The sequence below is a fragment of the Lagenorhynchus albirostris genome, chromosome X, assembly GCF_949774975.1.
Source record: "Lagenorhynchus albirostris chromosome X, mLagAlb1.1, whole genome shotgun sequence".
Lineage (NCBI taxonomy): Eukaryota > Metazoa > Chordata > Mammalia > Artiodactyla > Delphinidae > Lagenorhynchus > Lagenorhynchus albirostris.
The window spans coordinates 4,230,000-4,357,562 of record NC_083116.1 but is presented as its reverse complement, the minus strand read 5'-3'; the positions used below and the strand labels follow the sequence as shown (position 1 = coordinate 4,357,562).

The 127,563-nt window shown below is 50.3% G+C and overlaps 1 protein-coding gene across 10 annotated transcripts; it reads left to right on the top strand.

Moving 5' to 3' along the window:
- The first annotated feature begins 8,207 nt into the window (after positions 1-8,207).
- On the top strand, positions 8,208-125,275 carry MAMLD1 (mastermind like domain containing 1). Of its 10 annotated transcripts, none has more exons than XM_060138092.1 (7): positions 8,208-8,271; positions 65,524-65,682; positions 84,758-86,467; positions 88,546-88,668; positions 115,212-115,455; positions 122,010-122,094; positions 123,087-123,225. In XM_060138092.1, the coding sequence occupies exons 2-6, from the start codon at positions 65,587-65,589 to the stop codon at positions 122,048-122,050; spliced, it is 2,214 nt and encodes a 737-aa protein (XP_059994075.1). In that variant the 5' UTR covers positions 8,208-8,271; positions 65,524-65,586; the 3' UTR covers positions 122,051-122,094; positions 123,087-123,225. The 10 variants fall into 10 exon arrangements, with proteins under 10 accessions (XP_059994075.1, XP_059994074.1, XP_059994078.1 ...); XM_060138091.1 differs by having other exon boundaries at positions 84,752-86,467; XM_060138086.1 differs by lacking the exon at positions 115,212-115,455 and adding an exon at positions 112,964-113,086 and having other exon boundaries at positions 8,215-8,271; positions 123,087-125,275.
- The last annotated feature ends 2,288 nt before the right edge of the window (positions 125,276-127,563 follow it).

Below are 127,563 nucleotides of genomic sequence, written 5' to 3'. Positions count from 1 at the left end.
TGCAAGCAACTACGTTCCTTAGATTTAGTTAGTATTGCCTCTCCCACGTTTATAACTTTGGATGCTCCAACTGGAAGTCAGTATGTCAAATGTAGATAGAAGTGACCACCTTTGAACTCCTCCAAAGGAATACGTGAGGGGAAATATGAAATATTCTGAGCTAACGGAGAAACATACATATAATGCCAAGTGGAATTCCAGTTTCAAATGTTTATAAAATAAGTACCATTACCCACTGGAGCATTTATGTAGTATTTGTGACTCACAGCATGAAGTAGTCTAAATAAAATTTTTCATATTTGTGTGTGATTGAAGATTTTAATTCAAAGATACATCCTGTTCGTAATGGCCAAAGGTTGAAAACAACTTGAACACTTATTAGTATATGTTAAGTTAAATAAATGGTAAGACACATGAAATGCAATACTATGAAGACATTAAAAATGTTAACATGGATCTTTACCTATTAATTTGAAAAAATATCTCCAATATATTTCTAAGAAAAAAAAGCTGGATTCAAAGGAAAAACAAAATAACCTTTACACCCATCTTGGAAGCAGATAACTTGTTGCTTGGTTTCACAAGTGAAGAGGAATTTTGGCCCAGGATGAATGATACCCTGAGTCTCACCTATACCTGATTTAGATGACACGTGGATGAGATTTCGGACTGAGAGTTGATGCTGAATTGGGTTAAGACTTTTGCGGGTGTTGGGATGGGATGTTGGATGTATTTTTCATGTGAGAAAGACACAAACTTTGTGGGGGGCCAGAGGGCAGACTGTGATGGGTTGAATTGTGTCCCATAAAAATTCATATGTTGGAGTTCTAACTGCCAGTACTTCAGAATGTGACTTTATTTGGAACTAGGATCACTGCAGATGTAATTAATTAAGTTAACGCGAGGTGATACTGCTGTAGGGTGGGGACCTAATCCGATACTGCCCGTGTCCTTATAAAAATGGGGAAATTTAGACACAGGGTGTGCAGTGAAAGAAGAAAATGTAGAGACACAGGGAGATGATAGCCATCTACAAGCCAAGGAGAGAAGCCTGGAACAAAGCCTTCCCTCACAACCTTCAGAAAGAACCAAGCCTGCCCACACCTTGATCTCAGACATCTGGCCTCCAGAACTGGTAGCTAATGCATTTCTGTTGCTTAAGCCCCCAGACCGTGGTACTTTGTTATGGCAGCCCGAGCAGACTACGAGATTTTGGTATTTGGGGGCAGCGACTTTTCCCTGAGGGTAATAGGGAGCCATAGAAATATTTGGAGCAAAAGGGGGGAATGAGGTAAAGTGTGTGTTCTAGAAATTTACCCTAGCTACTGTGAGGAGGATGCACTGGAGTGTGCGAGACCAGAGGCAGGGAGAACATTTACGACATGTTGCTGGACTCTAGACGAAAGTGGTTGGCTGCCTAATATAATAGTAATAATTAGTAGTTGCGGTACACTTATTTTTACAACTAACACTAGCCCATCACTTCTGTTGCGCCAGGTGCTTTCACATGGATTATTATGTTTAACTCTTGCAACAAGCCGATGAGACAGGCGCTGTGGTATCTCCACGTTGCAGACTAGGAAACTTGCCCCAGGCCGCACGGTAAGCAGTGGGCCCAGGATATGAACCGGGCGGTCTGGCTCTGATGCCCGCATGCAATGGAATGTTGGTAAGTGTCCCTGATTTGCGGCATTTGCCCATTTCTGTGGTGTAGCTACTCCCACCACGGCCAATTTCAAGCTACCAAGAGTCATCAACAAGTTCATAAAATCGCTAAAGATGTAGCAGTCCTTTCTCACGAGCTGGCGCAAGCCAGCCAACTAGCAAAGCGCCAAAGCGCCGGGCTCAGAGCTGGTAACATGCGAAGAAGTGTGTGTTCCTTCCCAATCCCCTGGTGAGCTTTGTCTTAATGGGATTTTGTGGAGGCTGCTGGGTCCCAGGCCACCTAGGACATTCGGATCTCGGTTTCACCGGTGAGTAGCTGTGTGATCTCAGACAAGTTGCTGAACGTCTCTGAGCCTCAGTTTGCTCAACTCTGAAATTAGTTCTTATGAGGCTTCATTGAGCCCACGATGTGAAGCACAGGGACTGGTGTACCCAGAGTTTGGGCTGCTTTTATTGTTAAGATGATCGTGTTTCCAAACGTAGAACAGCAGGAACACGTTGTCCGTTTTTTGTCCCCCACCCCCACCCCACCCCCGCTGACGTCTGCCTGGATAGCATGCCTGCTCGATGCTGGGCTCCGGCTGGTTCCCTGGTGTTACGTCATATTAACCTTCTGAAAGGTTGTAGTGATGGTGCAGCAGTAGCCTAGCTGGTTGCTAGGACAGCCACAGGCCTGGGTTTTGTTGTGTGTGTGTGTTTTTTCCCTAATCACAAAATTGCAAATGGTCTGAAGGGTCCTAGAATAGTGGATGGGGCCTCTTGCCATGTGGGGCCCGAGTCGTGCCTGTGCTATTGGAAAAAAATGTCATTGCATAAAGAGTAATAATTAGCAAGCCATCTGCATACTTTTTTCTATATAAAAGCTCTGACAATGTCTTTCAGTTGTGTGTATGGTGCAAGAGGAAAACTGGCAGCCATCTGGATTTACGTTAATTCCCTAAATTATTTCTCCATCTCTGTTTCAACAACCATTTCCCGTCCTTATCTATGCTTTGATGATATTACCTGTGGCATTCTGGAAGTGGCATTTATGGTAAGCAAGGAGCTGCAGGGGAAAAATTGACTTGTAGCCACGGCTTTCTGGTTTCATGGTGAAATCAATGCAAGCCATTCTACAGCCCTTTAATTAACTGCTCGCTTGCTAATGAGGGCTTTTTTCTTAAAGGTTCCTATTTTTTAAACAGTGAAGTCACCAGGAAATTACAATCAATATTTTAACAATTTCCCATTTGTTTCCATTGTGAGTCTTAAAAATTCCTACCGCCACCATCGTCCCTGAGAAAATTAAAATTGTTTCAGAACACGGTGAAGAGAAATAATTCAACTCGAAATAATACTTCAGCTCAAAATGATTTCCCAGTGGCTCTCGTCCACCCCCCCAGGGCAAAATGCCACGTGTGCTCCGCAAGTGCCCCAATCTGGCTCCTCACCTGGCACAGAATCACCCTTGGCCAGACATATCAAAACACTCACCGTTTGCCCAGTGTCATACAGGGTTCCGACCCATGTGCAGGCCTGGGCTTTCATCCTAACACGTTTCACCTGAAAGTCAACATCTTTCATTCAATACCTGCCTCCTGTCTTTGGGGGTGTTTGGGGTACATAACAGTAGCCTCTTCTCTGAGGACAAACATGCTATGGGCCAGGCGCCCTGCCAAGGGTGGTCCCGTACAGAGAGGGTTGCAACTCTGACTGCACCCCAGTAAGGCAGGTCCCACTATGACCCCATTTGACAAAGCAGACTCCCAAGGCTCAGAAGCTTATACAGCTGGGAGATAGCAGATCCTTACAGCACAGCCTCCCAGGTCAAGTTGTACGTCCTCCGCGTGGGCCAGTCACCACCCTGGGACTCCCCACGGGCATTTGTCTGTCCAGGTGCCTGTTGCTTGTGGCCTCCAGTCTGCTGGGGTCAGAAAACACTGGTCATCAGGCTTAGGACTCTATGCAGCGGAGGAGTTAAGAAGCCCTGAGCGGATGCTCCAGGAGCCTAGGGCTCAGAGCCTGGGCTGTGGGGTGTGGCCTCTGCATGGTGGGAAGGGGGGGCGCATAGCTGCAGGGGGCCAGGAGCCAGGGGAGAGGCCGGAGGAGCAGGTGGAGGGGTGACCTCCAGGTGGGCACAGCCAACAGCCTCTGCACGTGCGCAGCAGCTGGGAGACGGGTGGGAAACGTCAGGTGTTGTGGCGAGCCCTGCAACGTGCATCACCCCACTTCTTCCCTCTGGGTCCAGATTCCGTCATTTGGAGGGCACCCTGAACCCCCCTTTGCCCCAGCCATGGGTCAGCAGTGAGTTCTTCAGGGAAGCTTTGGGGGAACCCCAAACGTCTCTGGTAAAATGGTGAAACGGGAAGAGCTTAGGGCAAAGGCCTGCAGAGTCAGAGAGGTACAGACAGGCTCGTGGCTGGCGGAGCGAGGGAGGGCACCAGCCCTGAAAGTCAGGCGGGATTTTGACAGGACAGCTGGCATTCTAGGCGTGGGAAATACATAAGCAAAGGCAGAGAGGCCAGAAGAACCAGAGTTGTTCGATGTCCAATCGACAGTCCAGCCGGGCAGGAGGCCCAGAAGCACGTGTGGAAACACCAGGAGATGAATCTGGACACGGAGGCTGGGGCCACCGTGGAACACCAGGCTGAGGAGTTGGGATTTAGAGCCGTGGGCAGTAGGGAGCCACAGGAGGCTTTGGAACAAGGGTGTAACGATCAACGGTGCAACTGGATGTGTGTTTCTTACTGGCACTCAGCGTGCCTGTTCTCCATGGGCCCCTACCTGTGCCGCACACAGAATTCCAGAAGCTGCCCAGTTAGGGTCCCAACATCGGTCACATAAACTTGGGAAAACTTCGTGTATGTTCACAGGACTATGCCCATGAATGACAGGTGGCTGCTGACTGTTTTCATATCTCTTGAGCTCCAGGTTTGGGTCAGACCAAAGGCAGGGCCCACACTGGCCTTGGCATGGTGCTCCTGGACCCCCATAGCCCAAGCCCAAGCCTTTGATTGGCAGCTGGGCACCAAAAGGGCCAGGAGATTCCCCCAGGAGAAGGGCAGCCCCTGGAGAACCTGTGGGATTCCTTTCCTTGCCTGGAGCCGCTGTGGAAGCAGCCCAAGCTTTGAGGCCCAGTTGCTTACTGCTCGGCCACTCTCCAGCTGCTTGACCCAGGACATGCCCCTTAGCCTCTCCAAGCCTCCCATTTCCTCATCGAGAACTCGGAGATGACAATGGCTAACACCACAATGGGTACATGGACTCATGCGGGTAAAGTACATGGTACACCTTGATCCATGGAGGGAGCTGTTAGCGCCAGACCCGGTCCACATTTGGAGTGACAAAAGGGTCTCACAGCCAGTCTACTCACTGAGAACAAAGCCCTCACCCTCACTGTCTCTGGCCTCCTCTCCCACTTCTCCATCAAACTTGGAATACCCAAGGTGACAACTAGAAGGGAACCTCTGTTTCCAACAGTAACTGAAAGAATCCCAACGCATCTGGGCCACAGTGCCCCTTGGTGACATGACCTGAGACTGGTTTCATCACGTGAATGCAAAGCTCTTTGCCTGACCTCCATCCTTCTTAAGGACACCACGAACCTCCTGAAAATATAATGACAGCTATGGGCCCCTTCCCCAGCGTATGTGTACAATCCTGTGGCCCCCAGAGTTTCCTGAAAACTTCCAGGAAAATAGAATTCTACTAACATTCAGTGAGCAGATATTCCCTGCCAGGTACCGTGCCAGGAGCTAGGAATACAGCAGTGAGCAAAACAGACACTGATCGAGGCCCTCTTGGGATCTAACCTATAGAGGAGGTCAGCTAGCATTAAGTACTAAAGAGAAAACAAAGCAGGGAAGGGGAGAGGAAGCGCCAGAGATGGGTGTGGGGCTTTGAATTGTTACATAGGTTGGCCAGGTGACGGTTGTGTCAAGATGAAAGGAAATGAGGGAGCTGGCCCAGTGGATATCTGGGAAAGTGCATTCCAACAGAGGGAACAGCCAGTGCAAAGGCCCTAAGGAGGGATGTGCCTGGTGTGTTGAGGAAGAGTCAGGAGGCCTGGAGCAGGGTGAGAGCGAGGGCAAGAAGGATGATGATGTCATCCAGGTGTGGGGATGGGGGCATGTCTGCTAGGCCACCAGAAGCACTTTAGTTTACAGAGGAGCTGCTGCAGGTGCTCAGAGAACAGAGACCTTACTGGGTGGGGAGGGAGGATGAGGGAGGTAGGAAATGGCAACCTGTTAGGTGGCTACTGGAATAATCCAGGTAGGAGATGCTGATGGCTGAGCCCAGAGGGTAGCAGTGGACGTGTGTGGGGGGGGGCGGGGGAGAAGGCTGGGAGTGTGGATGCATCTTGAGGATGGAGACAACAGAACTGTCTGCTTCTCTGGATGTGGGGTGTGAGCAAAAGAGAAAAAAAAATGAGAGAATTCAGCCTGGGCAATTTGCAGGACGGAGCGTCATGGACTCGGGTGGCAGGCCATGGGAGAAGCCGGTTTCAGAAATGTTCAGGAGCTCAGCTCAGGCTGCGTGCGGCTCAAGATGTCCGGCAGCCATCCAGGTGGTGGTGCGAAACGGGCCATCCTCTGGCACAGGTGCGGCTGTGATCTCACAGGCTCCCAGGACCCACGGGGGGAGTGGGCATCACCCGCTCCGCTGGGGAAGCAGACGGGAAGGGACATGAGGGTGGAGTGAAGGTTTCTGGGAACAGATCCCCATTTTCCACCGCACTTTGAGGCGGGCGGGAATCAAATTTTAAAAGCACTGGGCCATGCTCGGTAATAGACACAGTTATTCCTGGTTCCGTTTTGTTTAATCCGATTCTCTTCAAGACATGAACTCGCCCTCGGCCCGCGGGAAGCCGGCCGACACGAACCCGCTCTAGGATGACCACCCCCCTCCCCGCAGTAGCCCAACAGGCCGGGGACGGGGACTCCATCGCGGCCTTGTCGGGAGTGAAGGTGAGGGCTGCGATCAGAGCAATACCCTCTCCTGGCCGCTGGCCTTCTCCAGGGCAGCCCCGGCTGGGCCCGGCCAAGGTGGATTCCTACCCAGCAGCCCCGCTGAGCCGCGGACCCCCGCCGCGCCCGCTGGGCCGCGCTCGCCCCGCTACCGGGGCCGCGGAGCAGGAGTCCGACACCTGTGCCCCACGGTGGGGCCCGGACGCCGCTCCTCAGTCAGGAAACTTGGGCAAACGCTCAGAGGCAAGCGCCCGGCTCCGTCGCGCCTACGCAGCCCACGAAAGGACTTCGCTCGGTTCTGGGAGGGGGCCCCGCGCTTCCCGCGGGCCGAGGGCGTGGGCGTGGAGGGAAGGAGGGGCCGCGTGGGCGGTTGGCCCACCCCTTTATTCCCGGCCCGCAGCTCGGCCGAGTGTGACCAGATGTGCTGGTGACAGGTCGCTCCTCAGAGGTGCAGGCGGGAGCCCAGAGCCCGCTCTGGGGCTGCTGCGCTCGGTGCTGCTGCTGTCGGACCGGACGCGGCGTCCGCGAACTGAGCTCGCTCCCTGCCGCCGCCCGGGAAGTGCAGGTTAGGAAACGTAGCCCGGTTGGGGACCCCGGAGGAGGGGCGCGAGCCAGCCCCCGGGGAGACGGGGAGAGGAGCCACCGGCCTCCGCGCCCGGGCAGAGGGAGGACGGCGCGCTCCGGCTCGCCGCCGGGCAGCTCACGAGGAACCCGTGTTCCTGCAGAAGCCGCAGGTGTCTGCCCCGGGATAACCCCGCGCTGCGAGAGGCCAGGCCGGCCCAGCTCCCGCGGGGGCTCCGCCGGCCCGAGGCCAGAGAGGCGGGAGACTGGCTGGCGCGCCCGGGCTCCTCGGCGGGCGGCACAGACAGGGTCCGCACCTGGGCGGGGGCGGGGGGCGGAGGAATGCAAGGAGGAGGAGGGGGCGGGGGCCCGCCGGGCGGAGGGGGGCCGCTAGGCCAGGAGCGGGGCGGGTGCAGTTCGGCAGTCGCCACCTGAGAGCCCTGGTCCCCACTGCCGTCACAGCGGGTCGCCTTGGCCGTCTGGGCGGGAGCCAGCGGGCAGACGCGGCGGCCGTGAGACCGGCGCTCCTCTGCCCGCAGCCGTCCGCGGAAGGTGAGCACCCTTCCGGGGCGAGGGGGAGGAGGCCGGGCCGCTGCTCGAGGTCGGTCTCTGCCGAGGACGGGAAAAGGGGGAGGGGGGGATGGAACTGGCTACTTGACGCTGACACCCCGGTCCGGATGACGATCGGGGGTCCTTCGGGGAGCTGCCATCTCTCTCATTCTCTTTCTCTCGCCAGGGCCTCTCGGGGATTCGGTCTCTCCCTGTCTCTCGTCTCCCTCGGTCTCGGTCCGTCTGGAGCGCTCTCCGGCCCTGTCGCCGGTGAGTGCTGGCTCTCCCGCTCTCCCTGCTCGTTCCGCGTCCGTCAGGGGCGCGCGCCGCTCACCAGCTCGCTCGGCCCAGAAGCGGGAAGTCTACCTGCCGTGAGCCGGCTTCCCGAGCGCGCGGGGCTCCGCCTGCCGCCCTCGGGCGAGCTCCATCCGCTCGTGCCCGGGGGCGCACGGCCACCCCGCTGTCGCCTCTCGCCAGCAGCGCACCGTCTAGGCGGGCCACCTGCCACGTAAGGCACCGACCGCCTCCCGCTGCGTGCGGAGCCACCGAGGTGAGTGTGCGCGTGCCCCTTCCTTCCCTCCCGCTGCTGCCCGGCTGCCCTGGCTCGAGTTGAGTGGAGAAACGAGGCAACCGCGGCGAAGCCAGCCTGCGGCCGCTTTCCCTTCCAAAGAGTGGCCGGAGGGCCCGGTAGGCCCCTCGGGCGGCCGCCGCGCTTCTGCTAACCCCGGCCCCCTCCGGGCCTGGAAACTCGGCGTTTCGGGGCTCGGGGCCGGCGGGGTCGCGGGCGGGGCGGCGTGGCTTCCCCTTTAAGGCCAGAGCCGCTCGTCGCCGCGAGTGTGAGGGTGTGTGAGTGTGCGGCGTGCGTGTCTCCTCCTCCCCGAGTGACACAGCAGTGAGAAATGCCTATCAGTAACTTAAACCCCCGAAACTCCACCTTCCGGGCGCGCGGCGCGGAGCCGGGCGGTGGGAATGGAGCGAGCAGATTGAGGCCGCCGCTGCAGCGCCGCCGGCATGAACTTGGCTGCGAGCTGAAGCGGCCGGAGGCGGGCGGGCGCGGGGGCACCGGCCGCTAGCCAGAGGTGATCTGCAATCGGGCCGGGCCGCTCGGCGGGCGCCGGAGGCCAGACTGCCCGCGCCGGTGGCCGCCCGCCCCTCGGGCACTGCCCCCGCCGCCGCCGCCGCCGCGGGAGCTCCGCAGCACGGTAAGGCTGAGGGCGGGCGCGGGAGGTCCGACTGCTTTGGGGGCGCCGGGCTGCACTTGTGGCCCGCACTTGTGGTCCCCGTCGCGGAGAAGCGGGGGCCCGGGGATACTGAGAGCCGGGGGACCCCGAAGTTTGCTCCGAGCACACGGCCCACCTGGCGCTGCGCGTGGTCGCCCCCTTCTCGGACTGGCTGGGCCGAGCTCAGCGCAGCTCGCATCGCCCGGGACTGTGGCCTGTGCCTGCACCCCGGCGCCCGCCGGGCGTCTGGAATCGGGTAGGGGCAGTCGAGTACCGAGAAGGGAAGGCAGAGGGGCGCGGGCCACGAGGGCTCCCCCGGCCGCGCCGGGCTACCGGGAGGCTCCCGCTCCGACCCGGCGCACCCCGGGCCGCTCGCAGCCCGGATGCCACCGGCGACGCTGCCTTCGCATACCGGCTCCCAGAGCTCGGGCCAGTCGGCAGTGGGCGCTGGGCGCAGGATTTCCCCCAACCCCACCCGTACCCAGTTTGCCGCCACCGAGCGGGAGTGTGGAGTGTGCGCGCGCCGAGCCCGCCGCCTTTCGCTCCCTCCCCTGCCAAATTCTCTGGAGAGCAGCCCTGAGCAGAGCTGGCGGCTCGAGGCAGCCCCGACTGGGCTCCTGCCCGGAGCTCCCAGCGCCCCCGCGCCCCGAGCTCCCAGGCCTCGGAGCGGCAGCACAGCCCGGCGCCCGGCGCCAGCGAGGGCGGGCGGGAAGCCCCCCGGAGCGCCGCCAAATACTTTTCACGGCCAGTTGGCTCGGCCAGGCTCCGTCCCGATGCAGCGTGTCCGAAGCCGCTTGGAAAGCTGGCCATACGGTCTGATTTTGATCCGTGATTAAATTCGGACTGAGCAGACACTAATAGGATTAGCTTGCAGAAAACTGCCCTGAAGTCGTCGGAACCTGAGCAAACAGACGCACTTCGGGCCGGGGGCTTCGCCCCGCCGCGCTTCTGCAGCTGGGTGCGGCCGAGCGGGACACCCCGAGTGTGGGTGGGAGTGTGTGCGCGGGCGGGAGCACAGGATGGCTGAGGGAGGTGGAGAGAAGCGACTCCACTTGCTGGGGTGGCTTGTCGTTTTTTGGCAGCAGGAGGAATTCTCCCCCCCCCCGGCCCCAGGGCGCCGTCCCCACGGCGAACGTGCCCTTTGCGGGTAGCCAACCAAGGCCAGCTCCGGGACATTGTGAGGGCGAGCGAGCTGGGCGTACGAGAGGCGGCCGCGCTGGAACAAAGACGCAAAGTCTCCCCGAGCCTGAGCAATTTCGAAAGAGTTGGTTGGGAAGAGGGCCCGAGTCTCCCGGGGGAGACCCCCGCGGGGATCGCGCCGCCCCCGCCGGCCCGGGCCCCGCGGCCGGGCGATCCCGTTCCCAGGCTGCGGCAAGCCGGAGGGCAGCATCGCAGCGGGGCAGCCCAGCCCTCCGCAGGCGTGGGCCGCCTCCCGGGTGCCCACGGGCCGGGTGGTGTCGGCCTCGCTCCCGCTGGGGCTTCCCGGCCGCCGCCGCCGCCGCTCGGGGCTCCCGGAGGCCGCGCAGCTTCTTCCCCCACTCCACCTCTTCTTGTCTTTATAGATTCCCCCCTCCCTCCCACCCCCGCCGCCGTTGCTGCCGCCGACAATCCGCTTTATAAAAAGCCCCTTTGTTTCCCTGGAGGCTGGAGAGAGGGAAGGGAAAAGGGACGCAGAGGCAGGGGGCGGGGGCGAGCCGCCCGGGACAGGAGGGCAAGTGTAGGCGGTGGGGAGGAGGCTGGGTCTCGAATCCCCTCCGCAGGAACCCCAGAAGGCGTGGGGAGCCCCCGGCTCCTGGCGCCTGCAGCGGGCCCGGCAGCCGGGCGGTGGACACCCGGGGCCCCCGCGGCCCGGACGGCTGGGCTGGCGGCTCGGCTAGCGGGCGGGCGCGGAGGCCAGAGGCGGCGCACGCTCGGCGGGTTGGGCAGACGCCGCTCGCCGCTGCGCTCGCCGGGCGCGGGCATAGGGGGCGCTCTTTCCTCGGTTTCGCTTTGCAGCCCGCGCCCCTCGCCGCCTAGACTCAGGGCGGCTGTCGCACCTGCCGGTGGCCAAGACGACGGCTGAGACGACGGCGGCGACTCTGAGGCTAACGCCACCCCGCGGCTGCGCTCCTCCCTCCTCCCGCGCCCTCCTGCCACCCCCAGCCCCCTACACAGGGGCTCAAACGCTCCGCGGGGCCTCTTTGTTTGCACGGAGGGAGGGCGTTGGAACTGCCACCTCCGAGGTTCGTGTAGCTCGGGCAGGCGGTAGGGACGAGGATGCACCTCCGGAACGTGCGTCAGCCTACCGCCTCTGACGGAGCCAAGGCCCTGCACTTGGGGGTGTCCGGGACCCACGGGTTCCCGGCACTAGCTGGAGTGAGGATTCAGCCGGCCCCTATCCCTTACACCTGCCCTGCCCCCCAAACTTGCGGGAACTCGGACTTGCGCGGAGGAATGTTAAACATAATGTTTGGAGTAACCTTTAGCCAGCCTGTCGGCCTGGCCGGCCCCGCCCCCGACCCCCGGACCGGTCCGCCTCTCTACTTGTAAAGTTTGTTCGGAAGGGGAATACTGACAATAAGAAAAATTGACAAATAAGGAGAAGTGGGCGGGGCCCAAACTCGACTGGTAGGTCTCCTGAGCGAAGTCAAATTCCTCCCGGTCTCTCGCCAGCTCCACCCCCTCTTCCCATTTAATCTCCCGGCGACACAGTGTGTGTGCCTTTTCACATATCTTTCCCCTGCTCCGCTCTCCTCCGATCTCTGGAGGGTATTCGTAAGTGCTGGTCGAACATTTGTTCTCTGGTCTTTGGAACAGAAGGAAGCGTTAACTCCCCCCCACCCTCGAAACACACACATCCCAACTGCATCTAAAACCACAAGAAAGTACTCAAAGGGTAAACTGTGGGCTCTACCTTCTCCTCCCCCTTTGTGCTTCCCTTCTGGAACACGATCATTGGAAAATAAAGCTGCTGATGTGCGAGATGGAACATATGGTTCCTCCATAAGAGAGAAGCTGAAATGGCCTTGAACCTGCCGGACAGACCAGCTGTTTGCTGCCAGCCAGAGCAGCTAATCAGCTTCTTCCCCTTAAAGTAACAGCCCTCTTTGCTCTTGATGACCAGTTTGCATATTAAATAGGATATTCTCCAGAGGAGAAACGTGATGGGCTCCTATATTGCTTTGTGCTTTGGTAGTTCTGCAAAGCTGGTCCCCTGCCCTGAGGGCTGCCTTGGCCTCACCCCACTCGTGCCTCCAGCATTTGAGTGTGTTTCCTTCCACACTGATGTACTAACGTTGCCCAAAGTGGAACCTGGGAAGGAGGCGGGAAAGGGGAAAGAGAGCCAGGCTGAGAGATTCTCAGATGCCCAGGAGGAAGTCTCTGTTTTGTTGGTACTGGCTTTAGAAAAACTAGCAGTTCTCTCCCCACCCCTTAAAAATATCACAAAGAGCTGCAGCTCTTCCTTATAAGATCTGCTTAAAAATCATCCTCTTCCGGCTGTGACCATTTTCAGTTTTCCTTCAGTACAGTGTGTTTGAGAAGGGGGGGGAAACAGTTTGGCATTGGAAGAAGAAAGGCTTGAGGAGATATGAGGAAATTCCATGTTAGGAAATCATTAGCAAAGGGTGACTTCGTCTGTTTTCCTGCCACTGACGCTGACAGTGACACAGATGTGTGGGTTGAAACAGGAACGTCATTGAATTTTTAAACTCAACCAGAAAATAGCCTGTTGCTTGGGTGGGAGCGGGGCCATACATTCACTGCATCTTAAGGTAGGAGATTTACTGTTGTTGATTCTTTTCACTAAGGAAAGGGATTTTGTCAAGCTTAGCCAGCACATTTAATATCATTTTTTCCCTTTTAAGTGGATCACCCAAAGGCTTAAAATGCACCTGTTAATAGATCAGCCCTAGGAAATCAACTGCTGTCTGTTTAGGCTTCTGAAATGGGCAGAAACTGACCTTAGGCAAGTGGTCCTTCTGACGGTAGAACCACTCTCCTCCTTTAAGGGGGCTTCCTATCTGCAGTAAACTTTTTTACGATTCTGATTTTTTCTTTCTGCAGCGCTGCATCGGAGAGATAATTAGCCTAGGAGCTGGGAAACTTGTGTTCTAGAACAGTCTCCCAACTAATTAGCACAGTGGTCTTGGGCAAGTCAGTCCTCCCTCCTTGTCCCTCTACCACCACGACCTCGGAGTCCGAGTCCCTTCCAGCTCTGACATACTGTGATTTGTGAATGAAATAGTCATTTTCTGGGAAACTGAAATGCTGTCAGGGATAGCAGCTAGATAGATAAAGAAATGGGACTGAGATTTTGAGGGGCAGCGAGAAGAGGGAGGAGGAAAAAAGGACAGAAGGTCAATCCAAACAACATGGAAGTCGAAATTGTTCCCTCTCTGTATCTTTCACCCATGTGAACATCTAACCCAGAAGCCTGGATGGTGGAGGCTGGGAAGCGACCCTGAGGGCTTCCTGTCCGGTACCCTTAATCCGGTGGTCTCAGGACCTACTGACGGCAGGCCTTCTCATCATTGGGTTGGTTTCCAGATAACGAGATCCAAACTCTCTGAAATTAGACTGGCATGTTTCCAAAGGACTCATCTAATATAGAACAGATTTGCTGCTTTGCAGTTATTCAGCAAAGGTTTCAAGGACAAAAAGGCCTTCCCTCTCCACACATGTGCCCCACTGGAGTATATGGGCTCTGAACTCACTGCTGAACCTTTTCTTCCTAGACCACCTGGGTATTTTTTAAAAATCACATTACCAACCTGGAGGACGCAGCAGCCATGCAAGGATCTGCCACTGTCCTGCTTCATGTTAATATTGATTTTTTTTTTAACGGATGGGGGGGGTAGACATTATGAAGGAGGACCTTTTATCCTCTGAGCTCTTTAGCAATTATCTTGCTGCCATAAATGTTGATACACATATAATGGATGTAACTAAAAAATCTCCTTATCCAAGCAGAAGAGGCTGAGTGTTTGTTGGAGCAGATAGAATGCTGAGAGTGTGAATAGACCGACCCAGATGTGCTGGGGAGGGAGATAAACGATGGGGGAACAGGAGTCAGTTACTATGGATCAGCACAATAAACCAATTCCCATCATACACCTCTCACAACGCCAGCCACCGACGTAACCTAGGCAGCAGCAGTCAACTGTACAGCAGGAAAGGAGCGTCACGAAGCTCAGTTGGAACAATCTGATTTTTCAGACATTGAGTCCTGAAACATCTTCCAGACTTTGAGAGAGAAACTTCATAAATCTGTGTGAACCTGACGGGGTTTTATGGCAGTGTTTATTACTTGTTTCTGTCATCACTGTGTCATCATCTCATCTGCAAATGTAGCAAAGGAGGAACAGCGGGGAGCCCTCGGGCAGCGAGTCAGGGGCGGGTCACTGGGGATGAGGGGCGTGGCTTGTGTTAACACTGTTTACCTGGGAGGAGTTCGATGCACAGTCCCAGTGGGGTCCTGCTCACAAATGACCAGCCTGGGCGACTGAAGCCCCAGGAGCATTTTCTGCAGGGGGAGAGGATGGAAGCAAAAAGAGTTGGGTTCCCTCCCTCCCCCACCCCATTGCTTGCTTTCTTCTCCCCATTCACAGAACCTCTCCAGTTTCCTTAGGGCCTCAAGTCCCCCCACCTAAAATCTGACCTCTTCATGATTTCCAAAGCAATCAGATTTGTCACAGCCCAGAAAGCTCCCCCGGAGTGAGGCATAGCTAGGGACTTTGCTGACTGTGGGCTCTGCAGAGTGAAGGCTTCCAGAGACAGGGCTTAAGTCCCGCCCCGGCTGCCCTCTGACCCTGGCGCACACAGTGCCCCTTTACATACAGCCCAGTCCCAGCCTCGAAGTGGGGTCCCAGCCACTTCCCCTCCCGGTGTGCCCTGCTGCTGGCTCTGCCCAGTAAATAACCATCAAGCGCGGTTTGGGAAATGCCACTTTCTTAAGGCTGAGGGTTGTTCCATGAGGCCCAGAGGAGGATGGGGCCGATCGTGGGATTTCATCACGTGCTTCCCCCTTTCCTCCACCTGTGGAAATACCTGGACTCGAGGCCACAGGGACACAGTTCTGCTGATTCTAGAAGAAGCCACTGGACGCCGCGGGGCCTGAGATAGTGAATGGCATCTGCGTCAGAAGGGCCTGGTGGCCCCGGCTGGTGCCTCCCCTCTTTGGAGGGCAAGTGTGGGCCTTTGGGAACTGGAGACAGGACAAAAACCAAGTCAGGTCACCCTGAATGATTGGGACAATCTCAGGTCCTCTGTCCAGTTGTCCCGAGTCCCCCTCCCCCATCCTTAACAGTGCTTTTCTGTTTTGCCCAGCGTTTGAACCTGAAACCCCCATGTGACATGGAGGGCGAGGGGAGAGGATCCAGCTTTGACTTCCTTTTCGCGGGCCCAGTAGCCAGCTGACCCGAGTTCCTGCACAGAGTGGGCATAGACGAACCAAGGCACTACATACTCAGATGCTGAAAGAATTTTCAAGCTGCAGGAGTAAAGCCCTGTGACTTTACAAGAGAAAAAGTAGGGCCCAGAGAGGGGACCCGACTTTCCTGAGGAGACACAGTGAGGGGAGCCCTAAGGAGATAGAACTCCGGTCTCCTGCTCTCAGTCAAGTACTTGGGTCCGGAATGCCCACTTGGCGCCCATGCTGTGGGCACGCGGGCTTCCCTTTTTGAGGAAGAGCAGGTATGACAGGAGATGCAGCGCGAGGAGAAGGACCAGGTTTAATTGTGGGGTAATGGGATTTGCCCTGGATCAGTGTGTGCCTTGCTTAGCATCGTTAGGATGGCGGAGGGGCATGCTGGCATCAGAAGCCAACGCTTAGAACCAGTTGAAATCGGAGGTTGTAAATGAAGGATCAGACTGGGGCCCAGGCTTTGGTGCCTCCGAAAGGCGTGTGTCACGTCTTGTTTTCAAGTTGCTGACAGAGAGCTGGGCCGCCAGCCCCTTGGAGGGCTCGGCTGGGTGGGCTTTGTTGGCAGTGGCGACGGTTGTTTGGGCTTTTCTCTTAATGAGATCTCAGTGTCAAGATCTGTCTCTGGAAGTTGCAGCGCCGACCTCGGAATTTTAAGTGGGAGAGTAGTTTTGGTGCAGTTGCCGGCGTCACACGCTTTGCGTGTCTAATTCTCAAAGACTGGCGTGTGTTATGCTGGGTTTGGGGCGGAGGGAGTTCCTAAGCCGCTTGTCTGTCAAGGATTAATTTAACCTCTAATTACTACATTTTCTTCGCAGTTTGCTGCACAAACATGTTGTAACAAAAGCTCAAAGAAGTATGCCATTTCCTTTCGCCGCCGCTCTCCAATTCGTCTGGGGGGGATACGGAGTCAAATCGGACACACTTGGTGTTAAAATAATGGTGCTGACATTCGAATGAAAGTGAACGATCTGGTTGTTTCTAGTGACCCCCCAGCGATGGGGTACAGAGTATTATGGTTATATGCTATGATTGTATATTATTATCGTGGTCCTCGCAGCCCTCAAAACGAGCCCTGAAAATATGGGAGAGTGTCGCCACATCAATCCCACTGGGGCAGCCAGTACTCCCGACACATGGCCCGTGTGTTGCCTTTGGAGCGTGACTAATGCCCTGCACTGGAGGCCAGCCTGGAAGCGCTTCCTGCCCGCTAATAGGGCAAGGTGGCGAGGTCTGGACCCTCAGTAGAGGAGAGGCCATTATCAAATTGGAGCCTCCCGAGGGCCTGCTCCCTAGGCAGAACCCGTTCAGAGCGCAGCGACAGTGAAATTGCAAGATTAAGCTACAGGGATTCTCCAAGCAGGCTGTTCTCCCTCCTCCTCCCTGTGCCCCACCCCCGCCAGAGCAGCAGCCTTCCCCAAACAGCGGCAGCGACTGTGGCAGTCAGAGGCCCGTTTCCCACCCCGGGGTGGCTGGAAAGTCTGGCTTCTCAGAGCCGGGGCAGGAGGCCTTCGCGGCATCCTTTGCTTTCTCTTTCCAAGTGCACGGAAATAGACTTGTGGGATGAGAGTGCCGAGCTGGTGAGCCAGTTGTGGGGCTTTGCCTCCCGGCCCGGCAGTCGTGGAGAGCCAGACTCGTACACTCTCGCACACGCACCCCTATCTCAGGAGCCCAGAGGCATGATTGCTCTTCGTTTCCTCCCACAAAGGAGAGGCACTTTGCCTTTTCGAGCACGTTTTGTCCCAGGAGTCGAGAACAAGATGCTGACATTGTTTCTCTTAGTGTCCTCAGCCCATCCTTTCTGCAAGGCGGGACCCAGATAGAAAGGGCTAGGTCTGCAGCCCTTGTTCCCCCCATGGCTGAGGACAGGCTGCCTGGCCTTTTCAGTCATGCCTTGGGGTTGGCCCTCTGCAAAATTCTGAGCAAACTCGTTTGGGTTCAGTCCCGCCATTTTTCCCTTCCTGGGTCCTAGACCTGTCCCCTCGCCCTTAGCTGCAAAGGCACCATCCTCAGCCCTGTGTGTCTTAATGTGACTCCCTTACTTGGGAGAATCTGGAACCTCTGACTTGAATTATGGTAAGTAAGGGTTTGCCATGCCTTGGAGAGCATGTGCTCTTCAGTGCTCGGGTAGGAGGGGTTCAAGGGTTAGGGAGGGCCTCTGGGGACCCCCCTCCCCAAGTGGCATCATGCCCACGTAAAGCTGGTTCTGTCCATGAGATTGGAACACGGCCAGGCTCACCTGGCTGCCAAGCCTCTTCTGAGCTTGGTTTCAGGGAAGCCGACCTTAGCTGGTCTCCTGATTCCTGTCTCTCTGGAGCAGGGGCAGCTCTGTGCCTTTTGTGGGTCACGGACTTCTTTGCGAATTATATGCAAAGTTGTGTCTAATTGCAGGGGCTCATAGATCCTTCTAGAAGCCCATTCATGGTTCCCTCAGGGATCCTTCGAGACAGGTGCCTTGGGCTGTGCCAGATTGCGGGGTCGCCGCTGGTTACCACACGGGCAGAAACGCTGTGCTGTGGTGGGAAGAACAGTGCGCTTTGCCATTGGCGCCTGTTGACCAGCTGCGGGACTTTAATCAAGTCCGTGAAATATGAGAAGGCGGGCCCCGCCCAGTGCAATGGCATCGTGGGAGATTCCAACTAGACAGTGTTGGAGAGACCGTCTTGCAGACGGCAAGCTCGGCCACGCTCTTGGGTTGCTGACTTACCATTTGGCCTGTGAAATTAAACAAAAGAAAGGCAGGTCTCTTTTGAGGTGAACAGTCCTTTTGTCCCTTCTTTGACATTACGACCAGCCTTTGACCAACGGCTGAAGCCTGTGCGCCTGGAGCCCGTGCTCTGCGGCGGGAGAGGCCACGACAATGAGAAGCCCGTGCACTGCTCGCTGCAACTAGAGAAGGCCCGTGCACAGCAGCGAAGACCCAACGCAGCCAAAAATAAAAACAAATAAATAAATAAATTGAAAAAACATACCCAAGGTGAAAGAACTTATGCCAATTAATGATGTGTCATGGATACAAGAGTGAACAAAACAGAAAAAACCCTCGTGGATGATAGTCTAGTGGGGGAGACAAACAATAGGCAAGATTAATAAGTAAAAACTATAGTATGTTTGAGGCAATGTGTCTTGAAGCAAAATAAATCAGGGAAGGGAGTTGGGGGACGTCACGTAAGGGTGCACTTTTTTTTTTTCTCCTTAGGAGGTACTTTATTTTTTTTTCTATTAAAGTATAGTTGATTTACAATGTTGTGTTAGTTTCTGGTGTACAGCAACTATTCTTTTTCAGAGGCTTTTCCACTGTAGTTTATTACAAGATATTGAAGATAGTTATCTGTGCTATACAGTAGAAACTTGTTGCTTGTCTATTTTATATATGTTAGTTTATCTGCTAATCCCATACTCCTAACTTATCCTTCCCCCACCCTTTTCCCATTTGGTAACCATTAAGTTTGTTTTCTATGTCTGTGAGTCTGTTTCTGCTTTGCAAATAAGTTCATCTGTATCATTTTTCTAGATTCCACATATAAGTGATATCACACGATATTTGTCTTTCTGTCTGACTTATTTAGTATGATAAGCTCTAGGTCCACACATGTTGCTGCAAATGGCAATATTTCATTCTTTTCTTAACGGCTGAGTAATATTCCATTGTGTATATATACCACATCTTTATTTATTCATCTGTCAGTGGGCACTTAGGTTCTTTCCATGTCTTGGCTATTGTAAACAGTGCTGCTGTGAACATTGGGGTGCATGAATCTTTTCAAATTAGAGTTCTTGTCTTTTCTGGACATATTCCCAGGAGTGGGATTGCTGGGTCATATGGTAGTTCTATTTGTAGTTTTTTAAGGAACCTCCATACTGTTCTCCATAGTGGCTACACCAATTTACATTCCCACCAACAGTGTAGGAGGGTTCCCTTTTCTCCACACCTTCTCCAGCATTTATTATTTGTAGATTTTTTGATCATGGCCATTCTAGCCGGTGTGAGGTGATACCCCATTGTACTCTTGACTTGCATTTCTCCAGTAATTAGCAATAGTGAGCATGTTTTCATGTGCCTGTTTGCCATCTGTGTGTCTTCTTTGGAGAGATGTCTATTTAGGTCTTCTGTCCATTTTTTGATTGGGTTTTTTTTTTTTGATACTGAGCTGTATGAGCTGTTTGTATATTTTGGAGATTAATCCCTTGTTGGTCACATTGCTTGCAAATATTTTCTCCCATTCCAATTCATTTTGTTTGTAGTTTGCTGTGCAAAAACTTTTAGTTTAATTAGGTCCCATTTATTTATTTTTGCTTTTATTTCCATTACTCTAGGAGACAGATTCAAAAAAATATTGTTGCGATTTACGTCAGAGAGTGTTCTGCCTATGTTCTCTTCTGGGAGTTTTATGGTGTCATGTCTTATATTTAAGTTTTTAAGCTATTTTGAGAGTTTCTTTTTGTGTATGGTGTGAGGGTGTGTTCTAACTTCATTGATTTACATGCGGCTGTCCAGCTTTCCCAACACCTCTTGCTGAAGAGACTGTCTTTTCTCCATTGCATAGTCTTGCCTCCTTTGTCTAAAATTAATTGACCATAGGTGTGTGGGTTTATTTCTGGGCTCTGTTCTGTTCCATTGATCTATGTGTTTGTTTTTGTGCCAATACCACACTGTTTTGATTACTCTAGCTTTGTAGTATTGTCTGAAGTCTGGGAGGGTTATGCTTCCAGCTTTGTTCTTTTCCCTCATGATTGCTTTGTCAATTCTGGGTCTTTTGCAGTTCGTATAAATTTTAGGATTATGTGTTCCAGTTCTGTGAGAAATGTCATGGGTAATTTGATAGGGATGGCATTAAGTCTGTAAATTGCTTTGGGTAGTCTGGCCATTTTGACAGTGTTAATTCTTCTAATCCAGGAGCACAGGATATCTTTCAATTTCTTTGAATCATCTTCAATTTCATTTGTCAATGTTCTATAGTTCTCAGAGTATAAGTCTTTTACCTCAAGGGTACACTTTTAAATAGGATGGCCAGCAAGGACCTTGAAGCGAAGGTAAGATCTGAGCAAAAACTTGTAAAACCATTTATCAACTAGGCCAGTTCTGCCCACTAGAAATATAATGCAAGCCATAAGTACGAGCCACACATATACAATTTTAAATTTTCTAGTGGCCACATTAAAAAAGTAAAAAAGAAACATGAAATTAACTTGAACAATATGTTTTATTTAACCCAATCTATCTAAAATTATGATTTCAGCATGTAATCAGTCCAAAAAATGTTGAGATATTGTACACAGTTTTTGTTTTATGATGCTAAGTCCTCACATTCCAGTGTATGGTTTGCACTTACGGCACATCTCAGTTCAGACTAACCACATTGCAAGCGCTCAGTAGCCACATGTGGCCAGTGGCTACCATAGTGGAAAGCACACAACTAGACTATTCAAGTTAAACGTTCTCATTTTAGCAGGTCACTGATGAACTGTACTTTATAGAGTGCTTTCTTTGCTGAGTGGGCTGAAATTATTTAAAACAGATAATATTGCTAGTCATCATTAACTTACATAAGTTTTTTCACCATGGGTATTTAGTAGCCTTTTATATCTTAAGTCTCATATGTCTACTGTCCATCCATCCATCCACCCATCCACCCATCCATCCATCCATCCATCCATCCATTCTCCAAATTGGCTCTACTGGAAAGGAGCCCTCTGATTCTCAGTTTTTCTGCCTCGTGGTCTGGGTTCTGAATGCGGACCTAGAGGGAGTTCAGTGGACCAGCTGGTGTCCGCCACACTAAGCCGGGTTTGAGGGTCATTGGAGACAGGTCGTTTGTTGGGAAGAGGCTCCAGTTTTGACTTGAAATTTATCAAAACATCAGTTAGCATTCCCGGAATGCCTGTGTGTACCTGATACTCCTGTCCCGTTGCCTCTTGTAAACCCATGCATCAACTGTGAATATTTTCTAACGGTTGGCCCTCCGGCCTCTAGTCTACACTATCTCTCTGGTGGGTTAATTGATCACTTCTAAGCTTCTTAAATTTAAGTTTTAGCTTGACATAAATTCAGACTTCAAGAAAAGTTGGGACTTCCCTGGTGGCACAGTGGTTAAGAATCCACCTGCCAATGCAGGGGACACGGGTTGGAGCCCTGGTCTGGGAAGATCCCACATGCCGCAGAGCAACTAAGCCCCCACGCCACAACTACTGAAACCCACGTGCCACAACTACTGAAGCCCATGCACCTAGAGCCCGTGCTCCGCAACAAGAGAAGCCACCACAATGAGAAGCCCATGCACTGCAACGAAGAGTAGCCCCCGCTCACTGCAACTAGAGAAAGCCTGTGCGCAGCAGCGAAGACCCAGTGCAGCCAAAAATTAATTAATTAATTAATTTTAAAAAACAACAACGAAAAAGAAAAGCTGTAAGAATAATACAAATAATTTCTTTTTTCTTATTTTTTGAATTTTATTTTTTTATACAGCAGGTTCTTATTAGTTATCTACTTTATACATATTAGTGTATATATGTCAACCCCAATCTCCCAATTCATCCCACCACCACCACCCACACCCCTGCTTCCCCCACCTTGGTGTCCATAAATTTGTTCTCTACATCTGTGTCTCTATTTCTGCCTTGCATACCGGTTGATCTATACCATTTTTCTAGATGAGTTCAAATAATTTCTGAATATCTTTCTACTCAATTCCACAAATATTAACATTTTACCACATTTTCTCTGTTTATCTACTCCCCCCTACACACACACACACGTGCACGCGCGCACACACACACGCACACACACACACGCACATACATTTCTTTTTCTAAATTGTGTGATAATACATTGCAGACACAATGCACTTTTATCTCAAAACACTTGAATGTATATTTCCTAAGAATAAGACATTATCTTGCATAAGCACAGAACGTTGATCAAAATCAGGAAGCTAACATTGGTACCAGTCTAATCTAAAGACCTTCTTCGGATATTAGTGATTGTTCCAATAATGTCCTTTATCACAAAAGAAAATTCAGGATTATACGGTGCATTCGGTCATTATGTCTCTTACATCTCCTTTAAACTGGGACAGTTCTTCAGTTTATCTTTGTGTCATTGATATTTGTGAAGAGTACAGGCCAGTCATTTTGCGGAATGTCCCTTATTTGGGGTTTGTCTGATGTTTCCTCATGATTACATTCACGTTCTGCACTTGCTTAGTGCGGTCGTTGGCCATGTTTCTCCACAATCAAATTACTATTTTTTCCTTGGTAATTAATAAGGATCTTATGGGAATATATTTTGAAAATATGTCGATAAACTGTTACTCTGCAAAGTTTCACTCCCTAGCTTAACATCCATCAATGATCCTTGCCTGAGGCAAGTTTATCATTCTGGTTGCCAAATAATGAATTTCTAATTCCATTATCCCTTCTATATTTGGCTTTCTACTGGAAGAGAGTGTTCTTTCCGCCATCATTTATTTACTTCTGTCTTTATTTATATCAGGTGAACTCATGGATTATGATTTTTTATTCAGTGAGTTATAATCCTTGACTATTGTTATTTATTTTGATGTTCAAATTGCCCCAGGTTTGGCCAGGGGGAACCCCTTTATGTTGGCTCTTAGGTCTTTTTGACATGTCCCTAATCATTCTCTGAGCATGGCCTTAATTTCTGGCACAACAAGATGCTCCAGGCTCATCCGTACATTTTCTGCTCCAGCCCTAAAAATCAGCCATTTTTCCAAGGAGCCTTAGTTTCTTTTGGTGGAGAATAGTATTTAGAAATCAAAGTGTGGGAACTAAATGTGTGCTCACTTCTACAGGAGTGCTATTGCTAGTAGACCGTCTCAGTCCACAAAGCTAGGAAATTAAGTAATTAATTATCTCCATCAGTATTTCATTTTATTTTATTATTTTATTCATTTCTATTATTGTGGTAATCTATCACTTACCTACCTATCTATAAACCATGAGTTCACACTGTTACCTCAAAATTCCAGTCCAACACCAGAGTTTGTTCTGTCTTTCCCCTTTCCATATTTGTAAACCCTTCCATGACAGAAATCTCTCAGCTATTATCCCTAATAGATTTACTTACTTACTGAATTCTAGAATACACAGAAAGGAGTTTCAGAGTTGCTAATCCATAAGTCTATGGAAAGAAGCCTACTAACTAAACTGTGTTTAGCTTAAGGGTGTGGTGCCCGAAGACTGTTACCAAATCACCTGGGCTACTTCTTCATCCCCCGCCACTTGCCCCCACGTGCTCATTTGAATATGGTTCAGTTCACCTGTTTCTGTTTCGATTCCTCTGAGGATTTTTATTTCCCCATCTTTGTTCATTTTAATTATTTTAGCATGTGAAATAACATAATTCCAAAGGTTAAAACTGTGCCTTCCATTCGTGCCCTCTAAGTAACCAACCTGATTCTTTTTCCTGGGTTTCTTTTTGCACAAATGAGCAGGTATCTGTGTATTTTCCTCTACCCCTTTCATTCTTATATGAAGGTAGTAGTGTACTATAGATACTCTTTTGGGCTTTGCTTAAAGTGACAGTATGTCCTAGCAATCACTCTGTATCAATTCATAGAGATCTTCCTCATGCATTTATTACAGCTGCATAGTTTGGCATTGTGTTGATGGACTACAGCTAATTCGACCACCCTCCTATGTTTGAGCATGTATGTTGTTTCCAGTATTTAGCGATTATAAGCAATGCCGTAAGGCAACCGCATGCAGATGTATTTTTCATTTTGTTGGAGGTGCATCTTCAGGGTGGATTCCTAGAAGTGACATTTGTGTGTCAAAAAGTAAACACGTAGGTAGTTTTCTTAGGTATTGCCTAATTCCCCTTCTGAAAGGTTGTATCAATTTGTATTCCTACCAGCAATGCGTGAGAGTGCCTTTTCCCCTAAAGCTTCGCCAACAAAATGTTTGCTATACTTTTTAATTTTTTGTAAATCTGATAGGTGAGAAATGGTATCTCAGTAATTTTAATTAGCATTTTTCTAATTATGAGTGACTTGGAACATCTTTTTATTTTTTTTACATACTTGTCCATTGTCTGATATGTTATTTGAAAATATTTTCTTCCAGTCTGTAGCTTGTCCTTTCATTCTTTTAACAGGTTCTTTCGCAGGGAACTTGTTTTATGGACCATACTTTTGTTGTGGAGTCTAAGAATTCTTCGTAAAGCCCTACATCACCAAGATTTTCTATTTTTGAAAAAGTTTTATAGCCGTACATTTTACATTTAAGATTGTGATCTATTTCAAGTTAATTTTTGTATAAGGTGTGAGATTTCGATTGAGGTTCATTTTTTTTTTTGCCCTTGGATGGCCAGTTGCTCCAACACCATTTGTTGAAAAAACTGTGCCTCTATTGAATTACTTTTGCATCTTTGTCAAAAATTAATGGGGCACATCTGCGTGGGTCTATTTCTGCTCCATTAATCTATGTGCCTATTCTTCTGCCAATATCACACACTCTTGATTAATGTTTTTTATGTAATAAACATTGATATCAGGTACAGTGACTCCTATTTTATTCTTGTTTTTCAAAATTGTTTTATTCTGGGACCTGAACCCTTCCGTATAAGTTTTAGAATAAGCTTGTCTTGGCTACAAAAAAAAAAAAAATCTTGCTGAGATTTTTATGGGAATTGCATTAACATCGTAGATCAATTTGAGGGCAATTGAAATATTTACTATGTTGGGTCTTCTAATCAATAAACTCAGTGTGTCTCTTCATTATTTCGATCTTCATTTCTTTCATAAGCAGTTTGTAGTATTCTGGATACAGATTCTGTGCACATTTTCTTAGATTTACTTTGCATTTTCTTTGGAGCAATTGTAAATGGTATTGTGTTTTTTGAACACAGCTTTATTGATATAGTTCACATACCACAAAATTCATTTAAAGTGTTCAATTCAGTGCTTTGTAGTATATTCAGAGTTGTGCAACCATCACCACTACCTAATTTCAGAACATTTTAGTTACCCCCAAACGAAACCACATCCCATTAGCAGCCATTCCCCATTTCTCCTCACCCTCAGCCCTTAGCAACCAGTGATCTGTTTCAGGTGTCTATGGGTCTGACTTTTCTATACATTCCTATAAATGGAGCCATACAGCAGGCAGCCTTTTGTGGCTGATTTCTTTCCCTTTTACCATAATATTTTCAAGTTTCACCCATGTCTTAGCATGGATTACTACGTCATCCTTTTTCATTGCCAAATAATCCATTGTATCATTCGTCAGTTGATTGAAATGTGGATTGTTACCACTTTTTGACCATGATGAATAAAGGTGCTATGAACATCCGTGTACAATTTTTTGTGTAGGGATAGCTTTCATTTCTCTTGTGTAGATACCTAGGAGTGGAATTTCTGGATCATATGGCGGTACTATGTTTAACATTTTGAGGAACTGCCAGACTGTTTTGCAAAGTAGTTGTACCATTTTACAATCTCACCAACAATATATAAGGGTTTCAATTTTTCCACATCCTCACCAACACTTGTAATTTCCTGTCTTTTGCATTATAGCCACTGATGTCAGTCCACTGTTCATGTGTTTATTGACCATTTGTATACCTTCTTTGGAGAAATATTTGTTCAGATCCTTTGCTCATTTTAAAATTGGGGTGTTTGTCTTTCTATTGTTGATTTTTAAGTGTTCTTTATATATCCCGAATACTAGACCTATAACTATTATACGTTATACGAATTGCAAATCTTCTCTTCCACTCTCTGAGTCATTTTTCCACTTTCTTGATGGTTTTATTTGTAGCACAAAACTTTTAATTTTGATGTAGTCTAATTTATCTATTTTTTCTTTTATCACTTGTGCTTTTGATGCCAATATCCAAAAAAAAACCATTGCCTAATTCAAGATCACAAAGATTTACTCCTACGTTTCTTCTATGACTTTGATAGTTTTAGTTATTACATTTAGGTCTGTCTTCCATTTTGAGTTAATATTTGTGTAGAGTGAAAAAAGGGTCGAACATCATTCTTTTGCATGTGGATATCGAGTTGTCACAGCACCATTTATTGCAAAGACTATTATTTTGTCTCGGCACTCCTGTCAAAAATCAATTGAACATAAATGTAAGATTTATTTCTTGATGCTCATTTCTTTTATCTATTTTTTAAATTTAACTATAGTTGATTTACAATATTGTGTTATTTCAGGTTATAGGTTATTACAAGCTAATGAATATAGTTCCCTGTGCTATACAGTAAATCTATGTTGTCTATTTTATATATAGTGGTATGTGTCTGTTAATCCCATACTCCTAATTTATCCCCCCCCCTCCCCTTTCCCCTTTGGTAACCATAAGTTTGTTTTCTATGTTTGTGAGTTTGTTTCTGTTTTGTAAATAAGTTGATTTGTGTCATTCTTTTTTAGATTCTACATATAAATGGTATCACAGAATATTTGTCTTTCTCTGCCCGACTTAGTATGATAATCTCTAGGTCCGTCCATGTTGCTGCAAATGGCAATATTTCATTCTTTTTTATGGCTGAGTAATATTCCATTATATATATATATATATATATATATATATATATATATATATGAACACACACGCATACCACATCTATCCATCTGTAGGTGGACATTTAGGTTGCTTCCATGTCTTGGCTATTGTGAATAGTGCTGATGTGAACATTGAGTTGCATGTATCTTTTTGAACTAAGAGTTTTCTCTGAATACATGCCCACGAGTGGGATTGCTAGATCATATGGTAACTCTGTTTTTAGTTTTTCAAGGAACCTTCATTCTGTTCTCCACAGTGGCTGCACCAATTTACATTCCCACCAACAGTGTAGGAGGGTTCCCTTTTCTCCACACCCTCTCCAGCATTTGTTGTTTGTAGATTTTCTGATGGTGCCCATTCTGACTGATGTGAGGTGGTACCTCACTGTAGTTTTGATTTGCATTTCTCTAATAATTAGTGATGTTGAACATCTTTTCATGTGCCTATTGGCCATCTGTATGTCTTCTTTGGAGAAATGTCTATTAAGGTCTTCTGCCCATTGTTTGATTAGGTTGTTTTTTTGATACTGAGTTGTATGAGCTTTCTGTATATTTTGGAAATTAACCCCTTGTTGGTTGCATCATTTGCAAAATATTTTTTCCCAGTCTGTAGATCGTCTTTTCATTTTGTTCATGGTTTCCTTTGCTGTGCAAAAGCTTATACATTTGATTAGGTCTTGGCCCTCATTTCTTTGTCATTGATCTATATACATCTATCCTCATGCCAGTAGAGTATTGTGTTTTTAATTAAAAAATTTTTAATTTGGAATCAAACATTTCCAAATGTTTGTTGTTAGAATATAAAAATGTGATTGGTTTTTGTTTGTGGATCTTATATCCTGCAACCTTGCTGAGCTCGCGTATTAGTTCTAGGAGTTATTTTGTCAAGTCTTTGGAATCTTCCGTATGGGCAATCATGTCATCTGCAGATAGAGACAGATGTAGCTCCTCCTTTCTGATTTGTATGGCTTTTACTTCATTCTCGTAGCTTATTACACTAGCTAGAACTACAGGTACTTCGTTGAATAGCAGTGGTGAGAGCAGACATCCTTGCCTTGTTTCTGATCGTGGGGATAAAGCATCCGGTCTGTCTCCGTTAATTATAATGTTAGCTGTAGAGTTTGTAGATGCTTTACATCAAGTTGACGAAGGTTCTTCTTTATTTAGTCTACTTTTATGAGAGTTCTTTTTTTATTGTGACTGGGCGTTGAATTTGTCAAATACTTTTTCCGCATCGTTGATATAATCATGTGGTTTTTCTTTTTTAGCCTGTTGATATTGTGGATAACATGGATTAATTTTTTTCTTATTTCACTGTTTTTTTAAACTAAAGTATAGTTGATTTACAATATTGTGTTAGTTTCAGATGTATAGCAAAGTGATTTGGTGTATATTTATATATTCTTTTTTTCAGTTCTTTTCCATTATATGTTCTTATAAGATATTGAATATAGTTTCCTGTGCTATACAGTAAATCCTTGTTGTTTATCTAACTTATATATAGTAGTGTGTATCTGTTAATCTCATACTCCTAACTTATCCCTTCCCCTTTCCCTGTTGGTAACCATAAGTCTTTTCTATGTCTGTGAGTCTGTTTCTGTATTGTAAATAAGTTCATTTGTACTATTTTTTTAGATTCCACATACAAGTGATATCATATATTTGTCTTTCTTTGGATTAATTTTTTTAAAGTGAAACAGCCTTGGAATCCTGGGATAGACCTCACTTAGTCATTATGTATTATTCCTTTTATATATTCCTGGAATTGATTTGCTAATTTTTTTAATTCAAGTTTTTTAAATTGGCTTGTAATTTTCTTTTTCTGTGCTGTGGTTGACTGGTTTTGGTATCAGAGTCATAAAATGAAATGGGGAGTTCTCCTGCCTTTTCTATTTTCTGAAAGAGATTGTGTAAAAGCAGTACTGATTCTTCTTTAAACATCTGGTAAAATTCTCCCATGAAACCACCTAGGTTTGGAGATTTCCTTTCTGAGGATTTTTAAACTACAAATTAATCTCCTTAGTAGTTATAGGGTGACTTGGGTTCTATAATTCATATTGTGTGAGTTGTGGTAGTTTGCTAATAATTTCTTGAGGATTTTTGCATCTATGTTCATAACGGGCCTTGGCCTCTAGTTTTCTTTTTTTGTACTGTCTTTATCTGGTTTTTATATCAGGGTAATACTAACCTCATGAAATGAATTGGAAAGTCTTTCCTTTAGTTTCTGGAAGAGAATGTATAGAATTGGTATTAATTTATCTTTAATGTTTGGTAGAATTCTATAATGAAACCATCTGGATCTGGTGTCTTGGGGGAAAGTTTTTAAACTATGAATTCATTTTCCTTAAGAGTGATAGTGATAAGGCTATTCAAATAATCTATTTTGGTAGTTTGTGGTTTGCAAGGAATTGGTCCATTTCATCTAAGTTGTCAAATTTATGTGTATAGAGTTTTTCGTAATATTCCCTTATTATCCTTTTGATGTCTGCCAGTTCGTGTAAGTGTTATCCCCTTCATTTCTGATACTGGTCATTTTTCTCTTCTTTATTTTCAGTCTTGCCAGAGGTCAATTTTACTGATCTTTTCAAAGAACCGGCTTTTTTTACATGGACTTTTCTCTATTGTTTTTCTGTTTCCAGTTTTTTTTTTTATCCTATCTTTATTTCCTACCTTCTGCTGCTTTGGGTTTACTTTGCACTTCTTTTCCAAGGTTCTTGAGGTATAAGCTTAGATTATTGATTTAGGTTAGTTACTAAATTGAGACCATTCCTCTTTTCTAATATACGCATTTGGTGCTATACATTTCCCTCTTCACACTGCTTTAGCCGTGTCCCACATATTTTTATAAGTTGTGTTTTCATTTTCATTCAGTTCAATGCCATTTTTTATTTCCTTTGAGACGTCCTCTTTGACCCGTGGATTACTTAGAAGTGTGGTGTTTAATTTTCAAGTTTTTGGAGATTTTCCAGTTTTCTTTCTGTTGCTGATGTCTAGTACGATTCCATTGTGATTAAAGAACATACTCTGAAGAAAAAAAAAGAACATACTCTGTGTGATTTCCATTCTTTTACATTTGTTGAGGTGTGTTTTAGGGCCCAAGATATGGTCTATCTTGCCATATGTTCTGTGGGCTCTTGAAACAAGTGTGTAATCACCTGTTGTGGGTGGAGTGTTTTATAAATGAAATATTCTTGAGTTCATCTTTGTTGTTGCCAAGTAGTGATCGTATCTGTTGCGGAGTGTGGGGTGTTGGAGTCCCCAACTATAATGTGAATTTGTCTATGTGTCCTGTTAGCTCTCAGTTTTTGCTTCATGTGTTTTGAGACTCTTTTGTTTGGCACATCATGTCTTACTAGTGGATTGATTTTTTTATCATTATGTAATGTCTGTCTATTTCCAATAATTTGCTTTGCTCTGAAGTCTTTTTCTGATATTAATATAGCCACTACTGCTTTTTAAAACATTAATGTTTGCACGGTATATCTTTGTTTCCATCCTTTTACTTTCAACCTACCTGTGCTATTGTTGTATTTGGAGTATCTTCTAGATAGAATATAGTAAGGTTCTTTTTAAAAAAAATCTACTTTGCTACTGTCAGTCTTTTAATTGGTATATTTATACCACATAATTGTAAGGTGATTGTTGATATGCTCCAGCTTAAGTGTGCTATTTTATTATTTGTTTCCTGTTCGCTTCTTCTTGTTCTCTTTTCTTGCATTCCTGTGGGTTACTTAGACATATTTTAGGATTCCATCTTGATTTTTATTTACTGTTTTTGAGTATATCACATTGCATAGTTTTCTTAGTGGTTACTCTAATAACAGTGTGCATAAGTAATTTATCACAGTCCACAGTCTACATTTTATCACTTTAAGTATAGAAATATTAATTCCATCTAAATCCCTTTAACCTCCCCACTTTTAAAATAAAATTGTGTTAACCATTCTTTTGTATACATTGAGTATCAGATGAGATGGTGTTATAATTTTTGCTTCACCCATCAAATGTGATTTAAGAAACTCATGAGAATCGCTTATTATGCTTATCACTATTTTTACCTGTTCTGAATTTCTTCATTCCTTTATGAAGTTTGAGATCTTTTTCTGTTATCATTTCCTTTCTGCTTAGAGAACTTCCTTTAGCCATCCTTTAATAGTGGGATTATTAGCAACAACATCTCTTAGTTTTCCTTCATCTGAAAACGTCTTGATTTCCCTTTCATTCCTGAAGGACATTTTTGGCCAAATATATAATTTGGAGTGGACAGTTCTTTGATTTCAGCACTTGAAAAATGTTATGCTTCTTCCTTCTGCACCCCATGGTTCCTGAAAAGAAATTCCCTGTCATTTGACTTGATTGCTCTCTATACATAATGTGTCATTACTGGCTGGTCGTTCTCAAGATTTTTTCTTTGTCTTTTAGTTTTCAGAAGTTTCATTCTGAAGTGTCTTGGCATGGATTTCTTTGGAAATCCTGTTTGGGATTATCTTGGATTCTGGAGTCTGTGGGTTTATGGTTTTGCCAAATTTTGAAAATTTTCAGCCATTATTTCTTTGACTAATTTTTCAATCTTTCTCCTCTACTTCTGGGCCTCCAATGATGCAAATGTTTGAACTTCTGTCGCCCCATTTCCCTGAGGGCTACCTCCTCCTCCTTTTTTAGTTTATTTTCTCTCTGTCCTTCAGATTGGCCAAATTCTATTGCTATGTCCTCAAGTTCACCAGTTCTGTCTTCTCTCATCTCCACTCTACTCTAAGTCCATTCAGTGGGTTACTTTATTTTTTTATTTTATTTTTCAGTTCTATAATTTCCACTTGGTTGTTTTTTATAACTTTTATTTATTTGCTGAGATTTTCTATTTTGTTAATTTGACTCAAGACTATTTGTAATTTCTTGTTGAGCATTTTTATGATAATTGCTTTAAAGTTCTTGCTGAATAATTCCAAAATTTGAATAATGTTGGTGTTGGCATTTGTTGATCATCATTTGTCATTCACACTGTGATTTTTCTGGTTCTTGTTATGATGAGTGATGTTTTTTAAAAAAAAATCATATCCTAGACATTTTGCATACTATATATGAGACCTTGGATGGTATTCCATCTCACTTTTAGGCAGGCAGTCCCCCTGTTGAGGTGTAATGTGAAAGCTTACTGGGTATGTATGTTTAATTTCTTGCTGGGCCCCGCTAACACCACCCTGGCAAAAGTAGAGAGCTGAACTGACAAAGCTTTATTGCTGATGGCTAGAGTAGATATAGCTACCCCTGGGCTGTGCCGATACCTTCCTTGGCAAAGTGGGGCGTGGACTTGCCTCGCCTTGCCTCACCTAGCCTCTGAGTGGGGTGTAAGCTCAGCTCCCCACTAGGTCCTGCTGGGGAGGGGGGACGTGGAGGCCTGACCCACATTGTCATTTTGCTGCAAGGTGAGAGCAGAATCTCAGATCCCTGCTGGGTCCAGCTGACATCAGGCCAGGACGGGGGACAAGAGGGCAGTGTCAGCCTCTGCCTCACTCTGCTTCATTCAGTCTTGTTGCAGGTGAGGGTGTGGAGGTTCAGTTCCTCACTGGTCCTTTTTTTTTTTTTTTTTTTTGCGGTACGCGGGCCTCTCGCTGTTGTGGCCTCTCCCGTTGCGGAGCACAGGCTCCGGACGCGCAGGCTCAGCAGCCATGGCTCACGGGCCCAGCCGCTCCGCGGCATGTGGGATCTTCCCGGACCGGGGCACGAACCCGCATCCCCTGAATCGGCAGGCGGACTCTCAACCACTGCGCCACCAGGGAAGCCCTTCACTGGTCCTTTTTAACTCACACCAGTGGTCAGGTGGAAAGCGGAGTCCTGTCCAGCCCCGACTTGCAAGACCTTGTTCAGTTTCATCAGTGCTGGCTGGGGGTGGATGTTAAGCTTCCCATATGATCTCACTGATACCTGGGGAGGGGAGGACTTGGTCAAGTCTAGTGCTGATGAGCTGCAACTCACAACAGGTGGATGTGGGGGCTCAGCTCCCCTCAGGACCTTGGGGACACTACCCGGGTGAGGGATTGGGAACATGCTTAGACCCCTGACACCTCTGGGTGGAGGAATCAGAGTGGCACAACCTGCTTACGTGAGGGTGGGGCTGGGGTGTGGTGGAACCCACTTTGCCTGGCGGAAAACACAGGATGGGGATGGCTTTTCTGTTGGTGTTGGCTAGAGCAGGGTGAGTATGTTCAGGAAAGTTTTCTGTCATGTAGGCTACCTTCTTCACAGTCCTTTGATTGAGGGGAAGGGCTTTTACTAGAGAGAGAGAGAGAGAGAGTGAGTGTGTGTGTGTGTGCGTGTGTGCACGCGCGTGCGTGCACGTGTGCCTGTACCCGTTGGTGGTTCTGTGTTGGAGGCTTCTGCAGCAATTTGTCCAGGATGTGACAGTCAGCGAGGCAACCCAGGAAACTCCCTGCTGTCCTGTTCCTCAAGTCTCTAGGTCCTTCGACTGACTGACTTTTCTTTTTACCTCGTAGAATCTGCTTATGCTTGTTTGTTGTATTATGTCCAGGTTTTGCTTGTTTGTCTCTGCAATTTGCTTCTGAAAACATTTCTAATTGTGGTAAAATACACATAATGTGAAATTTATCATCTTAACCATTTGCAAGTGTACAGTTCAATATTATTAAGTATATTCATGTTGTTAGACAATGTGCAAGGTTTTTTTTTAATTACAGAGGGAGGACCTGGGAGGAACGGGGCTACTCCATCTTGGTCAGAACCAGAAGAGTCCTATAGTATGTTTCCCTGGCTATTCTTGTATGTTTGCTTTTTTCGTATGAAATTTAGTATCAACTTGTCTAGCCGCGTTAAGAAGCTTGTTGGTATTTTTATTGGGATTGCATTTGATATTTATAAACTAAGTAAGTGAGAACTGACATCTTTATGACGTTGAGTCACCCTATTCAAAAGCAAAAAGTGTCTTTCCGTTTGTTCAGGTCTCCTTTCAAGTCTTTCCGGAGTGTTTTAGCATTTCCTTCAGAGAGGTTTTGTACATGCTTGTTATGTTTCTTCCTAAGGGTGCCGCTTTCTTTGTTGTTTTTGTAAATGGAGTTTCCTTTCCTATCATGTGTGTCTCCTCCCTAAGGTTAGTTGGGTATAGGAAGTAAACCTGTAACTCTCACGTCTGGATCTTCAGCGTGTCGTGTGAGCTTAAGACCCAGATTTGTCACAGTCCGTCCCACCTGCTTACCTGGTAGCTCTGTTACACCCTCAGCTCCCTGAGTGCAACTTCTCTTCCTCCCTGCTCACCCTCACCCTCACTCCAGTAATAGTAAACACTCACCAGAAACTGGGGCGTTACTTCCAACTCGTCGTTTTACACCCCCTCACTAGCTAATTGGTCACGAAGTCCTGATTCTCTGGCATTTTAGAAGCTGTGATCATGTAATCTCCGAGTCAGACAGGATCATAAAGTTTTCTAGCCTAACCACACTTCTGATGCCTAAATTCTCTATTCAGTGTCTCCATTCAGTGGTCTCCTGGCGCACGCTTGAACATACATTTCCAGGGGCCGGAAAGTCATCCTTTATGTGGCAGTCCATTTTATTTCTGGCCGTGTCTGACTCCACATACATATATATTTCAAATTCATCACCTTCTTTCTAAAATCATTCCCCGTGTGCTTGGTTCTCCTACCAGATGGTTCTGGCCAGGGCTCTGCCAGGCTCCGGGACACGCAGACTGAAGGGTGAATTTCCTTGGCTAATGTCCAGACCACTTTCTGACCCCAGCCTTCCTCTCCCACATCATCTCCAACTACTCTGAGGTTGGGGGAAGGGAGAGGGAGAGGGAGAGAAGAAAGCGGAGAAGGAGGAAGGATCGAGAAAACATTAGCTTTCCAAAGGCCCTTATCGACAGTGGTTGCGAATATCCCTTCTTTCTTCCTCTATCCGTGGAGCTGAAGAGAACGGGCAGCACCGGCCTCTTTAGTACCAAGACAGTCAGTGATAGTTACACTGCGGCATTCATTTTATTGACGTATAGTTGATTTACAGTGTTGTGTTAATTTCTGCTGTACAGCAAAGCGATTCAGTTATACACATATATACATTCTTTCTCATATTCTTTTCCATTATGGTTTATCCCAGGATACTGAATAGAGTTCCCTGCTCTGTACAGTAGGACCTTGTTGTTTATCCATCCTATATATACTAGTTTGCATCTGCTCATCCCAAACTTCCACTCCATCCCTCCCCACCCCCCTCCCCCTTGGCGACCACAAGTCTGTTCTCTGTGTCTGTGAGTCTGTTTCTGCTTCATAGATAAGTTCATTTGTGTCATATTTTAGGTTCCACTTATAAGTGGCATCCTATGGTATTTGTCTTTCTCTGCCTGGCTTACTTCACTTCTTAGTATGACGATCTCTAGTTGCGTCCATGTTGCTGCAAATACACTGGGGCATTTTTGATGTGGACTCAATAATGGATGTTCAGCAGTCATTTCCTACTCCCTTGACACAGTTGGAGTGTGCGACACACATATGCTGCCATCAGGGAGCTTCCAGGCCAATAAATAAATGTATCAGTGGCCACAGTGCAAACCAAACAGAAGGCGGCCTCCTCTGTGGACCCCGATAGCGCATTCTTTCTTCGGAAGGCGTTGGTTATTTGCAGCCGTGCAGTGGAATTCTTTCTAGAAGGTTAGTTCCTTTAGGGCAGGGACTGTCTTGGTTCCACCTCTGGATCTTCCACTGTCTCTTTCCCCATCAGAATCCCATTCACTCGTTAGGGTCTCACTCATATGTCACTTCTTCTGGAAAGCTCTCTGTCATCTCCTTTGTCAGAATTCAGTCCACAGCATCTCCTGAGCATGTGCTCTGGACCAGGCAAAGCACTGAATATGAGATGCTGGGGAGGGATGCCTTCTGCCGTGCAGCAGCTCACCATCAGGCTGGGCTTTGTCACCCTCACGGCCTTCGATTTTGCTTTCCAGCACCATCTGATGTGTGTCTTAGGTCGACCTCTCCCACTGAGCCCAGTGCCCAGCCCAGAGTAAGCTCTCAGGGGGTCAGATGGATGGATGCTAGAAAGGTCCAAACCAGGTATTCACATTCAGGGAAAGGAGGGGGACGTACGGCTCAGAGGCCATGCGCAATGAGTAGCGGGTCATGCCGGGCAGAAGGCGTCCCCCAAGCAGGTTGGCCTTTGCTTAGGCTCTCAGGTGGCAAATTCGGGACCAGCAGGGGGTCCAGAGGCCCAAAGGCAGGCCAGGGAGGGGCCGTGCTTTGGAACTTTCCCCAGAGGGAGTGTGGAACCACCCAGATTTTTGAGCCAGGAAGGTGGTCAGATCAGTGTTTGGGAAAGATTGCTCTGACTGCAGCGTAGACGACAAAGCGGGAAGCAGAGACTGGAGGCAGGAGAGGTTCCCTGGGAGGAGTGTGGCAGGGTTTCAGGGGAAAGATGATGAGGCTAACCCAGGGCAGTGGAAGCAGACAGACCAGACAGACGCTCAAGGGGCACAATCAACAGATGACTACGCTCCAAAGACGGGTTCACGGATGTTTCACCCGTACAGAGATGTGGGCGAGAATCTGCGATAGAACTACCGTTGTCAACAACTCAGAGACTTGAATGGTGTCGTGGGTTGAATTGTGTTCCCCCCAAAAGATATGTTGTGAAGTCCTAACTTCCACAGCCTAAGCCTGGGAAATAAGGTCTTTGCAGATGTAACCAAGTCAAGGTAAGGTCATTAGAATGGGCCCTAAGCCCGTATGACTGGTGTCCTTCTAAGAAGAGGGAAAGTTGAACACAGACACGCAGAGAGAAGAAGGCCCCGTGAAGACGGAGACAGACATACAGTGATGTATCTAGAAGCCAAGGAACACCAAAGGCTGCTGGCAGCACCAGAAGCTGGAAGAGAGGCCTGGACCGGACTCTCCCTCATCGCCTCCAGCCTCCAACCCTGTTGACGCGCTCATTTCTGACCCCTGGCTTCCCAAACTGTGAAGGAATCAATTTCTGTTGTTTTCAAGCCACTGGTTTGTGGTGATTTTTTATGGCGGCCACAGAAAACTAATATGAATGGTACGAAAGAACAATTGAATGGGCTCTCAGGGACTCTTGAGGGGGTTTAGGAGGAGATATTCATGGTGTAGAAATCTGTCAGCGATTATACTGGTGGCTTGGGAAGAGATCGTCTTATATTTGTAACCCATTGCTCTCTAAAGAGATGCTCATTAGAACAAAAAAATACTGGGTGTTGCTCAGAACTTGTCACGTGCTATTGTCAGAGACACAAGATGGTAACCTAAGAGATCTACAAATTCCTTCTGCCCTGTGGCTTAAGTGGTAACCTCCTGGGCACAGACCGGAAGTTCCCTGAGAAGGTTAGTCACCACAGCCCATACACTGGGATAGACCTCAGAAAAGCAGTGACATACAGAGCCATGCGACGTGGATGGACCTCCACAACGTGGTGCCAAGGACCAGAAGCCAGGCACTGATGATCACATACTATATGACCCGTTATAGGAAATGTCCAGAAGAGCCACAAGGCAAACTAATGGTTGCCAGGGGTGAGGACTCGGGGGTGGGGAGCGACAGCTCACGGGTACGAGGTTTCCTTTTTGGCTCAGGAAGACATCGGGGGACCAGGTAGATGTGACGGCTGTGCAGCATTGTGAATGCCACTGAATTGTACACTTTAAAGTGGCTAACTTGACAGGGAGATCAGCTCTGTGCTTTGTGACCACCTAGAGGGGTGGGATAGGGAGGGTGGGAGGGAGACGCGAGAGGGAGGGGATATGGGGATATATGTATATGTATAGCTGATTCACTTCGTTATAAAGCAGAAACTGGACGTCCGTGGTGGCACAGTGGTTAAGAATCCGCCTGCCAATGCAGGGGACATGGGTTCTATCCCTGGTCTAGGAAGATCCCACATGCTGCAGAGCAACTAAGCCTGTGCACCACAACTTCTGAGCCTGCTCTCTAGAGCCGTGAGCCACAACTACTGAGCCCACAAGCCACAACTACTGAAGCCCACATGCCTAGAGCCCGTGCTCCGCAACAAGAGAAGCCACCACAGTGAGAAGCCCGTGCACTGCAACAAAGAGTAGCCCCCGCTCACTGCAAATAGACAAAGCCAACAAACACATGAAAGAATGCTCAACATCATCACTAATTAGAGAAATGCAAATCAAAACTACAATGAGATATCATCTCACAGCGGTCAGAATGGCCATCACCAAAAAATCTAGAAACAATAAATGCTGGAGAGGGTGTGGAGAAAAGGGAACACTCTTGCACTGCTGGTGGGAATGTGAATTGGTACAGCCACTGTGGAGAACAGTATGGAGGTTCCTTAAAAAACTACAAATAGAACTACCATACGACCCAGCAATCTCACTACTGGGCATATACCCTGAGAAAACCATAATTCAAAAAGAGTTATGTACCAAAATGTTCATTGCAGCTCTATTTACAATAGCCAGGACATGGAAGCAACCTAAGTGTCCATCGACAGATGAATGGATAAAGAAGATGTGGCACATATATACAATGGAATATTACTCAGCCATAAAAAGAAATGAAATTGAGCTATTTGAAATGAGGTGGATAGACCTAGAGTCTGTCATACAGAGTGAAGTAAGTCAGAAAGAGAAAGACAAATACCGTATGCTAACACATATATATGGAATTTAAGAAAAAAAATGTCATGAAGAACCTAGGGGTAAGACGGGAATAAAGACACAGACCTACTAGAGAATGGACTTGAGGATATGGGGAGGGGGAAGGGTGAGCTGTGACAAAGCGAGAGAGAGGCATGGACATATATACACTACCAAACGTAAAATAGATGGCTGGTGGGAAGCAGCCGCATGGCACAGGGAGATCAGTTCGGTGCTTTGTGACCACCTAGAGGGGTGAGATGGGGAGGGTGGGAGGGAGGGAGACGCAAGAGGGAGGGGATATGGGTATATATGTATACGTATAACTGATTCACTTTGTCATACAGCAGAAACTAACACACCATTGTAAAGCAACTATACTCCAATAAAGATGTTAAAAAATAAATAAAATAAAATGGCCAACTTGGTTATGTGATTTTTACCCCAATAAACAAAATTATTGCGGGCTTGAAACCAACCATATTTTATTATTTGGTTTCTGAAAATTTGGAGATCAGTAATCCTGTCTGTGGCCCTGAGGAGGGCCGGGCAGCCCAGAGGGCCCGAGTGAGCGGACACTGACTCTCATTTGGAATGAAGGGCAAGGTCACCAGACCCTCCTGGGCATCACTTCTGGGTGGATTGAGTGCCCCCTGTGGTGGACAGGGTGTAGAATGGCAGTGGAAAGAGGCCAGGCCCAATGCATTCGTGCGATCGCTTGCTGGGAGCCCTCCACAAAGTCCAAGTGAAATTATATGGGAGACTCACCCAGAAAGCTGGGAAAGTATAGACTGATCACAGTGCATTGACACATCCTGTGAAAGGCCGAACATTGCGCACACTCCCATGCTCTGAGGTTCTGGAAACTGAGCTGCTGGTGGGATGGTGTCAGCGCTTTGCTGAGGTGTAATTGACAGACAATTACTATACATGTTTGAAGCACCATTGGATTAGTTCTGTCACATGTATACATCACCACAGTCCATAATGAAGATACTCATCACCTCCCAGGGTTTCCTTATGCCCGTTGGTAATCCCGCCCTCTTGCGCCTCTCCACCACCTCCAGGCGACCAGTGATCTGTTTTCTGTCAATCCTGAGTAGCTTGCATTTTCTGGAGTTTTGTATAAATGCAATCAGAGAATAGGGATTCTTTTATTTATCCATTCACCTGTTGATGGGTATTTGGGTTTTATCCAGTTTGGGGCGACCATCAATACAGTGGCTGTCAACATAAACATACAAGTGTTTGCGTGGACATACTCTTTCGTTTCTCTTAGGTTAAATACCCAGCAGTAGGATGCTTGGGTCTTAAGGTGTATTTCTTAACTTTTGAGGACATTCCCAGGTTTTTCGAAGTAGTTGTACCATATCACATTCCATGCTGGTGTGATTTTTTAAATCCATGGCTTTCTATGGGGTTGGCAGAAGTCCGTGGCTTTTCACAGGTTCTGCATCAAATTAGACATTGGGCTTGATCCAGAAATAACCTTTGGTCTATATTATGAAACAAGATGGGAAGGAGGGGCAAATGGTGAAGGGAGAACCGAATGAGGGGGTCAGAGGTTTCGGGAAGGGAGGGGCCCGCGAAGTGCTCAGAGCCTGCTCTAGCTGCCTGCTGAAGAAACCGAAAGTTCCTGGAGAATGAGTGGACAGTTTTTCTGGGCGCCCACTTCTAGGCCCTGGAGCCCATCTGTGTGGCCATGTTATTGCCTGCTTTGGGGAACCCGTTGCAACGGGGCGGCATCCACTTGGCCTCTAACTTGGAATGAGTTTCTTAGAAAGAGAGGGCAGTTGTGCCGTTACCTGTTTTCCACCCTTGGAGCGTTGACTGTTTTGTAAACCCTTCTTCTTCCTGTTATCTCTTTAAAGGCTGACTGGAGAGAGGCAAGGTGGAGAGGGGGCTTGGATGACCCCATGCCTTCTAGAAGTCCCCTACCGGAGGGACAGAGACCTTTGTGCCCGGCATTGCTCTGTGGTCTCAGGGCTTGTGTTCGGTACTTGACTCCGAGAGTCCAGTTCCAGGGCCCCATCCTAGCCCTTGACTTGCAGAAAGGAGTGTGTTGCAGACATTTCATATCAAAGCTCTCATCTCTGCATCTCTGAAATTTACACGACCAGCACCTACGGGAGTCTTTCCCACCCTGGCGCAGTACCGTCTGGTAGGCCTGCCCTTTAGCCGAGCACGCGTGCTGGGTGCCTTTCCCAGCATGCTAAGAAGAGCAATGACAGCAGTTGATCCTCTGGAGCAGACCTGCTCCTAGGGTGGCTTTAAAAGAGCACCTGATGGGTAAATTCTATTATTATTGCCGTTTACAAAGGAGGGTGCTGGGCTTCCCTGGTGGCGCAGTGGTTGAGAGTCCGCCTGCCGATGCAGGGGACACGGGTTCGTGCCCCGGTCCGGGAAGATCCCACATGCCGCGGAGCGCCTGGGCCCGTGAGCCACGGCCGCTGAGCCTGCGCGTCCGGAGCCTGTGCTCCGCCACGGGAGAGGCCACAACAGTGAGAGGCCCGCGTACCGCAAAAAAACAAAACAAAACAAAGGAGGGCGCTGAGGCACGGAAAGGGTCAAGTCTTTGATCCCTGTCACATGGCCAGGGAGTGGCAGAGCTGTTCAGAAGAAAAAGAATTCGTGCAAGGACCTCCTTTTCCAGCAAGATGAAATCCAAACATGCAAGTCAGGAAGGAAAGGCACGCTGCCCTCGGACCTCCATCACCTCGCAGAGCCTGGGGAAAAATGAGCGAAAACAAGCGCCGCCCAAACTGAACTGCTCCAAAAATCCCAAACGGCAGCTTTGCTTCGTTAGTCTGTTAAAATACAGGTGCCCCGGGCTCCTCTGGGTGCCGATGGGGTCCCTTGATGCTCAGCCATTATTGCCTGGATGACCCACCCTGTTCATATTTTTCCACTAAAATAGGAACACACTCGTTCTAGAATTTCTCTGTGGCAGACATTGGCCAGGTTTGGGCCCCCACCAAGGGGATGCAGGCAGAGGAGCAGGGCTTGCCGGATAGCCTGCGAGAGCCGTCAGGGGGCTGCCTCAGCCTCTCCCTTGCCTCTCCCTCAGCGCCCTCTCCACTCCAGTTTCCATCTCAGAAAGCTGCTTCTCAGCTATTTCCCAGGAAGGACTGACTCATGATCCCGAGCTGTCTCACTCGGGAAGAATGTTGGAGTGCCCGTCGATGATCCCAGGCCATGGGCACAGCCTCTGTCCGAATGGGCCCAGCCATTCTAAATAAACAAGTAGGCCCGTTTCTGGAAACCAGACATGGAGCTCTCAGGAGAACCTCTAACTAGCCATCAAAAGGCTCATTATACCTGGGCATGGGGCACGGAGGGCTGTAGGTCATAGGATCCTTACAGCAATTGTGATGGGTGGTTTCTGAGCTCGCTGGGGCCAAGCTGGTTCTCAAACCTGGAAGGGAAGATGCTTAGTACTGGGTGCTGGTGAACTTCCTCTCAAAGGCTGGGATTCTTAACTCTTTTTGTGCTATGGTTGCCCTTGGCTTTCCGGTGCAACTTATGGACCTCCGTCAAAAAGAAAGAAATAAATGTTTTTAAATGCACGAAAGAAAACAATGCTATCGCAAAGGATAGCAGTCAGGTCAAAATAGTATCAAAATAGTTATTAACAAAACAAATTTGTGACATTTATAGACGTCTTTCTTAACACAGTAAATAAGATCTAGCAGTAGGTCTCATAATTACTGTAACTTCAGATTGTGATATTTGGAGATCCCTGCTACGACTGTAATGTGAAATAAAAATATCTGTGATTTCTCTTGGCGACACAGTCACAGGTTCTGTAAATATTACTGTGGTTTGTTGCCAACATTCATAATTGAAGGAAATGCTAAATTTCTGTTAGAGGTTAATGAAAATAGAAATGTAATTTTTTTCCTCATTCGAGTTTACAGACTCGCTGGGTTCTGTTCATGAGCCCTAGGTTAAGAGTCCCCTGCTAAGGCAACACTGAAACCTATTTAATTAGGTGGGATCTTTTTCCCCTGATTCCTCAGCTGAGTGAAACTGTCGACCTTACACCTTTCTCTTGTACTGCACTTTCCTCTTACTGCCAAAGCACAAGCAGGGAACTTAGATTCCAGTCCAGCTCCCCCACTTATGAGCTGTGTGACTTTGGGTGGATTGCTGAACCTCTCTGAACATCAGTCTTCTCCTCTGCGAAACAGGGATGATAACAGGACCTATCTCCTAGTGTTGACACAAGAATTAAATGAGATAATACTTGTCAAACATCCTGGCACTGCGTTGGTCCTTCATAAAGGTCAGCTAAAATAATTATTATTATGGAAAGAATTTATCAACCAAAAGGCAGCACGCGTGGACCACTATAGCAACCTGCCTTATTCTTTGGTGATTTATCTCTTTGCTGTCTCCATGATCCCAGAATAGAACGCATAGGATACACAGACAGCGGAGGGGGCAGTGGTGCAGTGGAGTTGGTTCATACTGGCTCCCCAAAGCCAACTGTTTTCAGGAAATTTACCAGCTGGTTGATATCATGTTGGTAGCTCAAAATCAGCCACAGTAAGAATATGAGAATAGTTTCAACAGAAATCATCAAGTGCTGTGACAGAGCTCTTGTTTTTCTTTGTTTTTTTTTTTTAATTGGGGTATCGTTGTTTTACAGTGTTGTGTTAGTTTCTGCGTACAGCGAAGTGGAGTTCCCTGTGCTATACAGCAGTTTCTTATTAGTTATCTATTTTATACATATTAGTGTATATATGTGTGACAGAGCTTTTAATCAGAGCTATTTTTTCCCTGGAAAGTTGCTTGTTCAACATTTACCTGCACACTACTTGGTGGGGGGTGGGGGCGATGGGAGGCCACTCTTATCACAGTGATGTGGGGCAACCTATACTGTGTCTGGGAAAAGCCTAAAACATCAGATGGGTTTGGGGGGAGAAAACTAAGTGTTTCTTGTGGTCCAAGTTAATTTCATTTTCAGTCTATTGGTTCTTCCATCTACACAGTTTTAGATCAAGGAAAGAACAGGTTTTTCTTAACGAATGTTCTCAGTTCTTGATAATTACTTCCATTTCAGCAATTCTGTAAAAGGATCTATTCTCAGATGAGGAAAAAAGAAATCTCTGTTCTCTTTATCTGCAGAGTACAATTTTTTTCTTTTTAACTTACAATCCAGTATTTCTATGTACTGGTCAGCTCTTATCTGTGAGATTCCAGTGTGTCCTTCCCAGAGAGTTTTGTAAAGGCGCACAGCAGAAAAGTGACTTGGCTGACTGTGCAGCCCTGTTAGCGTTCCTTGAGTCCAAATGTTGGCTTAGACGGTGTTTTCGGAACTCGTAAGTGGATGTTTATGTCTGCGAATGGCAGCGCAGCATGAACTGTTTTCAGATGCTTCTCTGCTAGCTTGCCACAGCCTATAAGCCATTTGTATATACTGCTCTCCACTTGTGAAATGTGCTAACACATGATGGAGAAAGGAAATACGATGGGGATGGCAAGCAAGAGAACTTAAAGCTACGGAGACGTAGAATCCGGCAGAGGAGGAGGGTGATGGAGTCGTCAGCTCCCTCCCGACCTGGCAAAGACCAGGCAGCCTCTCTTGTGGGGATGCTATGGGGTGCTCCAAAAGGGAAAGTGTACCCGTTTTCCAAAATGTCTTTTTTAAGTGTAAGTTTCACATTTAGGAATTGGGGGGAAGGGAAATGAGCGTTTTATAAAGTAAGCCAGAGAAATTGGCTCCTAGAGTTGACATAGAAATGGTGTGTGGATGTGGCTGTCAGAAATTGAGCCTGACCTTGAACTTGACAGGAGTAAGCCTGAGCCTCGGAACTGGGTGTGTCCCTTCCCCTCTTGTTTGGCTAGTGTCCTGTGTGTTTTGGGCCCTGATGGGAAAGGAACTTCCTGGAGGGCGCAGAGCAGGGGCCCACCTTACATTGTTTGTCATCCAGAGACGACACTGAGGCCCAGAAAGGGCCAGGGACTGCCGAAGCCCCACAGCGAGGGAGCAGCAAAACCTTTCAAAGCCCGGTCTCCTGACTCCTAGGCCGGCTCGTAGTTCTGTCCCAGTAGAATGTCTGCAGCCTGCGTTGGTCTCTTTTGCTCTCTGTCACCCAAAAGTGTTTGCAGCCGAGTAATTTTTGAATGTTGAGACCCTTTTCAGGGTCATCCGCTGCAAGGGGGGATTCCCGGCCCCTGCTCATCACTGGTCGCTGTGTACCTGCCCCATGCCCGGCTCTCTTCTAGGGATCGGCAGATAGCATGGGCTCGTATTCTAGTCAGGAGAGACTGGACAGAAAAAGAGTCAGCGTGGCTGTCTGCGCCATGACAACATTTCACCCCACCCAACGGCTTGGCCACTGTGGCCAGGTTCCCCTCTGCCAGGACCCGGAGGGGGGTCTAGAGGAAGACAGTGCCACTAGCTAATGTTTGGTGGGGCTCACCACACGTCAGCAACTGTTTAAAGCACATTACAGATACCGTGCCTTTGATCTTCACCACAACCCTACGGGGCATATGCTATTACTATCATCTATTTTACTGATACGGAAACAGATGCACAGAGAGATTGAATAACTTCCCCAAAGCCACACAGCTAATGAGCAGCAGAGCTGAGATTCAAACCCAGGCCGTTGGGCACCAGAGTCCATGCTTTAACTGCTCGGCTACTGCACTCTCAGGATGGGACAGTATCTGAAGTCACCACGTTCAAGGAAGGCCCAGGCCAGGGTCCAGCCCTAGGTCCTCCCTACTAAGGGTGAGTACCTTCACCCTGGAAGGAGCTCCGAGACAGCCAGGTGCTAGCTGGGTGTCACCAGGCCTGGCCAGTGCCCCGTTCCCCTTTCTCAGCCCAAACACCTCTGCCGGGGAAGGAAGCCCAGCCCCGTTTGCTTCACAGAATCACGATGAGGCTCTGAGGCGCCAGCCAAAAGTGTATTAGCACTGACTACCCTCCACCGTCACTCTGGGTTCCAAGCTGGGGCACCAGGTTTTGCAGAGAATGGGAGACCGTTGTCATGCCGGGCGAGCTGGTTACCAGCACCGCCTGTACCAAGGAGCAGTCTTGCCAGCTGCAAGGCCATTTCAGCCTTTGGTGCGCACGGTGCCTCTTGGGTTTGGCCTCCAAGCCAGGTGGGGAGGCTCTAGCCGAGGCCGCTGTGGTGAGCAGGGGCATCGTGAGCAACAAGCTGGACCAGAGGCTGCCCAGAGGCTGTTTGTCACTGTGTCTGGGAGGCTGTCACCACTTCCCACACTGCCCTGATCTCAAGCTTGCCCTACAGACCTGCCCAGTGGGACCCTTTGCTGCCAAGGTGGCTTTCTCTGGCCCATTTCCTTCTTCCCTGGGTCCCAGGAAGCCAGCTGTCGCAAGCTGTCAGAGCCCTGGGAGCAGAAACTGCACTTCCTGACGGGAGAAGCAGGCGGGCCACAAGTGAACTGAGTCCACTTTGTATGACTGGCCTGTTTGCTTCGCACGTCACATTATTTCGAGTCAGATTTAGGGAATCAAATTTGAGTCATTAAAACCATATGATCGGGCTTCCCTGGTGGCACAGTGGTTGGGAGTCCGCCTGCCGATGCAGGGGACACGGGGTCGTGCCCCGGTCCGGGAGGGTCCCACATGCCGCGGAGCGGCTGGGCCCGTGAGCCATGGCCGCTGAGCCTGCGCTTCCGGAGCCTGTGCTCCGCAACGGGAGAGGCCACAACAGTGAGAGGCCCGCGTACCGCAAAAAAAAAAAAAAAAAAAGAATCCACCTGCCAATGCAGGGGACACGGGTTCGAGCCCTGGTCCAGGAAGATCGCACATGCCGCAGAGCAACTAAGCCCATGCAACACAACTACTGAGCCTGCGCTCTAGAGCCCACGAGCCACAACTGCTGAGCCCATGTGCCACAACTACTGAAGCCTGCGCACCTAGAGCCCGTGCTGCGCAACAAGAGAAGCCACCGCAATGAGAAGCCCGCGCACCGCAACGGAGAGTAGCCCCCGCTCGCCACAACTAGAGAAAGTCTGTGCGCAGCAACAAAGACCCAACGTGGCCAAAAATAAATAAATAAAATTAATCAATTAAAAAAACAAAAACATAAGATCTAGAACCATATTAAAAGTCAAGGATTGAAAATGACCGCACAGAATGTTCGAAAGCTAATATGGTGTTAATGTGGTCATACTGATTTTCATGGAAGGAAACATAGTCACTCGTAAGGAGGAGGAATTAGCAAATCAGCAGATCAGCGGCCCTGGGATGCTATTTTGTGCGACCCTGAGGCCCATGACCCGACGTCGGAACACCTCAAACAATCCTGACTGTGAAGAAAATCCTGTTAGTTATTCACTGGGGAACAGCGTGTGAAGCTCTCCCCTGTCCTAACACTGTGTCCTCAGCCGGCGCCCTGCCCCTTCCAGGCTCTGGCTGACTCAACCATCCCCCAGGACAGAGACCCGCTCCCCGCCTCACAGGGCCACCTCCAGACTCAGCCTCTCCCCTTCCTGCATCCCTCAAGGTGGCCTGTCCTTCTCGGCCAGCTCCCTGCCATTCTGCAGCCCTTTGTGTCCTGTGGCCAGTCCCTCCCCTGGTCCAGCTCTGCACCTTGTTGGCAACTAGAGCTCAGCCCAGTGGATGCGGCCTGGGTGGATGGGCTTTGCCTCAGGTCCATATGGAGCTGTGACAACCTCCGCCACTAATTTGATCTCTCCGTCTCTCATAAATAGCCTGACAAGTTTGTTTTTAATCGAACTGAATACTATTCATTGTATTCCAATTGCTATACTCCTTTAGCTACCTCAGGCATCACAAACCCAACTTTGGAATTTTTGAGGTATGCACTTGCTGGTCCCTATCTTTCTTTCTTTTTAAATTCTTTTATTGAAGTATAGTTAATTCACAATGTTGTTTTAGTTTCTGGTGTACGGCAGAGTGACTGTTATACATATATATATATATATATATATTCTTTTTCATATTCTTTTCCATTACACGTTATTACAATATACTGAGTAGAGTTTCCTGTGCTATACAGTAGGTCCTTGTTGTTCATCTATTTTATATATAGTAGTGTGTATCTGTTAATCCCAGACTCCTAATTTATCCCTCCCGCCACCTTTCCCCTTTGGTAACCAGAAGTTTGTTTTCTATGTCTGTGAGTCTGTTTCTGTTTTGTAAATAAGTTCGTTTGTACATGTTTTATTAGATTCCACATATAAGTGATATCATATGATATTTGTCTTTCTCTGTCTGACTTGCTTCACTTAGTACGGTAATCTCGAGGTCCATCCATGTTGCTGTGAATGGCATTGTTTCATTCTTTTTTATGGCTGAGTAGTATTCCAGTGTATGTATAGAGCACATCTTCTTTCTAGTTACTGCAGATGATCAGATCAGCTCTCCTACTTATTCAGGGACCTTGAGAAATCATCTGAGATGTCTTTTTGTTCCCTTGCTCCCGCTTGGCTTCTCTTGAACAGTATTTCTCAGATTCCCTCCCTTCTGTGTAAGTATCACGTGCTTCCTGTTTTGGAAACGCAGCGATTGACACTCACTGGGCGGCTTTGAGCCCAGGGCAAGTCATCATAAGCCTGCTCTGACCGCTTCGGAGTTTGTTATGGAGGTGTGGCTCTCCCCTCCCCCGGTTACCCAAGAACACTGTTCTGAAGACAGAAGGTAAAGTCAGGAAAGTGGAGAGAGGCATGAGACAGGGAAGGAGAGAAGAAACCCTGTTCCATGAGCAAGAAACAGCCAGTTGTAAGCTCAGAGCTCCAGACCATCTGGAGAGGCAGCAGCATCGGACAGAAGCAGCCGAGATGCATCTGAGTCAGAGGCGGAGCACAGGGGGGGTGTGACCTGAGGCAGAGTAGAAGGTAAAGAGACCCCGTACCCAGGGAGTCCCGCGCTCGTGAAGAGACTCATTCCCACAGAAGGAGAACCCGGGCTCTTGGGAGAAAAACTTCAGGCTTCTTTGCAGAAGAGAATGCCCTTCAACCTGGGAGTGATAGACCAGCTGGTGAGATGGTTCAGCTAGACTAGAAGATGGTGATGGATGAAGGGGTTTGGGAGGCTGCCTGCTCACTGAGGACCGAGGTGAATGACAGGCCTGGGCGCAGAGGGGGGGAGAGCATTCTGGAATCACGCAGAACTGCCAAAAAGGGCCATAAACCACCAGATGGGCAGCTACTTCCAAATTTCCAGAAAAGAAATTCCTTAAACTGGATAGCTTATGTGGTTCCAGCCAGCTTGCTGCGGCTCCCTGGGAAAATTGTAGAACACGGTCCTAGAGCAATCGCGACGGAGTGGGTAGTTAGACAAGAAGCCAGCAAAAAGCGGGTCCGAAACGAAAGCAGAAGGAGCAGGTCTCCCTCAGAGCCGCCGCTGGCTCACGGGAGCAGCGCGTCCGGTTAGAATCTTCTTTTCTGCTGGAGGAGCAGGTAGGGCAGAGAAAAGCAGGCAAGTGTTTGGACCTCAGCAAAGCCTTTGGCAGCGGCAGTTGTGGAATCCTCATTTACAGCCCAGTTACGTGATGTGTGACCAATGAAAGGAGTGAATCCAAAGGCCGTGGATTCGTGTCCCCCCTTAGAGAGGGGAGTCTCGAGGCAGGTTTGGCCCTGACATAGCGCCAGAGGGTGATGAATTCTCTGTAGCGGGAAGTTAGAATCCAAAGACATCTTGACGAGCTCAAGATTGACATGCGAGATTGAACACGGACAAATGGTAAGGTCCTATATTTGGGTCCTGAATCCATGTGTCCAAGAATAGGATGGGGGAACCTGGGTTTGAGAACAGCTTCTAGTTGACCGTGATCGTGATTCAGCAGTGAGCTGGGCCTGCCGTCAGGGTGACCATGGCCTCAGGCTGCAGCGTCTGCCATGGCCCACTGGGTGTGAAGGCGCAGTGGCTGCCGTGGCCACCCCTGGAGCCTGGAGCTCCCCACTTCCCATCCAGCGATATACACAAGCAGAGGTCGTCAAGCTGGGGAAAGACAGGCTGATGAGCAGCTTCCAAATTACAGGCAGTGTAACCAGTGACCTCCCTGAGCTGGGACTAGAACCCAGGGCTCCTGATTCCAGCTTCAGAGCTTTGCAGTGAGCGGCTGAGTACAACCCCGCAGGCGGCATCGTAATCTGCCGCGTTCCGAATACCAAGCCTTGGGCTCATTTCATTCTGATTCTTCTGAGTGTATTGACAGATGCTTTGAGAGTTGGAAAACACTTTCATGGAAAGCAGAGACCCTATCGGCCTCTAACTTCCAGTGCCCAAGGGAAACTCAGCAGAGATCCTCTCTCATAAAAAGCAATTTCTTATATGACTATGAAATGAATTTCATGAACCACCATAGGCTTCTTAACCATTAAAAAAAAAACCTTATTAAAACAATACGTTTTGGATATGCACCAAGGTTACAGAGGTAACAGGACTTTACTGAGCCTTAACTTCGCTGCAGTACAAAATGAAAAGTTTGTCTCTTTTCTTATACCTTTTCTACGATTCTCTCATACTTGCTTAGTATAAGGAAAAAGAGGAAGGATGAATCAGTATGACACAGGCAGCTTGATTGGATGAATAAACGGATGGCTGACTGGATGAAAGAACTGCAAAGTCTTGGCACAGAAGTGTTTATTTGGAGCGTTTCTGAATTCCAAATCAACTCTGTGCACATTTGAGCATCAGGAACGGGTGATACTCCATCTGAGTCTTGAGCTCTGTGGGTCTGTAATGGTCTTAGGAATATGCCTTTTAATCTTTAGCTGTTGGAACCCTTAAACCACAGAAATATACATTTGTATTTGACCCACAATGGAGTTAGGTGGTCCTGATTTGGGTTTTGAAGAAATCAGTTTAGAAGAATACAGTAGATAAAATCAAGGAGAAACCAGAACTTCATGTTTCCTGGCTGCCTCCTCAGGTGCACAGAGCTTGAAGCAGGACTTGGTTCGTGTTCCCGAACCTTCTTCCTCCTGGTAAAGTAGCACACTGCACAGGGCCCCTCCCCCCAGCCCACCCCACCCCCAGTTTTAAGCTCCAGCCAAGGGCATCGTTTTTTTTCTGACTCAGAGAAGACACTTTTGATCAAGCAAAAATGTCCTATTTGCCCTGGTATTAGCACTTGGGCTTCTGGGTTGGAACAGTCTTTGCTTGATAAATAGGCTAACTTTGCATAGGGCTGGCCATAGACATCGACTTGTGTAGTTTGAACTGTGGAGATCCGCACTTACTCTCAACCCAAGTAGCCTACCAAAAGCATTCACGTCAGTGTTCCCCTCCAGCTCTTCTAGAAGCCGGAATCGGGCCATGTGTTCAACATTGCTCTTGCCTGTTAGATTGCATTTGTCTTTAATGCCTGCTTCTATGCATTTTGTTAACTGTGTTCTCGAAGGGAAGTGTCTGGGGACCAGTACTGAAACGCACAGCCATTTTCCCACTTTCTTCAGTAACTGGAGCCATTGTTGCCAACTTGTGATAGATAAATATCTTTGAAATTAGATTGTTTCCTCCAAAGCTGATGCTAGCAGCCTTGACTGTTTTCTTTCATTTATGAAATAATATCTAAAATATTTGCAGAGAAGGATTTCCAAGAATGGAGAGAATTTATTGCGTCAGAGTAAGTACTGAAGGCACATTTGCTCCCATCAAATGGGATTTCACATGAAATCTCTAAGTGCAACGGTAAGGTTTTTCTTATTCGAAATCCATCAGGAGAGTGGAATGTATTCAGGAAGGCAATTTTTTTTTTTTTTTGGCTGCGTTGGGTCTTCATTGCTGCGCGCGGGCTTCTCTCTAGTTGCGGCGAGCAGGGGCTACTCTTCGTTGCGCTGCGCTGGCTTCTCATTGCAGTGGCTTCTCTTGTTGCGGAGCACGGGCTCTAGGCGCGTGGGCTTCAGTAGTTGTGGCACGTGGGCTTCAGTAGTTGTGGCTCACGGGCTCTAGGGCGCAGGCTCAGTAGTTGTGGAGCACGGGCTTCGTTGCTCTGTGGCATGTGGGATCCTCCCGGACCAGGGCTCGAACCCGTGTCCCCTGCATTGGCAGGCAGATTCTTAACCACTGCGCCACCAGGGAAGTCCCCAGGAAGGCAGTTTAAACACGAACTCTTCACAAATCTTTTCTAGCCTAATGGTCTTTATTTAAAAAAAAAAAATAAAGGCTGCTCTTTTATCTCACTGCTCCTTAGGCCACTTGTTACGTACCCTCCACTCCCCCGATATGCCTTCTTAGGTAATTTTCTCAGTTGGACCCGTCACAGTGTAGATGGAGACAGAAGGCTGGACCGTGCGTGCAGACCTCGGGGACACCTCTGTGCAATGCCCGGTGACAAGTGCCACATTTCGTAGCCGTGGCCTTCCTTGTTTCCTCCCACTTTCTTTTTAGAGCGCTCTGGACTCTGAGGTTGCTGAATTCTTGAGCCTTGTCCTAATTCATGATGCAGGGCTCTGATCCCCAGATGGCCTTGTTTAGAATCTGGGGGCGGGGGTCACACGAGTGTTTGGTTGAATGTGGAAAGAGGGGACCCCAAACTCTGCCCGGCCCCACTAGGATTCCGAAGGCGGCTGAGGGTCTTTCCAACAGCCGCTGAAGGGAAGTCTGTACGCTCCGGCTGGGGACTCATAGTAGGTGGAGACCCATTGAGGCGGCGCCAGCCGGCAGGGCTCATAGGGTCACCCAGGCCGGACTCTTTCGTCTGTTGAAAGAAAGTGAACCCCGGAGAGGTGAAGCGGCGCGCTCATCGGCCTTGGCAGGGGGAGGCAGCAACCTCAGTGCTGCCGACACTTTGAAGAGAGGCGGGGTTGCTGGACGGCCTGGGAGGCGGCCTCAGATATTAATTAGGCTCCTTGGGTCAGTACCTTTTAGAATGTGGACCAGAGGGCGAGCGTTAGCTGGGGCGCCTGTGTCCAGCTCAGCCCACCGCAATCTCGGGAGTCAGTGAACCTGACGTGTGGCGTCAACTCTCCCTGCCCATCGTTCCTCATCCAAGGATCTGCCTCATTCCAGTCTCTGCCTTGATTTCCCTCTCTGCTCACGAAGAGGGTTACCTTACAATCTCTAGTTTGCCTCCCAAAACTAAGATTCTAGGACTCTAACCAAGCGTCACTATAACGGGGCGGGGGACAAAAGGGACTGCTTCCTTTTGTTCAGTTCATTTGCTCAGAGGTGCTGAAAGGGGCTCTCTTCCCCCAGAGCCACTGTCACAGGGACTTTCAGGTTCAAGTTATCATCTGACCCTCATACGGTACACGTGAAAGGCGAAGAGCAAAGGGCATCAGCCCTGCTTTGCAGACGAGGAATCTGAGGGTCAGAGAGTCAATGATTGGTTTAAGATGTAAGTGCAAGCCAGGTCGCCTGGCTCCGGTGTTCAGCCCACAGTTTCTCCCAGGTCACCAGCTACAGACGCTTCGCAAACCTTCACGCGCCTGCTTCGGCCTGCTGTGGGCTGAACACGCTGAAGCTATTGCGTGCCGAAATTGCCACAAAACCAAGCCACTTCCTCCCTAGCCCAGCATCTCCAGTTATTGTACGATAAGTCTAGGGACAGCATTGTTTAAAAAATCATTGTTTAAAAAATCATTGTTTAAAAAATCATTTCGAGAATCTTGCTTTCATATCTGCCTCAGGGCCACAGCTGAGGGGAGAGCAGGGGCAGGAAGGGAGGCGAGCACCTTAGGTTCTCTCCTCTCTGCTGGCGGTGCCGGAGCTGCCCGAGGGCTGCTGAGCAGAAGCCCAGCTGGATGGCAAGGTAGAGGGGCCAGGCACCCACTGATGGAGACATGATGGACTGATGGACTGATGGAGACATCCCCCACTTAGAAAGGGAGCCTTTCCCCCTGGGCCTCTAGTGCTTGAGTACTTTCTAGGACAGAGAGAGAGAGAGAGAGAGAGAGAGAGAGTCTCTGTCTGTCTGTGCCTGTCTTTGTGTGTCTCTGTATGTGTGTGCCCGTGTGTATCTGTCTGCATGCTTGTGTGTGTCTGTGTGTGCCTCTGTATTTGTATGTCTTTGTGTCTGTGTGCATGTCTCTGTGTGCACGTGTGTGTCTATCTGTATGTGCGTTTGTGTGTACCTGTGTGACTGTGTGCATCTGTGTCTGTGTGCGTACCACCATGTGAGTGGCGTGGTTTGGCCCTGCAGAGGACACCGGGACAGTTTCCTGACGCCCACCCACCCCCAGGCCAACCGCAACCTTGGTGATCAGCTGTGAGGAAGCTTAGGGGAACTCGGCTTGTGGGCATTCAGCACACAGGAAAGCCAGCACCTAGAAGGGCCGTCTGGACTACCACTTTAAATCCCAGGGCTCTTTCAATTTTCAAGCACATGATGTCCGGAACAGAAAAAGATGATGCTGAACAAGTTCAGGGAGAAATGAGGTCTTGACGAAACTTGGCCTCACATCACCTTGAGGCTGTTTCTGCTGCAGTCGATCACGTGACAAGATCAGCATTGTTAACCCTGCTGTAAGGCTGTCTCAGTCTGCCCTCATTTCTGTGTGTCCCCAAGTTCCAGAAAACTCTGCTCTCTGCTTGTTGTCATGGATGGACACTGTGTGCTGCTCGGTCTTAGAGTCGAATCCGTTTCCAGGCAGGGCCAGCTGGAGACAGTGATCCCAGCTGACTTGTTGGTTTGGGCAAGTCTCGTCTCCTTAAAGCAGAATTCTGCAGTCCGAGCCCACTGTATGAGGTCGCAGAACATTTGTACTTGCCAGGAAGCCCCAGCCCCAAGCTGATTCATCACTGAGTGGCATGGGACGGTCAGGGGAGTGTGTGGCGGACAGGCATTTGTAACCTCAGTGGCGTGACATCCCAAATCCGAAAGGAGGGGGACTCGGGAGGTCCCTGGCAGTGGCAGCAGCGATGTCAAAATTCAAGTCAACCAGATCTTGAGGTATTATTTCCAAACCAACTTTGTAAGTTGTTTATCGATGACGTGGGTCACTAGGGAAAGGTTGCGGCACCACTGTGTCATTAAGGGAAGAAAAGGCCTGTTGACACCCCATTTCAAAAGGAGCTAGTCCTGCTAAGAGTGCAGGATACAAACATTTTTTTTCTCCCCAAACTTAAAAGATGTGGCTTCATCGTTTCTCTGAAAGGAACAACTTTCTAAAACCCCAAGTTAGATTGAGGAGTGATAATAATTTGGGCTTTATTTAAAAAGCTTAATTAGTATATAATTTACATACCATATAATTCACTCTTTGAAAGTATACAATTCAATGTGTTTCACTGTTTTGACTTGTCTGTTCTGGACATTTCATATAAATGAAAGCATACGTCATGTGGTCTTTTGCGCCTGGCATCTTTCACTTGGCATGATGTTGTCAGGGCTCATCCACGTTGTAGCGTGTACCAGTACTTCATGACTTTTTATGGCTGCGTAATACTCCATTGTATGGAGAGACCACATTTTGCTTATCCAGTCACCAGCTGATGGACATTTGGGTTGTTTCCACCTCTTGGCTATCATGAATAGCGCTTCTGTGAACAGTCATGTACAAGCTTTGGTGTAGACATGTTTTCACTTCTCTTGGATATATACCCGAGAGCGGAATTGCTGGCCCATATGGCTATCCTATGTTTAACTTATTCTGGAACTGCCAAGCTGCTTTCCAGAATGGCTGCACCATTTACATTCCCACCAGCAATATGTGACGGTTCCAATTTCTCCACATCACTTTGGGCTTTTTCAAGTCAACTTTTACAAATGGAAAGTGGTGTGTTTTAGAATATTGTATTTATTAACACAAGGCTATAATTATATGCCTTGTGGCTCTTGAATACCGTCAAAGCGGTCCTTTCAAACGCACAGAAATATTGAACAATGTGTTACGCCTTCCTGAGGACACATGGGCTCCAACCCAACGAGTCACCAAGGCTCTAGGCTGAGGGTCACGAGTCACCAAGGCTCTAGGCTGAGGGACTCCTTCAAATGGTTCTAGGGCAGCCGCCACCCAAGCTTGAATCCGTTCACACGCAGGGGTAGCTGTTAGACTTCTGTACAGAACTTTGTGTTTTACACATGAAGAAACTCACTCTTCAAGGTTAAGCAGCTTTCCCAGAGCCCCATAACTCATGACCTAGAAGCCAGCCTTCCTGCTTCACGGCCTCTCCTTGGGCTCCGAGGCCCTGACTCTCCTAACATCTAGAAGGCCGGCCTTCTTCACTCTCGACCCGCCTGTCTCCAGCCTGGGCTCTGCCTGCCTCTCCCAGGACTGGCTCCCGCTGGACCGGGGCATCTCACTTGACTCCTTACACCTTCACACCAAGATTGCCCGTGGCAGATCGAGATTAGCAGCATCCAGTTCCTTTCGAGCGGGGTCACGTGCTGCGATTACAGCCCAAAGTGCCCACGACTGACGGCAGTGAGTTTCTGGATCTGTTCCCCACGAGGCGTCCTCTGCTGGAGGTTTGGACGGTAGTAGTGGCCTTAGCCTCCTGGCCTGTATTCAGCCCGCCATCAGGCCGTGTGACTCTGCACTAGAGGTCCCTCCTTCCCACTGCTTCCTCTCGCTTTCCACGTGGCCCTGCAGCCCAGTTTTGTCTACAAAAGTTTGTGATGCGTGCTCCACTTCAGAGCTGCTTGGGATCAGAGGATTCCTGGCTGCAGCTTCATGGGGCGGACAGGGTAATAACGGTCCAGAATAGGGCGTTCTCTAAGTGCCGAGAGCCAAAGCCAGCCCTGGGCTCAGAACGCTCTAGCTCCTAGTAATCCAAACAAGAGAGGATCCTTCACGACCAGAGAGTAAGCAAGCCCCAGAGCCCCCGGAGGGAGCCCTCCCTGGCACAGGCCAGCCCTCCGTGGCATCCACGCCTTTGCTATAGAAAGATTTTTATCCCCAGTGTATGAGTTCGCTAGGGCTGCCGTGGGAAAGTTCCACAGACTGGGTGGCTTAAACCGTAGACAAGAATTTTCTCACGGTCTTGGAAGGTAAAGTCTGAGATCAAGGTGTCAGGAGGACTGTTCCTTGGTGTATGACAGCATAACTCCAGTCTTCACGTGGCCTTTGCCTGTGTGCGTGCCCCTGTGTCCAAATTTCCCCTTTTTATAAGGACACCCGTCATACCGAATTAGGGGCCCACCCTACTCCAGTATGACCTCATCTTAACCAGTCACATCTGCAATGACCCTATTTCCGGATAAGGTCTCATTCTGAAATACTGAAGGTTAGGACTTCGACACATGAATGGGGAGGGGGAGACACAATTCAACGTTAACACCAATGTACACGTCTGAAGACAGATTTGAATTATTTTGCCATCGACATTACCTTCACCCGACTAGATGTGTTTGATTCCTCTGTAAGCCCATTTGAAGTCCAGAGAGCTTTTGGCTTTTTCTTTGGTTTGGAAGCTAAATTTCACCCTTGAGAAAATGAGGACCTAATATCCAATGTCTTCTATCCTGACCAAAACTATGCCCAACAAGCCAGAGACCCAGGACGGGACATCGTGGTCTCAGAGATTCCTTTGGCAGTGGCTGAGCAGGACCTGTCTCGTCACCTCATCTGGGGAGCGCAGAGGAAGAAGCAGCTAAGATGGGGGACGCACTCGGGGATGTGGGGTGCACCCAGCTTGGCTTCACAGTGCAGCTCACCTTTATACCTTCCAGCCTGAAGCCCGAGGCTCTTTCTGCTGCTTAGTTCCTGGGGGGCAGGGGACTGGGACTCTTTTGCACTTGGAAAGGTTTCAGTCCTTCAGGGTTGCTCCATCCTCACGCTCGGCTCGCCTCCTTGCCAAGTGCCTCTGATTCGGTTCTTCGTTTCCTTCCTCTGTCATGTCCAGACTCGGAGGGCAACAACGTAGATCTGACCCCGACTGGCACTTTGACGTGGACGTCAGGCATCTGGCAGAGTCACAGGTCTGGGCAGCAAGAGGTCCAGTAGTAGAGGCTTTGGCTAAGATGGAGAGGGGTGAGCCAGTGATAACCCTGGGGGCCCTCGGGTGCCTCCAGAGCCCAGGCTGACGGGGCAAGAGAGACTGCCCTCAGGCCTCTGCTCCGAACCTGAAGTGTGAGTACAGCCCTCACCCACCGCGCTCCCCACATGAACAGGCTCCAGAGCCCCAGAGCAAAGCGTCTCCCTGGAGCATCGACTTACCTGATGGTGGGTGGGGGGGGGCATTTTCTTTCTGTATTAAACCTGACACGGATATAGAAAACTGAATTCACATGGACGTCTGAGGGTGAAATCCAAAGTGTGTACGGCAGATGATTTGGGGGTTCATCCACAGTCCTGGATTGTGCTTGGGGGAGAAACATTGCTGAGGATTGGTTTCTTTTTATGGGGGATATAGGCTTCCTGTTCAGGTGTTCGTGGATGCTTCTGGGGGGGGAGGTAGCACACCCCTGCTGTGGCAGGAAGGTCTGCGCAAGGGCTGTTTCCCAGGCCCAGATTCATCTCCAGGGAAAGAGGAAACGATATCATGGCCACAGAGGCTGGCGTGCCGACGGCAGGAGACGCCTTCTGACTTGGACCAAACAAAGTCAATCTCCAGGCAAGGAACTCTCACCTGCGTTTCCGCTGTTGGCCACGCTCTCCAGCCCTGGGCCCGGCCAGTATCCAAACTCGGCGATGCGGTGCTGAGTCAGTAGGCCGCTCCTGCAGACCAGAGCATCAGGCCTTTATCCTCGGAGCTCTGGCTGCTACCTCTACCTGTCCTCTCTACATTGGCTGCTGGGAACCGCAAAGGGGCGGGTCAAGAAATCAGTAGAGTGGAGTCTTTAAGAGCCAAAGCGGCGTTTTCTTTTTTTAATTTTGCCTTTTTTTCCTTGGAGCTAAACGGGTAGCTTGTTTGGTATTGGTAGGTTTTGTGTTGCCAGTGCTAAAATGAGATCTGGGCCTCCATCCCTCACACAGGCTCGAGATGCTGGGCCAGGGAGTTAGTGACGCTTCAGCAGCAAATGAGGTCTCCTTTTTCCATCTTTATTTGGGTGCACTGTATATTATATGACATTTTGTCCTCGTTAGGGTGTCTAGTTTTTGAGTGTGGTCACAGCTGAGGCCTTGGGCTTGGCCCCTGAAACACTCAACAAAGATTTGGATGGGACTTGTATTTTCAAGAATAAAAAGGTCTGCACAAACTTCTGTACATTGCTTGAGAAAAGAATGCCACTTGGGGGCTCCCCTGGTGGTGCAGTGCTTAAGAATCTGCCTGCCAGTGCAGGGGACACGAGTTCGAGCCCTGGTCCGGGAAGATCCCACATGCCGTGGAGCAACTAAGCCCATGCGTCACAACTACTGAGCCTATGCTTTAGAGCCCGAGAGCCACAACTACTGAAGCCCATGCGCCTAGAACCCGTGCTCTGCAACAAAAGAAGACGCTGAAGCAAGAAGCCCATGCACCACAACGAAGAGTACCCCCCACCCCGCTCCCCGCAACTAGAGAAAACCCACGCATGAACGAAGACCCAAGGCAGCCAAAAATAAATACATAAGTAACTTTTTAAAAAATGCTACCTTGTACGTGCCCCAGAAGCAATAAGAAGAATGTGTCCCCGTGGCTCTGGACACTGAAATCTTTTTTGAATAGAAGTTAGCTATTCTTTTATGAAATAATTATAGATTCACTGGAAGTTGCAAACAGGGTACAGAGAGGCCCTGGATTGTATCAAAACCAGAAAATTGATATTGCTGCAGGTTTTTCTGAGGACATAAATTTTCATTTCTCTGGAATAAAGGCCCTAGAGTGCAAGTGCTGTGTCATCCTACAGCTGCGTGGCTAGTTTTGCATTTCCCACCAGCAGTGAGTGGTCCAGTTTCTCCACTTTCTGACCAGCTTTTGGTGTTCCCACTGCTGTTTATTTTAGCCATTCTGATAGGTAAGTAGTGGTATCTCACTGTGGCTTTAATTTGCAATTCTCTAATGGTTAATGATACTGAACATCTTTGTATGTGCTTTTTTGCCTTCCGTAGAAACTCTTCAGTGGAATGTCTTTTCATGTCTTTCTCCCATTTTCTAATTGGGTAGTTTGTTTTCCTACTGTTGAGTTTTTGAGATTCTTTATATATTCTAGATACTACTCCTTTATCAGATAGGAGGTTTGCAGATATTTTCTCCTAGTCGTGTTTTTCATCCTATTCACAGGGTCTTTCACAGAGCAAAAGATCTTACTTTTGATAAGGTCTAATTTATCAATATTTCCTTTTATGAGTCACACTTTTGCTGTCAAGTCTAAGAAAGAACTTTTTGCCTAGCTCTACATCCCGAAGATTTTCTCCTACCTTTTTCTAAAACTTATGTAATTTTACACATTTAACTATATGGTCCATTTTGAGTTAACTTTTGTATAAGGTATGAGGTTGAGTTTGAAGTTCATTTTTTGCCTATAGATGTTCAGTTCTTCCAGAACCATGTGTTGAAAATGCTACCATTCCTGCACTGAATTGCTTTTGCATTTTTGTCAAAAATCAGTTGGGCATATTTGTGTGGGTCTATTTCTGGAATCTCTGTTCTGTTCCAGTAATCTATGTGTCTGTTCCTCTGCCAACACCACACCATCTTCTCTAATGCAGTCATATGATAAGTCTTGAAACCGGGTAGGTTGATTCCTTCCACTTGATTCTTCTTTGTCAAAATTGTTTCAGCTCTTCTACTTCCTTTGCAATTTCCATAAAAATTTTAGAATAATTTTGTCTATATCTGCAAAAAATCGTGCTGGGATTTTGATAGGAATTGGTTACAGCTGTATATCAATTTGAGAAAAATTGACATCTTTAGAATGTTGAGCCTTTCATTCTGTGAACACAGAGTATCCCTCCATTCGTTTAGATCATCTTTGATCTTTCATGAGTGTTGCATAGCTTTTAGCATGCAAATTCTATGCGTGTTTTGCTTGGCTTTCACCTAAGAAGTTTTTGAGTAATAGTAAGCGGCATCGTATTTTTAATTCCAGCGCCCATGTGTTAATTGCTGGTATTTATAAGTGCAATTGATTTTTTAAATTTATTTATTTATTTTGGCTGCGCGCGGGTTTTCTCTAGTTGCAGCAAGTGGGGGCTACTCTTCGTTGCAGTGCACGGCTTCCCACTGCAGTGGCTTCTCTTGTTGTGGAGCACGGGCTCTAGGTGTGTGGGTTTCAGTAGTTGCAGCACGTGGGCTCAGTAGTTGTGGCTCACGGGCTCTAGGGCGGAGGCTCAGTAGTTGTGGCGCACGGGCTCAGTTGCTCTGCAGCATGTGGGATCTTCCCAGACCAGGGATCGAATCTGTGTCCCCCGCATTGGCAGGCGGATTCTTAACCACTGTGCCACCAGGGAAGTCCCAGAGCAATTGATTTTTTTTTTTTTTTTTTTGTGGTACGCGGGCTTCTCACTGTTTTGGCCTCTCCCATCGCGGAGCACAGGCTCCGGATGCGCAGGCCCAGCAGCCATGGCTCACGGGCCCAGCTGCTCCGCGGCATGTGGGATCTTCCCGGACCGGGACGCAAACCCGTGTCCCCTGCGTCGGCAGGCGGACTCTCAACCACTGAGCCACCAGGGAAGCCCACAATTGATTTTTATATGTTGATCTTGTATCCTGAGAACTTCCTGAACTTACATTTAAGTTCCAGGAGTTACTTTGTAAATTTAAGATTTCCATGTAGACAATCATATCACCTATAAGTATAGTTTTGCTTCTAATATGTATGCCTTTTATTAGTTCTCTTGCCTTAATGAACTAGCTAGAACTTCCAGTACTGTGTTTTTGTTTTATTGAGATATATTTGACACACAACATGGTGTAAGTTTAAGATGTACAACATACCGATTTGATACAAGCAGTGAAGAGAGCAGATATCCTTGCCTTGTTAACAATCGTGGAGGGAAAGCATTCAGTCTTTAATCATTAAGTGTGAAGTTAGCTGTAGATATATTGTAGATGTTCTTTATCAAGTTGAGGAAGTTCCCCTCTAGTTCTGGTTTTCTGAGAGTTTTCATCGTGAATGGGTGTTGAATTTTGTGAAGTCCGTTTTCTGCATCACATAATACGGTCATGTGATTTTAATTGAACTTGTGGTTTTGAGATAATTGTAGATTCACATGCAGGTGTAAGAAATAATGCAAATAGGGCTTCCCTGGTGGCGCAGTGGTTGAGAATCTGCTTGCTAATGCAGGGGACATGGGTTCGAGCCCTAGTCTGGGAGGATCCCACATGCCGCGGAGCAACTAGGCCCGTGAGCCACAACTACTGAGCCTGCGCGTCTGGAGCCTGTGCTCCACAACAAGAGAGGCCGCGATAGTGAGAGGCCCGTGCACCACGATGAAGAGTGGCCCCCACTCGCCACACTAGAGAAAGCCCTTGCCCAGAAATGAAGAACCAACACAGCAAAAGTAAATAAATTAATTAATAAACTCCTACCCCCAACATCTTATTTAAAAAAAAAAAAAGAAAGAATGCAAATAGATCCCATGTACCCTTTAGCCAGCTTCGCCTAATGATAACATCTTGCAAAACTGTAGTATAATATCACAAGCAGGATGCTGAATGGGTACAGTCAAGGTACAGAACGTTTCCATCTCCACATGAATCCCTCATTTTGCCCGTTTATGGACACATCCACTTCCTTCCCACACCAACCTCCTCCTTACCCTTTGGCAATGTCTAATCAGTCCATTTCTATAGTTTTGTCATTTTAAGAATTATATAAATGGAATCACACAGTATGTAAGTTTGGGGGGGTTGCCTTTTTTTTTCACTCAGCGTAATTCTCTGCAGATTCATCCAGGTCATTATATATATATCAACAGTCGTGTCTTTTTTTTGCTGAGGAGTGTACCATGGTATACAGGTGCCAGTTTGTTTAATCCTTCGTTCATTGAAAGGTTTCTGGGTTGTTTCCAGTTTGGGGCTATCATGAATAAATCTACTATAAACACTTGTTTACAAATTTTTGTATGACTACAAGTTTTCATTCCTGTGGGATAAATACCCAGTAGTGCGATTGCTGGGTCATGTAGGAGTTGCATGTTCAGTTTTTAAGAAAGTACCAGTTTTCATTCCCTCCAACAATGTATGAGTAATCCAGTTTCTCCCATTGTTGCCAGTATTTGGTGGTATTGATTTTTTTTAAATGAAGGTGAAATTCACGTAACAATTCGGCGGCGTCAGTACTTTCACAATGTACTAAGCCATCATGTATTACTTCAACTTCTTAAAAATTTGGTAGATTGTTTTATAGTCCAAAACATGTCTATCTTGGTATATATTTCTTGGATGCTTGAAAAGAATGTAAATTTTCCTGTTTCTTGGTGGAATGTTCTATAAATGTCAATTAGATCCTATTAGATGGTGGTGGTGTTGCGTCTATATCTTGCTGATTTTCTGTCTAATTGTTCTATCAACTATTGAGAGAGGACATTGAAGTCTCCACTATAAATGTAAATTTCTCCTTTCAGTTATGTTCATTTTTGCTCCATATATCGTGTAGCTCTGTGGTTTGGTGCATACACATTTAGGATTACTTCTTCTTGGTAGATTGACCCTTTTTCCATAATGTAATGCCCCTCTCTGTGCCTGGTAATTTTCTTTGTTCTGAAGTTACTTTATCTGGTATTACTAGAGCCACCCCTGCTCCTTTTTGTTTTAATTAACAATTGCATGTTTTTTCATCCTTTTAGTTTCTACATGCCCATATCATTATATTTGAGGTGAGCATCTTGCAGACATCATATAGTTGGCTTATGTTTTTTTATTGACTCTGTCAATTTCTGTCCTTTAATAGGTGTATTTAGATCCTTTTCACTTAATGTACTTATTGATGTTAGTGCTTAATTCTGCCAATTTATTTTTAATTTCTGTTTGCTCTCTATTTTTGTTTCTCTATTTTCTTTTTCCTGTCTTCCTGTGGGTGACCTGAATATTTTTTAGAGTTCCATTTGATGATTCATGTACAGTGTTTTGCATGTTTCTTTTCGTATACCATTTTTCTTGCTGGCTCTAGGTATTACATCGTATATAAATAACTTATAAGCATCTACTGATGTCAACATTTTACCAGTTCAAGTGAAGTGTAGAAACCTTACCTCTCTTTCCACTGCTTTACCACCCTCCTCTGTTTATAATGTAATCGTTAACTATTTCTCCCACATACATTTAGAACCACAGCACGCACTGTTATAACGGTGCTTCAGCACCAAACATAATTTAGAAAACTTGAAAGGAAAAGGAAAGTCTATTCTATTTACCCATATTTTTTCTCTTTCCATTGTTCTTTCTTCCTTGGTGATGTCCAGAATTTCTTCTTTTATCATTTCCTTTCCGTTCAGGGAACTTCCTTTAGTCATTCTCTTAGGAGAGGTCTGTTGTTAACAAAGTCTTTTAGTTTTCCTTTTTAGTTTCCCTTCATCTAAGAATGTCTTGATTCCCCTTCCATACCTGAAGCATATCTCTCAGCACTTATTTAGATCTTCTGTTTTAGCTGACTTCCTCTGACAATGCTCTGGCAGGGAAAGGGGGAGCACACTCTCTCATTTCTGCCAGGTAGCTATAGAAATCCAGGTTCCCCACTTAGCCTTCCTTGACACCGGGGAGGTCGGGGCTTCTCATTAATGCTGGGCAGTGGTGACAGTTCCAGCTCCCCACTGGGCTTCCACTAATGCCACCCTGGCTGGGGTAGGTAGGAGTGCCTCATTACTGTTCCCCATGTGATCTCCACTGACACTGGAAGGGATGGGATGTGGACCTATTACCACTGTGCCGGGGCAAAGGTCCTGGCTCTCTGTGAGGTCTCTTCTAACACCACCCTAGCAGGGACAGGGGGAGATGACTCATTACCGGTCTGTGGGAGTGAATTCTAGGCCCCCAGCTGGCCTTTACTGATGGGGCTGGGTGGGAACACCCTTTTTTCTATGGTGTTTAGCTGAATTAGAGTGGTTCTTGTATAAAAGTTTTCGGTCTTGGGAGGCTGCCCCTCTTCCAGTCCTTTGGCTTTTGCTGGAGCCTTTTTGTCTCTGTTCATTGGCACTTTGGATTGTTGGCTTCCGGTCCTGATCTGGGATCTACGAGGCAGAATGAAAACCCAGGGAGCTCGCCACCGCGGTGTTCCTTAGGGCCCAGTTTGTTTAATCCTTCGTTCATTGAAAGGTTTCTGGGTTGTTTCTGGGTTGATACCAGCCTGCTTTCTTCTCTCCACCTTTCAGGGTCTTCTTATGTTTGTTTTATATGTAATGTCCAGAGGTTTCGGTTGTACTCAGTGGGAGAATGGGGAAAGTGCTTCTCCATTTTTCCAGAGCCAGGCATCTGGACATGGAAATTTTAGACCTGGTTTTGTACTGCCAAGTAGATCTATGGGAAGGAGAGCTTCCCTCGCATATGAATGTCTTAGCAGAGCTCCTATTCCACGTCTGCATTGTGAGAACAAAAAGAAATGAAACAAAACAAAACGAAAAAGTCCGCTGTACCTGGGTTTGCACGTGTCCGCTCATCTGTCATGGAGGGCATAAGTTGGGGCAGCCATGATGGCAGCCAGCTCGGTTAGTTTTTTGTAAACCAGTGCACCAGGTTTTCATGAGCCCCTTCCAACGTGCATTGCTTCTTTCCATTGACTGTCAGGTTATGACCTGTCAGCTCACTTGGCTGGGTGCTAACGGGCAGAGTGGGGAGTTGCTCCTTCTATGGGCCAAAGGCTTCAGTAGAGCTGAAGGGGCAATAAGCCATCACGTGATCCAACCACCATGGTTTTCATATTAAAAAAAAAAAAAAAACCTGTGTCAGAAAACAGAAAAGCCTTTCCCCAGATCTCACTGCGTACCACACAAGCAAAGGCAGACCCAGGAGCCCCATTCCCTGCCTTTAAGCCCGCTGTTATTTAAGGTACATTGGGCTGCTTCTCCACCCATCCCTCAGCTCTCCAGTGAACTTCACTCTGCCCCATGGCCAGGGACTGCGGTCTCATCCCAGCCAAGTGCCTCCCAGAGGTGCCCTTCATCCCTGGAGGTGGGAGGGGCTCCATGAGGGTGGTGGGGTGGGAAGAGAGACAGGAAAATGAACGTGGCTGACTCCACCTAAACCTGTCCTCAGAATGCAAGTCTGTGATTCACGGGGTCAATGGTCTCATCTTCATATCTGAAAGACAGTGTACTTTTTGTCTCCCTAAGCCCTGTGTCTAGGTCGTTTGGGAAGCGCCTTGGAGAGTCAAGAATAAAATTGCAGGTCAAACAATGGATGACTGGAAAAGTCGGCTTGTAATCAAGAGCATGCTTCCCCATTTCGCCATGGTGGGAAATCGTCAGGAGCCCAGAAAGCTCCAGGAATCGGTCAGACAATGGGCTATCGGGGGGGAGGGGGGTTTTGAATGCTTCTAATCTTAAACTTGAACGTAATATGTGTTATTGAAATTCTCTGTGCGAACTTGGTGGCAAGCAACCAACCCAAAATGTAAGGCACTGAAATCTGACCTAGAAGGGATCTAGGAGATGAGCTGACCTTGCCCCTTGTGAGTTTTTGGAAGAGCAGGAAATAGAGTCCAAGGTTCCATGTGGATTCCCAGTCCAGCTCTCTCTGCACTGCACCCGTTCAACTGGAAAGAGATGAAGGGTGAAAAGGGAAAAAGACCTACTTTTTACCTTAACAGAAACCAGGAATGTGGGGATGACAGGCACTAGATATATTATATTAGCTTCCTAGTACCACTGAGAACAGGAAGCCGGTGAGTAGGGCACAGAAAGCTATTCCCATTCGATTCTCTGGCCCTGATGTCCTTTCAAAAACTCATTTGACAAGTTTCTGCTTTCTTCCCCTGGAACTCAGATGTCATCCATGGGTCCGAAACTCAGGGTTAGGGATTCCAGAGAGCCATTGGTTGGTTGAATCTGACAATAAAAGCCTGCAACCTCGCCAGTCTACCAGGGTTAGCTCAGTTAATAGGAGGTGCCGCAAACACAATGGCTGTTATCTCAGTGTATTAGGTCCACAAAGGAGTGGCTCACTTAATCTCTGCAATTAATAGAGCAGAGAGGAAATGGCTCTTCTAGACCCGTGGGTCTGCTTCCTTCCCGTTCAGAGAACTGGGAGCTGGGGGCTCTGAGGTAATGTCATTTCACATAACTAGAGGGCCTGGCTTCTCCAATTCCAAGGGTAATCCACTTTCAGTAAGTCAGTTTTCTATTTAATTGAGGATTCTGATCTGTGCATAAGTGTGCGGGGACATTGTTGAAATCCTGTTGCTGTCTTTTGCCCTGGTTGTCTACCACCAACAATGTACTGAAAATGTGGTATCCAGTTGAGGCATTTACAAAACTTTGTTTACTGGAGTTCCAGCTCTCACAGAGATGGCGGAAAGATGGGATGGCAGAGAGGGAGCAATTTCTTTGGCCTGTCCTGCCAGCCCTTCCGTCAGGCATCTTTCCATGGCAATCTCTACCCTCCATCCTAATTACCCTTTTTAGTTCTTGCTTCTCTTTTATGGTCAAGAACTAAGTCAGTGAAGGAAAGCCTCTCGGTAATGCGTCCAGAGTTCATGGTCAGTTTCAACGGGACTTGCAGTTTCTCCTTTGTTTCACGCTTGTTTCCAACCCTAGGGGAAAAGACTGGGTGGGTTGTAGATGCAGGATCCTCTTCCCCTTCCCCCCATGTGCCCCACCAACACCCTTTTAAAAAGTGGGACTAGTAAGTAATTGTTTTGGTTTTGATAAGTGTAGATCTCAGCGCAGGATGGGTTTTTCCTAGAACAGGTTCTTAGAGCTGCCACCCATGCCCTCACTCTGGAGAAGCGGCCCTTGCTCACGCCATTTCCGGGCTAGGCTTCTCTTTGTAGGTGGCCTTCAGAGTCCTTTGTAAGTCTTGCCAAAAATTCACATTCATTGCTTTAGAGTCACACCTCGGTCTTGATCGAAATCAGCCCTTCTCCCTCCTCCGGGGCACACCTTATTCTCCGCCAGTGGCTCAGAGTGAGCTGTTTCTGAAAAGCCAAGCTGTCCTAGAAGACCATGGATCTGTCCCGGTGGAGGGGATCCAAAAACCAAGGCTTGGGCTCCGAAAGGTCAAAATCACATTCATCTTCCTGGAAGATGCACGTGGCCTCTGAGGAGCTGACACCTAGGGCACCCGCTCCTTTGGCTCTGCCTGATGGGTATGCTGGGAGCCAGGCACTGCTGACGCAGCCAGTTCTGGTTTGAGCAGTTCCTGGTTTGAGCACAGCTGACTTCTCGCAGCTGGTCAATCCCTGCAGCTTCAAGGAAGGTACCTGGTGCCCACACGGAGCTCTGCTCCACATGCTGAGTGGCTCAGCAGCCCCGTGTTTGTGGACAGACGGACAGATTCAAAGCAGAATGGCCAGTCAGTTCACCATGACACCTGCTGTCCGTATAAGTGAATACAGGGCCCAGGATGGCAGCAGCAGAGGGCAGTCCTTTGTGGGAGCTGGACTGGAACCTCCCAGGTGTGGCCTGGACTGGATCTCGGCTGTTTCCAATGCTTGCTCTCCCTCGGGTGCTTTTATAACATCCAGGGATGACAACCCACACCCCAGCCCCAGGAAACTCTGTGCCTCTGGAAGCCCTTCCCTAGCACCACCCTCCCTCGTCCTGGCAGCATCCTCGGCATAGAGGTCTGACACAGACATTCAGCTTACCTGGTTTTTTGTCCTTTCCCAAGAAACAGACTAACAACAACAACAAAAAAAAACAAATTTCAAGTCAAGTTTTGTTAATAAAAGTTTATCAGTCCCAAAGGAGAGTTCTTTGAAACAGCCCTGGGATTTACATGTGAAGGGTTTTTTTTAACATTTTTATTGGAGTATAATTGCTTTACAATGTTGTGTTAGTTTCTGCTGTATAACAAAGTGAATCAGCTATAAGTATACACATATCCCCATATCCGTCCCTCTTGGGTCTCCCTCCCACCCTCCCTATCCCACCCCTGTAGGTGGACACAGAGCACTGAGCTGATCTCCTGTGCTATGCGGCTGCTTCCCACTAGCTATCAGTTTTACGTTTGGTAGTGCATACATGTCCATGCCACTCTCTCACTTCGTCCCAGCTTACCCTTCCCCCTCCCTGTGTCCTCACGTACATTCTCTACATCTGCGTCTTTATTCCTGTCCTGCCCCCAGGTTCTTCAGAACCATTCTTTTTTTTAGATTCCATATATATGTGTTAGCATACAGTAATTGTTTTTCTCTTTCTGACTTACTTCACTCTGTAGGACAGACTCTAGGCCCATCCACCTCACTACAAATAACTCAATTTCGTTTCTTTTATGGCTGAGTAGTATTCCATTGTATATATGTGCCACATCTTCTTTATCCATTCTTCTGTCAGTGGACACTTAGGTTGCTTCCATGTCCTGGCTGTTGTAAATAGTGCTGCAGTGAACATTGTGGTACATGTCTCTTTTTGAATTATGCTTTTCTCAGGGTATATGCCCAGTAGTGGTATTGCTGGGCCATATGGTAGTTCTATTTTTAGTTTTTTAAGGAACCTCCATACTGTTCTGCATAGTGGCTGTATCAATTTACATTCCCACCAACAGTGCAAGAGTGTTCCCTTTTCTCCACACACTCTCCAGCATTTATTGTTTGTAGATTTTTTGATGATGGCCATTCTGACCGGTGTGAGGTGATACCAATGGCATTTTTCAAGAACTAGAACAAGAAATTTTACAATTTATATGGAAACACAAGAGACCCCAAATAGCCAAAGCAATCTTGAGAAAGAAAAACAGAGCTGGAGGAATCAGGCTCCCTGAGTTCAGACTATACTACAAAGCTACAGTAATCCAGACAGTATGGTACTAGCACAAAAACAGAAACATAGATCAGTGCAACAGGATAGAAAGCCCAGAAATAAACCCATGCACATATGGTCACCTTATCTTTGATAAAGGAGGCAAGAATACACAATGGAGAAAAGACAGCCTCTTCAATAAGTGGTGCTGGGAACACTGGACAGCTACATGTAAAAGAATGAAATTAGAACACTCCCTAACACCATACACAAAACATAAACTCAAAATGGATTAAAGACCTAAATATAAGGCCAGACACTATAAGACTCTTAGAGGGAAACATAGGCAGAACACTCTATGACATAAATCACAGCAAGATCCTTTTGGACCCACATCCTAGAGAAATGGAAATAAAAACAAAAATGAACAAATGGGACCTATTGCATAGCAAAGGAAACCATAAATAAGACAGAAAGGCAACCCTCAGAATGGGAGAAAATATTTGTAAATGGAGCAACTGACAAAGGATTAATCTCCAAAATTTACAAGCAGCTCATGCAGCTCCATATCAAAAAAACGAACAGCCCAATCCAAAAATGGACAGAAGACCTAAATAGACATTTCTCCATGTGAATCATTGAGAGTCCCCTTGCAGGAAAACGTGCGTCTGATGTGATGATGATTTTTCTTGGCCTAAGACCAGGGCCCAGGACACCTGATTCCAGTCTTGCTTCTGCTCCTAACTAGCCGTGGGGCTTTGTCCATCCTTTGCCCACTCTGAGGACAAAGATCAAATGAACCAGGAGTAAGAATAGCCACCTTTAGTTGCGTGTTGACTAGGCGCTGCGCACTTGCTAAGCACTTGGGCTGCCTTATTTCCTGTAATCCTTAGGATAACCCTGAGATGAAGAGGTTAGCTCCAGGAAACTGAGGCTCAGAGAGGTTAAGCAACTTGACAAAGTCACAGAGACAAGGCGCAGCAGAGCTCAGAGCCTGCTTTCTTCACCACTGTGCTCTGCTGCCTCTTGGCTCTGAAGCATGTTGAAAACCACAAAGCTCCAAGCACATATCAGGTGGGAGCAGTTGTCTTAAGAAAGTGCAGCACCCTGTCAGCATTTGTTCATTCACTCAGCAGCCTGATGGCTTAATGACTCGTGGTCTGGAGTTTTACCTTTTGAACACTTGGGCATCCACCCAAGCTTAATAAGGCATCCAGTCTCTGCAGTGAGTGTATGGAGTTTTAACAGGAGGCAGAATGTTTGCTCCCTCCTTTTGAAGTTAAGATCTCCGCTCCTCCCCCAGAACGGTGAGTGGATTGATTACTAGTGCACGAATCTCTAAAACACTAGCACTCCAGATGGGAGCGCTTCAGAGCCCACGTGGAATTGGAGCCCAGTCGTCTCCGTCTCAGTCTGCACCCAAAGTTGCGAAGATTCCCCAGCTCTGAGCAGCCGCCTATTCCGTTCATAAGGCAGCTCCAGAGAAAATGGAGGCATGAAGGGCATTAGACGTACAGTCGGAGAAGGAACGGGATGCTGCGCTCACGGCGCACCTTCTGTGTGTCGTCATGGGATGATAACGAATGGCTGACTCTCTAGTTACCATGAGTTGGCATGTCCAATCTTCCTTCCGACCTTCCCAGCCGTTGCCCCTCTTTATGGATGAGGACGCTTAGATCCAAGAAATCCAGTGACTTGTAATAAGATGCTCATGGCGAAGGTGGGGAGCTCTATCAAGGGTCCCTATTCGGGTGGCCCCAAGCGCAGCCTGCTTTCCACCTGCAGTATGACCTAAACCAACGACTCACCCCTTCTTCTCCTTCTTGTCACCTCGAATGCAAATGGAGCTGAGGAAGGGGCAGAAAGTCGTCCTGTCTGTCCCTCTGCTTTAGACTGGTGACCTTAGGTATGCCCGGTAGGAGGAGGGCCGTTCACCGGCTGCCGTGGCGTGTGATCAGGTTGGGGGTTTGTGCCCCTCATCCTCGGAAGCACACACTTTTCTTTGCAAAAAGCACAGGGGACTCAGGAGACCTCAAATTTCATTCCAGAGCTCTAACTAGCACTTTGTGAGCCCTTGGGTAAGTCCCTTTGCTCCTGAGGTCAGAGGGCCTGCATATCTCAGGACTCCTGCCACATTTCCAGGGTTCCTCCTGTGTGCCCAGCCCTGTGCTAGAGCATGGGCTACAGCAGCTCCCAGTCAAGGGGTAGGTAGACTCTTCCCAGGCTTCCTGCACTGGGAACAGATGTGTCCTACTCTGTAGTTCTGCCTGTCCTCCTCGGAAGCCGGGAGGAGAGGATGGCCAAGTGGCTCTCTTGTGCACGTTCCTTTGTAGACAATAGCTCGTCTACTCCTGTGACACAGAGACTAATATTTCCACTTCACCCGGGAGGAGACCGAGGGACTTTCCCAATGTTGCGCGGGCAGTAGGTTGGAAATTCCGATCTCAAACCCAGGTGCCCTGACCAGCATCGTCCACTGCCCAGCCTGTGAGCCGAGAGCCAGGCTAATTAAAACCCCACAGGGAGTAGGGACAGCCAGCCAGGACCTGGGCTGGGTTGTGTAAACAGCTCTCTTGGAAGCCTGGAGAGGCAGCCCAGTGTCCCCTGCTTCATGTCGGCTGTGGGCAGGGTGCACTGGCCCCAGGAGAGGGGAGCAGGGTGTATGGCCCCGGCTTCCAGGAGCCGGCGGGTCCAGGAATCAGCTCACTGGGGAGGCAGCTGTCCCAGACAGTGACTGGGATGCGGCATGAGGCTGTGCCCTCTGCCCACGTCAGATGACGATGAACAAGGTGTGGATATGAACGCAGTGTAAACCACACAGGGTATTACCGCTGTGAGCACTTTTTTTTTAGTGATCAGAGATTGGCATTGGCTCAGAAAGGCGATGAGAGACGAGTGTCCTTGGAGCTCAGGTAGAGACACAGGGCCCCTGAGGATATCTCAGGCTCATCAGCAGCCCCGCTGCCCGAGGAGCGCTGGATTGACGGTGTAGCTCTGAGCATTCTGGGTCAAAGCCTGCAGTGCGTATGTGACTTTCTATTTGGGGATCCTCCCCACGGAGCGCGCAGCTGTTCGCTCCTTTTCCTCACGCCCCCTCCTCCTGCAGTGAGGGCCCGGCCCTGTTCCAGACACCCCGCCGGGCTGGGCCACCAGGCAGAGGCCTTGCCTTCGGCTCTTCTGCGAAGGCTGCACGCTGCTCGGCTGGCCGGACACCACTGGGCTCTGCGTCGGGGTCCCACCTGGGTAGCCCCGTCCAGCAAAGCGGTGACCTGAAAATCGCAGTCTGTTCGCAGGGGGAGCTGCCGGGAGGGGAGGTCTGTTTGGCAGCTGGCGCCCACTGGCATCTGGGCGCTCGACACTGCCTATTTCTGAACTTCTAGGAGCCCTCGTTAGCTGTGTCTGCGTTCCTGCCTGGCCTCTGCCCACAGCTTCCTTGACATCAGGCCCGAGGTGACAGGTGTCTGGAGCTTGAGCTGCCCGGGGGAGGCGGACCCCAGGTCAGGGTGTCAGGAGAGTCTGGCTGAGCCGACACTCGGGCACGACCTCCATCTAGGGTGTGCGCAAACCAGGGGGGGCAGCCCTGGGGCGCAGACCCAGGGGTCCTCAGACTCTGGCTTGGCCTGTGCAGGCTGAGGCCCCTGGCTTTTGTTGAAAATCCCCAGCTGGAGAGCTCAACGTGGCTCTGACTGCAGACAGATATTTGGGTCATAAGCTGCCCCTGGGGTACCCAGTTTTAGACCTCAGGTTGGGCAGGGCACGGGAAGCACGCACTTCTGAAGATTAGGCTACAGGTGCTGATTTCTGCAGTCGACATAGAAGAATTTGTCAAAACCCTGCCTGCTGCTCCTTGGCCTTTCCTTTCTCCTCATCTACCACCTCCCCTGACTCACCAGATCGCCAGCCCCAAAGTACCAAAGTTAAAAAGACAGGCCGGAGCCCAGGCCGGACTCGACCCCTGAGGGCCCAGACCCAAGGCCCAGGCGAGGCTGCCGCCACCCCTCCCTCCCTGCCCCCTCACCCCCCCTCCCTTCCTCACAAACCCCCTTTGTGTGCCTCCCTCTGGTGCTGCAGGGTGCGGTCCCTCTTCTGACTCCGTCCAGAGCTGTTTCTCCAGGCCAGAAGGTCCCTTAGAAATCGTCCAGGTCACCTCCTTTGTTGACCACAGGAGGCCCAGACACACGAAGGAGAAGGCGTGTCCTTCACGGGGCCAGTTAGTGAATTCATCACAGTTTCTGAAAAGCGATTGCCTCTGGGCCTTGTGCTGGGAGTGGAAGAGAACAGGATCATTTGTAGGAAACCTTCTGCTCCAGGGCTTAATTCACATCTGCAGATGCCAGCTGAGCCCTGTCACGACACTAGGTGCTACGGGGGTGCAGAGATGAGGAGGAAACAGCCCCAGTCTTCTGAGAGCTGCGTTGTGGAGGCCTGGGTTGGAAGGCGTGGGGCTCAAGGCCGAGTTATCCTAGAGACCCTTGAAGGCCTGAGGGAGGAGGGTGTGCTTTCATCTGCTGGACAAGGTGCGAATTGTTGACGAGGATACGAAGGCTGGAAGAGCAAGCAGACGGCCAGGCATTCTGGAGGAGGCGGTGTCCTGTTTCATGGAACCCGTTGGCGCACCCAACAGATGGGCAGTAATAATAACCATCGTTAGCGCAGGTTAAACGTGGCGTTTGAGACTGCTACATGCCTCGTGCATTCAGAAATGGTCACCTAACTTGTACGATGGTAGAAATCTTGAAGCTTTTCAGCTCCGAAAATGTTGCCTGCCACTGTCTTGTGAACAGTAGGCCTACGTGGCCCCCTGCAGTGTGAGGGGGCGATTTGGAAATAGCCTCTGTGCCTTGGGGAAGGTGCTCAGCCTGTGCTGTAGGTCAGGGCTTGGTAAAGTGTCCCCCCCCCCCCCCCCCCGGGCAGCCTGTTCTTGCAAATGAAGTTTTATTAGCACAAGCCATACCTAGTCATTAACATATCATCTGGAGTTGCAACAGGGACCACTTGGTCTGCAAAGCCTAAGAGAGTTACTCTTTGGGTCTTTACAGAAAGTTGACGACCCCCTGATCTAGGTCACTGGGTTTGGGATCATATTTTCTGAGGCCGTAGTTTCCTCCCATAAGTGGGTGCTCGGCTCTGTGCCACCTGAGGGACAATCACAGATCCTGGCACCTCTCCAGGCATTCTGCTTCCTCTCCTGTGCCACAGCTGGCCTGACCCCCCTCTGGACCTATCCCTTTCTCTCTCCCATCAGCACCCAGCCAGACCTTTTACAAACAGATGGAGCCGACCACTCCTCGGTATAACCCCCCACCCAGTGGTTTCCCACCGCAGACATCTGACAGTCCACCCGCTTCCCAGGGCTGCGGGTCCATCCGTGAGCCATGGCTGTCCCCCTGGCTCGCTGCGCACCAAGCACAGTGGCCACCTGCCCGTTCTTGGAGCGTGCCGAGAGCTTTTCCCCAGGGCCTCTCCCTTCTGCCCTCCTGCCTGGAGCGCTCTGCCCCGAGTCCTTCTCCTGGCCACTCTGTCACATCACTGCTCCTTCACTCTGTTCTTGTTCTTGCTGTCTTCATACCGTCTGTTCCACTAGAACTCCAGCTCCGTCTCATTCTGGTTCCCCGCTCCTCGCCCGGCATGTGCTCATTCTGAGGGGATCTCTGTTCTGGGCCCCCTAGACAGCCCTGCTTTGCACAGTTAGAAGCCTCCATCTCTGTAGTGGACAGGTGCTCAGTGCCACTCGCTAGCTGCCTCCTTTTCTAAAATAAACTTGAGGCAATAAAGTTGTCTAGTGTTAGGGCTGTCTGTGTGACGCTGTCAGAAAATCTCAACATTTTCTTGCCTCTTTTTCTCCTTTAAGTCAAGCCTTTGGGCTTTAGAACAATGAACTTGGCCTATATAAAGTACCTCCAGGAAGTCAGCCCCCAAACACCAACATCCAACATCTGCCTTCTGAATATATGGCTTCAAAGAGCTAAGTGCACGGTAGCAAAGTGCTGTCCATCCTATGTTTTTAAGCCACATGACAGCCAAGGAACTTAGAAATGCCTTGCCCTTTCCTGTAGTTAAATCTGACATAAAATTACTTTATTGGCAGCATTTTAACAAACAAAACTCTCCTGTGTTTTCACCGGTAATTCAGCTTCAATTTTCCGAGTGAGAAAAAAGTAATTACGAATGATGGCAAGGAGACAGTTTTGAGGTCTCTGTTAATAACACATTCAGGGCGAGTCCTCTTTCTCCGGCCCACTCAGGGCAGCTTCTTACGGTGAGGTGGAGCAAGAAGGAATCACTCTGTAGGAGTAGCCCCTTAACTGTCAGCACTCCGGCCACTACCAATACCAGCATCACTACCCCTCCACATCCACCACCAGCACCATCACCACCAACCACCTCCACCACCAGCATCACCACCTCCACCACCAACAGCATCACCACCACCTCCACCACCAACACCATCACCACCAACCACCTCCCCCACCAGCATCACCACCTCCACCACCAACACCATCTCCTACACCAGCACCATCTCCACCACCACTACCTCTACCACCAACACCATCACCACCAGCCACCTCTACCACAAGCATCACTACCTCCACCACCAACACCATCTCCTACACCAGCACCATCTCCACCGCCACCACCTCCACCACCAACACCATCATCACCACCACCTCCACCACCAACACCAACACCATCACCACCAACCACCTCCCCCACCAGCATCACCACCTCCACCACCAACACCATCTCCTACACCAACACCATCTCCACCATCACCACCTCCACCACCAACACCATCTGCTACACCAGCACCATCTCCACCACCACTACCTCTACCACCAACACCATCACCACCAACCACCTCCACCACCAGCATCACCACCTCCACCACCAACAGCATCACCACCACCTCCACCACCAACACCATCACCACCAACCACCTCCCCCACCAGCATCACCACCTCCACCACCAACACCATCTCCTGCACCAGCACCATCTCCACCACCACTACCTCTACCACCAACACCATCACCACCAACCACCTCTACCACAAGCATCACTACCTCCACCACCAACACCATCTCCTACACCAGCACCATCTCCACCGCCACCACCTCCACCACCAACACCATCATCACCACCACCTCCACCACCAACACCAACACCATCACCACCAACCACCTCCCCCACCAGCATCACCACCTCCACCACCAACACCATCTTCTACACCAGCACCATCTCCACCACCAGCACCTCCACCACCAACACCATCTCCTACACCAACACCGTCTCCACCACCATCACCTCCACCACCAACACCATCTCCTACACCAACACCATCTCCACCTCCACCACCAACACCATCTCGACCACTACCGTCACCACCACCATCTCCTACACCACCACCACCTCCACCACCACCACCATCTCCTACACCAACACCATCTCCACCACCACCACCTCCACCACCACCACCTCCACCACCAACACCATCTCCACCATCAGCACCGTCACCACCACCACCATCACACACACACAGACACACACACAGGGGCAATTTTTCAGGTTCTATGACATGCTCCCTGATGTAATCACAGACACCTTCCACACACAGTGAAAGAAAGAAATATTTTAAGGTTTTCATTCTTTTCATTATGTAATCTACTCTTGTTGCTGTGGGATTTGGGACTGTGGAGCATCACCATGTGTTTGTGGCCAAAATTAAACTAGGATTCATTACAAGAAAGGCCAATACCTCCGAGTACTACACCTTTAAGACAGATAAGTTTGGATGAGAGATCTTAACTTCATAAAAGGATTTCCTTTCCATGGCAGATTCTCGTTGCATTTTATTATGATTTGGTTGACGAAAGTTAGCCTTGCACACAGCTGTTCAGGAATGCAGCCAATGAGTAAAGGCAGATCTGCCTTGAATGGCAAATGCCGCTGAGTAACTATGTTACAGGCTATTTTAGGACCACCAAGAATGTGTTTGCATTTTCGAGGGTGGAAAGAGAGAGACTATTTACTTGGTACGAACACCATGCCAGGCACTACGCGCACTTTCCACCTCTAAGCTCACGTGATTCTGGTCACAAATTTGTGGGGTGGCCTCAACACTCCCCATCTTGGCTGCACAGCACTGTGAATGTACCAGAGGCCGCTGAATTGTACACTTGCAAAAGCTTAATTTCATGCTCTGCGAATTTTGCCTCAATTTCAAAAAGAGAGGACCTCAGTCATTTCACAGTGTATGCATATGTTAAATCGTCACGTTGCATGCTTTTCAGAAAATCACGTTGTACTTCAATACATATAATTTTGAGCTGTCGATCATACCTCAGTAAAGCTGGAAAAAAGAGAGGACCTAGACCATGGGGAGGGTCTGTGCACTGACCTGGAGCTCCTTAGCCCATGTCCCCTCCCAGCCTCTGCTTCTGTGGCATCAGAGCTCAAGCAGCCTTACTCAAAGGTCTGCTAACTAGGGTGCGTACACTTGCAGGCCATTAGTGTATTTTAGAGCCGGAAGTTGGCACCTAGCCACTAAAAGGTGCTTATTCAGTGAGCACGTGACCTCCAGAATACACCGGACTAACCGGGTGTCTCTGGATTCTTCCCCCACCTACACAGCTGTTGGGTTTCTCATGCAGGGAACTTCCTGCCATGGTCTAAAGCCTGTCGCCATTTTATTTAGCCCATTGTTGGGACACAGGCAGAAGCAAAGTCCCCTTCTGCTTAAGCTTCAGGACTGGCCTTCGAACCTTACGAAGCCTGGGACGTAATTTTGTTCTCTGAACCTCACATTCCCTTTCATAAAGCGGGTGCCTCGCATCGTCTAGCTTCAATCCCCACGAAGCAGAGGGCGTGGAGAGCTATTTGGGGAAGATCATAATTTGACCCCAGCTGGTCTGGGGCAAGTTGTGCTTTCTTTAACATGGTCTGGAATTGGAGGTGATGTACACCTCCTGCCCATGGCAAGGACGCTCGTGAACCACGAGGCTCTCCTTGGCCTATCTGCACCCCGGGGAGAGAGGCCCTCTTGGGTGGGGGACAAGAGCATTCATCTTCTCTCTGCAGGAGCAGAAAGAAAGTCATAGCATCAGCTTACCAAAGCTGGGACCCATTCACTGTGTGGGTGGGGAAACTGAGGCTCAGAGTGGGGTCGGGACCTATGAGAGGTCACACCACAAGGTATCAATACTTAGAAGCAGAGCCCTGGGAGAAGTGAGAAAGTTGGGCTTAAATGAACTCCGAGGGCCCTTCTGCCCTTTTCATATATAGAAACCCAGGTCTGCCCAGTGGCCCTGGTGGTCTCCAACCTCGGCTCTGCCTTCGCTCTTCCTCTTCCCTGCATGTTTCCTGGTGCGTCAGCCTAATTCAGGTGAAACGCAGATGACCCTTGTTACCCTGAGTCCTGCACAGACAGACTCATCTGGGCTGGGACAATGCCCTCGCCTTTGACCTTCAGCTTCTAGCCTGGCTCCACAGGCAGTACCTGCTTGGTCTCTCGGCCAACCTCATCAAATGCAGGTGCTTGAAACCAACTCCATCTTCCCCTTCTCCCCCCAAGTGGTCATCTTTATCCCACTAATGATGCTACATGGGAAGGCCTTTGGAGGAAACGGGGGCAGGGTTTCTTCCAGTGGAAAGAGGCCAACCTGGCAGTCAGAGACACTGGCCCACGGGCACATCTCTTCCTGGCTCTCAGCCTCATGAGCCCTCACGTGAATGGGAGGGACCAGCCCGTCACTAAGGGCCTGGCAGTTCTGACGGCCTCTAGGAGTGCCAGGCTCGCACTCAAGGAACGCCTGGTCAATGACGGAACACTTGGAGGTGTCTCGGGGTGGAACCGCTGAATTACGAGCCCGTTAAGTCCACATGCATCTATCTGTTTGGGGCCATTCTTAGAGTCGCCAGTTCTTCCAGCTGGTATGTCTACACTACAGAAAGGGAGAACACAGTTCTCAAAAACCCCCAGGTCTGCTCATTTCTGCATTTGTTGGGGCCGCTCTGGTTGAAGCTTGTTGAAGCCACAGCCCTCATGTTGGGAAGCCTGAGGGTGCAGACAGTGTGGTGGAGCCCAGAGTGGTGGGCGATGGCGAACAGCAGAAGGTGGAATTTTACAGGCAGCACCGCTGGCCGTCAGGTCGATGCCATCAGCGCCGGGCTGCTCGTCTCTCTCCACTCTCACCCCATGTCCCGATTCTAGAGCATTTGTCCTTATTTGCCAGAGAGCAAGCCGAGGCCCACACTGGAGGGCACTGGGGCAGCCTGGGGACCCAGGGCCTGGAGAGTGACATCAGTGACAGTGACTGCTTCTGACGTGCACTCCTCAAAGATGCTGTGAGGCACCCAGGGCAGGCCGAGGACTCATTTTACAGAAGAAAACTTGAGGCTCATAGAGGGGGAGTGACTTGCCCACAGTCACACAGCAGATGGAGGAGCTAGGGCTTCCATCAGGTCTTTTGGTGCCTACTCCAATGCTCCTCCCTCCAGCCCAGCCCGCCTCTACCTGCAGCGCGTGCAGCCTCTGTCACTTCGGGGCAAGCCCAGGGCGCCAATATATCCCCTCTTTCTAGGGTGAGATTCTTGCTCCAAACCACCTGTTAGCAGAGATTCATTCCTGAGACAAACCGACTCCTCTTGAAGCCAGTCAGGATTCCCTGCAGTTCCCATCCACTCTGGGATTCTCCAGAACCTCAGGTCTTGCAATTCTGGAAATGCTGAAAGTCCTGTTTGTTCTACAGAAAGACCAGTTTGTGGGGACTTCGTTCTGAAAAACAACCGTGCAAATGATACACCAGCTCAAGTACAGGCAGTTGTCGGTGCTCATCTGATCCCATGTCTACACGCAGGCAGATTCCCTCTCTCTCCCTCCTTCCCTCCTTGTCCCTCTTCCTGCAAACCCAGTCCTGCTGCATCGTGTCTCATCTGTTCTCCTTTCTTCTGAGCAAGTCTACCGGGGAACACTCCTGTCTCAGAGGGCTTGAAATCCCAGCTAGTTGGCCAGCGTGAGCTTCTTGGAAACTCCCAGGGAGCATGTGTAACAGTACCGAGGAAAGGTGTTGATGGAGCATGGGTGGGCTCGTGTGAGAGACACTGAGAGAAGCAGAAGCAGAAGCAGATTGGCCGGGGCTGCACCGCAGGAGGCGCTACTGACAGAGGAAGGGGAGACTAAGTACACCACAGGCAATTTCCAGCTTTTGGACAATCTTGCCCGGGGCTCTCTGGAGGGAAAAACGAGGCTCCCTGAGCCAATCTGTCCTGCACACCTTCGGCTTCCTGCATTCTTACCCAGGAAGGACTGTGCATAATTTTGCTGGCCTTTTGTAGATGTCTGTGATAAAACTCCAGCTAGAGTGTTCAAAATCAAGTGTTTATAGCAACCTGCCAGACTTCTTTGGAAAGAGTTATATATATATATATATATATATATATATATATATATATATATATATATATATATATATATATATATATATATATATATTCTTCTCCTTAGGCCCATTTTCTGAGCCTGGACTGTACTCTTGTAATCTAGACCCTTTCCCAAGAAAGCTTTGCCCTTTTTGCCATTCTGGACTAAAAAACTGTAGAAAGGGAAGAATTGCCATATGTCATTGTTCAGACAGAACCAGAAATAATGTTGACTTCAGAGCTGAACTTGGCCTCTATCAGAAGGGTTGCCTTTGTTTTCTCATTATTTAGGGGGTGGGGAAGGCATCACATGCTTTGAAATGCATTTTAATGAATGTTTATAAGGTCGTGGGGATCACATTGGTGGCTTTGTCTGCCCGATTATGAAATGGGACTCCGCCGGCACTGGTGCATGGAGATAAAGTCATTCCTTTCTAAAAGACACCAGGACACCGTCCCTCACTCCCCTTCCCCGCCCTACCACTGCCCGGACCTGTGAGGGCTGGGCCTCCTGGGGTCTAGTGTTGGTGTTGGCCCCTAACTAGCCGTGGGACCACAAGCAAATCACCACCCATTCTGTTTTCTGTAAAAAGTGAAGGTTGACGTATGTTGTCTAGCAATCCTGCTAGCGGCTACTGATTCACTTATGGTAAAAAAAAAACCAAAAAACAAATGTTCTCCCAGTGAGTGGGCAGGGTCACGTGTAGTACAAGACCTGAAGGAAGTAGGGGCTGGCTGGGAGCTGGGACCCATAGCTTGCTGTACACAGTCCACAAAGACTGGAAAACGGCACATAGGTAAAGCTGTTTAGAAGGGTCTGGAAGTTTGGTGGGGACCTGCCACCACCAACGTGATGCTGAGAGGGGAAGTCATTCCGGGGTAGCAAGCTCTCTGCTGCACTTGATCTAGAAGGGTGGCCACGGGGTTCAGTCAAGCCCAACAGCCCAGACAGGCTGACCTCGGTGGTGGCAGCAGCCTGGGTCTAGGGGCGAAGTGAACTCGTAGTAGATGTCAACACAGCCGCCTCCCCTCGGCTTCTTGAGGCTTGCCTGGGGATCCGGCCATCCAGCCAAGGTGCTTTAGGCAATCTGTTGAAAGCCCTCCCCGTGAAATCCGAAATGCAGAGCTGCAGCCTCTAGCAAAGTGGAGTCTCATTTAGTCCATGGAGAAAGCAAAGCTGGGAAGAGGCTCCTGCCTGCCCCACCGCTGAGACTGCGGCGTCAACCAGCGCCCCCCATTGCACCCCCAGGGACAGCAAGGCCAGCCTGCCCGCCGACTAGGGAGCCTCCCACAGCATTCGGGGAAGCTAGCACCAGCGGCGTCCAGCTGCAGGCTTGGCACAGCGAGGGTAGCACCTGCTCCAGCAGATGGTGTCCACCAGCAGCACGGCAGCCCCCAGCACCTCGCAGGGGCATCCTGGGGTCCGCTGTGGGGTTGAGGGCCTGAAAAGTCGGGGGCACACACTCTCACTTCAGAGGGCTGGAGACCCTTTTCCTTCGCCAATGGTTCCCAGTATTAACTTTAGCATCTGGGGGTCATGTCCCACCTTCCCCACCTCCTACCACCTTAGTCCCAACGGGATAATGGCAGACCAACAATTAAATGAAAGCCCTAGTATCTGCCAGGGAGTCCAGGCCGGTCCAACTCACAGCTCCTGCCCTCCCTCCCATCCCCCAAGCCCATCCTTCCCCCGCCTGGTCCTATGCAGACTTCACTGGCAGTAAACTCTCCTTGAGTCCAAGACATCACGAACAGCACCTTGGGCACGGCCATCGCCAGCTCAGACCCCGGCAGGGGACCCTATGTAAAGCCCACGCTGAGTCGTTCCTTACTGATCCATTTTAGACATTTCTGTTCTCAATATAATGGATTTAAGTCTTTGGGAGAACGTAGAAGAGACCAAATTTCAGCCTGAAATGCAGTGACTTCTCTGTGGCCCATGATTGATTGAATGAACGGCCAGGAAAACACGAGGCAGAGCTCGCTGGGCGCTGAGTCATCTGTGTTCATTGGTCCATGGATTCATTCAGCTTCTGTTTACTGAGCACCTGCCGTGGGCCAAATACCTAGTGAGCGCTCCTGGGTGGGAGAGTGGAGCAGATGACTGAGAGGCCTCTTCCTGTGCCTACTCGACCTCACCCCCCAACCCCTTCCTGCCTGCCCGGTGGCAGTCAGGCCTCAGATGAATCTGGTGGCGGACCTGCCCCTCAAAGTGCCCTTGGCCGGGTGGTGGACATCTCACAAGGAAAGGCAGAGAAGTAGGCACGTCCCCTCGCTAAGAGAGGGGAAGCCCTTTCTGCGGGGATGGGGCGGTCAGTGGGGGAGGATGGAGGCTGCGGGTCGGGGAACAGCCGAGTGTCGGTGGCAGGCCCTGGGGCCCTCTAGCTGAGCCGCTCGGGGCAAGCCTTGCCCATCCCAGGGTCTCAGGGTCCCTCCCTGTCTTTAAAGGCCAGGGTTGGACTCCCAGAGCACTTCCGGATCTGCCCTCTGTAATGCCAGATACTAGTTAATGAGGGTCCTCTAGGTGCCATGGAATCTGTCCCGTTTCGTGTAATAGTCCAAGCAGCATCATGAGATGAGAACTGAAATGACACTCATTTTACAAATGAAGAAACAGAACTCAAGAGATTCTGTGCGGAGGCCAATACGTAGTGGTTGCATCTGCCTCGGGACCAGGGCCCTAGGCCATCCTGCCTGCACCCGTGCTCTCAAGCTGGCAGTCCGCTGAGAGCCAGCCAGGGAGCCATAACAAACCTTGGGTTCCTGGGCCCCGGCCCGGAGGAGACTGAAGCAGTTCAACTGTGGTAGGAGAGCCTGGGAATCTGGGGGTTTCTAAGTGCATCTGATGGCTGCCAAGGCTCCAGATGTGCAGCCCTAGGGGATCTTTTGACGTTCGCTCTGCTGTAAGAGTCATGACCACTGTCGTGCTAGTAGGTGGCCCTCGCGCACGCCTTGACCCTCCAGTGAGGCAAACGTAAGGGGACGTCAGAGGATCCGCACCGGATGTCCCAGTAAGACTTCAAAGCTGGAAAGAGGTTTCTTCGTGCAAAAGTGCTTCAGGGGAAATGGATCTGGTAGAGCGCTGGCCTTTAGGCGATTTCCAAGCCCATCTCCTCCCACACATAATCCTGCGCTCCACTCCCTTCCCCTTCACTGCAGGTCATGGTCATTTACAAGACAGCCACGGATGACTGTATGAAGCCTTGAAAGTGTAGGAAATACTGCATCAGTAACTTCTTTGATTTGTTCCCAAAGGCTAGGCTTTTATAAATGGCGGGCAGTTCCCCCAGTGCAGATCACAGATCGGGGCCCTTTCCTGTTGTTTCCTATCTCCCCGACCTGAGGATACATCTGCACAGAGGCATTTCTTAATTAGATAGCTTTATGCTTTTTTGGTGGAGGAGTGTAAGTCATTCCATTAAAAACAAGCTTCTATATAAAAATACAGAGAACAGAAAGTGAGTTTCCAGTCACCCCCAAAAGACGACTACTCCAAAGAGTTGCATATACTTTCTTCCAAGGTGTTTTTGTGCACTCATAGAAATGTGTGTGTATGTGCATGCACGTGTGTGTGTGTGTGTGTGTACAGATCAATGGAACCGTGCTATAGTGACTGTTACGCAGTTGTGTTACGCTCCAAACAGTGTCTCTCAGACAGCTGCCCAAAAGAGCACGCCAGATCTACTTCGCTCCTCCAAAGCCTCTGCTTTATCTCATTTTCTCACTCACTAGAGCCTGATGCATTTAACCAAGACAGGGAAGCAACCTAAAAGTTCAACGTCTACGTCACGCTTTTCCTTTTTAAAAATCAGGTTAGCAGTAGACAGGTGGGAATTGCAAGTTTCTTAGCGATTCTCCCTTGCCCTCCAATGTCTGCATAGTTCCGCTGAAAGCTCCTTTAAGTGGGCAGAGAATATCCTTCGCGTGACTTTCTGTAGTGTTTGGTGTAGAGACAGCATAATGCTTTATTTGAACTGTAACGCAACAGTCTCAATGAAAGACAGCAACAAAACAACAAGCATCATGGTTCTAAAAATAGGCTGTATTGTATAGTTTTGACAACTCTTTCTAAGTCTTGAAACTGAGAGATCTGTTTTATCTTGCAAGTTTCCTGTTCAATAGCTTTAATGTGCCAAGCCTTTATAAACATTCCTCTGCCTCCCCGCTTCCCTCTCCCTCCCTCCCTCTCTCCCCCCTCCCTCCCTCCCTCCCTCCCTTCCTTCCCATCCCTCTTTTCTCTTCCAGCCACAGGGAACCATTAAGAGGAGGCAGGAAGGAGAAACTTTCCAGCTTTCAGGCATGGCTGAAGGAGGTTACCCTAATAAAATTAAGAGACCATGCCTTGAAGACGTCACGCTTTCGATGGGCCCCGGCGCCCATCATCCCAGCACAGCCTGTGCAGAGCTGCAGGTTCCTGCGTTACCCATGAACCCTGGCTCTGCAGCGATGGGAGCGGCTGGTCATTCATTACTTCTCGAAAATAACCCCATGAACGGCAGCGTAATGGGCTCACCGTTTGTGGCACCACCAACTGTGGAAATGGGACTGAAAGGCCCCCCTCTTTCTTACTATGACAAGAGCAACACTGCGCCTGCGGTGGACCAGGAGCTTCAAGATCTGCTGGAGGAGCTAACAAAAATTCAAGAACCTTCTCCGAGTGAGCTCGACCTTGAAAAGATCCTGGGGAGCAAGCCGGAAGAACCGCTGGTCTTAGATCACCCCCCGGCAACCCGAGGCGTGACTCCCAAGCCTGCGGTTCAGATGCCACACTTGGAGAGCCTTGGTTCCAGCAAGGACTTCGCTTCAAGTTGCAGCCAGGTCCCGGGGGTGTCGCTTCAAATCCCGCCCTCCTCTGCGGGGATCAGCTACGTCATTCCCTCCACCAGTAAGCAGATGGTCTCCCCCAGTTCTTCAACAGCACAGGCCAAGAGCCAGGTCCAGGCGCCGCTCCCTGCGGCTGCCTTGCCACCGCTCCCGGTGCCTCAGTGGCATCACGCCCACCAGCTGAAGGTGCTGGCGGCCAGCAAGCAGGGCTGTAGTACGAAGCAGCAGGGCCCCGCTCCCAGTTGGTCCGGCCTGCCTCTTCCCGGCCTCTCCCCGCCTTACCGCCCGCTGCCCTCACCACAGCCGCTGCAGCCGTTCAGCCCTCAGGGCCTCATGGTGTCCTGCATGTCATCGAGCAGCCTGCCGGCCAGCGCTCTGCAGGGCTCTCCCAATGCCTCATTGTCCAGCGTGGCGCCCAGCAGCGGCGCTGCCCTGGGGCCGGCCATGACCTATGCCCCCGAGAAGCTCCCCAGCCCCGCGCTCCAGCAGCAGCCGCAGTTCAGCCCGCAGCCCTCCATCCTTGCCAACCTGGTGTCCTCCACCATCAAACAGCCTCAAGGGCACCTGATATCCACTCTGCCCACCAGCAACCCGGGGCCCTCCACCCCCTACCGCCCAGAGCAGCGGTCCAGCCCCGGGCTGCCGCAGCAGCCCTTCACCCCGCAGTGCCCCCTGATCCGCAGTCTCACCCCCACCAGCAATCCGCTCGGCCCGCAGCCGCCGCTGCCGCCGCTGCCGCCTCCGCCAGCCAGTACCGTCCTCAAGCCCATGGCCACCAGCTCGCCCAGAACCCTGAGCCTGATCATGCAGCAGGGGCTGGCCGCCCCCAGCCCGGGAGCCCCGGAGCCTTTTCCTTTCGGCCACACCAAGCCCTTGTCACATTTCGTCTCTGAGCCGGGCCCCCCGAAGATGCCCTCGGTGCCCGCCGCGTCTCGGCAGCCTGCCCTGCTCCACTACCTGCAGCAGCCGACGCTGACGCCGGCCTCTTCTGCCGCGGCCTCGTCCACGGCCACAGCCAGCCTGCAGCCGCAGCAGCAGCCGGACGCCGCTTCGTTCCTTCTGCAGCACGTGACGCAGCAGCCGCAGCGTGTTCAGCGGTCGGTGGCCTCGGATTCCATGCCTTCTCTGCCCAGACAGGTAAGCCGGTCTCATCTCTGGTTGCGTCCCTTGCTTTTGGAAATAAGAACCACGTTTCATGGTATTGAGAGCCGCCTTTGGAGGCAGATCTAGGCTGTAGCCCTCTTTGAGAGTGGACTTCACTCTGGAAAAGTCTATCGAAGCCAACTTACTCTGCGCAGTCCGAGCGCAGTATTCATGAGGTCAAGGTTATGGTTTCAGTTCCTGTGCAGGTTGCTTAGCTTCCCTGGGAGAAAAGTTCACCCACAAGGTGCCGCCAGGGGAAGGAACCAGGGCAGACGAGTCAGAATCACACAGAACTGGGCCGTGAGGCACGTCCCCTCACCCAGGACCAGTGAAGCCTTCATAGGACGCAAGGAAATTGCTCTGAAGCATTTAAATTTTCTCCCAGCTGGCATGAGGCTGCACACCGAGCCTTCTAGAAGTGTCACAGCACACGTCTGCTGGGCAGCGGCAGCGTGCCATCCACCCCTGCACCAGGTGCTGAGGCAGGTCCTAAATGAAGCTGTCAGAGACGTGTCAGGTAGTTACTCTTACCATCCCCGTTTTACAGAGGAAGTAACTGAGGCTCAGAGTGTTGAAATGACTCGCCCAGAGTCACACAGTTAGCGAGAGGCCCAGCAGCAACCTGAAGGCAGGCGGGCTTGCTCCAGAGCCCGTGCTCTTCTCAAAATCCCCATGATGTCTCTCTCATCTCCTACAGTCTTGTCAGTCACTCAGTTCAGCTACTTCTCCCTGGGCAGTGTCTATCATAGTTCCCACTTTTCATTTGTTCTGACCCCTGCCTGTATTAGTTACCTATGGCCGCGTAACAAGTTAGCCCGTAACTACTGCTTAAAACAAGACACATACGTAACTTCACAGTTTCTGGGGGCTGGGAATCCTGGCACAGCTTAGCAGGGCCCTCTGGCCCCAGGTCTCTCACAAGGTTGCAGTCATCTTAAGGCTCAACTGGGAAGGACTGGCTTCCAGACTCACTGCTGTGGTTGTTGGCAGGAAGCAGTTCCTTGTGGGTTGTTGGACTGAGGTCTCAGTCCCTCATGAGCTGCTGGCCAGAGGCCTCCCTTGGTTCCTTGCCACGTGGACCTCTTCATAGAGCCTCTCACAACATGACAGCCAGCTTCGTCAGAGCAAGCAAGAGAGAATGTGCCAGGAAGAGAGGCAGGGGGAGTACCAGCAGGTCAGAAGTCACAGTCTGTATAACCTAGCCTGGGAAGTGACATTGCATCACGTGTGCAGTATTCTGTTCATTAGACGCGAGCATGAAGATGTGAGTACCAGCAGGGGATTGCAGGCTGGGGAGGGTACCAGAGATCCCTGGGGACCACGTCAGATGTCTCCCTGCCCCGAATACCGTCTTTCGTGCTTCCTCTTTTCCATCGCTCTCAGGCCTGCCCGAGTGCAGGCCCTCTTGATTCTTCGTCCGAACTCGTACAGTTGATGCTTAAACTGGTGGCTCCAATAAACCATCCGTTTCTCTGAGAAACACAGACCTGACCATGTTCACACTTGCTCGGAAGATTCTGGAGGCCCGTAAGCTGTGACTCCATCTACCTCCTTAGACTCGGTGTCCCTCGGGCCCCAAAGTGCTTGCAGCTCCTGGCCCACTCTGCGCCCTTGGCCTTGGCTCCCACTGTTGCCTGTGTCCGGCCTTCCCTGCCCACCTTTAGCTCTCCTGTCCCACTCTTACAGGTCCTAAGGCTCTGTCACTATCACCCCCCGCCCCCGGGAAGCTTTGCCCCAGCTGTCCTCTGCACTTCCGCCTCCCACTCTGCCTCCTTCTTCTGTAGAGAAGCCAAGGAGTAGGTGGCCGTAAAGTGCTTGTCTGGGAATGTGGCCCAAGGGAAGCTCCCAGTGGGGGCTGACCTCTTTGCTGAGGGCCCTGGATGACCATGGCCGCGGCAGTCCCCGGAGGAGAGACACCGTGTCTTTTTCATCCAGGTCTCGTGGAGTATCACCAGGCAGAGTACTCCACGCCAGGGGTCGGTCCTTCGAGGGGAGCGCCCGTGGGGGTGGCCAGGGTGAGCGGCCGGCCCTTGTCCGCAGTTCAGGAGCACTTTGGTTTGGTTTTGTTATAGGCCTGTTGCCAGCTGTTTTCGTGGACTTCTGCAGCTGGCTTGGGGGAGTACCAGCCTCAGCACTGGAGCCCTTATCCTAGCAGGAAAGAGCCTCAGCCCGGAGCCGTGTCACCGTCTAACATTGTGAGCCTTTTTGGTTTCTTTTGTGCTCAGTGGGGAACATGTGTAGCCTGACTGTGTTGCTTCGGAGCCAGACCAGCTGGCTCACAGAGAGAAGCCTTAATGATTAGGGTCGTGAGAATCACACCCGACTGATTCCCTAGGTGGGGCTGGAGAAAGTGTCCGCGAGAAAGCGCGTGCAGCCAAGCTCCCCAGGTCAGGAGGGGCTCAGGTGATCTCCGCCGACAGAGGCAAGAGGCTGGGCTCCCCGATGGGACGCTCTTGCCGCCAGGAGCTGCCTTCCCGGCCAGCACTGGCCAGTGCCCAGCGGCTGAGTGTGCTACCTGGGACTTCACCTGCCTTTTCTTGTCTTAGTCCTCAGAGGTAGGTAGGGGCTGTTATCATTCTCTTTAAAGTTGAGAAGACTGAGACACAGAGAAGTCCCCAGAGTTGCCCACAGTCACACAGCAAGTCGGGGCCAGAGCAGGGAGTCCGGCTAGAGAGCCCACACCTGTAACCCCACGCACGGGGGCCTCCAGAGCCCTCTGTTCCTGCCTTGACCTCCTAACGGTTGCCTCTTCTACAAAGTGGGTGTGGTGGTAGGTTGTTTGAGGATTAAAAGCGTCGATTCAGCGCGTCGAAAGCACTCCAAACAGAGCCTGGTGCAAAACCTGCCAACGAAAGCCTGACTCCTCGTCCTGAGTCTCCAGATCTGTTTCCTGGGGGCCAAGGTGGTTCTCAAACCTGGGGCTGTGTCAGGACGGAATATGAGCAGTGCTGTCTCCAGACCCCACGCCTGCCAGTGAGATGGACGGCAGTGGCGGGGCTCACTAGCTTCGTGGGCTCTTCTTGTCCCAGGCCCTGCCCCGCCTAGCCCACCGCAGGCCCGCTGGGCGAGGGGAACGGGCCGCCTCGGCGCTTTCACGCTGGCTCCGCCCCGCTTCCCAGCACCCTGCTCCGTGCACGGCATTCTTTTAGCCAAAGTGCACTGACGAAGCCTCCAAACGGGCACGTCAGCAGCTCCGCTGTTCCTTCCCATGGCCTTTCCGCATTCAGTTTAAGGCCTAAGAACCCAGCTCTGGTCACTTGGCCAGGAGAAGGTGGAAGAAAGGAAGAGGCGAGTGTTTGAGGCCCCCGTGGTGAGGAAGTACATGCTTCTTGCTCCCAGCAGGGAGAACTTGCTGTGTTTTACTGATGGCCAAGCTGAGCCTCGGGAAGCACTCGTTACCCCCTGGACGGCGTTGACTAGCTCGTCGCACCTCCGTGGACGGTAGCGGTTACCACGGAAGGACTGGGCATTCATCTTAAACCAGAAATGCCAAGTCCAGCTGCCGCAAGGAGCTCATTCTTATGTTCAGACTAGCCTTTCTCAGCTTGGGGGATTTCACTTTACCAGTTACGTGAGTGATCCAATTTCAGTGACCCGCTTGCTTGCCCTGAAGGTAAGAGGTAAATGCCATCTGGCATCAGGGCAGCAGTTCAGCATGGCAGGGGCGCTGGAGGCAGACAGACTGGGGTTCAAGTCCGGACACCAACTCTAAGTGGGCATTGTGCCAGGAGCAGTGTCACTTAAGCCCCCTGAGCCTTAGCTGTACCTGGGGAGAGGGATGGGCCCCATCGCGTAGGGCCTTGAAAGACAGGAGATGCTGAACCGATACCGCTCAGACCCCTGCCCGGCCCACACTCTGCACCCAGGCACGGCAGGCGTGGGCTCCCGGACTTGGATCTGGAAGCCCTGGGGTCAGACGCGTTTCCAAATTCAGAACTTTGGGGACTTTAGAAAAGTAATATGGTGCATATAGCAAATATGACACAACCCTCCGGTGGAATCTGGGGCACATTTTATTATTTTTGCAGAGAAATATGAATATTTAACGAAGCCCAGGTCAAGTTTTGTTCCCAAATAAATTTTGGCACCGAATTTACAGAACTAAAATAGGTTTGCAGAGCTTTGGGGCTTGAAGTTACAGATAAGGGAGGTGGACCTAGAATTATTAAGGAAGGGACTATGGAGTTGTGACACCCAGCCCTGGTGTGGTGACTTCCAAGGCCCCCACATCTCCTCACTGTATTCCCCACCCTACTCCCAAGGCTGCGTGACTCCTCTCTGTTTTTAATCGAAGCGAGGCAAAATGAATTTTGTTTCCATAATGGAATGCCCCCTTCTCGCTGAAAACCATTGAGGATACCGTAGGGTGTTGTGAACATCACGGTTAGGCCTTCAATTGGACTATCAGCCACTGGCTGAGGAGCTGACATTTACTCAAAGACAGAAACAGTTCTGTCCAGGAGATGAGACCTGTGCTCTGGAAGAGTCGGGGAAGCAAGAGGTAGCAAGGGCGCCCTGGGTGCACGTGCGACTACAGAGCTGGGAGTGTAGCATGGCGGGGAGGAGGGACGAGGATGGTGGCCAGTTGGAATAAGAACAAAAAAGCCTGAAATCTGATCCTTGAGGCAGGCTGGGGTGGGGGGGTGGGCAGCTGCAGAGAAATAGACCAGAGGCGCGTGATATGGTTTGGAGAGACTTTGAGAGGGGCGAGAGCGCGGACCTGAGCCTGCCTCTGGGAAGGCTGGACGAGCCCTCGCCTGCGTCTGCCCCGTCTTCCGCCTTGAATGCCAGCCGCCCGTCTCCCATGCTTAGGCAGCAGTGAGCACCCAGCAATGGCGGAGGCGCGGGCTCATTAGGAGAGCTTGCCATCCACCCTCCTGGAGGGCTGGGCCTAGGAGGGGGATCTGGGCACCTCGGCCTGAAGTGGGACCGTGAGGAAGCCCGCTTGTCACCCTCACCCGTGGGTGCCTCTTGTCCCTGGGAACTGAGCCTCTGAAGCGCAGCACCCCCGGCACCCAGGGCCTGGAGGGAGACAGCACAGAGCCAGGGACAGCGGGGCATTGGCCCTTGCTTCCTGGCAGGGTGCGGGCCCCGGGACTGGGCTTGAGGCTTGGATCGCTGAGGTCCAAATCCCGGCTCTGCCGCTGTTTCATCTGGCGCGCTCCTTCCTCTCTCCGTGCCTCAGTCTCTCCATCTGCAAAATGAAGACACTTGTATACCTATCAAATGGGGCTGCTGAGAGGATTCAACGAGGTGAGGTAAACGTGCCTGGCCCAGGGCCTGGCACACAATCCCGCTCCACCGATGTTAGCTCTACTGTCTCGAGAAAGCTCTTGAAACTCGGCACTCAGTGGAATGCGTTTAGACCGCCAGGCTCCTCTCCGGCTCCCAGTGTTGGTGGCTCGCAGAGGAGGGGCGGGGAAGTGCGCTCCAGCCGTGGGGTGTCAGGGAGGCCAAGTGGCGGACACAGACTGGTGACCCCCGAAAGGAGCAGAGCAGCCAGGCCCGGCTGCAGCTTCCCGAGCACCCTGGCCAGTGGGGAGGGGACGGTGCTGGCCATTGTCCCTCCAAGCACAGGCGGCAGAGGGAGCCACGCAGGGGGCTGCACCATCCCGCGTGTGTGCTGAGTAACACATTCTGCCTGCATTCAGCTGGGCCCCAATCCCGCCGCTTGCAACAGGCCGAGGGCTGCCTGGGTTTCTAGATCCAGAGGGACTGCTGCTGATGGGCGGAGAGAAAGAATGAAGGGCAAGTGAGGGCCAGCCTTGCCAGCCACCCGGCGCCAACGCCGCCAGGAGCACTGGTTCATCGTGGTCGCTTGGTTTGGACTTCCGAGGTTGGACTCGACTGCTCGGTAGGGCAGAACCGTGAATTACTGCTGTCTCGATTAACACTGCAAATTAAAATCTTTCCCTTCACACCGTGAGCTCCCATTGAAAACCAAAATGATAAAACCAGGTTAGTTAGACCGAGAGAATTTCCTAATCTTGTCAAAGTTATGCCGGCTCCATTTTCCACTGGAGGAAGAGAGTCAGGAGAAATGGCAGCGTGAGTCTGCTCCTAGCCTCAACATCGTTCATGACCCTTTAAAAGCGAGTGACCACTATCTTGCCAGATGTACCGCACATTGTCAAGGAAGGGCCTGTGACCTCGGACTTGAAAGTCCTTTCACCAGCTTCCCTTAATTCTTCTGCTGTTTTGAGGCTAAGAGGCAGGGCAGGGCGGCACTGCTCCCCGTGTAATGAGGAAAGTTTCTTCGCCTTTGTCTTTTACAAATCCTGGTGAGAAGCACCACAGATTTCATTTCAAAGGTTAGTACTGCTGAAGTGCAAGAGCAGAGGCCTCTGGGGGAAGCTCTGGGCTGAACTAAGGAAGAAGCGGGGCAGGAAAGTCAGATTTCAAAGAGTCCATGTGTCTGAGCTCCAGCCTCGCCTTGCACACGTCTTCTCTACCAGACATGAGGACATTTTCCTGAATAAGCATCTTTATTTTGTTTTTATATTATTATTATTTTTAAAATTTATTTATTCATTTTTGGCTGTGTTGGGTCGTAGTTGCGGCACGCGGGCTTCTCTCTAGTCGTGGCGCTCAGGCTCAGTAGTTGTGGCGCGTGGGTTTAGTTGCCCTGCGGCACGTGGGATCCCCAACCAGGGATCAAACCGGTGTCCCCTGCATTGCAAGATGGATTCTCAGCCACTGGGCCACCAAGGAAGTCCCTAATCATCTTTATTTTGTATTTAAGCATGATTGTACATACAAGCTTAGTTTTTCCTTTCTTTTTTTAAATTGGGCAGCAAAGAACTATTTAATTTGGTGAAACATTTTTTAGCTGCTTTGGGAGGAAATATAATTAGACAAAGTTTACAATAAGTCCCCTACATACTAACCCCCAAGTTGTGAGCTTTCAAAGATGCGCACATGCCCCTGTATGCCAGCTGTTGTACTGTACTACAGTACTGTTCAGCGTACTCTACTGTAAGATTAAAAATGTTTTCTTGGGACTTGCCTGGTGGCACAGTGGTTAAGAATCCGCTTGCCAGGACTTCCCCGGTGGTTCAGTGGTTAAGAATCCGCCTGCCAATGCGGGGGACATGGGTTTGAGCCCTGGTCCAGGAAGATCCCACATGCCATGGAGCAACTAAGCCCGCGTGCCACAACTACCGAGCCTGCGCTCTAGAGCCCACAAACCACAACTACTGAGCCTGCGCCCTAGAGCCCATGCTCTGCACAAGAGAAGCCACTGCAATGAGAAGCCTGCGCATCTCAATGAAGAGTAGCCCCTGCTCGCCACAACTAGAAAAAGCTCGCATGCAGCAACGAAGACTCAATGCAGCCAAAAATAATTAATTAATTATTTTTTTAAAAAATCTGCCTGCCAATGCAGGCGACACAGGTTCAATCCCTGGTCCGAGAAGATCCCACATGCCACTGGGCAACTAAGCTCGTGCACCACAACTACTGAGCCTGCGCTCTAGAGCCCGCGAGCCACAACTACTGAAGCCCGTGCGCCTAGAGCCCGTGCTCTGCAACAAGAGAAGCCACCACGATGAGAAGCCCGCGCACTGCGACGAAGAGTAGCCCCCGCTCGCTGCAACTAAAGAAAGCCCGCGCACAGCAGTGAAGACCCAATGCAGCCAAAAATAAATAAATCAATGAATTTTTTTAAAAAAATTCTTTATTTTTTGTCTTTGTTCATTTTTTCTGTATTATTTGTGTGAAAAATACTATAAACCTATTACAGTACAGTACTATATAGCCAATTGTGTTAGTTGGGTACCTAGGCTAACTTTGTTCGATCTCAAGCAAATTGGACTTACGAATGCACTCTCAGAACAGAACTCATTCATATGTAGGGGACTTACTGTAATATACATTTTGATAATTTAGAGACCGACATCTCTGTGTTGAATAAGTTTTGTTTTAACCACTCTGAATTGCCAGGAAATGAAAGTCTGTTTGGCAAAACGCAGGCTCAGAACTTGGTACTAATGCTACCAAGAATCAGATTTTTTTTTCGGTTTCTTTTTTGGTTTCTAAGTACCATTAATGATCCTCCACCTCAAAGCTATGTCCCTTTTTCAAAAAGTGGAAATTTTAAATGAGCTGCCCATCAAATGCTAACTTTCTAAACACCAAACTTTTTCTGTGTCGGAGGCTGAGGAATAAGTGAGACGTCGCATTGCAATGAGGCAGCGTTACTTTTTGCCCCTGGAGTAACGATCCATCACTTAGTAAGGTCAACACCAAAATTAACGTGGATGCACAAAGCCCCCCAGTTCAGATGCCTCCTTAATGGCGATCCCTAGCCTTAATTTTTAATTGTTTGACAATTGACCCATGAAAGCTGGAAAGGCAGCCATTTTCAGAAACCTCCCGTGAAGTTTTTGTTTGGTTTTTCGTTTGTTCCTTTTGTCTTTACATATCTGAAAAGGAACACTAAACTTTGCTGAAGTTGGGGTGCCCAAAAATGAGATTTTTAAAAATGAAGTATGTAAATTATTTTATACTAAGTTCATTGAAACCGGCTGCATATTTGTCACTGTAAAGCAAGGAAAGGAATCTGATTTCAGTTTTCAAAGAGTCTGAAGAGGACAGAAATAAATCATTGTGTTATGTTCCTTTAAACTGTAACTGCTTATGAATATCTACAAACCCAAAATGTAGACTACCTCAAGGAGAGCCCGTCCACTTCCACACATAAAACAGGTTTGAAAGTGAAGTGATCAGCTACTGTCGTGACCCCAAGTGAAAAGTTAGCAAAATAGAAAAAATGTCTAGGGCAGATGGAGGGTCACAGTGGATTTGCACCGTTCGGCTGTGACCCTAACACCTACAGCCAACATTGTTGCTGAGTGCAGGATGGCGCCAGAGGAGCAATGCAGGTCAGACATGCGACCCTTGGGGCGAGCAAGGGATGTGTCCTAAGGGGGCTGCACTGCATCCTTGCCCCTCCTTCCTGCACCCTCCCCAGCTTCCCTCTCTCAAACCCATTCATGGCCCCGTAGCACAAATTTATGGAAACCTCTCCTAAGCCCGTTTATACTTTCAGCCTCTTCTGTCCCTTGGGGGTTGTCAAATCCCACAACCTGGGCCTGCTGGGCAAAGCAACAGTGTGCGTATGCTCCGAACTTGTGTCTTGTGAGCTTGAAGGGGGCGGCGAATGAAGGCAGCCCACCCCACCCCACCCCCAGAGAAAGAGTTTCTGCTTCTTCCTAAGGAGTTGAAAAAGTTTAGGTTTTGATTTGCTATTGTTGGATGAGGGCTTATCATGTTAGCTTCTCCCAGCCAAATCAGTGAGGTTGTTGAGAGCTAAAAGCAGCGTAAAGGTCCAAAGAGATCACACCTCCACCCCAGGCCCGCGTGCGTGCATGGTGGTCCTGAGAGCCCATGCAGTGCCCCGAGCTGAGCCTTCCCTGGCTCCTGACTCCCAGTGGAATAACAGCTTCTAAGACAGAGAGTGGAAGAAAGGGGCAGCATTTCTCCATTTCTTTCATCCTTCGGTCCTTTGCCCCATGTGAACCGAGTTTCATGTTAGATTAGAAAGTGGGCAGCATGGACTCACACGGAGCCCGTAGACCTTGACTCAGTGATGGAGAGCTAGGTGCACGGGAAAAGGGGAAGTGGGCAGTCCAGGAAATGATCACAAAGTCCTGGCCTAAATGTGACCTTCAGAGCCTGAAAGATGCATAGCCCTACTTCATCAGAAATTACTCCAACTCTCGCTTTGCTTTTGGGAGCTTTGGATTTGAAGCTAAGTGCAGAGGTTCTATCTGGCCTTACCCCCTGCAGCATGCTACCATGTTTGGCCCTTTTTGAGCAGAGGAAGTGAGCAGAATTGCGGGGACCCAGACTTTTCTACAGGCCCATGTCTGGGTGGCACGTGAAAAGAATTTGCCAAGCCAACTGACTCGGGAGGCCAGTAGATGAAAGTGGACTCCTTATTGACAGTTTTGCATAATGATCATTTATTTCCATGTGACAAAGCTTTGAAAGATGTGGGAGGCCTCCAACCACCCTTGAGTGGCAGTAAGTGGGAACAATTCCATGACCTTTCCCTCTATCAGGCAACACTTTCAAAGATGAGCTCTAGAAAACGTGAACAGGCAAAGCTCTCAAACATGGCTTTCTAGTTTCATGTCGTCAAAAAACAAAATCTTGACACCCATTAGGATGGCTATCATTTTTTAAAAAATAGGAAAAACTAGTGTTGGTGAGATGTGGAGAAACTGGAAACCATATGCACTGTTAGTAGGAATGTAAGATGGTACAGCTGCCGTGGAAAGCAGTAGGGTGGTTCCTCAAAAAATTAAACATGCAATTACCATATGGCCTAACAATTCCATTCTTGGGTATATACCCAAAAGAATTGAAAGCAGGTTCTTGAACAGATATCTGTTCACCAGTGTTCATAGCAGCATTTTCACAATGTCCAAAAGGTAGACGCAACCAAAATGTCCACAGAGAGAAGAATGGATGGACAGAATGTGACCCGTCCACACAGTGGAATATTATTGAGCCTTTAAAGGAAGGAAATTCCGATACCTGTTACAACATGGATGAACTTTGAAGACATTATGCTAAGTGAAATCAGCCGTCAATCAACAAAAGGACATATACCATGTTATTCTACTTATAACAGGGACCTAGGAGTCAGATTCATAGAGACAGAAAGCAGAGTGGTCCTTGCTTGGGGCCGGGGCACTGGGGGTTAATGTCTAATGGGGACAGAGTTTCAGTTTGGGAAGATGAAAAAGTCCTGGAGATGGATGGTGGCGATGGCTGCAGGACACTGCGAATGTACTTAATGCCATGGAACTAGGCACTTAAAATGGTCAGTTTGCGGGCTTCCCTGGTAGCGCAGTGGTTGAGAGTCCGCCTGCCAATGCAGGGGACACGGGTTCGTGGCCCGGTCCGGGAAGATCCCACATGCCGCGGAGCGGCTGGGCCCGTGAGCCATGGCCGCTGAGCCTGCGCATCCGGAGCCTGTGCTCCGCAATGGGAGAGGCCACGACAGTGAGAGGCCCGCGTACCACAAAATAAATAAAATTAAATTAAAAAGTCAGTTTAACAGCAAGAAAAAAAGAAAAGGAAAAACAAATTTTAAAACATGGGCTAATCCTCTCCTAGTCAAGGCTACCCTACCCATGTTTCTGTGCAGGCCGGCTGCACTTCTTAGATGCCTTAGTGACATGTGTGCACTTAGGGAATGCGTGCACTTCCCCTTCTCACTTAGTGCATGCGTGTTAACACGCCCGGCGTAGGGTTCCTGGGCATAGCCAACGCTTAGAAAGAACTTTCCTGATAAATCGATGACAACTTCTGTCCTTTTCTGGGCATTTTAGAGAAATGACAACATGTGGATGGGGGAACAAAGAAGTGATATAGACAGAATGGGGTCTCTGCTCCAGAATGGGGTAAGAAAGCCCACTGGCTTCATGGGTTCTCTGGTGCATCTGCAAGCCTAGAAATACTAGGATGGCTCACAGTTTGCTGATTAATACAAGAGCCAACAGAACAATGCGAGGGACTCACTGTCTGTGCACAGTGTCCCTCTGGAGCAAGTGCTGGGCCCTGGGGGAGAGTTCTGGAAAGAGTTAAGGGTCTCGGCTACAGTGCGAACCAGGCTTGACCCTGACACACAAAGTAGGAAACAGGAGCCTCTAGTCATTGTTCAAATGACTTTTGGGAAGTTGACACACCTGGTCACTGTGTCCCCACTCACACCCCAGCTCTCAAGACCTTCGGTTTCTGCCTTTCAGGGCCTGGCAGTGTCCACTTTTTAATCGGAGTCATTTGTGTCTTGCCTGTGCCCCCATTTGCTAGCAGATTCCTCAGGCACATGATGTCTCATCTAGGTCTGTAAACGTGAGCTCAAGGAGCCTTTGAACGAATGACTGGAAGAAGGCAGGAAGGAATCAACCTATAAATCGGGTTGCATCTGCTGGCCTCTGAGAATTAAGCTCCTGAGATTGTTTTGAGTGTTTTAGAGTAACTATTGGTAGAAATCCCCAATCCTTGAAGCCCAGGAGGCTGATGAGCTCAGATTCTTGCGTTGGACTGAAGGGAGAGCTCCGCCTCTGCACACAGGGTCCCTACCCCGTGACCGTGACTGTGAGACATTTTCTGGTCCAGTTGGGGCTCTTGTCTGCCAACAGCACGAGGACAGGCACTTGCCTACAATTCTACAAGTGCACTATCTGAATACATTTGATTTCTTCAAACTCTAACAAATAACACCGTTTTGGATCTCCAGGGGTAATTTGCACTGGTTGTTCTGTTGCAGCGGTAGCGGTTGTTTCATGCCTTTTAGAAGGACAAACAAGACCTCTGGCTGCTGTTTCACATACCACAATGATAGCAGCACATGATATAAGAAAAGAAAAAAAAGCTGGCTTAGAAATTCAGGCCACTCATTCCATTGCTTTTTTCCCCAGTTCAGATTCGCTTATGCCGCTCTGGGGCGGCACTGTTATTCCTAACGTAACCCAATCAAATTCAGTTTTGAAGGCTGCTCAGTGTATGTTCTTGTCCTGTCAGACTTTAAATGTTAACTTATAAGAACAGTTGGTTGTATTTGAATAAGCTTTCCCCATTGGTTTAAAAGAATTAAAAGGTTGTTTTTGTTTTTTTTACTAGTTCATGAACACAGATTTTTATATCCTTTGTGGAAATGATCTTTGGGGGTTTCGTTTTGATTTGTTTGTTTTTGTCATTTTGACAGCTGCATTGTTAGCTTCTTCTATTTGCTTGATTCACTTTTCATTTGGAAGTGTCTTCTTTAGCAGAATAATTACATCACAGAGATTCCTTCCTGGCACCCTCCAGAAAGATCTCCTGATGTCCCCTATCGCTATATCAGCCGTTATAGTTCGAGATTGGTACAGATCAAAGTAGCAGAATGGGGTTGAAAAGGGCAGCCTCTGGCAATGGCCTTGACCCTGCCGATTCCCTCTGAACTCCTAGAGCTCCAGCATCGTATAGATCTGCTCTGCCTGGCCCTTTCCTCAGCAGCCGGTGGGCAGTACTGCTCTTCCAAGCGCTGTAGTTACCCCATCCTCACTGCAAAAGGCAGGATTGCAACAGAGGACCCATCCTTTGATGAAACTACGTCAGCCGACTATCGGAATGACCTCATGGCCTCAGGAACTGACCAGACTCCGCTGCGAGCAACAAATATGCTTGTGACTCGTCAGAGCTAGAATAACATCCAGTTTAGAGTTTAGAATCCTTCTCCATATGCCCCATTTTTGGAAACAAATGACAAAATCGTGAAGTTGATCAACATTGTAGTCCAGATTGACATATATACACTAATATGTATAAAATGGGTAACTAATAAGAACCTGCTGTATAGAAAAATAAATAAAATTTTAAAAATTAAAAAAAAGACATCGTAGTCCAATATGCTCTCTGAGAATTCAGAACCCTTCAGAGGTTTAAAGACAACTGGGATGTTCCCACTGAATCTTCCCTGCCACCCCCAATTCTCTGCCCGTTTCCTGACTATTTCTCTCTGAACTGAGCACAGGGCATTGGCGTGAGGCCCTCTGGGAGGGTAAGGCTTTACTGGACTGACCCAAGTGCTCCAGGTGCATGAGCCCTGCACAGGGGAGAGCAGGAAGGTCATTCCCACTCTTCAGTAGATCAAGGGTGTTTTTTTGGCACTCCTTTTTTTTTTATTGTAGTATAGTTGATTTACAATGTTGTGTTGGTTGCAGGTGTACAGCAAAGTGATTCATTTATATATGTTTTTTCAGATTCTTTTCCATTATAGGTTATTACGGGATATTGAGTATAGTTCCCTGTGCTATACAGTAGGTCCTTGTTGTTTAGCTATTTTATATACCTTAGTGTATATCTGCTAATCGATAAAGTTTTGATATAATATTGGACTAGGGTTTGAGAAAGAGAATGAACCCTCCTAGAGCCATCAGCACCCGAGTCACCGACACCTCTTACAGGCTTTTAATATTTTTGTTTACAGTTATTACCTCTGAAATCAAATCTCGACTTTCTGGTATGGTCTTGGACTTTTTAAGGGATTTAAAAATTTAGGAGTTCGGTGCCAGTAATTGCTTTTAGGAGCTAGCACTGCTAATTTGCTATAGATGAATTCCAGTTTGGATCATCAATTATTTTCTTCACAGAAACCACAAAGTACATATTCGAGTTAGCGTCGGAATTGAATTTGATCCAGGAATTCATAATGTTGTTAAGCTAGATTATTGCTGCTAAAACGTGGATCACATTCAACTAATGCAAAATAGAGTATTTAAGAGCTTGAGTACCACACTTGAGATCTGAGCGAAGAGCCCAAGGTTGCAATATGGGATCCGCACTCAATGCGTTCGCTTGATCATGTTGTACAGACAGCTTAGGCGTGCTCGAATTCTCTTTAGATGAACTGGTCTGTGGGTAAAGGAAGATGACTCAAGGCTGAGCAGGGTCCCACAGGCCCCAGGCTTCATCGTCAGAGATGGGCTGTCCTCCAGCGTGAGGCTGGAGGTGTGACGCAGACGTCGTGAAGGTCTGAGGGGCCAGGCTAGAGTCTTTGGCAGTTAGGATGTATTGAGTCGCAAATAGCAGGAAATAATAAAGGGAACTGACTTCAACAATAAAGGGAACTGACTGAGTCCTGTAAGTGGAAGGCCGGCTCTTGGGCAAACTTCAGGTAGTGTCACCGAGGATGCCGTTTCCTCCCTGCCGTCTATCCGGCCTTCCGGAGCACTGGCTTCGTCTTCAGGCCGGCTCCCCCTTGTGGGCACATGATAGCCCTCAGCACCTCCAGGGGCTGCAGGCCTCCTCCTGCCCCCATCCAGGGGAGCAGAAGAGAGAGCTGCTTTGAGAAGCTCTGTCAGAAGAGCAAAGAAGTGTCTTTCCCAGAAAGCCTCTGGCACTTTGGGCTCAGTGGCCTGAATGGATCACACGCCTACCCTTCTGCTTCGTGTAAGCGGAGCTCGGTGCCCAGCCTCTGCAAGCCCAGGTGGAGCGAGGTTTCCCCAAAGCACATAGGCACGTGGGGCAAGTGAGGCCGCCTGAACGGAAACTGTGGAAGGCAATGAGAGCAAGAGAGCTAGGCGCCAGCGTAGCCATCAGTTGTCTTTGCTGCAATCGACCCCTTTGGCCATCCACAGCCATACCCTCCCTCTTTCCCATGCACGTGCCTCCCGAAATGCTCACTCCTCCAGAAAACCTATGTACTCCCTCCCCAGAGGGGTTCAGTTCCAATCCAGAAACTGCAGATGTCGTGCCATCCCCTCAGTTTGGTCAGAGCATAGCCCCTCCTGTTCCCGGGACCCCCGGCCATCGCGCTCACCTTGGCAGAGAAAAAGCAGAAGTACAGGACAGGAGGAAAAAAAAAAAAAAAAAAGGAGCTCCCGTTTGGAAAGGAGCCATTGGAAAGCAGCGCACGGTGGTCAAGAGCCCAGCATCCACGGGCTTAGGGGTTCCTTGCTTCTCCGGGTCTCAGTCTCCTCTTCTGTATAACAAGAAGGTTGGATTAAAGCAGTGGTTCTCTCTGGAGTGTGTCCTGGAGGATCTGTGAAAGTGCAGAGTCCTGGGCTCCACCTGCAGAGTGTCTGATTCGGTAGGTCTGGGTGGGACCCAGACATGTGCATTTCTAACAGCTGCTGCTGGCCCAGCGACTCCCACTTTGAGAACCTCTGGTGTAGATGAGTCCCACGGGCCCTGCTGATTCTGATGTTTGGGACTCAGCTTTTTCTTAGCTGTCTCTTCTGTCCTACATTGATTTACAACAGATTGTTTTATAAATGGGACACACCCTACTCTACCATGTGAACAGCTAAAAACATCTCACACCCCCAGCTTCAGTTTGTTATCTGATTTTCAGCAAGTGGGCTTAAGGCTTCAGGAAAGCCAACAACTTTCTTGAATTTAATAAGTTAGGAATAGAAATACGAAGACTGTTCATCCGTCTTCCCCGCCCCCATCCACTGCAGCACGATGTTCTTTGGGTTGACTCCGTGTGACTCTAGAAAGCAGCCCTTTTTCCAGGGAGAACCCAGATCCTTAGGCCTCATTTTGAAAGCCTCCTCCCTACATAATCTGCGCATCCAGCAGGTCTTGGGATAGGAGTGGCACTGGGTGAAGCTGTGATGTAGCTAAAGTCGACTTGAGAACTTTGCCAATTGTCTGCCCAGGACCCCCTCACCTGGACAACATCTCTTTGTCCTTCAGGTCACAGCTTAAAGTTCAGTTCCCCCAGGAAGCCTCCTCTAACTAACCCCTCACCCCAGCCAGGCTGGGTTCTCCTGTTGCCTGTTCTCTGCAGTGTTCCCGTATAGCACTTACCACCTTTGTTACAAATCCCGTTTAAGTGATGTCCATTACACGAACGTGCCTGCTCTAAAAGAGCAACGCCATCCCTGCTTTATCCACCAGTGTTATCACAGCACAGGGCCTGGATCCTGGTGGGTGCTCAGTAAATACGTGTTGCACGAATGCTATAAGAGGCGGGCTGTGAGCAGATTCCAGCCACCGTATTTTATTACGAGGAAAGCTATCAAACGGTCTATACTATACGTTCTACTGTGTGCAGTGATGGTTGCTCCAAAGGAACGAAACAGACAAGCCCTCAGAAGAAACAAACACACGGATAGAGAGCCTCAGAGTCCCTGGCAACTACAGCCAAGTATTTCATACCCCTCCTGCTTTCTCTCTGGGAACCTGGCACCTGGGAACTAGGTATCTCCCTACCAGGCACCCTGGGCCTCCTCTCTCCAGACAGCAGCTTCCTGAACACCCAGCTTCACCCCTCCCACACCCATAGTTTGGAGATAGGCATTTGGGTGAAGTCAGTGGAAGCCCCCGCAGCTCACAGCATGCCCCACCCAGCAGGGCCTAGAGAGCTGGTCTGGGCGAAGCCCACATTTTCCCCCTGGGGTGGTGTGAGTCTAGCGAGGCCCTGAAATGCCTGGCCCCAGGCAACAGCCCGAGTCTCCTGACTCCTGGCTCAGACTCTGGGCTCACAAATTCTGCATCTTGAAGCAGACGGGTGGCTTCAGATATAGGAATGAGATATGAACTTCGTACGCTTTTTATCCCCAATGCTGTAATTCCCTACTATTATCCCTACTATTATCACCTACTATTATTATCCCCAATGCTGTAATTCCCTACTATTAGTCCCTACTATAATGAAATTCAACCAAACCTGAAAATTCTTTATTGAGAGAAGGCAGATGAAGTCTACAAACTGACCAGAAGTATACCCTGCAGATGTTGACTTTGAAGACTGTGCCTACACTTAATGTCGCTGATGGATCCATTCTCACTGAATGAGCACACGTCGAAAAGGAGGTCTATCTGGTTCCCGGAGCCCTTCTTCCTTTTAAACAGTCCTATAATCCACACATTTGCTGGATTGCAAGGCCCTGATGAAGGAGAGACAGCAGTATGGTGGAGACCAGAACCTTCTCCCCAGGACAAAGTGTGCTGTGTTTACTGAGAGTTGCTGGACTTGGGCAGGTGGAGACAGTCTAGAGCCCAACTAACGCCCAAGTTAGCCAGGAACCCTGGAAAGCAGATTAGTCTGGGGTTTCCCCATTGTCTTTCTCAAAACAACCAATTCATAAGTGGGGCAAGGAAGGAAAGTCACCAAAAAAGATATGTAGCCCAGGGCTTCCCTGGTGGCGCAGTGGTTGAGAGTCCGCCTGCCGATGCAGGGGACACGGGTTCGTGCCCCGGTCTGGGAGGATCCCACATGCCGCGGAGCGGCTGGGCCCGTGAGCCATGGCCGCTGAGCCTGCGCGTCCGGAGCCTGTGCTCTGCAACGGGGGAGGCTGCGGCAGTGAGAGGCCCGCGTACCGCAAAAAAAAAAAAAAAAAAAAAAAAAAAAGATATATAGCCCAAAAAATCTACAGAAACTATAATAAAGCTCCCACAAAAATTAACTCTCTGAGCTGTGAGGCAAGTGCTTGAGGAAGGAGACAGGTGAGCACTTCTCATTTTGCTCACTGCTCACCGTGGTCATTCACTGGGGCAGTGTGGGAGGGTCAGAGGGTGAGGAAAAAGGGTTTCCTCTTATGTCTGGCAGAGAGAAGAACTAAGTAACCAAGTGCTCCTTTGTGCCTGTTTGGATCTACCAAAAGGCAGACACCAGCATGACACTAGACATGCAAGAAATGTATGGGGCAGGGGGAGCCTGTGAAGGCTAAAGGGAGAGAGAGCAAGAGAAGGTGGGGAGGGCTTCCCTGGTGGCGCAGTGGTTGAGAGTCCACCTGCCGATGCAGGGGACATGGGTTCGTGCCCCGGTCCGGGAAGATCCCACATGCCGTGGAGTGGCTAGGCCCGTGAGCCATGGCCGCTGAGCCTGCGCATCCGGACCCTGTGCTCCGCAGCGGGAGGGGCCACAGCAGTGAGAGGCCCGCGTACCACAAAAAAAAAAAAAGAGAGAGAAGGTGGGGAGAGCCTCAAACCACAATGCAGGTGGCCTGTGACGACTGTGGGACAGAGGAAGACTGGGTATGAGGAGTCTCAGACAGCAACTCCAGGAAAGGTTCAGCCAGGCCCATGGAGAATTCTTACATCATTTTACAGATGGGGACACTGAGGCCTTAAAAGGAGAAGGTAGATGACAAACAAATTTTATGAACAGAGATGCAAGTTCTCAACAAGACCCTAGCAAACCGAACCCAGTAACATATGAAAAGCATTATGCACCATAACCAAGTGGGATTTATCCCAGGAATGCAAGGCTGGTTCAACCTGTGACAATCAATCAATGTGATGAACATATGAACAGAACAAAGGACAAAAACAAAACCACATAATCATCTCAGCAGACGCAAAAGGGAAAGGGACTTTCTTAAGCTCATAGAATGAATAGCAAAGCCCAGGCTAAACTCAGGTCACCTGACTTCCAGGCCAGAGCTCTTAATAGTAGTCGGGGTGGGGATGGAGGGTGGAACTGGCCCTCGCAACTGCATACACTGCACTGAGCCCCATATTGGGAACTTGCCCCTTGTCCTTTCATCCGGTCCTCACGACAGCCTCTGGCAGTGGGCACTATGTCATCCCTACTTACTGCGTAAGGAGGCTGAGGCTTTGAGAGATAAGATGACTTACCTGAGGCCACGCAGCTGCCGAGCGCATGAAGGAGCTAAGCCTAGACCTCGGGTTTCCTGCCTCCCGCTCTGGAACTTTCCCTTGCCCTTCACTGCTCTCCTCGTTGATTGGTGCTGCTGGCTTAACCCGATTCCATTAGTTCTCAGCTCACCTACTGCCAAGTCAAGTAGATGGGTTTTTGCTGTAAGCGGATGGGAATGTCCTCCAAATTCCCTGGGGAAAGAGCCCCCTCTCCTATGCCAGTACGTGACAACTCTCAGAGCCCAGGTTGTTGACCTACATCCGTGTAATCTGGGTTAAGTGGCCATTTATATATGTTAATGACTGAAACATCTTTATGAGGACGGCAGAACTGTAAAGCGAGCGGCACTGGGGAGGTCAGAGGCCAAATGGTTGGAGGGTGGAGGGCAGTGCGGAGAAGAGGGGAATGAGACTGTTCTTTGCTCCCGGACATGCTGAGGACCAGGCCAGCTGGCCTCTGGTGGAGGCCGTCCCAGTGAAAGCTCTCGCTTCCAGATGAAACAAGAAAAAGAAGGCAGAGGTTTCAGAGAGTCGGGTAGAGAGAGCGATGCAGTTGGGTCAGGACTCAGAAGGCACCTTGGACTGGGCATCTGGAGTGGTGAGTTCTAGTCTTCTCCGATTTGGGGCAAGGCTCTTCCCTACCATGAGACTCAGGGTCCTCAGAGGGTGGCATTGCAGGGCTCCACGCTCAGAGACTGAGTCCCTGCAAAACAGTGCGGATAGACGCTCTCTGTAGGTCTTTCTGACTCTCGGCCTCTCTGTCTTTAACTTGCTTGGTGATCTCTTTGCCCCCAGTATTTTAATTGTGGTAAAATACGCATCATGTCAAATTTACCATCTTAGCCAGTTTCAAGAGTACAGTTCAGTGGTATTAAGTACATTCAGACTGTTGTGCCCTTCGTCACCCTCAGCCATCCCTAGACCTCTTTTCATCATGTACAACTGAAACTCTGTCCCTGTGACACAATAACACCCCATGACCCACTGCCCTCAGTCCCCGGCAGCCACCAATACTCACCTAGCAGGGGAGAGAACGTGATCAGGAAGATGGTTTTCCTAGGGTGAGGCTTAGCCATTGTTTGGTAATCTTGAGCAAACCACGGGCCCTCTCCTTCTCCTCTTGAGAAAGATGACTTGAGTAGGTGATCTCTCATTTCTCCTCGAGTTACGAAAAGCACGTTAGGGTCGTAGGGAGAGGAGTTAGCCCCAGGGAGACAGAATGGGTCAGAAGAAGACAAGGTGAGGCCTTCAGTAAAAGGAAAGCAGAGAATGATGCCCTGCTCCCATACCAGTGGGGAAGGAAGAAAACCCAGGTTGCTGTGTGAGAGAGGCGTAGCAGGAAGGCACAGGCTCATTTGTCATTGGAATACCTGCTTGTGTATCTATATGGACAAAATCTTCCAGGGAAGAAGGAAGACCCCAAATCCTGAGCCCTGGAATGGTTGGCATTCCTGACAAGAATTCAGACTGTCAACGCCAGGCCGCCCGAAACCCCATGAAGAGTGTGCTGATCCCACCCCGTTCCCCAGCAACTGGAGCATCTCCAGAGAGATCTGGGATCGGCAACAGAAAAGAAAAGAAGATCTAAATTCCAAAGTGACTTTTTTAACCTAAATGATGATGATTTTACATGAACTTGAGTTGTTCCTTTGACACACCATCATATTTTCTACTTACCTGAGTCCTGGTTTTTTTTTTTTAATCCATAGGATAGCTACACAGGAGCATATAAAACAAAATAATAAAACCAACATCCGTGTACCCGCCAGGACAGATTAAGAAATAGAACACTCACAGTATCTTAGAAGCCCTCCCTCTTCCCAGAGAGAGATAGCAGCTATCTGAGTGCCAACTCTAGGAACCTACCCACGGCTCCTTGGTGACCTTCGAGCTCATTCTAGTTAGATTAGGGGCATCACCAGTCTCTTTAGGTCGTTATTTTCTGCATAGATTCCCACAGATGGGTCGTCCCATCTCTTTCGTGTTCATCCTTACCAGTTTCAATCTTAGATGGAGACCTTGTCTTTTTTCAATATGTTTTAAGATCTTCTGATTACAAGAACAATATATGCTCTTTGTAGTAAACTTTGAAAATGCAGAAAAGTGTAGCAAAAACACAAATCCCATGAGATAACAAAATACATAAATATACAATGTATAAATTAGCCAGGGATAACCGCTGTTAACATGCTGGAATACCCATTATTTTTTTTCTGTGCCATAATATGTATTTCACATGACTGGCGTTAAGCTGTGTATATAGCTTTTTCCTTTTATTGTGAAACGTGACATAGATACAGGAAAGTATGCAAGGCCTATATGAACAGTTTGAAGAAGTATAAAGTGAAAACCTGTGTCACTACTGGTTAGGTTGAGAAATAGAACATGGTCGACCCCCGAGTAGACCCCGCACCCCTGCTGTCATGTGCCCCTTCCGGTAGAATTAACCACTATCTTGATTCCAACGTTCTCTTGCTTTTCTATGTAGTTCCACTACTTATTCACGAGCTCTTCAACAAGCGATCGATTTGTTTTGAAGAACCAAGTGGCAGGCACCATCTAGGTGCTTAGGCAGCAAAGGGTCACGGTGCCACCATTCAGTGGAGGCTTCCAGAAGAGAAGCTGCTCCCCTCTTAGGGAAGTCAGTGACTAAAGGTACCACGGATCCGGCCATGTGTAAAGCCCACCGCCGTCAGGACTCCTGGTGGAGTCATGGGCGTGGTACCGGACAGACAGAAGGAATCTGGCCCGAGGGCTTTATCTCGCCACAGCCTGCCTCCAGGCCCTCCAGCTTCCAGGTGGAGGTCAACAGAGAACACCTCTGTGGGGTGAAGCAAATCCGGGCAGCAGGATGTGGAAGACGGAGCAGGAAATTCAGCAGCAAATGGTCAAGCCAGATCTCTGCCAGAGAGGAGGAGAGGCAGATACCCAGGGCTGTGGAGGCGGGATGGCCATCCAGGCATCTGCCTCACTGTGTTGGCCACCCACGTGCACTTCACCTGCCAGTTCCAGAGGCCACCTGGGGCTGCTTTTCCCGAGCCTGCCACGTAGACCAAGCTGCCTTTCCACTTTCCCCTCTGCCATTCTGTGATTCAGCTTCCCTGGGGCCGTGGAGTCAGTTAACCCTGGCCTAGCTGCCTTTGAACTTGGGCTAATGCATTCGCCTTATCCTTGCAGGATTGTGTCTTTAAAAACCAAACCAGGCCAACCCCTCACGGGACTTCTAGTGGGGCTTTGCGAGGGAGCGAATTTAGGTGCATGCATTAGGTCTGCCGTCTCGATCCGGAAGTCTCCAAAGGAAATCCTGCCGCGCCCTTCCTCGGTTGCCTGAATGTGATGGTCAGTCGGATGGCTTCTTTGGAACCCCGGGGCCTGTCAGCAGTGCTTACTGCACGCAGCGGGGAGACACTGGACGGAATGGGGGGAAGATTCGGTGCGCATAAGCAGAAGGGTTATGCTTTGGACATGGTAGCTGTTCATCATCGTCACCTTCGTCATCATGAGACGATAGGAGCCTTGCAGAAGCTGTCAGAGCCTGGCTCCAGAGGCTCTGGACTCTCGAGAGCTTTGGTATCCTTTGACCCAGTCCGTGACACTCCTTGTAGCAGTGCCCTTGACCTCACCTTGCTCGTAGGCTGATTCCCAGGGGCCCAAGTAGCCTGACCAGACGTGCAGTCTTCCTTGTCTATAACCCAGCGTTACCAATGATGGGCACAGCCCTGGCCACTCTGCAAAAATGCCCCACGGAAAACAGCTCCAGACATTTAAACTTGGAAATACTAACATTCAATTATACACAGTTTTTTGAAGTTTTAACAAAACCAGATGTATTAAGTTTGCAATTATAGTTTGAAATATTTAGTGAAATTTACAAGTTTAAATGTGATGTTTACATTTTTAAGCTTATTTGATTTTTTTTAACATCTTTATTGGGGTATAATTGCTTTACAATGGTGTGTTAGTTTCTGCTTTATAACAAAGTGAATCAGTTATACATACACATATGTTCCCATATCTCTTCCCTCTTGCGTCTCCCTCCCTCCCACCCTCCCTATCCCACCCTACCAAACGTAGGGTAGATAGCTAGTGGGAAGCAGCCGCATAGCACAGGGAGATCAGCTCGGTGCTTTGTGACCGCCTGGAGGGGTGGGATAGGGAGGTCAATTATGCACATTTATAGAGGAGAAGTCCAGAAAAGCTGAAAGGAAACTTTTACAAAATGCAAATTTACAGAAGAGATCCAGCTAATGATAGGATTGGTGCTGCCTTAGAGGTTTTCTTGCAGAATCTCTCTAGTGACCCTCCCACTCCCTGTACCACATGTATCAGAACAGAAATCCCTCAACTTGGAGTTCTCATTTTAGGATACAGTTGTTACAAAAGGAAGACAACACCTGGGTCACACGATAGCCCACCCAGCAGCCCTTGCACAGCTGTGAGACCCCAGCAGCACTCCAGAATCTTCTTGCTGCTGGTCTGCTTCTATATCACATTAGCAAAAGTTTCAGTTGGGCAATTGGATCAAGCAAAACTCAGGGCCTGGGCTTTGTAGTCAGACAATGTCTGGGTTCTAGTCCAGGCCCTGGCACTTACTAACGATTGACCTCGAGCAAGCTAGTTGCTTAACCTTTCTCTTTGTGCCTCAGTTTCCTCATCTTTACAATGGGATCATACCAGTGCCTCCCTCTTCGGATTGTTCTAAGAATTAAGTAATTGAAATGACTCCAGGGAAGGGCTGAACCCAGTGCCTTAGATTAAGTTCTCAATAAATGTTTCTAATATTATCATCGTCGTTTAGTATTATTATTAGTCTGTTTTCCCAAGAGATAGGAAAAGTGATAGCTCCGCTGAGCTATGTTGGCCAGACCACGCCTTAGAGCATGTTCAGTTCTAGGAGGAGCGGATCAAGATGATGGAATAGAAGGACGTGCAGCTCACCTCCTCCCACAGGACAGTGCCTGGAACGTTGTAAAAGGGCTTGATACACGGCAGAGGTATTATTGTTAATTAAGACTACCACTGACTAAGCTTCAGAGAATACAGCACGCAGGCACTACACGTGTGTTAGTTAATTCGGTGACTCCTCATAACCTCCGCCACTCTATGAATGACGCACTCCTATGACTTCCCCTTTACAGATGAGAATATGAAGGCACAGAAAGGTTAAGTGGCTTCCCCCAATCACCTAGCTAAGAAGTGGCAAATCCGTGATTCAAGCCCAGACCCTCTCTCTCCAGAGCCTGCACTCTTCGCCAGTATGGTGAAGAGCTGTGCTCTCCGTTACTGTCACCAGCATTCACAGGTGGCTATTTAAATTCATTAAAAGTGAATACAGTTAAGAACTCAGTTCTTCATGTGCACTAGACACATTTCAGGTGCTCTATTGTCGCATGTGGTCAGTGGCTACCGTATTGGACAGCGCAGGTATAGAGCATTCTGTTCTTTCCGGGAGGATGACTCAGCATCATCTCAAGGTTCTGTGGGACTGTGCTGCTCTGTTGAGCTTCTACGATTCTATTTCTTACAAAATCTCAGGCTTGAGTTGTATAGCTTTTTCCTAGTGTTATTAATAGATGCATGCTTGCGATATAGTGAAATCGCATTTGCATTTGGCCAAGTAGTGTAATGGCAAGTAAGAGGCCAAGAAGTCTGACTCACATTACACTTCCCTGGTTTCCCAAAGCATGACCTCACATTTACGAAGTCGTCTCCTGTCACCTCTGTTTGACAAGTCTGCACATTCATGCATTTGCCCAGAGACCCAGCTTCTTCCGCAGCTCTGCCTTGCCCTCTTTGAGCTCTCTGCCTAGCATTTAGTACCCTAGCGTGTTCATCTCACTCGTGGCTTGAACAGCTGGGGCTGGCTTCTGAAGTCAGCCCAGCCGTGAGTGACCTTGGCCTCCGAGAGTCCCTGGCACACGCACCAAGTCTCCAGTTCCTTCTTGTGGGCTCTCGCTGCTCGCCTCTGTTGCACGGTTAGTAAAGCAAAGGAGGAGTGAAGCAGGATTTGTTGCCTGAACTTTCAGGATGAGTAAGTCTAGACATCAGCGAGCTCCCAGAAGCCAGTGGAATTACAGTACACAACTGTGACACCGACTGCTTCTCTCCGTGCGCAGAGAAGGAGCCTCTTCTCCCAAACCCAGCAGTTGCTTGGGTTTAGTCACTCTGTAAATCAGGTCCAGGTCTGTACCCACTCTCCTGCGTGTGTCCTGGTAAAGCTATCTCCACTTCCTCGTCTTGTAAACTGGGACAGTCTCAAATGTATGTGTGTGTGCACGGTTAGTGCAGTAAATGTTAGCTGACGTTATTTCCACGGTGTGATGATCTCTGGTGGGCTTTATTAACCCAACGGCGTTGAAAAGAGATGAGTAAATGTGTTTAAAAGGAGGGTCAAGGCTCACTTTTATCATTAACGTTCATCCCTAAAAGAAGCCAGCACAGTGCTCACTGGACTAGCATATCCCGAGCGCCTGGGATATCGTGCCAAGCTCATAACAGATACAGTCAGTTGAATTTTCCAAATATTTGCTGAACCCTCTGCCTGTGCCAGGCACTGTCTGGGCACCAGAGGGATTTAAAGATGATTAAGACTTGGCCCGACAAGGATGTTCAGTCAGCCAGAGGAGCTGGACCAAAGGAGAGGCAGAATTCCCAGGGTGGATCTCCAAGGACATGCAGGGTTCCAGATGGGAAACTTGGAGAAAGGGCTCTCTGGGCTACTGAAGCAAGGAGCGCGATCACAGGGGACTGAACGCGGGCGGCAGCCTGTCTGGGGAACTCCAAGGACATGGGTATGACTGCGGGGTAGTGTACCTGACACCATGGGACAGGAAACCTGCCTGCCAAGAAGGCAGGAGGCCAAGGAACAAAGAGCCCTAATTGCAAAGTTTAGCAGGACGTGCTTGGGGCTCTAAGTGGCTGCAAGCCATTAGAGGGACCCAGGGACAACCTCGTTCCAGCAAGTTCTCTAGCGATCACGGGAAGCCCAGTGGGGGTGAGCTCCGTGAAATCGGGCACCAGCATCGGGCACTATCCATCCCAGGGTCTGATCATCTGAAATTTGGAATCACGCGGAGCCGGCCAGTCCGAGAGGTAGTAATCGTGCCCACCAATCATGGACTGGCTTTGCTTTTCTGAGATTTTCAGTGATTCCAGAGACAGAGGTGGGTTTACCTTATGTGTGGAAACCTCTAGGCATTGAAAAGTGCCAACCACTTTTTCTTTGGAAGCTGGACCTCCCACTTAACAGGGCGTGTAACAGCAGTTTCTTTTCCAAAGTAAATAAAACAGAGAAGACACACGAGCATCAGCTACAAAGCTCCTTGTCGGTCAGAGTCAAGACTGAATCTCATCTAGTTTATTTCTTTTCTTTTTTTAACCAAGGATTACACCGGTCCGCGAAGCGCCTGCTCCCATTCTGCTCCACTTGAATGGGTGGCTGCAGCCCCGTTCCCAGCTGCCGCCGAAACAGAACTGCCCGCACCGTCGGGGCATCTTCTGCTGCTGGTAATTTCCATGTACCATCTGCAGGGTTTTTTCTGCCTGATGAACTACCGAGGCGCTGTGAGCGTATGTTCATGCTGATGGGGGTTCTTGCTTCCTGACCCGTCACTAATATCCTACAAGTCACATGAAGCTACCAGGGATTCCTGAGCAAAAGCTTAAAATGCTTCAGTTCCCTACGAATAAGCCCCACTCATTGCTTTCAGTCTGTGTCGTCACGGGGTGGGCAAGGAATCAGACCTCTAGGAATAGTTGCATATCGGGATCGTACAAACTCCTACATGGCTATAAAATAGTGTCTTGAATTATCAAGGCGCTAGGAATGCAAGCACAAAGAATAGTCCATTGTAGAGATGACCTTGGTCCAAGGACAAATTGGAGCTTGACTAAGCGAAGCTTCAGGTGGCCAGTGAGCTCAGCTCTGCACGAATGCACCAGCCCAAGGGGAGGGGCGCCGGGCCCTCTGTAGTTGGCTTATCGTCAGAATGGCAAAGAAAGTTTTCCTTCCCACGTGCAGTGAGTTCACTTGCTAAGCGCATTTCACATGGTTTTTTGGTTTTGTTTTCCTCTGGGGAGAGGGGTGTCATCTCTAAAGCTCTCCAAGCAGTTAGGTTTTCTTCCTAATCCCATCTTTGAGTATTTATAACGTGTTCTTAAAATGTTGCCTGGGGCTCCCTTGTAAAATCCGGCCTGTACTTTTCTTAATGACACACTCGAACAGTTTCTACATTTCAAAGCCTGTTTTCCATATGACAAGCTACTCACACACGTGCACACACCGTGCCACTTCATGTGGACCTGGGAACCAGGCAAACCTGGATTTGCATCCTCCCCTGCTACTAACTAGCTGTGTGACTTTGGGCAACTTCCTTAACCTCTCTGGGCCTCAGTGTCCTCCTCTGTAAAATAAGGACAGTAATCGTTCCTGCCTCATATACAGCTGTTGCAAGTGTTGAGTGAGACTGAGTATTGAAAGCACTTGGGTTAGTGCCTGGTACGTAGCAAATGCTCGATAAATTCAGTGGTGGCAGTTTTTATCGTTAATTCAACTACGGCATCCAAATATCTACTGGCCTGTCATCCATCACAGAGGCTTGCCCACGGTAGGCGCTTAGTCGTGTTTATTGTCATGAATTGAATTGACTCCGACTGTTTAGATTCGGAGGATAAATATTTCCCTTTCGACTGGGCGGTTTGATAGACACAGGTGATCACTCAAAGCTCAGGTGTTAACAGCACGACAGTGAAGAGGCTGCTTCACGTAGAAAGACCTTCTCCTCAAGGCAGGCTCCCCCTGGTCCTCTTGGGCACCCCTGTGGCCGAGCGCTCGCTGCGCTCGGCAGGATGTCAGAGCCGTCTCGGCAGCTCCTTGGAGTCTTGAGGCTTCCTGTGACGTGGATATCAAGTGTGAGGGTTTTTAATTGCCTTTGGCTGAAAGAATTGGGTCAGATGTTCAATTCGGGTGAAATCCCTGCCTTCTAAAATATGACGGAAAGGGGAGGGGCCACTCACACACAAGTCCTGAAACGTGGGGGCCCCGGCAAGGTGAAGTGCAGTGAGGGCTGCCGCTCAGGGCTGGGCTGCTGTGAGGTTTCCACATGACTGCTTGGTTTTGCACTCACCATTTGGTTTTGCAGATTCCTCAGCATGTGTCTACACACACGTACCTACACACCAGTTTAGAATGGTGTGCTCTGGGGGGGGGAGGGGCGTGGGGAGGGATCGGGATTGGTCAAGGTCATTGCTGATGACGTAGCTTGACTCCCATTTCCAACAAGACAGTGACTGATGGAGGCAGAGGCTCCTTAACTGAGACCCACGGATGGGTAGTAAGTGGTCCAGAAAACCCCTGAGATTATACGTAAGATGTCGGTGGGCTGGGAAGGGGGAGACACCAGCGTAAGTGCTTTTTCTGTGGAGAGAGACCATAGCTTTTAGCCGATTCTCAAAGGAGTCTGTGACCCAAGACAACCAAGACCACAAAGCTGTTGGGTTTGGTTGGCCCAGACCACTTGGTGTGTCTCACCGAGCACCCAGACGACCCCGCTAGGCGGTCAGGGCAGTGACAGGAGCATTCAGAGGCATGTCGTGGCCACGCCGCTGATGGACTCTTCAATGGTTGTTGTAGACTCATGTAGACAAAGCCTGCAAGCTTGGGGAAGCCAGGCCCCCCCAGGTCAGCCTCGGGCGACAGCCCCCATCCTGCCAGGCCCTGGGGAGTGAGTCCTTCCTGCCCGGCAGCTCCTTTGCTCAGGAGCTGGCCCGAGTCACCTCCTCGTACAGCACCTCAGAGGCAGCGCCCTGGGGCAGCTGGGATCCGAAGGCCTGGAGGCAGGTGCCCGCTCCACTACTGCCTAGCTGCGACGCTGTCGGTAAGTCACTTCCCCCAGCCTCGCTTTCCTCATCTGTCAGCTGGGCACGGTCCCCTGCTCAGCCTGCCCGCCTGCCGCACAGGGTTGTTGGGAGGCACAGAGGAGGTGACAGCCCGGCCCGTAAAGCTCTGTTCACCTAGGAGGGATTTCTAGCAGAGAGACCACCCAGGCAAGCAGACTGCTCCGGCATCTCAGCCTCATCTTCGGGGCACTGAGTGGTGATCGCCCTGGGCGCAGTTGCTCCCTCCTGGCCGTTGGCCTTCCAGCACCCCAGTTCATTCCCTGCCTGTCTGTCCCTGCGGCCAGGCTGTGAGTCCGTGGGGCACAGGGGCTGCGCTTCTGCACCTCCAAATCCCACCCCCCACGTCCGCCCCGACCCCGTGCCTGCCTGCTCCATAGCCGGTGGGCGCTCGGGAACTGCCTCTCCCTCCAGCGGTCTGCTGTGGACTCCGCACCCCGAGGTGTTCTTTGACCCCACCTGGGACTCACGCACCCCAAGAAGTGGGAAGTTGGATCGCCCCACTGGAGGACTGGTAGCCCCGGGGGAGGGCAGGCAGAAGGAAGCCCAGATTCTCAAAGAAATGGCTTGACTTGCCCTAAGGAGTCACGTTAGTGGGCATGAGAGAAAGATGGTGGACGCCAGCCGGAGCGGGACTTTGCAGAGAATTTCACTGGGCTCGTGGAGTTGTTGTTCTGGCGCATGAAATATCAGTGTGTACGGGATGTCAGACCTCTCTGCAGAGAAAGCTAGAGAAATGAGCATTGGCTGAGTGATAGTGATCAGAAGATGCTCATCCGGCTGGAAGGACCTCCGGGATTCTGGCCTTTAATGGAAATGCTGCTTCGGTACGTGAGGCCTCGCTCTCCCCATCCCACCTGCCTCGGCCCGCAAGAACAAGCAGTGCTTTCCATTCAAGGGCTATCGAGTTTTCTCTCTCTTTTTTTTCCCCCTTTTCTCTGTGTGCTCTCACGGTGCTCTCTGGCTTGTCCAGTACAAAGCTGCCAGGGAAACAGAATTAACAAAATGGACTGGGGCATCGTCCACTCAGGATGTCTCTGAGTTCCACCCTGGTCTGACCTGTTTTTCCCTGTCCCCAAAACGCAAAAAATGAGGGATCCAAGCTAGCTTGCCTCGAGAGAATTCATTTCCCCGTCTTATTATCTCTCTTCAAAGCCAAGCCAGGCCTTCCACCCTGCACTGGAGGTGGGGGGCGGGCGGAGGCTTGGCCCTCAGATCTTCCCTACGAAGCTTTGGAAGTTGGGCCCACCTCGGGGGGCTTTGAGGGACAGGACCTCCAGCTCAGCCATGACTCAGGAAGACCAGACACAGTGTGAGACGGAGGATGCAGGCTCCCCAGGGGAAGAAGAAAGGCGAGCTGCAAAGACATTTGTTTCCTTTGCGGCCAGATCAATCCTAGCACGTAGACCCAGCCCTTCCGGGACCAGGCAGCCCTGAAACCGCCGAGATGGAGGTGGAGTCAGGAGAGAGTTCGTACAGCTGGAGGTCAACTGCAAAGGCAGAAAATGGAAAAGAGAAAAGTCGTTTTCGATGGCGTTGATTCTGTGAAGTGCCCGGTGGCAACTTCAGATCAGTTCAAACCCAAGGGCAGCATCGTGACCGTGCGGGTGGTCCCTGTCTCCTGCTCCAGAGGCCCCAAGGGTCAAAGAAAGACCTCAGCAGGCCACTGGTGCCCCGGTGCCCGGGTGTGGCACGTTCCCATGTGCCCTGAGGGTCCCACGGCCTGCGCCTGGGTTTCTGCCGTGCCCGCCCAACTCCCCATCCCGTCACTCTGTCGTGTTCTCTTTAGTAGATGCGCCACCATTGGCAATGACTTTCTGTGACTGATTGCTTGCGTCTTGTCAGTTGCCCCCTCCGTTGTAAGCTTCATGAGAGTAGAGACACACAGTGCCACCCCCATGCCTGTGACAGAGCCTGGCCCATGGTAGACCCGTGAGAAATGTCCATCAGCTGACTGACAGAGGGGCTCACCGGGCTGCCAGGTAAACCCTATATCTTCCCACCCGGAGTCAGGGAGGCTGCCCTCCGGGCAGGGAAAGGCATTGAGCAGAGGCCCGAGGAAAGGGCAGGTGTGTGGCCGCCCCGCCCCCCGCCCTGGCCTTGGCCTCTGAGGTCCGCAGGGAAGAGTGGCGGCCTGATGACCCACTCAGCACTCCCATGTGGAGGCACTCTGGAGAAACTGAGTCACGGGCTCAGAGAGTTAGGAGCGGCGGTTAGGAAACACTGAAGCTGGCCTGCCATTCGCTGTGGGCAGCCCGTTTCTGAAGGACACCTGAGGAGAGTTTTAGCCTAAGAGCATCCACGCCCCCTCAAACAGGGCTTCGGGTCTGAGGAGTCCCCATCCACAGGCGTGTGGGAGTCCCTAGAATTCAGATCTCCATGCAGAACGCTGTCTTCCCGTCATTTCAAAGGAAAAGTCACAAGAGTGGGTGAGTTGTTTCCAAATCTGCCTTCCCAAAACCACAAAAGAAGGTGCTTTTCCTATTGGAGGAAGAAACAAACCAACCAACCCACACACTAGAGCTCGCTAACCTTTGAACCTTTAACACAGAGGCGAGTGGCTTCTGCTGTGGCAGGCTGGCTCTGCGTGGGGCACCCAGGGCCTTGTCTACTGGGAAGGGAGCAAGGAGCTGCCTGGTGCTGGAAAAAGAAAAACCCTCCCTCTGCCCCTCCTCCCCCGCCCCTCCCCTCCCCTCCCCCTCCCCTCCCCTCCCCCTCCCCTCCCCTCCCCCCACCCCTCCCCTCCCCTCCCCTCCCCTCCCCTCCCCTCCCCCCTCCCCTCCCCCCACCCCTCCCCTCCCCCTCCCCTCCCCTCCCCTCCCCTCCCCCACCCCTCCCCCTCCCCTCCCCCCTCCCCCTCCCCCACCCCTCCCCCTCCCCCTCCCCTCCCCCTCCCCCTCCCCTCCCCTCCCCTCCCCTCCCCCTCCCCTCCCCTCCTCCCCTCCCCTCCTCCCCTCCCCCTCCTCCCCTCCCCCCTCCCCTCCCCCTCCTCCCCTCCCCCTCCCCTCCCCCCTCCCCTCCCCCCTCCCCTCCCCTCCTCCCCTCCCCCTCCCCCTCCCCTCCCCCTCCCCTCCTCCCCTCCCCCTCCTCCCCTCCCCCTCCCCTCCCCTCCTCCCCCTCCCCCTCCTCCCCTTTCTCCTCCTCTTCCTCCTCTCTATCTCCCTCTCCCCCTCCCCTCACTCTCTCCCTTCTCTGTCCTCCTGTCTCTCTCCCTCCCCCCTCCTTCCCTCTCTTAACTCTGCTGCACAAAATAAGGCTTCACGTCCATCCCCGCATTCCCCCAGAGCTGTTCCCTTGGATCCCCTCCCCAGTCAGAATGCTCTCCTCTTGGGGATCGTGGGGCAAGTAACTTCAGGCCGAATCTGCCCAAGACGCAGGAACCCTGTGTGCGCATCTGCCTCTGCCTCATCCCCATCCAGTTAGAGCGTCCCTGGGTCTCATGAAGTGGTTGAATCAGTAATGAGACCGTTCTCGGCCTGCAGTGGGGAGAGGACGTGTCAGGTGCGTGCTCTGGGGCTCACAGGAGACATCCTCCTGTGGTGGCTGAAGCGTGAGGCCCATAGGGCGGCCTGGCCTCCCCGGGGGGCCCAGTGTTGGGCTCTCTGCTGTGTTGGGGTTCGGGCCGGCCCTTTGCCTGTCTGTCCTGCCTGTGCCTATAGCACCCGCAGGTGAACGCTAGCCCTCAGGTGAGCCCGCAGAGCTTCCTGGGACATCGGCATGCAGTTCCTCGAAAGGCAGCCCCGGGACTTCCTGGATCACCATCCTGGCCGAGGCCTGTCTGTCAAGGTGGCCCCTTGGCCAGGTGGGAGGAGGAGCCAGGGCCCTCGTTCCTGGGGAGACTTCCTTCCGGGGACCACGTGGGGAAGCACACCTAGGCTCACACAGGTCCACCCGACGCCGCCCCGCCGGCGTCACCCGGTACAGCAGCACCCAGCTCCGTGACAGCCGACCGCAACCCTAGGAAAGGCAGGCCTTGGGTGAGCTCCTCCACGACCACGGTGGTGGAAAGCCACAGGTTGCCCGGGCCATCCTTCAGAGCGTCATCACTAAGCAGCCCCTTTCAGCCGCTGCTTCCTCCTGGTCACTGAAAACATTTGTCATTTCCTGTTTTCTCCATTTTCCAACGATTCTAATTGTCAGTGTCAAAAGGCAACAACTGTTTTCTTGGGGCTTATCTTTGGAGCACATTGATTCAGAACAAAGGATGGGGGCCTCTGTCTGCAAAACAAAGGAAGCAGCCTCCTCGGGAGGCCTGGAGAGAATGCTCTGGCTGCTCTGCCAGGGACAACAGGACAGGCCGGGAGCAGAGGGCCGGCGGTGCCCCCCCGATGCCCCAGCAGCGTGAAGAGAGCCCTGCTTGACGGCGACACCCCAGGCCAGCGTCGGCCGTGCCCTTCGGACTCGGCAGCTTCTGTAGCCGTGCCGCTCCGCAGACTCGCGCTTCAACTCTGGATCCTCTGGGTTTCTCTGCTTCCTTGGATGAACGCCGGCCAGCATCCCGTTGTCCCTGTAACTGTGGACCGTTCGAGAAGCACTCCCTTTCATCTGGCAGACACTGCCCACTTCCTCCACTCTGACCTCTGCCCCAGCCTCGCCTTCACTTTGGTTTCCCAGGCCCCGGGGGCGTCTTTCCTCTCTACCTCCCTCCCTTTGGACTCTTCTGCCTGTCCCCTGCTTTGTTTTTCGTCGCACTCTGTAGCCTCCACCTGCCCTTCCCCCACTCCGTACAACTTTCTGCTATTTGATGCACCTAATGGAGCAGCCGGTGGGGATGGAGTTAGGGCTGGTGTAGACAGCAGGGCACAGGAGCCGGTTCCTGGAAGCAGCGGGCTGGGGAAGCAGAAGCAGTGGATCTGCAGTTAGGAGACGCTGCACTTCGCCAGCCGTGTCACCTTGAGCAAGTCACTTACCCTCTGTGAGCCTCAGTTGTCACGTCAGTAAGCTGGGACCATAGATCTTCTACCCAGATCTCCTAGGGCTGGTGGGAGGTTCGATGGCAAGAACAGAGGTGAGAGGGCTGCCTTCAGAAAGGCCTGCCCACCCTGAGCAGCTCAGGCAGAGCACAGGGCTCCCCCAGCTCCCCCAGTTCCCGATGGGGTGGCCTTGGGTGGTCATGCGACCCCTGTGCTCCTGAGGTCCTGTCTCCCCACCCCACGCTTTAGCAGGAAGACGGCAGCTCCAGGGCTGAAGAGCGATATCCCTGGCACCCACCTCCCAGCAGCCCCGGGGGAAGGGGGGCAAGAGCTCGGACAGGAAGCAGGCTGAGGGCGGGAAGCTGACATCGCTTGTGGTGTGGTCCGCCCACTGCCACGTGTTTGTCCTCTCTGCCTTGGCAGGAACCGAGGCCGAGAACTGCCCGACAGGCCCGGGCGCCGGGCTCTCTCCCAAGCGCCGGCCCTCCGAGTGCAGAGAAGCAGGCCCCGGGCAGCCTGTGTTGTCGGGTCAAGTCTTCTGGCATCTGGGGGGCGGGGGACGCAGTTCCGAAAGTAAACTCAGGGAGGCGTGCTCCCGACAGAGCTGCCTTGCTTGGTGGCGCACGAGGAAGCAGACTCCTTGAGAAGGGGACAGAGGCGGCAGCGGGTGAGCACTGGACTGGGAAGCAGACCTGGGGCCCAGTCACAGCCTGGCGCCGAACGGCTGAGGGGCTTGGGGCCAGTTGTGCCTTCTCCCGGCCCTCAGCTGGCTGGCTCGCGGCTGTCCCCTTGAGCGGCTCCCAGCCTCAGGGCTGGGACTGCAGCCATCGAACGTGGCTCCTCCCCCTGCCCACCCAGCTTGCGGATGGAGACCGGGAGCCCGTTCCCATCGCCCATGTGCGGCCAATCAGGCAAGCGAAGGGAAGCTGGGACTGAGTGGCTACTCCGGGCGTCGGCCAGTGCGTCCATCTGATCATGTGATCATCGCGCCCTTCGTGCCAGGACCACCTGGAACAAGCCTTGGCCCTTTCCCCATGACAGCCCCGACATCCCTGGTTCGCTCAGCCATTCTTTGCCCTCGTGGTTGGGAGTCCAAGCCCTACCTCCATCACTTAGTGTCCTCCGAGTGCGGCCAGTTTGTCTGGGTCTCCCTGAGGCTGGCATGCCCAAACTCTTGTCAGCACCGTAGACGTGGTCTGGCCAAGGCAGAGTAGTGTAGGACTGTCACCTGCCTCCTTCTACATACTCTGCTTCTACTAATGCAGCCTAATGTCACATTTGCTCTTTTGGTGACCACATCTCACTGCTGCCCCATCCTGAGCAGAAGGATGTCCAGAATGCCTAAATCTTTCTTCTCCGTGCTCTTGCTGTTAAGCTCTGTGTCTCCCGCCCTATCCTACGCTGTCGCAGTTGGTTTTTTAACCCAGGTGCAGAATCCTACTTTTATTTATACCTGCGGAGTTTTGCTTGGGAGGGTGGGGCATGCATGCGAGTGTGTGTTGGTGTGTTCACTCATGCTTTCTGCTACACCAAAGCCAAGTCCTGAGTCCCCACACAGAGATCCCAAGGCTAGTATTTCTTGGTAGCCCTAATCTGACACTTCTTTCTCATCTTCTATTTAGCAAGAGAAGCAGAAATCAGGTCTTATGGCAATGATCCCTGAACAGCGGAGTGCATATCTCGCCCAACAGATGAGTCAATTTCAAGGTAAGCACTTAAACTCGATGTTCTCGAAAGGGTGGGCCAGGGGGAGTGTGTGTGAGGTTGGGGGAGGATTCATTCCAGCAGAAACAGTTACTGAGATGTTTCTGAAAAGCATTGAGGGAAAGAGAGGAGGTCTGCAAGGCACTTCCAGAGCAGCCTGGTTGGATCCGTCACGTGGAAAGCTTAAGTAGAGTCCCAGTGAAACGCTCGGTCTTAATGACTCTGAAATCGCTGTTTGATTCAAGAGATTGATTCACCCATGGCATCTAGGACTGTAATCAACACTGACTGGCCGCAGATACAGCTGTTAGCCAAAAACCAGACACGGTCTCTGCCGGACTAGCAGGGGAAACACGCGTTAAGCAGTCCTCCCCAGCCAATAGTGACATTGGACCAGGCCAAGGGTATTCTTGCCTGGGGTTTGGGGGAAGCTGCTTGCCCTCCAACAGGTGTTCGGCAGCTTCATTGTAGCCCAGTGGCCAGCAATGGCCCATTGCTCCTGCATTCTCTTGCAAAAACCCCTGTTCCTTTGGGTCTGATACCAGCTGAATGTCCCACCCGTCCAGGCTGGAGTGGCATGTCAGGCACACTTCAGCCACAGGGACAGGACGGACAAGTTCCAGAAAGGCCAGTGTCAAGGACTGGGCATCCTTCAGGGGGTGGGCGGTGCCAGGCCTGCGTACGGATACTGAGTAGAAAAGTAGACCCAGACCCTGGCTTCATGGAGCTTACAAACTACTGGCATTTTCAGTCCAACATGATCTGCTCCTGGGTGGAGGGGGAGCCATGAGCACAGACCCAGGGGGTCTAGGAGGGCTTCCCCCAAGAACTGCAGTCCGGGCTGAGGGTGGAGGAACCAGGGGAGCAGGGGATGCTCGGGAAGAGCCCGGGGCGGAAGGTGAGAGGTCAGTGCTGGGCCGGTGGCTCCCCGCCAGCAGCTGCGGCCCAAGTTGAAGATGCCTTTGGAACTGACCCCCACTTCTCTCTTTCTGTAGCCGTCCAAGATCAAGTCACCTCCAAGTGTAGCCGGACCAAGGCAAGCTCCCCACCCAACCAACCCATGATGCCACCCGGAGCTGCGCTCCTCCAGAGCGCTCTGAGCCCAGGAATGGTCCCGCCCGCCAGGCACCAGAGCCGGGAGGGCGTGGGCCTGATGTCACCAAGTCCAGGCAAGCAGCACGGGACTTCCAGCTCCAGCTTGAGCCACCACCCCGCGGGCAGCCTCGGGTCCACCTGCCGGCGCACGCGGATTCCCAAGGCCGCCCCCACGGGAGTGCCCCTGCCCGGCTTCTGTCCCAGCCCCCTGGGCAGCCAGCCCCTGAGTCCCCACCAGCTCAGACAGCCCTGCGTGCCAAGAGTGCCCACCGTGCTCCACAATGCTGCCTGGGTGGCGGCAGCAGCAGCAGCTGTGAGCACCGCGGTGTTGAGGGGGCCACCCCCGAGGCAAGCAGCCCATGGCGTCCAGCAGCATTTCCATAGCAACTCCCTCTTTGCCAAGGCCCCCGTGAGGGTCCCCCAGGGAGCCCCAGTGTTTCCATCACAACAGGCAGTTGTGTCCCCCAGTCAGGTGGCCCCGGGAGGCAGACCCAGCCAGAAGGTGGGCGCTGCCCCCGCCAACCCCAGCTTCAGCCTGCTGGGCCACCAGAGCCTCAGACAGAGCCCGCTGCGGGGTCCCGTGCCTGTGCTGCACGCCACCAAGTCCCTCCAGCAAGGCATGGCCAGCTTCAGGCCCGTGAGTCCCATCCAGGGCATCGAGCCACCAAGCTATGTGGCTGCCACCGCCGCCGCCGCCTCCACTGTCGCTGCCAGCCCGTCCCCTGGTCCCTTCAACAGCGTGGGGAGCCCCCCTGAGTTGCCACCCTATGCCTTGTTGCCCCAGGCCTCACTGAACGATCTCATTTCACCCCCTGACTGCACTGAGGTGGATTTCATCGAAGCTCTCTTGAAAGGCCCCGGCGTGAGCCCAGATGAAGACTGGGTGTGCAACCTGAGGCTGATCGATGACATTCTAGAACAGCACGCTGCTGCCCAGACTGCCGCAGCCCAGAGTGCCGGCCACATCCCTGAGCAGGCTGGCCACATCCCCCAGAATGTTGGCGAGCTTTAAATGCCCAGAGAAACCTCCACGGGGCCATCACTCCGGGGAGCGGTGTGAGTCCACAGCAAATTCGCAGCTGGTCCCGCGTAGCCACACGCTTGTTGCCTCATTACGATTTGAGGGGCGTCAGCCCACGCCCACCCCTCTCGCTACCTGTGACGAAATGGAAAGCTGGTGATTTTTCAAGCTACCTGTACATATCTGAACATTTTGTAAATGGTTTTCCTAAACATTCACGACAGAAGTATTTATACTTCGTTTTGTGACTTTGTAAATAAAGTGACGGCTTTCCTTTCAGTAGAGCTGTGTCCATTATGCATTGTCTGTGTTTATTCTACATTGTTGCAAATACGCAGACTGTGTCGCTCACTCCAGCCATACCTTATCAACCAGGTGGTGGAGTCACGTACGCTTTAGATGCAGTGGTGGATGTGATCAAGAGGTGTTGTGCAAACTGACAAATACCAAATCGAAACTCACTTGGCCATGTATTTCCATTTCCACTAAAACTTCTGTCGCCCTGTGTGGTTCTTAACCTCTTTCGCAAACCTTTCAGTCTCTGCTAGCTCCTTCCTGACGAGCATATTACAGCACAAGCCGTTTTATCGTTAAGTGTCCCTCAGAGGAATTATTTGCCCGGAGGCCGGAGAGTTCTGTAGATTTGGGAGAAGCAAGGAGGTAATGTGTGAGCTGGGCACCGTCGGAGGATCTTGAGTCTCCTCCCTTTATCCCTCAGACGGTTGGCACTACTCCAGCAGCACCTTGCTGGGTGGAGGTGAGATGTTCCCGGTTTAAAGCCTTTCGGTATTTGTTTTGATGTAAGGCTCTGTGGTCTGGGGGAAAATGGGTCTGTAAACATTAATTGTTGATTCAGGCTTTGTCTTTGATGGTTTCTATCTGCAATTACCGTCATGTATATTTAAGTGTCTGTTATAGAAAACCCACACCCACTGTCCTGTAAACTTTTCTCAGTGTCCAGACTCTGTGTAATCACATTTTAATTGCCGCCTCGTATTTCGCCTCTACATTTGAAATCTGGCGTCTGTTTCCAACCAGTGCGTTTTTTCTTCATACTGTAATAAACAACCAGGAGAAAAGTGCCTCTATGTGTTCATTTCTCCAGGGAGCGTTCAGCATCTACAAACCCTGTCAGCTAAGCCCGCTAGTGTCTTCGGGCCTTTCTGAATGCTTGGCCACCGAGGGGAGAGGGGTGAGAAGTTTGTGTAGCGTGAGCCGCGATCCTTTCACATCACAGCACAGAAGCACATCATTTCTGACTCGAACGCCTCCTTCTATAGAGGACGAAACAGGGGAGCCGCTAAGGTGACTCTGCGCTGGGGGCAGGGGGCAGGGGGAGGCTTGAGCTGAGAATCTAGACTCTCCCACCACCATCCTCTTTCCACTGAGAGGGTGACAGGCCCAACTAAAGATCCAGCTCCTCCCACGTAAGGGGGACCCACATAGGGCGGCTGGAGGTTGTCCATCACTTCACAGAGAGAGTCAGGAAGAGCCTGGTGAAGGCGTGGTCCCGGGAGAGAAGGGTCTTCCCGGCTCCTCGTCCCCGGGCCCTCCCCCAGAGTCTACGCTAAGGCCAGCCCTGTTCGTCCTTAGCACTGGAGGGGGCAGAGCTCAGCGGCGCGGGGTGCTGAGCGGACGGCATGCAGCGGCTGTGCCGATGGCATGCAGCGGCTGTGCCGTCGTCCCGCCCGTCGAGCTCCAGGAGCCCCGCCCCTGGAGCCCCGCCCCGACCTGCTACCCAATCCCCGCTCGGCCTCCTCCTCTCCCCGCCCTCCCCGCCAGCAGTTGCAGGCAGCATCTTGGCTGCAGGCTGTTACCAATTTAAACTGCACGAAAACAACAGGGACTCCTGTCACCTCACACTCGGGACCCTCCCTCACAGCAAGAAAGTGGCTTCCACAGAGCTTCATCGAAATGTGGCCTCATTCTGAAGGGGACCCTAAAGAGGTGGGTGGGACCTGTGCCTTTCCCACGAGGTGGCCAGGATCTGGCGCGTTGGCGGCAGGGGCGTTGCAGAGGGAACCACGTCTCCGCAAAGGGAGTGAGGAAGCTAGCTGGGAACACACACACACACACACACACACACACACACACACACACACACACACACACACACACACACACACACACACACACACACACACACACACACACACACACACACACACACACACACACACACACACACACACACTCCGTGTGCTGTAAGAGCGCAGCTGAAGCACCAGCTGGGATCAGGGGTGGGCCAGATTGAATATACACATTTAATCCCCTGACAGGCAGGGAGAGTTTATATCCTCATCCTCAAGGTACAAAATGTTCCAACACCTTTTGGAACTTTGGGGGCTGAGGAAGCCAGGTACACTGAGGCAGGCCTGTCCTGTCCTGTCCAGCAGAGCCTGAAATGCTCTAAGGAGATGCCGCCACGCGCCACTCTCAGTGGCTGTGACTGAGGGCAGAGATCCACCGGGGGAAGCAGGCTTCCGTAGTCCGTGGGCCAGAGGGGTGGTGGAAACAGTCACGGCCCCAAAGCCTGGGCAATTGGCCCACCTGCTCACAAGGCCCCTCCTGCTTCCTGCAGAGCGTTCCTCTTAGGTCTGGGGAAGGGATACGTCCCGCGGGCGTCCCTCAGCGCCAATCACGACTCTGTGTCTCGGGCTCGACCTCTGTTCCCCCAGTGTTGACTGAAGCGCCCCACTCCTCCCGTCCCTTCCCCTCAGCGGGCCCAGGGGCAGGAAGGGTCGGACCCACCTGCCCAGAGACTGTTGTTCACAGCCAGCCAGTGGGGGTGTTGAAAGCCAGCCCGTGAAGCGGGGCCTCCTCAGCCTGCCACGGGGCTTCGGGAGCCGCAGCTGTCCCCGCTCAGCTCTGCCAGCCCTCAGAGTCCCGAAATAAAAGCTGAGCTTGGCCTGCTGAACTGTCCCGCCTCCCATTCCCAGAGGGTTCACTTCTCACCTCAACCACGTGGTGACCTCAAGGCTGAGCCAGCGTGGGCAGCACCCACGCCCAGCACTTCCTGCTACCTGACCCCAGCCTGGCCTCACTACCCCCTGGTCGCCCCAGGCTGCTCTGCCCAGAGATGCCAGCCCCCACCGTTCTGCCATCGTTCAGTGCCCCTCTCTCCTGCACCGTCAGCCTCTCCTCTCCTGGATTCTTCCCAGGGGCTTTGACCTGGGCTACGTGAGAAGGGTCCTCACTGCCTCAGGCCAGCCAGCTCCAGCTCTAACGCCGTGCTGCCACTCCGCGCACTCACTCCTCAGCCCAGAGCCATGTGGCTCCTCCCCGAGGACACTGGCCGAAGGACCAACTCCCTCCAGGCCTAAACCCAACGGAAGCTTCTCAGTTCTCAGTGGACT

Coding starts and splice junctions, on each gene's coding strand:
- MAMLD1 (XM_060138085.1), top strand. CDS start 65,587: ATGGATGACTGGAAAAGTCGGCTTGTAATCAAGAGCATGCTTCCCCAT. Junction 65,683..84,751: donor CCAGAAAGCTCCAGGAATCG/GTCAGACAATGG, acceptor TTTCTCTTCCAG/CCACAGGGAACCATTAAGAG. Junction 86,468..88,545: donor TGCCTTCTCTGCCCAGACAG/GTAAGCCGGTCT, acceptor GTTTTGTTATAG/GCCTGTTGCCAGCTGTTTTC.